The 143,633-nt window shown below is 43.6% G+C and overlaps 8 protein-coding genes across 17 annotated transcripts in view; 6 read left to right on the top strand and 2 right to left on the bottom strand.

Moving 5' to 3' along the window:
- LOC124026745 (ubiquitin-conjugating enzyme E2 variant 1-like) overlaps positions 1-1,274 on the top strand; it is an 8,263-nt gene extending 6,989 nt beyond the window's left edge. For all 3 annotated transcript variants that reach the window (XM_046339507.1, XM_046339501.1, XM_046339502.1), the window contains exon 4: positions 1-1,274. This exon is cut by the window's left edge and continues 205 nt beyond it. The gene's annotated coding sequence lies outside the window, so the exon portion shown is untranslated.
- Positions 1,275-25,799: 24,525 nt separating this feature from the next.
- Positions 25,800-27,480, top strand: LOC124016433 (transcriptional repressor scratch 1-like). The gene has a single exon (XM_046331996.1). It carries the CDS (start codon positions 25,800-25,802, stop codon positions 26,601-26,603), a length of 804 nt encoding a protein of 267 aa, XP_046187952.1. The 3' UTR covers positions 26,604-27,480.
- Positions 27,481-37,501: 10,021 nt separating this feature from the next.
- LOC124018709 (transcription factor 15-like) lies at positions 37,502-39,135 on the top strand. Its single transcript, XM_046334063.1, has 2 exons — positions 37,502-38,152; positions 38,795-39,135. Exons 1-2 carry the CDS (start codon positions 37,655-37,657, stop codon positions 38,858-38,860), a joined length of 564 nt encoding a protein of 187 aa, XP_046190019.1. The 5' UTR covers positions 37,502-37,654; the 3' UTR covers positions 38,861-39,135.
- Positions 39,136-63,862: 24,727 nt separating this feature from the next.
- LOC124026699 (casein kinase II subunit alpha-like) lies at positions 63,863-77,450 on the top strand. 4 transcript variants are annotated; one of them, XM_046339496.1, is made up of 13 exons: positions 63,863-64,025; positions 66,417-66,553; positions 66,730-66,841; positions 66,982-67,083; positions 67,181-67,231; positions 69,264-69,323; positions 69,618-69,701; positions 70,017-70,127; positions 70,448-70,549; positions 71,884-71,984; positions 72,105-72,253; positions 74,094-74,183; positions 75,990-77,450. In XM_046339496.1, exons 2-13 carry the CDS (start codon positions 66,453-66,455, stop codon positions 76,106-76,108), a joined length of 1,182 nt encoding a protein of 393 aa, XP_046195452.1. In that variant the 5' UTR covers positions 63,863-64,025; positions 66,417-66,452; the 3' UTR covers positions 76,109-77,450. The 4 variants fall into 4 exon arrangements, with proteins under 4 accessions (XP_046195452.1, XP_046195451.1, XP_046195450.1 ...); XM_046339495.1 differs by having other exon boundaries at positions 63,900-64,025; positions 66,278-66,553; XM_046339494.1 differs by having other exon boundaries at positions 63,906-64,050.
- Positions 77,451-83,138: 5,688 nt separating this feature from the next.
- LOC124018691 (EKC/KEOPS complex subunit TP53RK-like) lies at positions 83,139-87,469 on the top strand. 2 transcript variants are annotated; one of them, XM_046334054.1, is made up of 2 exons: positions 83,139-83,332; positions 86,656-87,469. In XM_046334054.1, exons 1-2 carry the CDS (start codon positions 83,314-83,316, stop codon positions 87,147-87,149), a joined length of 513 nt encoding a protein of 170 aa, XP_046190010.1. In that variant the 5' UTR covers positions 83,139-83,313; the 3' UTR covers positions 87,150-87,469. The 2 variants fall into 2 exon arrangements, with proteins under 2 accessions (XP_046190010.1, XP_046190002.1); XM_046334046.1 differs by lacking the exon at positions 83,139-83,332 and adding an exon at positions 83,865-84,113.
- Positions 87,470-87,543: 74 nt separating this feature from the next.
- Positions 87,544-94,029, top strand: LOC124026663 (natural cytotoxicity triggering receptor 3 ligand 1-like). 3 transcript variants are annotated; one of them, XM_046339491.1, is made up of 7 exons: positions 87,545-88,221; positions 89,016-89,357; positions 89,798-90,142; positions 90,476-90,580; positions 92,068-92,409; positions 92,750-93,067; positions 93,599-94,029. In XM_046339491.1, exons 1-7 carry the CDS (start codon positions 88,158-88,160, stop codon positions 93,916-93,918), a joined length of 1,836 nt encoding a protein of 611 aa, XP_046195447.1. In that variant the 5' UTR covers positions 87,545-88,157; the 3' UTR covers positions 93,919-94,029. The 3 variants fall into 3 exon arrangements, with proteins under 3 accessions (XP_046195448.1, XP_046195447.1, XP_046195446.1); XM_046339490.1 differs by having other exon boundaries at positions 90,470-90,580; XM_046339492.1 differs by lacking the exon at positions 90,476-90,580 and having other exon boundaries at positions 87,544-88,221.
- Positions 94,030-97,359: 3,330 nt separating this feature from the next.
- Positions 97,360-126,794, bottom strand: LOC124026647 (serine incorporator 3-like). Its single transcript, XM_046339489.1, has 10 exons — positions 126,523-126,794; positions 120,215-120,376; positions 110,086-110,279; positions 106,961-107,040; positions 106,555-106,692; positions 104,723-104,892; positions 100,342-100,432; positions 99,767-99,968; positions 98,641-98,868; positions 97,360-98,067 (listed from the first exon to the last, which is right to left on the bottom strand). Exons 1-10 carry the CDS (start codon positions 126,559-126,561, stop codon positions 97,929-97,931), a joined length of 1,443 nt encoding a protein of 480 aa, XP_046195445.1. The 5' UTR covers positions 126,562-126,794; the 3' UTR covers positions 97,360-97,928.
- Positions 126,795-126,941: 147 nt separating this feature from the next.
- LOC124018683 lies at positions 126,942-132,316 on the bottom strand. Of its 2 annotated transcripts, none has more exons than XM_046334026.1 (3): positions 132,002-132,316; positions 128,330-128,683; positions 126,942-128,176 (listed from the first exon to the last, which is right to left on the bottom strand). In XM_046334026.1, the coding sequence occupies exons 1-3, from the start codon at positions 132,137-132,139 to the stop codon at positions 128,057-128,059; spliced, it is 612 nt and encodes a 203-aa protein (XP_046189982.1). In that variant the 5' UTR covers positions 132,140-132,316; the 3' UTR covers positions 126,942-128,056. The 2 variants fall into 2 exon arrangements, with proteins under 2 accessions (XP_046189982.1, XP_046189989.1); XM_046334033.1 differs by having other exon boundaries at positions 128,339-128,683.
- Between the last annotated feature and the right edge of the window lie 11,317 nt (positions 132,317-143,633).

Here is a 143,633-nt window from a genome sequence, read left to right as displayed (position 1 = left end):
CACACACACACACACACACACAGTACATGCACTCGCACTGATTCAATGCTTCCTCACATCTGCACACTCGCACGAACCCCCCCCCCCCCCACACACACACAGCGTTACGTACCCCTTATTATTTTTCTGAGACTCTTGAATACTCTGTTCTCACGTAAGCTCTCTTTTGCCAGGCCCCTCTCACCTTCTGTCCTAAATGCCATGCCCACTTTCTCTCGCTCGCTCTCTCTCTCTCTCATTAGACAGAGATGGTTGCACAGGTGAACTTCACCCCCCTCCCCCATCATCTCCCCAACTGTGCAGACCAGACATTACGATACAAATTACTGTACATCTTACTAATCTTATTTTTTCCTTATTATTATTTGTGTTCTACATCCAGATTGTAAAATAACATAAATTATCTTATTGAGTGTACCTATCTTGTGTGTGCTGGATTCTTCAACCCAAGGGTGGTGGCATTTACTCTGTACTGTAGTGTGTAGCAGGGGTGGAAATCAAGATGACTTGCTGCACCGCAAAAGAAAAGTAGATCCCGTGGCCCCACTGAAATGTGGACAGTTAAAGTTGTAACTGTTCTGCTCTTAATGTCGCTGCAAGACTCTAGTTTTTATCTGATTCTGCTTGCCCTGTTAAACTATGCAGTGGCTTAGGATACACTGCATAGTCTTGCCAGGGTCTGTTTCTGAAATCAAACAAGTGAACCCCCCCCCCCACCCTTATGTTTTATTTTTTGAACCACTCTTGGTGAAACGGCAAGGGAGGAAATTAAAAAATGTATTGGTGTTTTTCAGGCCAGCATTGGTCTAACCAGCTTCTCAATCCCGATTATGTGAATTTCTAGGCCTTGGCACATGTACGGTACATGGGATTAGGCATTCAACACTGTGTGTATCAACTGGGCACTCTCGGTTCATCGCCCACTCCTATTTTAAACCTCTGGCCTCTCTGCCATGTGGATTGTTACGCTTTGTGATTGAATGGGGAGGAAGTACATTTTGAGGGGAGGGGTTAAATTACATTGGGTTTCAAATACTTATCTTATGTGCTTGGCACCTTTTTCAGGTTCACATTACTAGGTGAAGAATGAGTTAGTTTTTTGTTTCATCTTTAGGGCTGACTTGTGTATGTTCGTTGAGGTTATCTCATACAGTGGGCCCACTGAATGCAATGTATGGCTTTAGATGTTTATTTTTTAACCGGTGTGATTCTGTAGTCTGGGTGATGGTGACCTGTGCATGGTTTTATTTGAATTAAACATAATTACTTTTGCATGTGTTTGTCTCCTTGTGATTCTCAATCCATTTCTGCATGGGTGGCATTCTGTCGCACAGTGGAATGATAACATTGTATTTGAAATATCTAAAATGTGTATTTTTATTGTACAGGAATAATGTTAAGACTCTAAAGAGGTATCATTCTGATTTTTTTTTTTTTACTATAGTTAATTTAATATATTTACCCTAATCTTAAATTTGCATTAGCATATTCTAAATATTTTTCATTAGCAGTTAAATTTTATAGAGAGAATTGAGGTGTAAACTACCAAACTTGAGGGTTCTGTTTTTCACTCAAATTATATACAATGCATTCGGGAAAGTATTCAGACCCCTTCTATTTTTCCACATTTTATGTTATAGCCGTATTCCACAATGGATTAAATAAAAATATAAAATCCTCATCAATCTACACACTACCCCATAATGACAACGCAAAAACAGGTTTTAGGACATTATCACAAATTTACAAAACTTATTTACGTAAGGTATTTTTCTTTTCCATGTGAGGTGCATCCTGTTTCAATTGTTGATCCTTGATGTTTCTAAACTCAGCAAAAACAGAAATGTCCCTTTTTCAGGACCCTGTCTTTCAAAGATAGCTCGTAAAAATCCAAATAACTTCAGATCTTCAATGTAAAGTGTTTAAATACTGTTTCCTGTGCTTGTTCAATAAACCATAAACTAATGAACATGCACCTGTGGAATGGTTACGACACTAACAGCTTACAGACGATAGACAATTAAGGTCAGGGTTATGAAAGCAGGACACTAAAGAGGCCTCTACTGACTGAAAAACACCAAAAGAAAGATGCCCAGGGTCCCTGCTCATCTGTGTGAACGTGCCTTAGGCATGCTGCAAGGAGGCATGAGGGCTGCAAATGCATATAAAGATGTGGCCAAGGTGATAAATTGCTATGTCCGTACTGTGAGACGCCTAAGACAGCGCTACAGGGAGACAGGACAGACAGCTTATCGTCCTCGCAGTGGCAGACCACGTGAACAACACCTGCACAGGATCTGTACATCTGAACATCACACCTGCGGGACAGGTACAGGATGTCAACAACTGCGCGAGTTAAACCAGGAACGCCTATGGGCACAAACCCACCGTCGCTGGACCAGACAGGACTGTCAAAAAGTGCCAGTCGCGGTTTTGTCTTACCAGGGGTGATGGTCGTATTCGCGTTTATGGTCGAAGGAATGAGCGTTACACCGAGGCCTGTACTCTGGAGTAGAGGTCGACCGATTATGATTTTTCAATACCGATACAGATTATTGGAGGACCAAAAAAGCCGATACCGATTAATCGGCCGATTTAAAAAATTTATATATTTTTTGATTTGTAATAATGACAATTACAACAATACTGAATGAACACTTATTTTAACTTAAAATCAATTTAGCCACAAATAAATAATGAAACATGGTTCAATTTGGTTTAAATAATGCAAAAACAAAGTGTTGGAGAAGAAAGTAAAAGTACAATATGTGCCAAGAAAGAAAGATAACTTTTAAGTTCCTTGCTCAGAACATGAGAACATATGAAAGCTGGTGGTTCCTTTTAACATGTCTTCAATATTCCCAGGTAAGAAGCTTTAGGTTGTAGTTATAGGAATTATAGGACTATTTCTCTCTATACCATTTGTATTTAATTAACCTTTGACTATTGGATGTTCTTATAGGCCCTTTAGTATTGCCAGTGTAACAGTATGGCTTCCGTACCTCTCCTTGCTCCTACCTGGACTCGAACCAGGAACACAACGACAACAGCCACCCTCGAAGCAGTGTTACCCATGCAGAGCAAGGGGAACAACCACTTCAAGTCTCAGAGCGAGTGACGTTTGAAACGCTATTAGCGTGCACCCCGCTAACTAGCTAGCCATTTCACATCGGTTACACCAGCCTAATCTCTGGAGTTGATAGGCTTGAAGTCATAAACAGCGCAATGCTTGAAGCACAGCAAAAGAGCTGCTGGCAAAACGCACGAAAGTGCTGTTTGAATGAATGCTTACGAGCCTGCTGATGCCTACCATCGCTCAGTCAGACTGCTCTATCAAATTATAGACTTAGTTATAACACACAGAAATGCAAGCCGTAGGTCATTAATATGGTCGAATCCGGAAACTATCATCTCAAAAACAAGACGTTTATTCTTTCAGTGAAATACGGAACCGTTCCGTATTTTATCTAAGAGGTGGCATCCATAAGTCTAAATATTCCTGTTACATTGCACAACCTTCAATATTATGTAATAATTACGTAAAATTCTGGCAAATTAGGCGGCCCAAACTGTTGCATATACACTGGCTCTGCGTGCAATGAACGCAAGAGAAGTGACACAATTTCACCTGGTTAATATTGCCTGCTAACCTGGATTTCTTTTAGCTGAATATGCAGGTTTAAAAATATATACTTCTGTGTATTGATTTTAAGAAAGGCATTGATGTTTATGGTTAGGTACACATTGGAGCAACGACAGTCCTTTTTCACGAATACGCATCGATTATATGCAACGCAGAACACTCTAGATAAACTAGTAATATCATCAACCATGTGTAGTTAACTAGTGATTATGATTGATTGATTGTTTTTTATAAGATACGTTAAATGCTAGCTAGCAACTTACCTTGGCTTACTGCAATCGCATAACAGGCAATCTCCTCGTGGAGTGCAATGTAATCAGGTGGTTAGAGTGTTGGAATAGTTAACTGTAAAGTTGCAAGATTGAATCCCCGAGTTGACAGAGTAAAATCTGTCGTTCTGCCCCTGAACGAGGCAGTTAACCCACCGTTCCTAGGCCGTCATTGAAAATAAGAATGTGTTCTCAACTGAATTGCCTAGTTAAATAAAGATTCAATAAAGGTGTAAAAATATATATTTTTAAATAAATAACATTTAAAAATTCATCCAAATCGGTGTCCAAAAATACAGATTTCCGATTGTTATGAAAACTTGAAATCGGCCCTAATTAATCGGCCATTTGATTAATCGGTCGACCTCTACTCTGGAGGAGGATCGATTTCGAGGTGGAGGGTCCGTCATGGCTGAGGTGGTCTGTCACAGCAACATCGGACCGAGCTTGTTGTCATTGCAGGCAATCTCAACGCATGTGGTACCCTTCCTGCAGGCTCATCCTGACATGACTCTCCAGCATGACAACGCCACCAGCCATACTGCTCGATCTGTGCATGATTTCCTGCAAGACAGGAATGTCAGTGTTCTGCCATGGCCAGCAAAGAGCCCGGATCGCAATCCCATTGAGCACGTCTAGGACCTGTTGGATCGGAGGGTGAGGGCTAGGGCCATTCCCCCCCCCAGAAATGTCTGGGAACTTGCAGGTGCCTTGGTGGAAGAGTGGGGTAACATCTCACAGCAAGAATTGGCAAATCTGGTGTAGTCCATGAGGAGGAGATGCACTGCAGTACTTAATGCAGCTGGTGGCCACACCAGATACTGACTGTTACTTTTGATTTAGACCCCCCCCCCTTTTCTTCAGGGACACATTATTCAATTTCTGTTAGTCACATGTCTGTGGAACTTTTTCAGTTTATGTCTCAGTTGTTGAATCTTATGTTCATACAAATATTTACACATGTTAAGTTTGCTGAAAATAAACGCAGTTGACAGTGCGATTTTCTTTTTTTTGCTGAGTTTACAACTTGGAGTCCACCTGTGGTAAATTCAATTGATTGGACATGATTTGGAAAGGCACACACCTGTCTATATAAGGTCCCACAGTTGACAGTGCATGTCAGAGCAAAAAACCAAGCCATGAGGTCAAAGGAATTGTTCTTCGACCTCATGAGACAGGGGACAGGATTGTGTCGAGGCAGTAGGGTACCAAAACAATTTCTGCAGCATGGAAGGTCCTCAAGAACACGGTGTCCTCCATCATTCTTAAATGGAAGAAGTTTGTAACCACCAATATTCTTCCTAGAGCTGGCCGCCCTCACAAACTGAGCAATTGGGATAGAAGTGCCTTGGTCAGGGAGGTGACCAAGAACCCGATGGTCACTTTGACAGAGCTACATAGTTCCTCTGTGTAGATGGGAGAAACCTCCCGAAGGACATTCATCTCTGCTGCACTCCACCAATCAGGCCTTTATGGTAGAGAGGCCAGACGGAAGCCAGTCCTCAGTAAAAGGCACATGACAGCCTGCTTGGAGTTCGCCAAAAGGTACCTAAAGACTCTCAGACCATGAGAAACAAGATTCTCTGGTCTGATGAAACCAAGATTGAACTCTTTGGCCTGAATGCCAAGCATCATGTCTGGAGGAAACCTGGCACCATTCCCACGGTGGATCATGTTGGTGGAAGCATCATGCTGTGGGGCTGTTTTTCAGAGGCAGGGACCGGGAGACTTGTCAGGATCGAGGGAAAGATGAATGGAGCAAAGTACAGAAAGATCCTAGATTGAAACCTGCTCCAGAGCACTCAGGACCTCAGACTGTTGTGAAGGTTCACCTTCCAACAGGACAACGACCTGAAGCACACAGCCAAGACAACGCAGGAGTGGCTTCGGAACAAGTCTCTGAATGTTCTTGAGTGGCCCAGCCACAGCCCGGACTTGAAACCGATGGAAAATCTCTGAAGAGACCTGAAAATAGCTGTGCAGCGATGCTCCCCATCCAACCTGACAGAGCTTGAGAGGATCTGCAGAGAAGAATGGTAGAAACTTCCCAAACACAGGTGTGCCAAGCTTTAGCATCATACCCAAGAAGAGTCGAGGCTGTAATTGCTGCCAAAGTTGCTTCAACAAAGTACTGAGCAAAGGGTCTGCATACTTATGTAAATGTTTAATTTCAGTTTTTTTTTATAAACTTGTTTTTGGTTTGCCATCATGTGGTATTGTTTGTAGATTAATTAGGAGAAACCCAATTTAATACATTTTCGAATAAGGCGATAATGTAATAAAATGTGGAAAAAGTCAAGTGGTGTGAATACTTTCTGAATGCACTGTAAAATACATTTAACAACAATATAAAAATGCTATAGGGACACATATTAGCTTACATCATTGGGTTTTTGTAACCATTTCTAATGGTTACAAAATGGTTATATGGCCAATACACCACTACAAAGGATTGTTACTTTTTTTCTCTCTCTCCTTTATTAAACAGGTTTTTCTCATTGAGATAACATCTCTTTTCCAAGAGAGACCTGGTCCAATAGCAGCAGGGGGAACAACGTTTCAGACAAAACAACTTACATACACTAACACAACATTAAACAAAACTATTAACACACATACAGTGCAACAAAAACATTTTACATTAAAAACACGAAAGTCTTGACTAAAAACAGCTGTCCTAAAGCACTCTTCTATGATACATACATCGATCAAGTGTTTAAACTCCACCAAAGAAACTAGATCATGTCAGGACCCGGTTACGAACCCTGGTCTCCGGAGTGAGAAACAGTCACTTAACCAACTGAGCCACAAATAGTCGGCAGAACCCAGAAGATGAGGCAGACACAGCAGTACTTCAGACAGTGTATTTAATGAAGTAAAAAAGTGAAGTCCTTCAGGAAAACATGTAACTCCACAACCTCAAAAGGAATTCCACAAAAACAAAGGTAATCCTCCAAGACAAAAAGGAAAATCCACAAGGTGGTAGGTATAGCATAAAAAGCCTCAAAAGATACTCAAAAATAAATAAACAAGAACAAAAAACAGAATTCCACAAGAGAGTCCACCAGGATCAACAAGAGTACACAGAATACTAGGGCTGGGTGCTAACATACAAACACAGAGCAAAGAACTGAGGAAAACAAAGGGTTTAAATACAATCAGGGGAAACGAGGCACAGGGACAAATAATAATGGGGATCAAGGGAAAACAAAAGGTCAAAAAGCACAATGGGGGCATCTAGTGACCAAAAACAACCCTGGCCAAATCCTGACAGATCATCAAATTTTCAAATGTTCAGGAGAGAATTCCAGGACCACGGAGCTAAGTAACAAAAACTATTTCTACAATGATCTGTTCAAATTTTTGGTGCTGTTAGAAGCAAATGAGAATGGGACCTTAATTGATATTTATTTATTGACCTCGCTGAAAAAGAACAGAGATAAAATAGCATTTTTACCCAATATGGCCTTATAAATCAGTGTATACCAGTGTTTAAGCCTACGCAAGGTCAATGACTACCAGCCAACAGCGCTGTAGAGATTACAATAATGTGCTCGACGTTTTTGATTTGTAATGAACCTGAGGGCTGCATGATACACTGAATCAATTGCTCTCAGGGTAGTGGTTGAGACCTGCATATATATAACATCACTAAAATCTAATACCGACAGTAATGTACATCGTACCAGCTCCTTCCTGGCCTCAAAAGAAAAACAAGCCTTATGCCGGTAATAAAAATCTATTCTCAGATTGAGCTTCCTTATCAAGATCTCTACATGCACAGTGAAGCTCAGCTTGTCATCAACCCACACACCCAAATATTTGTACACTTTAACTTGCTCTATAGTATGTCCAGCCAATTCAGCAATGACATTATTAGTAACATGCCTGGCATTTGAAAATACCATGCATTTTGTTTTACCCGAATTAGGAACCAGCTTTAAATCACACAGATTGTGTTGTATGATGTTAAATTCTCTTTGGGCATTTTCAAAAGCTAAAGATAAACTACTACGACTTGAATAAAGAACAGTATCATCTGCATAAAAATGAACATCCGCTGTTTCAATAAGATTCCAATGAATGAACAACAGTAGGCCCAAATTAGAACCTTGCGGAACACCTGAGCACACCTCTACGGACTCAGATTTACAACCATCCGCCATTACACATTATGTGCGATTTGATAGGTAATTTATAAACCAATCTAGAGCATGACCAGTAATTGCACAACATTTGAACCTTTGCACTAACACAGCATGGTCCACAGTGTGAAAAGCCTTCGACAAATCAATAAAGACAGACACACAATGTAACTTCTTATCAACAGCACAGTGGATGTCATTTAAAACCTTCAATGTTGCTGAAACAGTGCTGGGCCAGACCTAAAACCTTATGCACAACATGGAGTTCCTGGACAGCCCTTAGCCATGGTATATTGGCCATATATCACAAACCCCAGAGGTGCCTTATTGGTATTATAAACTGGTTACCCAATGTAATTAGAGCAGTAAAAATAAATGTTTTGTTATACCCATGGTATACAGTCTGATATACCACAGCTGTCAGCCAATTAGTATTCAGGGCTTGAATCACCCAGTTTATAATTAAACACAGCAAATGTGGCCCAATATGTAATCCCTATGCTAATTTTACAAAAAAGATTGCAGACATCTGCAAACTGAAATCTCAGGATGTCCAACAAGTTCCCCTGGGTCTTTCTGTGGCAAATGTCAAATGTGACACCAGGCTTTGACGGAAAGACTTCTGTAGTGTCATGCAGATTTTCATGATACTGGAAGGATGGACCTCCTGATTTGACACTGGTCTTTCTCATTTGTCAAAGCCAGAGAGGGTGAAGTAGCCACCCACCCAGAGAGAAGATTTGGGGAAGACCAATTGGGGGAGAAAAGTCCTTTATGAAGTAAGTGGTCATCCGCTGAGTAGGAAACATGTCTGCTCAGAAAATGGGGATTGTTCTCGTCCATCTTGGTACAGTGACTTGCAAGGTGCAGCATCTCTATGGGAAGCAGACCACTGGTCCTCATTCAACAGCTGTTCCCCTTTGGCCGCCGGGCTCAGCCACCGCTCCTCTCCTGCGAGGCCAACGTAGAGATGGAACAAAGAGTTACGTGACCTGGGCGGTTTTTAGGGGAAAGCAGCACAAATTCATCACAATGAGAGACACAGCTGGGGGTGCCCCTGTCTCCTATGGGCTATGTCACACAATATGGAGAACTCTGTGAACTCAAAGGAGTGCCAAAATTAGAGTACACCTCATTATATCAGGGCCTGTATTTATAAAGTTCTTCATAGTAGAAGTGCTGAATAGGATCAGGTCCCTCTTGTCCATGAAGTCTCATTCTTTATGATCTAAAAGGCTAAACTGATTCTAGATCAGCAGTCCTATTCTGCAATGGTTTATGAATATGGCCCCAGCAATATATAGGTTTTCAATCAGGATTTTGGGGGGGTATTGTGGTTTAGGCAATAATTCACATCAACAGCAAATACTTAGAATCACACGATTTAAGATCAGCTAGGCTTATGTGATTTTCCATCAGAACATCTCATAGTAAAAATTCTAAGGAAAGTAGACTGTTCTTTTTCATTGAACCATTGGGTAACCCTTTACTTAAAGCCTGAATGAATAATGCATTATGATGCAGGTATTATGCATTGTAAGACCTGTTATGAGCATGTATGACCCCTGTATAATGTCTTATAATGTCTTATCTTATAATGATCCTCTTGGTTAACCCAGAACTAAAATGTCACGTCAGCTGCATGATTAAGTTCGGGAGCCACTTGGGTGGGGCTCCCGAGTGGCGCAGCAGTCTAAGGCACTGCATGTCAGTGGTTGAGGGCTAATTGCTCAATCACCATATTAGGATAGGAATTCTCAATAATCGGAACCCATCTCTTGCTGCTGGATCAAATGGGTCCAACTGGCAAGCAGGACATAGGTGTTTGTAGGATGCCGTTAGGAACTACTGGTAACCTCATGGGTACACTCACAAATACAAAGGAAAGCACAGCCGAGAGCTGCCCAGTGACACGAGTCTACCAGATGAGTTAAACTACATATATGCTCGCTTCGAGGCAAATAACACTGAAACATGCATGAAAGCACCAGCTGTCTGTAAGGCTGTGTGATCACGCTCTCCACAGATGATGTGAGTAAGGCCACTGGGCCAGAAGGATTACCAGGACGTGTACTGTGAGCATGCACTGACGAACTGGTAAGTGTCTTCACTGACATTTCAACCTCTCCCTGTCCGAGTCTGTAATTCCAACATGTTTTAAGCAGACCACCATAGTGCCTGTGCGCAAGACCATTAAGGTAACCTGCCTAAAGACTACCGATTCGTAGCACTCACGTCTGTTGCTATGAAGTGCTTCGAAAGGCTGGTCATGGCTCACATCAACACCATTATCCCAGAAACCGTAGACCCACTCCAATTTGCATACCGCACTTACAGATCCACAGATGATGCATACTCTATTGCACTCCACACTGCCCTTTTCCACCTGGACAAAAGGAACACCTATGTGAGAACTACAGCTCAGCGTTCAACACCATAGTGCCCTCAAAGCTCATCAATAAGCTAAGGACCCTGGAACAAAACACCTTCCTCTGCAACTGGATCCCGGACTTCCTGACGGACCACCCCCATCTGGTGGGGCGGGTGGGGCGGCAGCATAGCCCAGTGGTTAGAGCGTTGGACTAGTAACCGGAAGGTTGCAAGTTCAAATCCCGAGCTAACAAGGTACAAATCTGTCATTCTGCCCCTGAACAAGGTAGTTAACCCACTGTTCCTAGGCTGTCATTGAAAATAAGAATTTGTTCTTAACTGACTTGCCTGGTTAAATAAAGGTAAAAAATTAAATAATAAAAAGGGTAGATAGCAACACATCCGTCACGCAGATCCTCAACACAGGGGCCCCTCAGGGGTGTGTGCTCAGTCACCTCCTATACTCCCTGTTCACTCATGACTGCATGGCCAGGCACGACTCCAACACCATCATTAAGTTTGCCAATGACACAACAGTGGTAGGCCTGATCACTGACAACGATGAGACAGCCTATAGGGAGGAGGTCAGAGACCTGGCCATGTGATGCCAGGACAACAACCTCTCCCTCAACGTGATCAAGATGAAGGAGATGATTGTGGACTACAGGAAAAAGAGGACCGAGCACGCCCCAATTCTCATCGACGGGGCTGCAGTGGAGCAGGTTGAGAGCTTCAAGTTCCTTGGTGTCCACATCACCAACAAACTAACATGGTCCAAGCACACCAAGATAGTCGTGAAGAGGGCACTCAGGAGACTGAAAAGATTTGGCATGGATCCTCAGATCCTCAAAGGGTTCAACAGCTGCACCATCAAGAGCATCCCGACTGGTTGCATCACCACCTGGTATGGCAACTGCTCGGCCTCCGACCGCAAGGCACAACAGAGGGCAGTGGGAACGGCCAAGCTTCCTGCCATCCAGGAACTCTATACCAGGCGGTGTCAGAGGAAGGCCCTAAAAATGGTCAAAGACTCCGGCCACCCTAGTCATAGACTGTTCTCTCTGCTACCGCACGGCAAGCGGAGCGCCAAGTCTAGGTCCAAGAAGCTTCTAAACAGCTTCTACCCCCAAGCCATAAGTCTCCTGAACACCTAATCAAATGGCTACCCAGACTGTTGTTATCATCTATGCATAGTCACTTTAATAACTCTACCTACATTTACATTTACATTTAAGTCATTTAGCAGACGCTCTTATCCAGAGCGACTTACAAATTGGTGCATTCACCTTATGACATCCAGTGGAACAGCCACTTTACAATAGTGCATCTAAATATTTTAAGGGGGGGGGGGGGGTGAGAAGGATTACTTTATCCTATCCTAAGTATTCCTTAAAGAGGTGGGGTTTCAGGTGTCTCCGGAAGGTGGTGATTGACTCCGCTGTCCTGGCGTCGTGAGGGAGTTTGTTCCACCATTGGGGAGCCAGAGCAGCGAACAGTTTTGACTGGGCTGAGCGGGAACTGTACTTCCTCAGTGGTAGGTAGACGAGCAGGCCAGAGGTGGATGAACGCAGTGCCCTTATTTGGGTGTAGGGCCTGATCAGAGCCTGGAGGTACTGAGGTGCCGTTCCCCTCACAGCTCCGTAGGCAAGCACCATGGTCTTGTAGCGGATGCGAGCTTCAACTGCCAGTGGAGAGAGCGGAGGAGCGGGGTGACATGTACCTACATGTACATATTGTCTCGTCTCAACTAACCGGTGCCCCCGCACATTGACTGTACTGGTACCCCCCTGTATATAGTCTCGATATTGTTCTTTTTCTTATTCATATTTTTTTTTAACTGCATGGTTGGTTAGGGGCTCGTAAGTAAGCCTTTCACTGTAACACCTGTTGTATTCAGCGCATGTGACTAATACAATTTGATTTGATTATTGTGATGCAATAATTCCCATGGCGATGTAGAATGTTCATTCAAATGATGTTAACTGATGTGGCTTATGCTAGGCAGGGCTAACCCGTTTTGGAATATGAATAAGAATATCAAATAGAATATGACTCCAATATACTGTACATACAGTGAGCTCCAACACATTTTTGTTGTGTTTAGGCTCTGTACTCCAGCTCTTTGAATTTGGAAATGCTACAATGCGACTATGATGTTAAAGTGCAGACTGTCAGATCTAATTTGAGGGTATTTTCATCCATATCGGGTGAACCGTTTAGAAATTACAGCATGGTTTGCACATAGTCCCACCATTTGTAGGGGACCAAAAGTATTTGGACAAATGCACTTATATGTGTGTTAAAGTAGTAAAAAAGTATTTGGTTCCATATACATTGCACTCAATGACTACGTCAAGCTTGTGACTCCACACATTTGTTGCGTGCATTTGCTGACTGCTTCTTCCCTAAATAGTTCTTGCAGAGTTTGGAGCTGTGCATTGGGTCATTATCCTGTTGTAGGAGGAAATTAAGCGTTGTCCACAGGGTATGGCACGGCATTGCAAAATGGAGTGATAGCCTCCTTCTTCAAGATCCCCTTTACCCTGTACAAATCTCCAATTTTACCACCACCAAAGCACCCCCAGACCATCACATTGCCTCCACCATGCTTAACAGATGGCGTCAAGGACTCCTCCAGGATCTTTTCATTTTTTCTGCATCTCACGAATGTTCCTCTTTGTGATCCGAACACCTCAAACTTAGATTTGTCTGTCCATAACACTTTTTTCCCAATTTTCCTCTGTCCAGTGTCTATGTTCTTTTGACCGTCCTAATCTTTTCTTTTTATTGGCAAGTCTGAGATATGGCTTTTTCTTTGCAACTCTGCCTAGAAGGTCAAAATCCTGGAGTCGCCTCTTCACAGTTGACGTTGGTGTTTTGCAGGTACTAATGAAGCTGCCAGTTGAGGACTTGTGAGGAATCTGTTTCTCAAACTGACACTCTAATGCACTTGTCCTCTTGCTCAGTTGTGCACCGGGGCCTCCCACTCCTCGTTCAATTCTGGTTAGGGCCAGTTTGCGCTGTTCTGTGAAGGGAGAAGTACACAGCGTTGTACGAGATCTTCAGTTTCTTGGCAATTTCTCACATGGAGAAGATTTCATTTCCCAGAACAAGAATAGACTGATGAGTTTCAGAAGATAGTTCTTTGTTTCTGGCCATTTTGAGCCTGTAATCGAACCCACAAATGCTGATGCTCCAGATACTCAACTAATCTAAAGAAGACTAGTTGTATTGCTTCTTTAATCAGAACAACAGATTTCAGCTGTGCTAACATAATTGCAAAACGGTTTTCTAATGATCCTTTTAAAATGATAAAATTGGACTAGCTAACACGACGTCATTGGAACACAGGGGTGATCGTTTGCTGATATTGGGCCTCTGTACGCCTATGTAGATATTCCATTTAAAAAGTCAGCTGTTTCCAGCTACAATAGTCATTTACAACATTAACAATGTCTACACTGATATCTAATCAATTTGATGTTATTTTAATGGACAATTCTTTTTGCTTTTCTTTCAAAAACAAGGACATTTTTAAGTGACCTCAAACTTTTGAACGGTAGTGTATATCTGATATTTATTAATTTAATGTCGTAAACTTGTGTTCATTAGACCAACTGCCTGATCATCAAATGACATATCTGTAGTCACACACATCTTCATGATTGACTCCAGTCTCTGATTGCACTCCATTTGTTGCGTTCAGATGTCAAACACAGACAGAGAGAAGACCAGTTGTGGGAGGAGTCACATGATCCACTGACACACATAGTCCCACACCATTCTCCAGCATGACCCGATGTGTATGGGGCTGCACCGAGCAGTTTTGAGAGGCCCATCTGCTCATGTAGTCAATACCACACACAACTAGACCCACAACTAGAGTGCCAATTAGCTAAATGAGACAGGTTGTTTGCTTTGTGTTTCATTTCGAAGGACGGCGCACATACAGTACATGTATCATTTTGGGTTTGCTTTGAGATTTGTCCCGTTGATTGAAACGGCTATTGATTAAGTTGATCATACTCTGTCATATGTCCTTTTGGACTTTCTCAATAAATAAAAAAACGTGTTGATTTCGTTTAGATTCTTGGACATTGGAGAATAGTGGAAAGTGAGTTTTCCCTCCCTTGATAATAATGACAAATAAACAGAGGGAAACTGAGGGCTAGTTCAGCTTACTTGGGGGCTGCAGAGGAGCTGTTGACAAGGTTGTCAGTCTTCTATCTAGCATAGCTCATTTATAATAGAAAAATACTTACCAAAGGCACCCATTCTAAGAAAATAACGTTATATGTTATATGTTAGTAATCCTGACTTCCCGTCAGGTTTGACTGGAGCCAACTGCTTTGTCAGTGCCGTCGTGCCACACGTGTCGAACCCAGATATTTTCCCCCTTTATTCTGAAAAAAAACTACAACGGCTGATAAACCAATGCAACTGATAAGGTAAATGGAGAGTCATTTCGGCAAGGTCACTTGGGCCACTGTACATCTCCATCTCACGGCGCCAGGCTTCGGCCCCAATAGCCTGGTCCTAAGGGGAGCAGCTGAGTTGCTGGCTGTCGCATGGCTTTAAGGTGACGGAATGTAGCCCTCTACCAATATCCCACCCCTTACACCCCCTCACACTACTGCACGCCCCATTACGAAACCCTGAGCAGATGGCCCCGGGACAAAGAGTGTGAGAGGGTGAGAATTCCCTCCCCCCTGAACACACCCACACCACTTCCCCCCTTAGACCCCCTCCCCTCTAACACACAGCTAGTGGTCTCAGCACTACAGCTGGCCACTATCACACCCATTGTAACCTCTCCACGAACCACCCCCCCCAACACACAGACACACACACACTTTCCTGCATGTGCCACGTGCCCCTCAATTAGGCCGAATTGATGATGCGTTCTCCCAACATTCCTTTTTCAGCTCATATACAGATACAGTGATTATTCTAGTGGTACTTCATTTTATGAAAAATTGCTTTTTTAATGCGGACCATAGCCAAATGGTATGTTGTTTCCTTTCAGATAAGGGTCCCCATTGGGGTCCTCTGCAGGTAATTCTCCCTTAATACTACTACTACTAATTAATAATACTCCCTTTGACAGTGCAATTGAACCGCGAGCGCTGAAGGGCTATCTGACAAAGAGTCATTTAGTGTAAGTGCTCTCAAGGCCACCGGATGACACTTGTATAGACAATGTCACCCCAAGTGGCACCATCAGTTGATTGCATATTGAATAGGGACAAGGGAAGTGATATGTGCTATATATGATATATGGTTAGAAATATGCAGTATTATTGGCAAGCATGAAGTCCCAAGGCCAAGTGTCCTCCTACGAAAGTTAATTCACTCTGGATGTGTCCCAAATGCGACCCTACTCTCCACATAGTGCACTTCTTTTGATCAGAGCCCTATGGGTCCAGGTAAAAAAGTAGTGCACTATATAGGGAATAGTGTGACATTTGAGGCGCAAGCCCCTTTATCAATATCAGGACCCAAGGACAACGGGAATGTATTGGGACATTTAGCCAATAAAATCGGGTTATTTCAGTAATGCGATAGACATAAATGGTGCGACATAATCTTTTTTTTATGGCTTATCAGTGTAGTGGACACATGTTCTTTTTCTGAGACACAATAGAATGCACCAAACAGGCACTCGTCAGCATTTTAAACATTGTGTAATGTCATTGATCTACTGTCTGGAGCTGACCGTTGCATGTTGTTTCTATATTTATTTTGTATTTTTATGCGGGGGGTTGTTTGAGCGAAAATGGCCACAGTCCACGTTTTAGCGCTATAAAAAAAAACAATCACGTTCTGTGTCCTGTGTTCCTGGTTTGTAATGTATCATTATTGGTCAATAAGAACACAATCACAAGTACTATTGAAATGAATGTCTCATGCAGTACAGTACATTTCTCCTATTGTCTGCACTCGCATCCATCCAGATCAGGCATCATGTCACAGCTTTCTCCTCCTAATGCACCTTATTCTCTCTTCTTCTGCCTTCTGTAGGTCTCAGTTCCCAGGAGACCTGGTCCTCCTCACACCACCACAACGGATGGACGTCGTGGACGAAGACCGTTGGGAGGGAGGGAGTGACACGTTTGATTGATGACCACCGAAATGGAGAGGAGAGAGACGGACAGAATCCTTTTATCCGGATTGAGGCCCGACTAGATTAAAATGTAGTTGTACAACCCCCAACAGCTTCCACCCTACTCCATCTCTCCCCCCTTATCACAACACCTAATGGGTTGATGTTTTTCTCCTATCTCTTTCCGTGACCTCTCATCAGACCTTCTTGTTAAGGTCTTTCTGTGGGATAGGGATGGTGAGGATCGAGTTGATTGTACATGCCTTTTCAAGTCACCTCAAAATTCAAGTGGAGTTTTTGTCATGTGTTTGTCCTATGCAGAATCCCTGTGGTCCATGTAGCATTGTTTTCCCCGAGCAGAAATACAGCTGATGTCAAGAAAATGTTTATGTGCATTATGGGTACTTTATGTATAAGACTACACAAAAAGTTTTTTTTTTTAAAGAATAATTCTTCATTTTGAACTCGGTACATACTCAGAAATAAGTGAGTGAAGGTGAAAACAAGTTAATTCCTTTCTTTTCTCAGATTCACTCACTGGTTACTGCCGATTAATGGACAAGACAATCAGGCTCATTCATTGGCTTGCAGCTGTCTCATTGTCAGGTGCTGAAGAAAGCAACTTTAGCGAAGCGCTGAAAAGACGTTCTTTGTGGAAAGGACCTGCATTTGTTTTGCAAAGGGCCCTCCACCGATGACTGGATGCGATTAGCACAAATTATCTCAATTATCTCTACTAAAACAGACAACAATAGCCCCGTCCTACTAACACACTGTATGGCCTATTTGCTATGCGGTTAGCTAGTCACATAGTGCATAGTCGCACACAAAATTAATCAATGTTGTGTATGGAGTAAAAACACACGTTGTACTATATCTGTAACTAGCTTTACAGATTTGCCGTATTGCACATTTTCTACCATTACCTTGTTCCTTGTATGAGTAAAACACTTGTTTCCCCCAAAAGAAATGAAACACAAAAGGAATGAAATTAGGCGTATCACTTATCTTGTTTTTGGAGAGGGTTTTCCTTCTGTTCGTGCCTTAGCAAAAATACATCCAAAGACTTTTCAAGGCCCACAATTTAGTCCAACTGTACCTTTAGAATCTATAAACTCACCTGTGTGTGTGTGAGTGTGTGTATCCTCACTGTCCAGGCCTTGGTAAAGCCGAGTACCAGCCGCCAGACCAAAAGTCACGTCCGGTTGACGTTTGGGGTCAAGATATTCTTAAGTGGACATAAAACTGCCAGAAACCTACAATCAGGGATGACAGTGAACAATAGCAGCTGTGGTCTCAGCACTGATTGCAGTATCTCTGAAATGTCAACAATGTAAATGTAAACTGTGGAAGTGGTTTATGCTGGAGAGATACACATCGCAATGTAATGTTCATTACATCCAATTCAATATGTACAGCTGATGGCTACATTCACATTTTACAGCCTCTGCCACATATATGTACATGTAATTACCAAAATAAAGGAAGCTCCAACATAAAGTGCATTAATAAGGCGTTGGGCCACCCGAGCCGCCAGAACAGCTTCAATGCACATTGGCATAGATTCTACAACTGTCTTGAATTTGGTGTTTTGTTGATGGTGGTGGAAAACGCTGTCTCAGGCGCCGCTACAGAATATCCCATAACTGTTCAATTGGGTTGAGATCTGGTGACTGAGACACACAAACCCTTTACACCCTCTATGCTCCCTCTTTCAAAGTCACTGAGATCTCTTCTTCTCATCATGGTAGCCAAAATAATGGGCTGCCCAGCATTTTTTATACATGACCCTAAGCATGATGGGATGTTTTAATTTCTTAATTAACTCAGGAACCACACCTGTGTGGAAGCACCTGTTTTCAATTTACTTCAATATACTACCTCATTTAAATGTTTCCTTTATTTTTGTCAGTTGCCTATATATTACCTTTGGTTAAAATCCATATCCCCATTTACAGGAGGTTGGTGGCACCTTAATTGGGGAGGATGGGCTTGTGGTATTCAAATCAAAATCAAATCAAATGTATTTATATAGCCCTTCGTACATCAGTTGATATCTCAACTGATGTACAATTAAGCTGCCACCAACCTCCTATAACAGAACATTTACATTACATTTACATTTAAGTCATTTAGCAGACGCTCTTATCCAGAGCGACTTACAAATTGGTGCATTCACCTTATGACATCCAGTGGAACAGCCACTTTACAATAGTGCATCTAAATCTTTTAAGGGAGGGGGGGGTGAGAAGGATTACTTTATCCTATCCTAGGTATTCCTTAAAGAGGTGGGGTTTCAGGTGTCTCCGGAAGGTGGTGATTGACTCCGCTGTCCTGGCATCGTGAGGGAGTTTGTTCCACCATTGGGGGGCCAGAGCAGCGAACAGTTTTGACTGGGCTGCGCGGGAACTGTACTTCCTCAGTGGTAGGGAGGCGAGCAGGCCAGAGGTGGATGAACGCAGTGCCCTTGTTTGGGTGTAGGGCCTCATCAGAGCCTGGAGGTACTGAGGTGCCGTTCCCCTCACAGCTCCGTAGGCAAGCACCATGGTCTTGTAGCGGATGCGAGCTTCAACTGGAAGCCAGTGGAGAGAGCGGAGGAGCGGGGTGACGTGAGAGAACTTGGGAAGGTTGAACACCAGACGGGCTGCGGTGTTCTGGATGAGTTGTAGGGGTTTAATGGCACAGGCAGGGAGCCCAGCCAACAGCGAGTTGCAGTAATCCAGACGGGAGATGACAAGTGCCTGGATTAGGACTTCCTGTGTGAGGCAGGGTCGTACTCTGCGGATGTTGTAGAGCATGAACCTACAGGAACGGGCCACCGCCTTGATGTTAGTTGAGAACGACAGGGTGTTGTCCAGGATCACGCCAAGGTTCTTAGCGCTCTGGGAGGAGGACACAATGGAGTTGTCAACCGTGATGGCGAGATCATGGAACGGGCAGTCCTTCCCCGGGAGGAAGAGCAGCTCCGTCTTGCCGAGGTTCAGCTTGAGGTGGTGATCCGTCATCCACACTGATATGTCTGCCAGACATGCAGAGATGCGATTCGCCACCTGGTCATCAGAAGGGGGAAAGGAGAAGATTAATTGTGTGTCGTCTGCATAGCAATGATAGGAGAGACCATGTGAGGTTATGACAGAGCCAAGTGACTTGGTGTATAGCGAGAATAGGAGAGGGCCTAGAACAGAGCCCTGGGGGACACCAGTGGTGAGAGCACGTGGTGAGGAGACAGATTCTCGCCACGCCACCTGGTAGGAGCGACCTGTCAGGTAGGACGCAATCCAAGCGTGGGCCGCGCCGGAGATGCCCAACTCGGAGAGGGTGGAGAGGAGGATCTGATGGTTCACAGTATCCAAGGCAGCCGATAGGTCTAGAAGGATGAGAGCAGAGGAGAGAGAGTTAGCTTTAGCAGTGTGGAGCGCCTCCGTGATACAGAGAAGAGCAGTCTCAGTTGAATGACTAGTCTTGAAACCAGACTGATTTGGATCAAGAAGGTCATTCTGAGAGAGATAACGGGAGAGCTGGCCAAGGACGGCACGTTCAAGAGTTTTGGAGAGAAAAGAAAGAAGGGATACTGGTCTGTAGTTGTTGACATCGGAGGGATCGAGTGTAGGTTTTTTCAGAAGGGGTGCAACTCTCGCTATCTTGAAGACGGAAGGGACGTAGCCAGCGGTCAGGGATGAGTTGATGAGCGAGGTGAGGTAAGGTAGAAGGTCTCCGGAAATGGTCTGGAGAAGAGAGGAGGGGATAGGGTCAAGCGGGCAAGTTGTTGGGCGGCCGGCCGTCACAAGACGCGAGATTTCATCTGGAGAGAGAGGGGAGAAAGAGGTCAGAGCACAGGGTAGGGCAGTGTGAGCAGAACCAGCGGTGTCGTTTGACTTAGCAAACGAGGATCGGATGTCGTCGACCTTCTTTTCAAAATGGTTGACGAAGTCATCTGCAGAGAGGGAGGAGGGGGGGAGGGGGAGGAGGATTCAGGAGGGAGGAGAAGGTGGCAAAGAGCTTCCTAGGGTTAGAGGCAGATGCTTGGAATTTAGAGTGGTAGAAAGTGGCTTTAGCAGCAGAGACAGAGGAGGAAAATGTAGAGAGGAGGGAGTGAAAGGATGCCAGGTCCGCAGGGAGGCCTCCAGCTTTTCCTCCATTTCCGCTCGGCTGCCCGGAGCCCTGTTCTGTGAGCTCGCAATGAGTCGTCGAGCCACGGAGCGGGAGGGGGAGGACCGAGCCAGCCTGGAGGATAGGGGACATAGAGAGTCAAAGGATGCAGAAAGGGAGGAGAGGAGGGTTGAGGAGGCAGAATCAGGAGATAGGTTGGAGAAGGTTTGAACAGAGGGAAGAGATGATAGGATGGAAGAGGAGAGAGTAGCGGGGGAGAGAGAGCGAAGGTTGGGACGGCGCGATACCATCCGAGTAGGGGCAGTGTGGGAAGTGTTGGATGAGAGCGAGAGGGAAAAGGATACAAGGTAGTGGTCGGAGACTTGGAGGGGAGTTGTAATGAGGTTAGTGGAAGAACAGCATCTAGTAAAGATGAGGTTGAGCGTATTGCCTGCCTTGTGAGTAGGGGGGAGGTCAAAAGAGGAGAGGGTGGTCAAAAGAAGGAGGCAGCAGAGAGGAATGAGTCAAAGGTAGACGTGTAATGCTTTGTAGGGGGAGGTTAAAGTCGCCCAGAACTGTGAGAGGTGAGCCGTCCTCAGGAAAGGAGCTTATCAAGGCATCAAGCTCATTGATGAACTCTCCGAGGGAACCTGGAGGGCGATAAATGATAAGGATGTTAAGCTTGAAGGGGCTGGTAACTGTGACAGCATGGAATTCAAAGGAGGCGATAGACAGATGGGTAAGGGGAGAAAGAGAGAATGACCACTTGGGAGAGATGAGGATCCTAAAATCGGTGCCACCACCCCGCTGACCAGAAGCTCTCGGGGTGTGCGAGAACACGTGGGCGGACGAAGAGAGAGCAGTAGGAGTAGCAGTGTTATCTGTGGTGATCCATGTTTCCGTCAGTGCCAAGAAGTCGAGGGCCTGGAGGGAGGCATAGGCTGAGATGAACTCTGCCTTGTTGGCCGCAGATCGGCAGTTCCAGAGGCTACCGGAGACCTGGAACTCCACGTGGGTCGTGCGCGCTGGGACCACCAGATTAGGGTGAGATGAACTCTGCCTTGTTGGCCACGCAGAGGTGTGGAGCGTTTGTATGGTCTGTGCAGAGAGGAGAGAACAGGGATAGACAGACACATAGTTGACAGGCTACAGAAGAGGCTACGCTAATGCAAAGGAGATTGGAATGACAAGTGGACTGCACGTCTCGAATGTTCAGAAAGTTAAGCTTACGTAGCAAGAATCTTATTGACTAAAATGATTAAAATGATACAGTACTGCTGAAGTAGGCTAGCTGGCAGTGGCTGCGTTGTTGACTTTGTAGGCTAGCTGGCAGTGGCTGCGTTGTTGACACTACACTAATCAAGTCGTTCCGTTGAGTGTAATAGTTTCTACAGTGCTGCTATTCGGGGGCTAGCTGGCTAGCTAGCAGTGTTGATTACGTTACGTTGTGTTAAAAGAACGACAATAGCTAGCTAGCTAACCTAGAAAATCGCTCTAGACTACACAATTATCATGGCCAAGATGTTCAAATGTTCATAAATGACCAGCATGGTCAAATAATAGGTCTGGAACAGGTAGCAAGTCCGGTGAACAGGTCAGGATTCCATAGCTGCAGGCAGAACAGTTGAAACTGGAGCAGCAGCACGGCCAGGTGGACTGGGGACAGCAAGGAGTCATCATGCCAGGTAGTCCAGTATTGGCTGGAGCAGAATAAGTGGAATGGTATCAAACACATGGTTTATATGTGTTTGATGCCATTCCATTTGCTCAGTTACAGCCATTACCATGAGCTGTCCTCCCCTCAGCAGCCTCCACTGCTACTTACAAATACTTAAAAATAAGATTAGCTTTATGAAATCAAATTCCATTAATCAGCATTTAGCTGTTAAATATTATAATATCTGCAGAAGGGGGTAAGACAATAGGAGACAAGATGTTGTGTGTAGTGTCACCCACGTGTTTCAGCCATGCTATTGTCTGCTCTCTCTCTCTGCGTGAGCGGAGTGATGAAGGGGTAAAAGAGTGGGGGTGGGAGGGGAGGAGGGGGAGATGGCTGCAATGTGCATGTGCACTCGTGTGTGTGTGTGTGTGTGTGTGTGTGTGTGTGTGTGTGTGTGTGTGTGTGTGTGTGTGTGTGTGTGTGTGTGTGTGTGTGTGTGTGTGTGTGTGTGTGTGTGTGTGTGTGTGTGTGTGTGCGTGTGCGTGTGTGTGTGTGTGTGTGTGTGTGTGTGTGTGTGTGTATGCGTGCGCTGGCATGCACAGACGGCTTGTGGTAATTTGATGTGTGTCCCCGGGGATGTTTGATGGATTAATGCTAAGCAGGCTCCCTTTTCCAAAGGCACCACCTGATCTTAGGGGACTCGTGTTCCATATAAAAGGCTGTGCGAGTGCTGAGCTCAGCTAGTCTAGCCATCTCCTCTTCTCTCACCCTCTATCTCTCTAAACTTTATTTATTTCTCTGTGGACTTTCTCCTATCCTTTGTCTTTCAATTTTCCCTTTCTCTTCTGTCCTTTCTGTTTCTCTTCCTTCTGGCATTCAGGCGGAGGCTTTTCAGGCTATTCAGGCCTGGGAGTTTTAGCAGTGAGGGAAATCTCAGAGCATCTTTAAGCATCGTCCACCACCATTTTGGTTTTCTTTGACTTGAGGCCTTTTCTAAAGGGTGCAGGTCTTTGACTTGAGGCCTTTTCTAAAGGGTGCAGGTCTTTGACTTGAGGCCTTTTCTAAAGGGTGCAGGTCTTTGACTTGAGGCCTTTTCTAAAGGGTGCAGGTCTTTGACTTTTTTCCTGTGCAGTTTTGTTCTTCATATGTGGCATTAGGAACAGCCCGTCAAGAAAATGCCACGTTCCTTTTTGGTGAAGCAACTGAAGGTCCACGATTTATCATCCTCCAATCATCCTCATCAGCATCACAACGATGGATCGTACACACTCACACGTGCCATCACTGAGTCCACCACCAACTTGGCGGTCCATTTGAGTGAAAATGGTGGGTCAAGATTACTTAAAAATTCTGTCTACACATTGAAAACAAAAAGTGCATTTTCATCATTAATTTGCTTGCTGTATATTTTTTATTATTTTATTTTTATTTAACCTTTATTTAACTAAGCAAGTCAGTTAAGAACAAACTCTTATTTCCAATGACGGCCTACCCCAACCAAACCCTAACGACACTGGACAAATTCTGCGCCGCCCTATGGGACTCCCAATCACGACCGGTTGTGATACAGCCTGGAATGAAACCAGGGTCTGTAGTGACACCTCTAGCACTGAGATGCAGTGCCTTAGACCACAGCGCCACTCAGGAGTATATAGATTAGAGTTGTAGGTTTTAGATATTTTTTTTGTTGCAATACTGTATTTGTTCAGGAATGAAAAAATCACAAAAGCATTTGTTTTAAAAATTACTTTTATTTAAAAAAATATTCAGTAAACGGATCAACCTCTTGATCCATGTCTTCTGCCATGAAGCCTGTGATGTTGTGTTTTCAATTCAATCCTTTTGTTTTCTAACTCCAGTGATGCTAAATAGTATTCAGGTCACACTGGACCAATCAATTTAATACTGAGCAGATCACACAACAGGCTTTAATACTATTGTGTACATGCATAATGGTATACATGGATGCGTACATTAGGCTTGAAATCCCATCCAAGCCTTTGTGAGGTCCAAACCTCTCCATCACCACCAGAAAGCAGAGATCCACATGGGACGTTTGTCCTTAGCTGTTATTCTTGAGCTTTTCCCCTTATCATCACCAACCCCCCTCCATATCTCCATCTCCTCATCCTCCTCCATCCCATCTGATCTTACAGGATGCTAGATACCCACAGGGGGTCGAATTGCAGAAATTAAATCCCTCTCTCTCCCCCTCTAAAATCCATTGACACAATATAATGTTTCTCTGATGAATTGACAAAACTCAATGTTAAATGGTGAAAAAGAGCATACATTAGAACATATTACCTTAAATGGAAAAGGGCAACATGCTTTATGTAACATCATTTGTTTATGATGTCACAAAATGGATTCAAAAAAATGAGAGGGGAGTAGAAACAAATTTAGATGTACAGGTTTTGTCAACTCATACTGTGATTTCAGGGCAAAACACTTCATCGAAAATTTGTGGTGTGTTTTGTTCTTGTTGTTGGTGGAATGTCCTTCATAACCACAGAGCTTTGGCTCGCCAGATAATCTGTTCCCAGATTTAGGATGCCAGCTGTCTGAATCCCTTTGTGTTGCAGGGGGAGCACAATATACTGCTGTCAAGATCAGACTATAACTCCTCCTTTCCATCCCCATCCTCAAATGACACTGCACCTGTCATTCAATCTCTCTATTACCATACTCACAGGCACCTTCAACACGCCACTAATGGAGAATGATCTGCTTGAAATGAATTAGAGCTTTGGGGAATTTCTCTTCTTAGACATTCTGTTTTGGCCCAGATTTATATATGGTGGCATTGGATGGGAAGGTGACAGGTGGATCGGTTGTGGAGAACTAACAAGTGTGTTTAATTTTATGACTGTTGTGTCAGTGCATAGAACTTGTGTTTCGTATGTGATGGTGTTTTTGATGTAGCTAGCAATGATTTCCTTATATGCGTCCCAAATGGCACCCTATTCCCTATGGGCCCTGGTCAAAAGTAGTGCATTATATAGGGAATATGGTGCCATTTGGGATACAACCCTTGTTCTGAGCCGGATGAGTTATTGATCGCTGAAAAACGGTGCACTGAAGAGTCATTCATATTTAATTCGCAAATCTTGCTGAACCAAGTACTTGCTTTTGGTTTCTTGTATAGTTTCATATTTATTCGCAACGCATGGAAGATCCAGCTCACTGGACACACACTGGTTGAATCAACGTCGTTTCCATGTCATTTCAATGAAATTATGTTGAACTAACGTTGAACAGACGTTGAATCGACGTCTGTGCCCAGTGAGAGGTTTTTATTCAATGGCTCAACAAAAAAACAAAAAAACAACAAGATGCTTTCAACTGGCATCAGAAAGAATCATAAAACCATAACATCCTCGACCCCAAAACCTATTTTGTAACAAATTATTTAGTAAATATGTGAATACATTTTTATAAATGTATGCCCTTATTTATTCAAATTCTTTCTCTTCCAACCCGCTACAGGCTACATCCAGGATTATGTCATCCCCTCAATATGCCAGAGCACAAAGGAGCTGGGTTCGAAGCTGCAGACCGGGCTCTCTGTGGGGCCCCTGTACTCTCCGGGGAGCACGGGGAGCAGTGGGGGGGGGACTACTCTGACCATGACATGGAGCAGCGCGACAGCCCCCACTCGAGCGTCACCACCGAGTCGGAGAGCAGCATCTACTACCCAGTGGACGCTTTCCTCATCTCCGACGGCCGCTCTCGAACAAGGGCCAACCACAGGCACCAACACAAGGAAGGTGAGGAGAGAGATAGCAGTACAGAAGAAAGCTCCACAGGAGCCACAGCGGCTAAGGCTGCCAAAGGGAAGTCCGGGAAATCCAAGGGACCGGGCCGCCACACGTGTGGCGAATGTGGCAAGACCTACGCCACCTCATCCAACCTGAGCCGCCACAAGCAGACGCACCGCAGCCTGGACGGCCAGCAGGCCAGGACGTGCCCCACGTGCCACAAGGCCTATGTGTCCATGCCGGCGCTGGCCATGCACATGCTCACCCACGACCTGCGGCACGAGTGCAGCGTGTGCAGCAAGGCGTTCAGCCGGCCGTGGCTGCTGCAGGGTCACATGCGCTCGCACACGGGCGAAAAACCATTTGCCTGTGCCCACTGCGGCAAAGCGTTTGCGGACCGCTCCAACCTGCGTGCCCACATGCAGACACACTCAGCCTTCAAGCACTATGAGTGCAAGCACTGCGGCAAGAGCTTTGTACTCAAGTCCTACCTGAACAAGCACTACGAGTCGGCCTGCTTCAAGGGCTCTGGAGACGAAGAGGACTGCTGCTCTGAGGACTGATCAGGGATCAGTTTATTTTCTACTTCAGCTTATTTATCCAGGTCGGTTTCACTGAGATAACATCTTCTTACAAGAGAGACCCGGGTTGTGTTCATTAGGGCATATAACAGAAAATATTTTTAAATGCTTCGTAACTGAAAGCGAAAATGAGGGTTTTTTATTGGACAAATCCAGGTAGTCCCTCTCCTTGTTTCAGTCCGATTTCTTCCATTCGGTACCTAATAAACACATCCCTTGTCAAAGAGAGCACTCCTCAACACTCGTCTTCCTCTTCCTGCCTTTTGGTAGAGAGCAATAATAATGGCATTGAGGGTTGTTCAAGAACATAGAAGATAACTGAGGATGAGGACTGAATAACTTCTTAAAATGTCAATATTTTTTTATTTTTTTTATTTTATGAATTCTTATTTATTTACTTGCAATAATTTACATTCCAGTATTATTTTTATATGCCAATTAGCTCTTAATTCCCCTTAAACATGTCTTCCACAAGAGACATGTGTTTATTTATTATTTTTTTCATGTATGTATTTATTTATTTATCAAATGATCAATTGATTGGTTATGTTGTGAATTGATTTGATTTATGAATTGAACATCTTATAAAATGCTGTAATATATTTCTGAGACTAAGTAGTGCTATATCTGATCTCATTCACAATAGTTGTTGATCTATTTGTGTTCTACGTAGGACATTATTAATATGCCCCTTTGTTTTTGAATCTATGCAAAGGATGTAATTGTAAGCTACAATGTGATAGTCAGACATGTAAAGACATGTAAAGTAAATTTTTATACCATTATTAAGGATTGGTACCATTAATTATTTGCCCTATGTAGGTCTACAATACAGATGTTGAATTTGAATTGTACTCAACTTTGTCATGAAAAGCCTTGAAAAAATGCCTTGAACTTTTACAAAGTAATATTAATTATTAAAATATCATATTTTCACTAAGTTGTTCTCTGTGCCGTGTTCCATTTTCAAGGGGTCAACCATCATCAACTTAACAAACATGTTCACTCGAGGTAACATTATCTGACACATAAACCATTAAGAAAACAAAAGTATCAACGAATTCAGAATACATTTTGTTCGAATCCTTCTTGCTTCACACAACAACTTTGAGTTAATTCAACTAACAAATAACAGACAACCCACCATCAGTTATTTACTTTAACTGTAGCTCTTCTCTTGACCAGCAGAGGGAGCTACCACTTATGAAAAAGGATCCATCAAACAAAGAAGGTTTGTACGACCAACCAGTCAGTCCTTAGTATACAGTACATAGGGAAAACCACCATGTAGGGTGTGACAGCAGTGTGTTTCCCCCATGCTTGTGCCTCCAGAGAGACAGTCAGAGAGCCAGTCAGAGTGCCATCCGGATCTAGTTTGGGTCAGAGGCTCTCCACTGGCCCGGCTCGGCCCCCTAACCACACCACGCTGTGGGGCTGAGGACAGGATGTGGACTGGGTCAGGTGTCATGAGAACCAGGCCCCTTTCCCCCCTCTGGCCCAGACAGGGGCCCAGAAACTTCCCTTTTCGGCCCCCGGCCACTGGGTCCCCCATGGGAAAGTACAGCTATGTGTCTCAGTACACTCCAGACTACTATTTTTAGACACAATGCGGTCCGTACACACAAACACCCATCCCACATACACACGCTATTCTAAACCACAGTCTATGAAAAGGATGTACCTAGCTATTAAAAACAGCCAAACCCCACACACTATACATAAAAAAACATCAAAACAATTAACAAAAGAATCCGTATCCCCACTCCAGGTCCACTCTCAGCCAATCGCGACTGAGGATACAAGCGGCCCAAATCAAGAGCACGTTACGTCAGAGGGATATAGCGGAAGAGGCCTTTTATAGCCTACCTTTATTAAATCTGATCAAATCTTCAACCTTGGAAGTAGGATCATAAAAGAGGAGCTTTCATGGCCCGCCTTGTAGGTTCTTGTAGATTCTCCAGCCTGATAAACTAGCCGGCCTTTGAACACCATGGAGTTGAGACAAGGGTCCCGAGGTCCCATGCGGTCCAAGAGGAAGCTGTCTAATGTGGGTCAGAGGAACCGCAGGCCCGGCCAGGCGACCATTAAGGCCTGTTAGCAGGCTTCTCCAAAGAATCGTCGCGTGTGAGAAAAGTTCCTGTTGTGATCGAGGGGTGGACCTCCAAACTGTCTGGGAGAGATGAGGGTCTCAGAGGAGATGATGATGACATGATAGTTAGTTCATCAAACCTCGGCACCTACTCCGTTTGGATGTCCGTCCCACCAAAAATACCACCCAAATGTCCCCAGGTCAATACTTGACCCAGCAAGTGTAACCTTGAGAGACTGTCACCTATAATAGGACATGTTTGCTGTTTTTTAATCTATCTAGCAATGTAACAAAATACACTGTTATTATATTGGAAACATGTCTAAGTACTATCTCAAACCAGAAAATCTGCTGATCTGGGAAAATCTGCTGTTCTGCCCCTGAGCAAGGCAGTTAACCCCCACAACAACTGCTCCCCAGGCCCCGATGACCTCGATAAAGGCACCTCTCTGATTCAGAGGGGTTGATATTAGCCACTTTCAATGCAACATACCGAAATAAAACTAACTATGCAAGACTTAGTATGCAAAACCTATGCAAGAGATTTTGCAAAGAACATCACATTAGGATTCTATTGCATTAACAGGCACCAGCAGACGTGAGTAGATGTGCTTGTTTTGAGATCAACGCGAGAGCTGCATGTAGCCACGTGTACACTTACTGTATGTTCATATTCATTGCTAGTTGTATGGAGTTATTGGCCCTGTTCTCTCTCATTTTTGGTCAACATTGGGAGAGTGATTGCTTCCTACAAGAACACAAAACATTTACATTTCTAGCCATCTTTTAAAAACAGGTCAGGTAAAGAGCGTTTATGTCTTAAAGGGGCAGTGTTGTATTTTGAGATAGTAAAGTAGCTAATAGGCAGAGGGTAACATTGTCATCTGACTCTCTGGTCTGGGAATAATGATTTATTTTATTTTGTAAAGTGTTTTCTTGCATCAAACACAATACAACATTTTCACTCACCTCCATTTCCAGTCACCTCTGAAGGACAAGTGAATAAACAGGTTAATGTCAAGCCCTGCATGTTTTTTCAAAAGTCGCATGGAATGTAGGCCTACATTGAACACCACACATTGTCTGCTACTGTAGGCTGAATGATAGAACAACTGTTTCCATGTTAAAATGTTATGGGATGCATTTTCTCCATTGTTTTGGATGGTAGGCCACTCTGGTAGACCTACATTATGATTTTTTAAATAATGTTTTAAGGGAACATTGGACCTATCTCATTGGACCAGTCTCAAACATGTACATTTTTCATAATTTGTTCATGAAATCCTCAAATCAAGTGAAACCAGAGTAAATAGATTTTGGTGTAGTCAGACTACTGAAGTATAGGGCCATTTAGTGCTGATTTTAACTGACACTCCCACTCCCACCTGTCCAGATAACTCAGCATGTCGAAAGCTGTGTAAGATGATCAGTATCTTTGGAAGGGCGGGAGAGAGGGAGGCAGAGAGAAAAAAAGAGGGGGGAGGGTTAGATTGAAAGCCTCATCTTTAGGTCACATTTAAGGGGTCAAAAAAGTATAGTATTGCTACTTTATAGTCCTACCAAGTTGCATGAACTGAAGGACAAACTGGAAATAATGGTATTGATAGACATTAAAGTAGAATAAAAAGTGTCATGTTCTTATATTTAATACGTTATATAATAACGATTACAACTGATGTGTTTCAGCATTAAATAGTCCCAGTTAGTATTCCTGTCATGTTTTGTCATAGATTGTCATGTCTTGTCCCTGTGCTTTCGCTTCTATTCGTTTCCCCCTGCTGGTCTTATTAGGTTCTTTCCCTCTCTCTCTCTATCTCTCTCTCTCTCTCTCTCTCTCTCTCGTTCCGTTCCTGCTCCCAGCTGTTCCTCATTCTCCTAACTACCTCGTTTTCTCTTTCACACCTGTCCCCTATTTTGCCCTCTGATTAGAGTCCCTATTTCTCCCTCTGTTTCCGCTTCTGTCCTTGTCGGATCCTTGTTTGATGTTTGCTGTGCTGTGTTCTTGTTCCGTCGTGTTTTTGCCTTCATCAGATGCTGCGAGGGAGCAGGTGTCTCTATCAGCTACGGCCTGCGCCAACCCGAAGCGACCTGCAGTCTGTGGCCGCTTCTCCTGTTGTTCCCCTCTACAGACTAGAGGATTTCAGTTATTCCTGTTTGGACATTACCTGTGAAAGAATTCAGGATTAGTCGTTTTCTGTTAAGACTGGAATAAACTCTGTTTCTGTTAAGTCGCTTTTGGGTCCTCCTTCACCTGCATAACAGAAGGATCTGACCAAGAATGGACCCAGCGACTACGGATTCTCTCTACTCTGCTGTCGAGTTCCAGGGAGCGATGCTAGGCAGACACGAACAGGAATTGTCTGCTACTCGACATGCCGTTGAGACCCTGGCCGCCCAAGTCTCCGGCCTCTCGGAGGAGATTCACAATCTCCGCCTCGATCCACCGGTTACCTCCTGGGCTTCCGGGTCTCCGGAGCCCCGAATTAATAACCCACCGTGCTACTCTGGGGAGCCCACTGAATGTCGCTCGTTCCTTACCCAGTGTGATATAGTGTTCTCTCTCCAGCCCCACACGTACTCCAGGGGTATTGCTCGTATCGCCTACGTCATATCTCTCCTTACTGGACGGGCTCGGGAGTGGGGCACGGCTATCTAGGAGGCAAGGGCTGAGTGTACTAACCAGTATCAGAACTTTAAGGAGGAGATGATACGGGTTTTTGATCGTTCTGTTTTTGGGAAAGAAGTTTCCTGGTCCCTGTCTTCCCTATGTCAAGGTAATCGATCCATAACGGATTACTCTATAGAGTTTCGCACTCTTGCTGCCTCCAGTAACTGGAACGAGCAGGCGTTGCTCGCTCGTTTTCTGGAGGGACTCCACGCTAAGGTTAAGGATGAGATTCTCTCCCGGGAGGTTCCATCCAGCGTGGATTCTTTGATTGAACTCGCTATTCGCATAGAACGACGGGTAGATCTTCGTCACCGAGCTCATGGAAGAGAGCTCGCGTTAACTGTGTCCCCCCTCTCCCCGACACTACCATCTTTCCCCACTGACTCAGGTGTTGAGCCCATGCAGCTGGGGGGTATTCGCATCTCGACTAAGGAGAGGGAACGGAGAATCACCAACCGCCTCTGTCTCTATTGCGGTTCCGCTGGTCCTTTTGTCATTTCATGTCCAGTTAAAGGCCAGAGCTCATCAGTAAGCAGAGGGCTACTGATAAGCGCTACTACTCTGTCCTCTCCGTCAAGTTCCTGTACTACCTTGCCGGTCCATCTACGCTGGACCGGTTCGGCAGCTTCCTGCAGTGCATTAATAGACTCTGGGGCGGAGGGCTGTTTTATGGACGAAGCCTGGGCTCGGGAACATGACATTCCTCTCAGACAGTTAGGGGAGCCCACGGCCATGTTCGCCTTGGATGGTAGTCCTCTCCCCAGTATATTATGTGAAACACTACCTTTAACCCTCACAGTATCTGGTAACCATAGTGAGACCATTTCTTTTTTGATTTTTCGTTCACCTTTTACACCTGTTGTTTTGGGTCATCCCTGGCTAGTGTGTCATAATCCTTCTTTCGATTGGTCTAGTAATTCTATCCTTTCCTGGAACGTTTCTTGTCATGTGAAATGTTTAATGTCTGCTTTTCCTCCTGTTTCTTCTGCCCCCTCTTCACAGGAGGAGCCTGGTGATTTGACAGGATTGCCGGAGGAATATCATGATCTGCGCACGGTCTTCAGTCGGTCCAGAGCCACCTCCCTTCCTCCTCACCGGTTGTATGATTGTTGTACTGATCTCCTCAAGAAGCGTTTAACATCCGCTCCTATCCTTGTTACACCTGACGTCACTAAACAGTTCATTGTCGAGGTAGACGCGTCAGAGGTGGGCGTGGGAGCCATTCTGTCCCAGCGCTCCCATACTGACGATAAGGTCCATCCTTGCGCGTATTTTTCTCATCGCCTGTCGCCGTCGGAACGTAACTATGATGTGGCTAACCGCGAACTGCTCGCCATCCGTTTAGCCCTAGGCGAATGGCGACAGTGGTTGGGGGGCGACCGTTCCTTTTGTCGTTTGGACTGACCATAAGAACCTTGAGTACATCCGTTCTGCCAAACGACTTAATGCGCGTCAGGCTCGTTGGGCGCTGTATTTCGCTCATTTCGAGTTCGTTATTTCTTATCGTCCGGGCACTAAGAACACCAAGCCTGATGCTTTATCCCGTCTCTTCAGTTCTTCTGTAGCCTCTACCGACCCCGAGGGAATTCTCCCTGAGGGGCGTGTTGTCGGGTTGAATGTCTGGGGAATTGAGAGACAGGTAAAGCAAGCACTCACTCACACTCCGTCACCGCGCGCTTGTCCTAGGAACCTTCTTTTCGTTCCCGTTTCTACTCGTCTGGCCGTTCTTCAGTGGGCTCACTCTGCCCAGTTAGCTGGCCACCCCAGCGTTCGGGGTACGCTTGCTTCTATTCGCCAGCGTTTTTGGTGGCCTACTCAGGAGCGTCACACGCGCCGTTTCGTGGCTGCTTGTTTGGGCTGCGCGCAGACTAAGTCCGGTAACTTTCTTCCTGCTTCTGCTCCTGGCCTTGCTGGGTCTCAGTCTGTCCCCAGCCACCGCATCTCTCCTGCCCTTGCTGTGTCTCAGTCTGTCCCCAGCCACCGCATCTCTCCTGGTCCTGTTCCTGCACTTGCTGTGTCTCAGTCTGTCCACAGCCACCGCCTCTCTCCTGTTCCTGGTCTTAGCCTTGCTGTGTCTCAGTCTGTCCCTAGTTGTTACTCTCCTGGCCTGTTTGGTCCTGATTGCTCTAACGCTTACAGTTCTCTACCCGTGTCTCATTTTTATAAGAGTTATTGCACTAGATTCCCTCTTCATCGTTTCCCATTACGGTCCTGAGGAGAGGAGTTGGGTTCTTTCTCGGGACGTGCTGGACCGTTCGTTGATCAATGATTTCCTCCGTTGCCGCCAGGGTTCCTCCTCGAGTGCGCCAGGAGGCGTTCGCTGAGTGGGGGGGTACTGTCATGTTTTGTCATAGATTGTCATGTCTTGTCCCTGTGCTTTCTCTTCTATTTGTTTCCCCTGCTGGTCTTATTAGGTTCTTTCCCTCTCTCTATCTCTCTCTCTCTCTCTCTCGTTCCGTTCCTGCTCCCAGCTGTTCCTCATTCTCCTAACTACCACGTTTTCTCTTTCACACCTGTCCCCTATTTTGCCCTCTGATTAGAGTCCCTATTTCTCCCTCTGTTTCCGCTTCTGTCCTTGTCGGATCCTTGTTTGATGTTTGCTGTGCTGTGTTCTTGTTCCGTCATGTTTTTGCCTTCATCAGATGCTGCGAGTGAGCAGGTGTCTCTATCAGCTACGGCCTGCGCCAACCCGAAGCGACCTGCAGTCTGTGGCCGCTTCTCCTGTTGTTCCCCTCTACAGACTAGAGGATTTAAGTTATTCCTGTTTGGACATTACCTGTGAAAGAATTCAGGATTAGTCGTTTTCTGTTAAGACTGGAATAAACTCTGTTACTGTTAAGTCGCTTTTGGGTCCTCCTTCACCTGCATAACAATTCCCATAATAATAAGGAATTTCCCTCGACCACGCCCACAAATTGGGGCAAAATAATATTTCCCATGTAGGGAACAGAGCCTGTGAGAAAAGCCTTGTGGTTTCAGGCTTTTCGGGGTGGGAGAGTGGGAAAGGTGGGACCCGGTGCCCAAGTACACCCAAGTACACATAGCTATGTGTATGAGAAACATTTCATCACAGGTAAGGCTTGTTTAGTATAGTCCGTTTGTAACTCCACTCACTATTTCTAGCTGACTGTATAGTCTGTTAGTTTGTGTTATTGGTCTTGTCTAGCTTAAGCACTACTTCAAGGTCTCAGAGTGAGTGAAGTAACCGATTATAACGCTTTTAGCGCGCACCACCGCTAACTAGCTAGCCATTTCACATCGGTTACACTAGCACCGCAATGACAAGGGTAATGAGAGAAACTACAATATTAGGTTTTTCTAAGTAGTGAAAATGCTCTGCCGAAGGCAATGTTGAAAAGTCATCTTTAGACATGTTGTACTTTTCTTAAATGTAGTTTTGTCATTGACTAAAACAAGCAGACAACATGAAAATTGTGTTTGAAAAAATGTCATGTTTTTGCTGTGAGCCAATGGAGTAACCTAGTTAACCTTGTTTTCCCCACAGGTGGGAGGGGCAGCGACGTTCTGTTTAATACAGACATCATGATGCACCTCCTCCACAAAAACGGTGTGATGTTTTTAGCAATAACCACTTCTATTGGAGCAGTCTCTCTAAATGAGTGATATAGGCATCTGAAATGTTATTCAGACCTCATATCCTACCACTGCATTTACCTTTATGTACAAAAACTGTGGTCCTTCTGTAGCTCAGTTGGTAGAGCATGGCGCTTGTAACGCCAGGGTAGTGGGTTCGATCCCTGGGACCACCCATACGTGGTCCCAGGGTGACTGTAAGTCGCTTTGGATATAAGCGTCTGCTAAATGGCATATATTATTATATTATTAAAACCTCATGCTGGAAGTATTGTCAATCTTAAAATCTATTGTATGCCCACAATATTATAGGAGAGCTGCAGCTGGCCGTGTGATATTTGGTGTAGCTACTCTAGCCTGGTTCTATATCTGTTGGTGTTGTCTTGCCAACCCCTACACTCTTAGAAAAAAAGGGTTCCAAAAGGGTTCTTCAGCTGTCCACATTGCAGAATCCTACATAGAACCCAAAATGGTTCTAATAAGTTTTCTTCAAATGGTTCTCCTACGAGGACAGTCGAAAAACTCTTTAAGGTTCTAGATATAACCTTTTTATCTAAGAGTGTGTGATGACTTCATGACCACATGTGTTGGCAAGACAGCACAAACAGATTTGGGACCAGGCTAGAGCTGCTCTGGGTTAGGGTTTTATCAGTTTTCTCCGAGGCATCCATGAGTCGACACGCCTGACTACAGAGAGTATCTAACCCTAGCGGGTCATGATGGCAGCGCTCTGCTGGCTCTATTACAATATTGGCTCTGACTCACGATGTGGTCACCATAACATCACTCAAAACAGTGCAGCAGTTGTCCAAGAGAGAAAACAGTCAGGAGGAGTTGGTGTATTGTCCTAAAGGGGGCTATTTGTCAGGCCTGTTGTGACACACTGTTCAGCTGCCTGCCTATACAGACATCACTTAAAAACGTTATCTTGTTTTTCCACTTTCTTTTGTCATGTAATGGTCACAACTCGTGGTTTCTTGCTAATTTCGTTTTTTATTTCTTATTTTTCTATCCTAAAAAATTACCAATTACTTTTTACATTTACATTTACATTTTTTTTGCACCATAGTCTATAAATTGCACTTAAATACCACCTTCTCATTGTACACCTACAAACACTACTTTGGAGCACACTGACTGCAAACTAAATATCCCTTAGTTAATCACCTCAACAAGTTTTAAGTGGTATTCCTTGGTGGTGGGGGGGGCAAAGTATTTACGGTTCCAAACTGTGAGCTGGAGGAAAGTGAGTAAGGGGTCGTGTTGCTGGCCGGCTAAGGAGCAGTAAAAATAACCTTGGCTTGTGGTGTCCCAGTTTATGAGTGGGCACCGGGTCTTCTGCAGGTCACCATTGTTGGTGCAGCTGAGCTAGGGCCAGAGCCAGCAGGGTCTGCCGGTGGTTCGATGTGTCAGAGGTTGTTTGTAAAGCAAGCCAAACAGGCCTTTTGATGGCACACACCAGAGAATCTGGAAGCCATTTGCTTTTCCGCACTCTGTGTGAGCATCCCAAACAGCACCCTATTCCCTTTATAGTGCACTACTTTTTTATCAGGGTCCATCAAAAGTAGTGCACTATATAGGGAATATGGTGCCGCTTGGGGCCGCAACCAGAGAAAGTGGAGGTCTTGATCACCTCCAGCATCTGCTGCCTGTTTATTTACCCAGCTCACTTAACCCTTTAAACAAACTAACCAGGGCTCACCGTTGTGCCACTCTTAGATTGGCCTCTGAGGACAGAATCTGTCACAGGGGCTTTAGACTAATACCTATAGAGAGACATAACATATACCTTGTTATAAGACATTGTAATGTTGTGAAGTTATACATAACTTATAAAGCATCATACTTGGATGCTTTAAGTAAAGTGTTATTTTTAAGAGGAGATGGAGTTTAGAACCCCCTTGTCAATGATCCTAGGCCTACTTTAGTTTGATTACATGATATTAAACTGTAATGTGTATACTTGGGCCTACATAATAAACAATCTGTTGTGGTTTAAGATTGCTTGCTTTCTAGAAGTTTTGTAAGTGCACTTACCTTTCTATATCTTATGTAGGTCCTTGTTGACCAAAACCTAACATTTTTATATAAAGGATTTGATTTGAGTGCCACACCTCACATTCGTTCTGCATAATCACACTCATTACATATTTTGAATATCCAACAATGCTAGTAGGCCTATTTAAATTAGTGCAATGTTGGACAAAAGGTTTTTCTCATAATAATAGCTTCTTCTTTTTTTTATTGTGGTGCATAATTAAATGGCAAAAGCAGCCTCCAGTGTCAAACCGTGTTTAAGGGGAATTCAATAAATAATTGAAACTCCACCATATCATGTAAATTATGCTTAATTTTCTGATAATTATACTGACCTATTAAAATTATAAAAGTTGTTTATAGTCTATAATATAATTTCGGAGGGAAATAGTTTATTTTGGACAGATTGGTTTGCCTGAACAACCCCTCCCCTTCTACAGTAGGCTATAAGAGCTCACTCAAGCACGTTTACACACACTCACTGTTGACCATCCGGGCCACACCATCCTACGGGGATATGTCAACAACAAAAAGTCTTATTCGAGGGGGAATTCTTATGCACGTTCTGGTCTCCACGGCTGTCCATGCCCACAAATTAAACTGTTGGCTTCTCTAGGGAATAGTTTCATTATACTTTAGTTTATCATGGCCTTTACCATGCTTCGGCCGGTGGCAACTTACCCCTTCTCCTCATATCCTCCTGACTTCAACATGATGTCGGACGACGAGGGGAATCGCAGCGGGAGCGACGCCAGCTCGGACCAGAGCTATGGATGCTGTGCCTCTTCAGAGAAGACTTGTCGGAAGATTTCCCGCGTGGTGGGAGTCGGTGGGGTTGTTGTGGTCAAACAGCGCAACACAGCCAACGCCAGGGAGCGAGACCGGACCCAAAGCGTCAACACCGCCTTCACCGCGCTCCGGACACTCATACCCACAGAGCCGGTGGACAGAAAGCTCTCCAAAATTGAAACGCTCCGGTTGGCGTCCAGCTACATCTCGCACTTGGCCAACATTCTTGTAATTGGGGACGGGTGCGAGGATGGGCAGCCGTGCTTGAGTGCAGTGTATCGCGTGCAAGGAGATGGCGAGGGGAAGCAACCCAGAACAATCTGCACCTTTTGCTTGAGCAACCAGCGGAAAGGGGTAAGCGTGCATGACAGTGCTATGTCAAGTATGAATTTCAAATATATTTAACTTATTTTACGTAGTAGACAGGCAGTAGCCTATGGTTCTGAAATGGGCGAGTGGCACATTTGACAGCTATTATTGCATCATGTTATTATAATCTACTGTTTCTGTGCATTCAATGTCATTTACAAAAATAGTAATTTCACAATGATAGTATGGCATCAAAACAATACTAGGCCTATTTTGTTAAATACTTTCTTACCATGTCACTTGAAGATTCATCATAATGGGCATCCGTCAGTTAAGGGACATTAGTCAAACATGCTAAAATCTGTCAAACAGCTTCTTGAGAGAGAACACACACATGGAAAATGATCCCTGTTGGGACATCGCGCATTTATTAATATCATTTTCAGTCTGCTTAGATATCCTTTAAAGGAAACGCCGAGGAAGGGTTTGTTGATATCAATGACATTAGATTTCACTAAACTACTTTTTATTATCCACAAGGGAGAATGAGCATGGATTTAAGCCAAAGACAAAGATGCATGTAGTATTCATATGTTGGTCGCAGATGGTTCCCGCTTCAGATTTTTCCAGAAATCAATTCTGATGTTAATGAATAACATTGACCGAACATGACATTTATTTTTGCAGGGGAAAGATGGTCGGGGTTGTCTGAAAATGCATGCAACCCGTGCACTACGAATGAGCCGAAGATAGACAACTCTCAAATTCCAAGGATGGTTTAGTTCAAGTCCGCACCTCAGGGAAAAACTCCAGCTATCACACCTACTCCTACACAGACCGACATAGGCCAGAATGCCTTCGAACTGCGGAAAAAGACTGTAAAGAATATGACTGTCAAAAAAATAATGTTCCTCTCATAATGCTGGTTTGGTGAAATGTGATTTTGGAGGAACAAATTAGACTATTTGGTTGCCTTTTCAACACCATTTTGTATTTTGCGTTGAAATTAAATATATTTTTACATAGTTGTTGTTGTCCCTAGTCTAATGTCTGCCCCTCATACCAACACATTTGTGGTGATGTTTTCATATGGTTAACCCCTTACACTTGTGGAAATTGGGCCATATTGAAATGTTTCTAACATAAAAACAATAAAAAGTGTATGCATGACCATGGTAGCAATTGAAAGAAAACACTTGAGATTATGGGGAAATGAACACACCAAAGGCTAAGACAACAGTTTACCTGACACAAGACTGAATCCAAACATTACACGGTTCATTTGACATTTACTGTACTTTTCACAGCATTTGGCAAAAATGAAATCTCAAAATACTCTGTATACATTCAGTAACATAAAAATAATATTCATTGACATTTTGGAGTAGGTGCAAGATGAGAAAAAAACGATTACAAGAGTTTGACTGAGATGTCGAACTTGTGTCTCCAATTGGCCACACACCTCACCAAACTGCACAGTTCTTAACTAGTTTCAATGTATTTACAGTGGGGCAAAAAAGTATTTAGTCAGCCACCAATTGTGCAAGTTATCCCACTTAAAAAGATGAGAGAGGCCTGTAATTTTCATCATAGGTACACTTCAACTATGACAGACAAAATGAGAAGAAAAAAAATCCAGAAAATCACATTGTAGGATTTTTAATGAATTTATTTGCAAATGATGGTGGAAAACAAGAACTTGGTTAATAACAAAAGTTTATCTCAATACTTTGTTATATACCCTTTGTTGGCAATGACAGAGGCCAAATATTTTCTGTAAGTCTTCACAAGGTTTTCACACACTGTTTCTGGTATTTTGGTCCATTGCTCCATGCAGATCTCCTCTAGAGCACTGATGTTTTGGGGATGTTGCTGGGCAACACAGACTTTCAACTCCCTCCAAAGATTTTCTATGGGGATGAGATCTGCAGACTGGCTAGGCCACTCCAGGACCTTGAAATGCTTCTTACGAAGCCACTCCTTCATTGCCCGGGCGGTGTGTTTGGGATCATTGTCATGCTGAAAGACCCAGCCACGTTTCATCTTCAATGCCTCTTGCTGATTAAAGGAGGTTTTCACTCAAAATCTCACGATACATGGCCCCATTCATTTTTTCCTTTACACGGATCAGTCGTCCTGGTCCCTTTGCAGAAAAACAGCCCCAAAGCATGATGTTTCCACCCCCATGCTTCACAGTAGGTATGGTGTTCTTTGGATGCAACTCAGCATTCTTTGTCCTCCAAACACGACGAGTTGAGTTTTTACCAAAACGTTATATTTTGGTTTCATCTGACCATATGACATTCTCCCAATCTTCTTCTGGATCATCCAAATCCTCTCTAGCAAACTTCAGACTGGCCTGGACATGTGCTGGCTTAAGCAGGGGGACACGTCTGGCACTGCAGGATTTGAGTCCCTGGCGGCGTACTGTGTTACTGATGGTAGGCTTTGTTACTTTGGTCTCAGCTCTCTGCAGGTCATTCACTAGGTCCCCCCATGTGGTTCTGGGATTTTTGCTCACCGTTCTTGTGATCATTTTGACCCCACAGGGTGAGATCTTGCGTGAAGCCCCAAATCGAGGGAGATTATCAGTGGTCTTGTATGTCTTCCATTTCCTAATAATTGCTCCCACAGTTGATTTCTTCAAACCAAGCTGCTTACCTATTGCAGATTCAGTCTTCCCAGCATGGTGCAGGTCTACAATTTTGTTTCTGGTGTCCTTTGACAGCTCTTTGGTCTTGGCCATAGTGGAGTTTGGAGTGTGACTTTGAGGTTGTGGACAGGTGTCTTTTATACTGATAACAAGTTCAAACAGGTGCCATTAATACAGGTAATGAGTGGAGGACAGAGGAGCCTCTTAAAAAAGAAGTTACAGGTCTGTGAGAGCCAGAAATCTTGCTTGTTTGTAGGTGACCAAATACTTATTTTCCACCATAATTTGCAAATAAATCCATTAAAAATCCTACAATGTGATTTTCTGGATTTCTTTCTCTCATTTTGTCTGTCATAGTTGAAGTGTACCTATGATGAAAATTACAGGCCTCTCATATTTTTAAGTGGGAGAACTTGCACAATTGGTGGCTGACTAAATACTTTTTTGCCCCACTGTATATGACCCAGGGAAAGAGTCTTCAACTATAAGGTGATTTAAAAAAAAACTCTTCTAGCTTTGATAGGAACACAGCCCGGATCCACACAATTACTGTTTTTCTTTACGCAATCCAAAAACGTTCCATTATAAATTGCAAACTGGGTGAGGTGGGAATCATTTGAAAGCGTCTTCTCTTGCCGATATGGTTATAAAGTTGCTTAACAAGTTATAAAATATGATCTTACAGTGTTAGGCTTTCAAGCGGCACTTCAGACAAACATATTGTAATTTTGGGGCTTATAGAATGGAGTCATGACATGAGTGCATTCAAGTGTGTGTTCTGCTGCATGCAACACGACAAACATAGGCTCATTCTGTCCAGGACAACCCAGGCAGGATATAACACATGGCAGTCATCCTTTTAACTGTGGATCAAACATAGCGATCATAAACCTTGATACTGTAAATGACATTATTTTTCAAATATGGAAATGTGATGTGCACATTTGGACTCACGGGTGTGTGGTTTGCTTGTATGACATCAACGCTGTATTTATTATAATCCTCAATGTCTCATCTTTCAGAACACATCGACTCCTCAATTTACAGCATTTCCCTCACTCAGAGAACAACAAATGTGCAAAAGTAGCACAATTAGTGGGAGGGATGGGGGGGGGGGTCTTCTTGTCGCTCGCTGTGCTCAAATTTATAACGTTTGTTAGTCAAAAACCATACAGAACAGTGAAGCTGAAAACCGTAACTCTGACGTCATGTATAGCATGTTACTGTACAGCGACTGCGTTCCAATTTAGGCATTTAACAATGACAAGATCTGCCATTTTCAACCCGTTTACGTGATGGAAAGGGCTACCGAAATCTCCACCAACAAGGTGATGTAGTGAATTCTTTGAAGATAAAGTATATATGGGAATTTTAAGTACATACTTGAGCAATGCTAAGGAATCTCCGAAAGGAAGTGTGAGATGGGGCCTTTCCAAAATAGCTGAGCTTGCCGATTCTAAAGTGGCCAACCAAGGGCCCTTTGAGCCTAGTAAGGATAGGACATAGCAAAGTGTGTGAGGAAAACATTATTCACTCCCAATCATCATTCTCTGAATTTGCTGTACAAAGTTAAAGGGGAAAACAGGAAAGGTAACATGAGTAGATCTATTGTCAAGACTAATGATTACTCATGGAAACCATCAAAACGTGTGGCACATTGCTGAACCGATGCCCAATATCAGGAAATAATGGTTAAAGGTAGTGAGCTGAACAATTGGTAGCACTTTAGTTAAAGCCTCAACCAACTCAGGGGCTTCTGGTTATAGTGTCCACCCTGAGATTGGAAGGTTGGGACTTCAATCACCGGCCAAGTCATACAAACACTGTACAAATGGGACATGATGCATTTTGCCGGGCGCTCAGCATTAAGGAGATTGGGGGTAAGGCCCTGCGATAGACTAGCGTCCTATCAAATCAAACTTTATTTGTCACATGCACCAAATACAACAAGTGTAGACCTTACTGTGAAATGCTTACTTACAAGCCCTTAACCAACAGTGCTGTTCAAGAAAAGTTAAGAAAATATTTACCAAATAAACTAAAGTAAAAAATAATAAAAAATTAACACAATAACATAACAATAACGAGGCTATATACAGGGGTACCGGTACCGAGTCAGTATGCAGGGGAACAGGTTAGAATGAATTTGTAAATGTAGGTAGGGGTGAAGAGACTACGCATAAACAGCGAGTAGCAGCATGTACTAAACAAATGGAGGGGGGGTCAAATTAATACTCCGGTGGCCATTTAATTAATTGTTCAGCAGTTTTATGGCTTGGGGGTAGAAGTTATTAAGGAGCGTTTTGGTCCTAGACTTGGCGCTCCGGTACGGTAGCAGAGAAAACAGTCTATGGCTTGGGTGACTGGAGTCTCTGACAATATTTGGCAGTTGCCATACCAGGCGGTGATGCAACCAGTCAGGATGCCCTCGACGGTGCAGCTGTAGAACTTTTTGAGGATCTGGGGACCCATGCCAAATGTTTTCAGTCTCCTGAGGGAGAAAATGTTTTGTACACACTTCACGACTGTCTTGGTGTGCTTGGACCATGATAGATCATTGGTGATGTGGACACCAATGATTGTCAAAGACTCCAGCCACCATAGTCATAGATTGTTCTCTCTGCTACCGCATGGCAAGCGGTACTGGAGTGCCATGTCTAGGTCCAAGAAGCTTCTAAACAGCTTCTACCCCCAAGCCATAAGACACCTGCACAGCTAATCAAATTGCTTCCCAGACTATTTGCACCCCTACCCCCATGCACTGTTGCTACTCTCTGTTATTATCTATGCAGAGCCACTTAAATAAGCCTATCTGCATGTACATAATTATCTCAATTACCTCAACACCGTTGCAACTGCACATTGACACATTAACTTTGAACTGGCACCCCCTGTATATAGCCCCGCTTTGTTATTTACTGCTGCTTCTTAATTATTTGTTTTTCTTATCTCTTTTTTTTAGGTATTTTCTTAAAACTGCATTGTTGGTTAAGGGCTTGTAAGTAAGCATTTCACTATAAGATCTACACCTGTTGTATTCGGCGCATGTGACAAATAACATTTGATTTAACATTGGCTACTGAGAGCGATATCACACAGTCATCCAGAACAGCTGGTGCTCTCGTGATTGCTTCAGTGTTGCTTGCTTCGAAGCGAGCATTAAAGACATTTAGCTCGTCTGGTATGTTCGCGTTACTGGGCAGCTCGCTTCTGCGTTTCCCTTTGTAGTCCGTAATAGTTTTCAAGCACTGCCACATCTGATGAGCGTCAGGTCCTGTGTAGTAGGATTCAATCTTAATCCTGTATTGACTCTTTGCTTGTTTGATGGGTCATCTGAGAGCATCGAAGGATTTCTTATAGGCGTCTGGATTAGTGTCCTGCTCCTTGAAAGCGGCAGCTCTAGCTTTTAGCTCGATGCGGATGTTGCCTGTAATCCATGGCTTCTGGTTGGGATATGTACGTATGGTCACTGTGGGGACGACGTCGTTGATGCACTTATTGATGAAGCAGATGATTGAGGCGGTGTGCTCCTCAATGCCATTGGGTGAATTCCGGAGCATATTTCAGTCTGTGCGAGCAAACAGTCCTGTAGCGTAGCATCCGCGCCATCTGACCACTTCTGTATTGAGCAAGTATTTGCTTGTAAGCAGGAATCAGGAGTATAAAATTATGGTCAGATCTGTCAAATGCAGGGTGGGGGAGAGCTTTGTATGCATCTCTGTGTGTGGAGTAAAGGTGGTCTATAGAGTTTTTTGAGTCTTGTTGCATACTGTATGTGACATGCTGGTAAAACTGATTTAAGTTTGCCTGCATTTTCTTGTTTGCTTATGGCCTTATAGAGTTGGTTGAGTGCGCTCTTAGTGCCAGCATCGGTCTGTGGTGGTAAATAGACGACTATAAATAATATAGATGAGAACTCTCTTGGTAGAGAGTGTGGTCTACAGCTTATCATAAGGCACTCTACCTCAGACGAGCAATACCTCAAGACTTTAATATTAGACATTGCGCACCAGTTGTTATTGACAAAAAGACAAACACCACCACCCCTCGTCTTACCAGACATAGCTTCTCTGTTCTGCCGGTGCATTTAATATCCCTCCAGCTCCATATTCATCATGTCGTCGTTCAGCCACGACTCTGTGAAACATAGGATATTACACTTCTTAATGTCCTGTTGATAATAGTAGGTCATCCATTTTATTTTCCAATGATTGCATGTTAGCAAGTAGGGGTTTCATTTACCCCCACCCCCCTTTCTTTTTACACTGTTACTACTCGCTGTTTATTATCTATCCATAGTCACTTTACCCCTACCTACATGTACAAATTACCTCGACTTACCTGTACCCCCACACATTGACTCTGTACCGGTACCCCCTGTATATAGCCTCATTATTGTTATTTTATTGGGTTACTTTTCATTTATTTTTTACTTTAGTTTATTTAGTAAATATTTTCTTAACTCTATTTTCTTAAAACTGCATTGTTGATTAAGGGCGTGTAAGTAAGCATTTCACGGTAAGGTCTACACCTGTTCTGCACATGTGACAAATAAAAGGTGATTTGATTTGATTACTTGTACATCAAGCTGCCACATGCTACAGAAATAGGAGAGGCTTGTGCTCCTATCAGCCATTCCAGCTCACTCGTGCAAGGCTACTTACTTAGTTAAAGCTTGGAGGTACAATTAAACAATAAGGCCCAAGGAGGTGTTGTATATGGCCAATATATCACGGCTAAGGGCTGTTCTTATGCATGACGCAACGCAGGGTATATGTTGGCCATATACCACAAATCCCTGAGGTGCCTTATTGCTTTTATAAACAGGGTATGACCAAAACTACTTGTTTATACTGTTCTATTTATGGTTAGAGTTTGGCCACTAACCAAAAGCTTGCCGGTTTGAAAACCCAAGCCGACAATGTGACATTTTTAAAATCTTAATGCAAGAAGGCACCTCAAGGGTATGTGGTATAGTACTCAGTTTCGCATTGTGCATAAGAACAACCCTTAGGGCTGATATAGTCCCAGTCGGTAGATAGAACACCCGCCTGTGGGGAAAACAACCTGTGGTTACCCAGGTTACCCCATTGCCTCAGCAAAAACCTGACCTTTTTCAAGGTTATATGAATACGGGCCTTGACCTCCATTTTTTTGTTGTATGCTTGTTTTAGCCAATTACAAAACTACATTTTAAAAAAAGTACAATATGTCTAAAGATGACTTTTCAACTTTGCCTTCTGCAGAGCATTCTCACTACTTAGAAAAAACATGATATTGTTGTAGCTTCTCTCATGCCCATTTTCATGATGTTGCTAGCAGCCATGTGAGTCCTTGCTAGCTAGCCCCAGAACATTAAGCTAGACAAGACCGACAACACAAACAAACGGACTATACAACTACAAGTTGTGAGGGGAGTTACAAACGGACTATACTAAACAAGTTAAACCTCTTACCTGTGATGAAATGTTTCCCATAAACATAGCTACGTGTAGACTACTTGGGCACTGGGTCCCTACATTTCCCACTCTCCCATCCCGAATAGCCTGAAGCCACAGGGCTCTTCTTGCAGGCTCTGTTTCCCTACATGGGAGCATTGCGAACCAAAGGTCGGAATATTTTACCTGGTTACATGTATACCACGGTTTTCAGCCAATCGGCATCCAGGGCTCGAATGGCCCGGTTTATGATGGCCATTATAAAACGGGTTGGTTGAATCCTGGATGCTGATTGGTTGATAGCATCCATTCCTGAATAATGTCATAATGCCATAATTCCATTTCAAGTATCAATGCACATCCACTGTTACTTCCCCATGCTTCTTCCGTAGCATTGTGCCTTTCTGTATTTTGAAAGTCCTATATCTTGGAACCTTGATTGGTGACATGCAACATTTGTTGGGACTATATCAACAGTGGACTAATGAAACAAATACCAAAATATAGTTTTTGAGTGGAACTTTCCTTTAAGTAAAGTGTTATTAACTGAAAAAATTACATGTTTGAGTTACAGATCCACAAGTCTATCAATTCTCAGGTCTGCAGGACAGTGTACTTAGAGTAGAAAACCATTCAATGATTTTAGCTTAGAATATATTGAAGCTGCATTTCAAGAGCTGCAAAGGATCCAAGTAAGCAGTAAGTTGCATGGTGTTCTTTGGCACTGGTGTGTTTCAGTGAATCTCATGGGCTTTTCATGCACATGTGCTATTGATCAGTCACACCTAATATCACCTAGCAGCCTGTGTCGAGCAAAACACAGCTGCTGATATATTAATGGTGTAAATCACAACTCTAGTCCCGGGAGCTGGAGCGGTATGGGGGGGGGGGGGTTAAGAGGGGAGTTGTTGCTTTGTAAGCACTTCTAAACTGGTGCAAGTTGTGATTTAGCCCTTTTTTTATATATTCATCTGTCATAAAGACAACTTATTGCTGTCATATTGACTTATATGTCCTTTCTCCATAACACACATGAGGTCATCTTGTTTGAATAGTTGGTTACCTCAACTCTGATAATATAAGGACAACAAAAAAATCGATATTTGCAGTTAGTTAGTTACCGTTATCAGATTTGGAATGTTGTCATGTCACCAAAATGACTACATTACTGTAAATGACAGATGTCACAAAGTGTCATTGCAGTGGTGCGTTACGTTACAGCCAGTCCCACTCCCCTCTCTATCTGCTGTCCAACAGACGTGAGTTCAAACAAATGTCTAATACTGTAGCTGGGCTCAAGTGAGCTTGCCTGGTTGCAATGGAACCAATGGAAGCGTCCTAAACCACGCCCACCTGGCACACTAAAGCAAACGCTCAAATATATGAACAATTTCAAATAGTATTTGAACCTGATATGCTGTCAAAACAAATCTAAATAGAAGCTGCTGCTGCCTGAGCTTATCCTGAAAGTCTGGGTCTTGGGCCCACAAGGGCCCCTTCAAATGGCTCCCAGAGGGCCCCAAGGCAGGAAGATGTCACGGAGGAACAGGAAGGAAAAGCCGGAGCAGCCAACACGGCAGAGGCCCTCCCTGTGGGGCCAGCAAGTGCTGGGTCAGTGCCAGTACTGACATCAGCCTGCCGAGCTGGGGTCCAGATGTCCAGCTTCTAATTTTAATTCCTGGGTGGGAAAACCTGGCATTCCATCATGTATTATACAATTCTAGAGGGATAAACTGTAACACCAACAGCTGATAAGGTTACAGGAGAAAAGATGTTACACTGTAACAGTATGGCAACCTGTACTGTAATACCGCCAGACATGGAGGCTGTTGTTTTTATTGTTACATACTTTTATTTTACCGAGTAAGTTGACTAAGAGCAGATATTTACAGCAGCAACCTGTACGTCGTTGAGAACAGAACATTTAACTGCCATGGGGTTAAGACGGAATAAAAGGAACTGTAACGGAATTCCTCTTCTTCAGAGGAGGAGTAGCAAGGATCAGACCAATATGCAGCGTGGTAAGTGTCCATAATGATATATTTAATAAATCAACAGAACAAAATAACAAAAGTACAAACAAACAACCGAAACAGTCCCGTATGGTGAAAACACCATACGGGATACAACCACCCACAAAACACAATAGAAAACAAGCTACCTAAATATGGCCCCCAATCAGAGACAACAACTGACACCTGCCTCTGATTGAGAACCAAACTAGGCCAAACACATTTAATTTTTATTTTTTTATTTTACCTTTATTTAACCAGGCAAGTCAGTTAAGAACACATTCTTATTTTCAATGTTGGCCTGGGAACAGTAGGTTAACTGCCTGTTCAGGGGCAGAACGACAGATTTGTACCTTGTCAGCTCAGGGGTTTGAACTCGCAACCTTCTGGTTACTAGTCCAACGCTCTAACCACTAGGCTACGCTGCCGCCCCACATAGAATTATAACAGAACAAAACATAGGAAAACAACATAGAATGCCCACCCCAACTCACGCCCTGACCAACTAAAATAAATACATAAAAAAGGAACTACGGTCAGAACATGACAGTACCCCCCCCCCCCTCCTAAGGTGCGGACTCTGGCCGCAAAACCTGAACATATAGGGGAGGGTCTGGGTGGGCATTTACCACGGTGGCGGCTCTGGAGCAGGACGTGGACCCCACTCCACCGAAGTCTCGGCCCACTTATGTGGCACCTTAGGAGTGGCAACGCTCGTCACGACCCCGGATTGGGGACCCGGGTCCCGAATGGACGGGAGATTCCGGCAGCACCGAACAGGCGGGAGACTCCGGCAGCTCCGGAGTGGAAGGCGATTCCGGCAGCTCCTGACCGGCGGCTCCGGCAGCTCAGGACAGGAGGGAGACTCCGGCAGCGCTGGACAGGAGGGAGACTCCGGCAGTGCTGGACAGGAGGGAGACTCTGGCAGCGCTGGACAGGAGGGAGGACCTGTAGGGAGGAGACGGAGAGACAGCCTGGTGCGGGGGCTGCCACCGGAGGCCTGGTGCATGGAGGAGGCACCGGATAGACCGGACCGTGGAGGCGCACTGGAGACCAGATGCGCTGAGCCGGCATCATGGCACCTGGCTCGATGCCCACTCCAGCCCGGCCGATACGAGGCACTGCGATGTAACGCACTGGGCTATGCCTGCACACCTTGGACACAGTGCGCCTCACGGCATAACACGGTGCCTGCCCGGTCCACTTCTCTCCATGGTAAGCACGGGGAGTTGGCTCAGGTCTCCTACCTGATTTAGCCACACTCCCTGTGTGACCCTCCCAATAAATTTTTGGGGCTGCCTCTCGTTCCAGCCGCGCTGCCGTGCTGCCTCCTCATACGACCGCCGCTCAGCTTTCGCTGCCTCCAGCTCTGCCTTGGGGCGGCGATATTCCCCAGAATGTGCCCAGGGTCCCTTTCAGTTCGGAATTTTATCCCATGTCCATGTGTCCCGAGATTTCTGCTGCTGCCCAATACCACGCTGCTTGGTCCTTTGGCGGCGGGTGGTTCTGTAATGGAATTGCTCTTCTTTAGAGGAGGAGTGGCAAGGATCAGACCAATGTGCAGCGTAGTAAGTGTCCATTATGATATATTTAATAAATCAACAGAACACTGAACAAAATTACAAAAGTACAAACAAACAACAGAAACAGTCCCGTATAGTGAAAACACTAACACAGGATACAACAACCCACAAAACACAATAGAAAACAGGCTACCTAAATATAACGACTGATACCTGCCTCTGATTGAGAACCATGCTAGGCCAAACATATATATAATATAATATAACCACAGAACAAAATATAGAAAAACAACATAGAAAAACAACATAGAATGCCCATCCCAACTCACGCACAGACCAACTAAAATAAAGACATAGAAAAGAAACTAAGGTCAGAACGTGACAGGAACATATACATTTAGAAGTAAATTGTCTTGTCAACAAGTCCCAAGGAAACCATGGGACAAATACATGGGGCTAATATTGTGATTCAGTGCCCTCCACCATACTTCGACCAAAACAAACACTTATGCTGCTGTATCTCAGACAATCGAGCAGGGAGCTTGCCCCCCCCCCATTCAACTTAAAGCTTCCTGGCCAACTTGCATGTCAGGAGAGCTAATCGCCATCAGACACGGCACTGCGGCGCTTTCATGAGACATGGCTTTGGATACTCTGCTTCCGAGTTTTTATGATCCTTTTTCCATGGTAGGAGGGTGGGGAGCCACCCAATCCAGCCAAGCAGTCCCAACTAGAGCCAGACAGAGGGAGGGATACAATGTGTGCGTGCATGTGTGTGTGTGCGTGGCTGTGTGTGTGCGCGTACCGTAGAAGCGATACTGTTGACACACTCTCCACCCGACGGACACCCTGTGGGCTATTGTTTCTCTACAGTGTGAGGAAGGGAATGAATGCTCTGAGACATTAGCCCAGAGACAATGTCATTCTACCGGGGCCGGGCCCTGATTGCCATGTGTCCCTGGCTCCCGCTTCTGCCGCTGGGCCTCAGACCCAGGGTGGGGTCCTTAATGCAGAGGTGAAAAGGCAGCTAATTTCTAGCCTGATTTCTTCCCTGTCAAATTGTTTAAAAAATATGACAAGCAGCCCTTCAGGAGGAAGTTTTTTTATTGTATTTTTTAATTTCACCTTTATTTAACCAGGTAGGCTAGTTGAGAACACGTTTATTTAACCAGGTAGGCTAGTTGAGAACACCTTTATTTAACCAGGTAGGCTAGTTGAGAACACCTTTATTTAACCAGGTAGGCTAGTTGAGAACACCTTTATTTAACCAGGTAGGCTAGTTGAGAACACCTTTATTTAACCAGGTAGGCTAGTTGAGAACAAGTTCTCATTTACAAATGCGACCTGGCCAAGATAAAGCATAGCAGTGTGAACAGACAACAACAAATCAAATCAAATCAAAATCAAATTTATTTGTCACATACACATGGTTAGCAGATGTTAAATGCGAGTGTAGCGAAATGCTTGTGCTTCTAGTTCCGACAATGCAGTGATAACCAACAAGTAATCTAACTAACAATTCCAAAACTACTGTCTTATACACAGTGTAAGGGGATAAGGAACATGTACATAAGGATATATGAATGAGTGATGGTACAGAGCAGCATACAGTAGATGGTATCGAGTACAGTATACACATATGAGATGAGTGTGTAGACAAAGTAAACAAAGTGGCATAGTTAAAGTGGCTAGTGATACATGTGTTACATAAGGATGCAGTCGATGATGTAGAGTACAGTATATACATATGCATATGAGATGAATAATGTAGGGTAAGTAACATTATATAAGGTAGCATTGTTTAAAGTGGCTAGTGATATATTTACATCATTTCCCATCAATTCCCATTATTAAAATGGCTGGAGTTGGGTCAGTGTCAATGACAGTGTGTTGGCAGCAGCCACTCAATGTTAGTGGTGGCTGTTTAACAGTCTGATGGCCTTGAGATAGAAGCTGTTTTTCAGTCTCTCGGTCCCAGCTTTGATGCACCTGTACTGACCTCGCCTTCTGGATGATAGCGGGGTGAACAGGCAGTGGTTCGGGTGGTTGATGTCCTTGATGATCTTTATGGCCTTCCTGTAACAACGGGTGGTGTAGGTGTCCTGGAGGGCAGGTAGTTTGCCCCCGGTGATGCGTTGTGCAGTCCTCACTACCCTCTGGAGAGCCTTACGGTTGAGGGCGGAGCAGTTGCCGTACCAGGCGGTGATACAGCCCGCCAGGATGCTCTCGATTGTGCATCTGTAGAAGTTTGTGAGTGCTTTTGGTGACAAGCCGAATTTCTTCAGCCTCCTGAGGTTGAATAGGTGCTGCTGCGCCTTCTTCACGACGCTGTCAGTGTGAGTGGACCAATTCAGTTTGTCTGTGATGTGTATGCCGAGGAACTTAAAACTAGCTACCCTCTCCACTACTGTTCCATCGATGTGGATAGGGGGTGTTCCCTCTGCTGTTTCCTGAAGTCCACAATCATCTCCTTAGTTTTGTTGACGTTGAGTGTGAGGTTATTTTCCTGACACCACACTCCGAGGGCCCTCACCTCCTCCCTGTAGGCCGTCTCGTCGTTGTTGGTAATCAAGCCTACCACTGTTGTGTCGTCCGCAAACTTGATGATTGAGTTGGAGGCGTGCGTGGCCACGCAGTCGTGGGTGAACAGGGAGTACAGGAGAGGGCTCAGAACGCACCCTTGTGGGGCCCCCGTGTTGAGGATCAGCGGGAGGAGATGTTGTTGCCTACCCTCACCACCTGGGGCGGCCCGTCAGGAAGTCCAGTACCCAGTTGCACAGGGCGGGGTCGAGACCCAGGGTCTCGAGCTTGATGACGAGCTTGGAGGGTACTATGGTGTTGAATGCCGAGCTGTAGTCGATGAACAGCATTCTCACATAGGTATTCCTCTTGTCCAGGTGGGTTAGGGCAGTGTGCAGTGTGGTTGAGATTGCATCGTCTGTGGACCTATTTGGGCGGTAAGCAAATTGGAGTGGGTCTAGGGTGTCAGGTAGGGTGGAGGTGATATGGTCCTTGACTAGTCTCTCAAAGCACTTCATGATGACGGAAGTGAGTGCTACGGGGCGGTAGTCGTTTAGCTCAGTTACCTTAGCTTTCTTGGGAACAGGAACAATGGTGGCCCTCTTGAAGCATGTGGGAACAGCAGACTGGTATTGGGATTGATTGAATATGTCCGTAAACACACCGGCCAGCTGGTCTGCGCATGCTCTGAGGGCGCGGCTGGGGATGCCGTCTGGGCCTGCAGCCTTGCGAGGGTTAACACGTTTAAATGTCTTACTCACCTCGGCTGCAGTGAAGGAGAGACCGCATGTTTCCGTTGCAGGCCATGTCAGTGGCACTGTATTGTCCTCAAAGCGGGCAAAAAAGTTATTTAGTCTGCCTGGGAGCAAGACATCCTGGTCCGTGACTGGGCTGGATTTAATCTTGTAGTCCGTGATTGACTGTAGACCCTGCCACATGCCTCTTGTGTCTGAGCCATTGAATTGAGATTCCACTTTGTCTCTGTACTGACGCTTAGCTTGTTTAATAGCCATGCGGAGGGAATAGCTGCACTGTTGGTATTCAGTCATGTTGCCAGACACCTTGCCCTGATTAAAAGCAGTGGTTCGCGCTTTCAGTTTCACGCGAATGCTGCCATCAATCCACGGTTTCTGGTTAGGGAATGTTTTTATCGTTGCTATGGGAACGACATCTTCGACGCACGTTCTAATGAACTCACACACCGAATCAGCGTATTCGTCAATATTTCCATCTGACGCAATACGAAACATGTCCCAGTCCACGTGATGGAAGCAGTCTTGGAGTGTAGAGTAAGCTTGGTCTGACCAGCGTTGGACAGACCTCAGCGTGGGAGCCTCTTGTTTTAATTTCTGCCTGTAGGCAGGGATCAGCAAAATGGAGTCGTGGTCAGCTTTTCCGAAAGGGGGGCGGGGCAGGGCCTTATATGCGTCGCGGAAGTTAGAGTAACAATGATCCAAGGTTTTACCACCCCTGGTTGCGCAATCGATATGCTGATAAAATTTAGGGAGTCTTGTTTTCAGATTGGCTTTGTTAAAATCCCCAGCTACAATGAATGCAGCCTCCGGATAAATGGTTTCCAGTTTGCAAAGAGTTAAATAAAGTTCGTTCAGAGCCATCGATGTGTCTGCTTGGGGGGGATATATACGGCTGTGATTATAATCGAAGAGAATTCTCTTGGAAGATAATGCGGTCTACATTTGATTGTGAGGAATTCTAAATCAGGTGAACAGAAGGATTTGAGTTCCTGTATGTTTCCTTCATCACACCATGTCCCGTTAGTCATGAGGCATACGCCCCCGCCACTCTTCTTACCAGAGAGATGTTTGTTTCTGTCCGCGCGATGCGTGGAGAAACCCGTTGGCTGCACCGCCCTGGATAGCGTCTTCCCAGTAAGCCATGTTTCCGTAAAGCAGAGAACGTTGCAGTCTCTGATGTCCCTCTGGAATGCCACCCTTGCTCGGATTTCATCAACCTTGTTGTCGAGAGACTGGACATTGGCAAGAAGAATGCTGGGAAGTGGTGCGCGATGTGCCCTTTTTCGGAGTCTGACCAGAACACCGCCGCGTTTCCCTCTTTTTCGGAGTCGTTTCCTTGGGTCGCTGCATGCGATCCATTCCGTTGTCCTGTTTGTAAGGCAGAACACAGGATCCGCGTCGCGGAAAACATATTCTTGGTCGTACTGATGGTGAGTTGACGCTGATCTTATATTCAGTAGTTCTTCTCGACTGTATGTAATGAAACCTAAGATGACCTGGGGTACTAATGTAAGAAATAACACGTAAAAAACAAAAACTGCATAGTTTCCTAGGAACGCGAAGCGAGGCGGCCATCTCAGTCGGCGCCGGAAGTACTTCAGTGGTCCACATGGAGTAAACAATAAACAAGTCAATAACACAGTAGAAAAAAATAGTCTATATATATTGTGTGCAAAAGGCATGAGGAGGTAGGCAATAAATAGGCCATAGGAGCGAATAATTACAATTTAGCAGATTAACACTGGAGTGATAAATGATCAGATGATCATGTGCAAGTAGAGATACTGGTGTGCAAAAGAGCAGAAAAGTAAATCAATAAAAACAGTATGGGGATGAGGTAGGTAAATTGTGTGGGCTATTTGCAGATGGACTATGTACAGCTGCAGCGATCGGTTAGCTGCTCAGATAGCAGACGTTTAAAGTTGGTGAGGGAAATAAAGTCTCCAACTTCAGCAATTTTTGCAATTCATTCCAGTCACAGGCAGCAGAGAACTGGAAGGAAAGGCGGCCAAATGGGGTGTTGGCTTTAGGGATAATCAGTGAGATACATCTGCTGGAGCGCGTGCTACGGGTTGGTGTTGCCATCGTGACCAGTGAACTGAGATAAGGCAGAGCTTTGCCTAGCATGGACTTCTAGACGACCTGGAGCCAGTGGGTCTGGCGACGAATATGTAGCGAGGGCCAGCCGACTAGAGCATACAGGTCGCAGTGGTGGATGGTATAAGGTGCTTTAGTAACATAACGGAAGGCACTGTGATAAACTGCATCTAGTTTGCTGATTAGCGTATTGGAAGCAATTTTGTAGATGACATCGCCGAAGTCGAGGATCGGTAGGATAGTCAGTTTTACTAGGGTAAGTTTGGCGGCGTGAGTGAAGAAGGCTTTGTTGCGAAATAGAAAGCTGACTCTAGATTTGATTTTGGATTGGAGATGTTTGATATGAGTCTTGGAGGAGAGTTTACAGTCTAGTCAGACACCTAGGTGCTTATAGATGTCCACATATTCTAAAAAAAGAGTCGGAACCATCCAGGGTGGTGATGCTAGTCGGGCGTGCGGGTGCAGGCAGCGAACGGTTGAAAAGCATGCATTTGGTTTTACTAGCGTTTAAGAGCAGTTGGAGGCCACGGAAGGAGTGTTGTATGGCATTGAAGCTCGTTTGGAGGTTAGATAGCACAGTGTCCAAGGAAGGGCCAGAAGTATACAGAATGGTGTCGTCTGCGTAGAGGTGGATCAGGGAATCGCCCGCAGCAAGAACAACATCATTGATATATACAGAGAAAAGAGTCGGCCCGGGAATTGAACCCTGTGGCACCCCCATAGAGATTGCCAGAGGACCGGACAACATGCCCTTCGATTTGACACACTGAACTCTATCTGCAAAGTAGTTGGTGTACCAGGCAAGCAGTCATCAGAGTAACCATACATCATGGCGTAGTCATTCATCGTTGTCTTGCGCATGAGCATGGGCTCACTGGGGGGTCAAGTGGAGCTGCCCAACCATCAGGCCTGCTTGTATAATACCAGACACTAGGCACAAAACCTTTCAGAGTAGGAGTGCTGGGACAGGAGGGTCAGGTTCCTCCTTTCCATGCCATCTTATTCATTATGATCTAAAATATTTGTTTTAATCCTAGATCAGCACTCTGAGGCGCTTTATGAATACGGGCCTTGACCTCCATCTACCATGAACTTAATGTTATGAGTCTTCTATACATCTCAATGTCAGAATGAATAAATCAGGAAATGGAATGCAGATCATGTTATTCAGCGTACTTTTCCTCTCTTGTAAACTTTAAGTGTATCTAATGGTTTCATCACCACAAAAGTGTAACTGTGCCGTACACTCATTGACCAACTATTTTCTGTATATTCTAACTTCGACATTAGGTGTGTGAATGGTGTGTGAATGACTTAAATGTGTAAAATGAGGTCAAAGAGCCTATAAATCTGATATTTTTGTTGTCACTCAGGACAGCGATGGCTGACTCTTTCCCACCAGTTCCAATGTGTGTGTGAGAATGTGTGTGTTTTATTTTTGTTTTTACAGTAGCTTGGAAACTCTTCTGGCTAGGTAGATGACTAGACATCTAAAACGTAAAGTAAGGTGGGACACAATTCATTTTAACACCAAGAGCAATTGTTAGGAGGATATCCTCAATCAAAGACCCCAAGGACCCAAAGACCGCAATGAATAGCCTCACTTACAGAAACAAAATAAAACCTACATAATGTGGGATAATTGCTGTGAGGGTGTTTATTGTTCTTCTTAAGAATTGTCCGGCCAAACGTCTAGACGTATATCTGAAACATCTGCAAGCAGCATGATGACATTTCACATGGATCCAGTCTAACCTAAACATTTTGAAGTGGGAAGTGGCCATCATAACCAAAAAGGGACAGCAACACAACACACATTTACAACTGTGTGTGGGCACAGCAAGGTTCAGTAGGCCGACTGTAGCCTACTTATAACTCACTGGCAGAGCATTCACAGATGCAAGTTACATATTGCCCCCTTGTGGTGTAGCCTAAATAAAGTTTCTGTAGTGTTATATATAACATCTGTCTATACTCTGGAGTGTGGTGTAAAGAAAATTGCACGTCTGTTTAATGCAACTATATTAGAATGATGTTTTTATTCATTGCTCTTTGAATGAATTACCATTTGACTGTTGTCTGTTAGCTGATGATTCATGTCCAGCTGCCTCTTTTTATTTACATGTTTTATTTCACCTTTATTTACCAGGGAGGCCAGTTGAGAACAAGTTCTCATTTACAACTGCGACCTGGAAAAGATGAAGCAAAGCAGTGCGACAAAAACAACAACACAGAGTTACACATAAACAAACGTACAGTCAATAACACAAAAGAAAATAAAAATAGAAAAATCGATGTACAGTGTGTGCAAATGTAGAAGAGTAGGGAGGTAGGCAATAAATAGGCCATAGAGGTGAAAATAATTTACAATTTAACATTAAAACTGGAGTGACAGATGTGCAGATGATGATGTGCAAGTAGAGATACTGGGGTGCAGAAGAGCAAGAGGGTAAGTAATAATATGTGGATGAGGTAGTCGGGTGTGCTACTTACAGATTGGCTGTGTACAGGTACAGAGATCAGTAAGCTGCTCTGACAGCTGATGCTTAAAGTTAGAGAGGGAGATATAAGACTCCTGCTTCAGAGATTTTTGCAATTCGTTCCAGTCATTGGCAGCAGAGAGCTGGAAGGAAAGGCGGCCAAAGGAAGTGTTGGCTTTGGGGATGACCAGTGCAATATACCTGCTGGAGCACGTGCTACGGGTGGGTGTTGCTATGGTGAGCTGAGATAAGGCGGGGCTTTACCTAGCAAAGACTTATAGATGCCCTGGAGCCAGTGGGATTGGTGACGGGTATGTAGTGAGGGCCAGCCAACGAGGGCATACAGGTCGCAGTGGTGGGTGGTATATGGGGCTTTGGTGACATAATGGATGGCACTGTGATAGACTACATCCAGTTTGCTGAGTAGGATGTTGGAGGCTATTTTGTAAATGACATCGCCAAAGTCAAGGATCGGTAGGATAGTCAGTTTTACGAGGGTATGTTTGGCAGCATGAGGGAAGGAGGCTTTGTTTGCGAAATAGGAAGCCGATTCTAGATTTAATTTTGGATTGGAGATGCTTAATGTGAGTCTGGAAGGAGAGTTTACGGTCTAACCAGACACCTAGGTATTTGTAGTTGTCCACATATTCTAGGTCAGAACTGTCCAGAGTGGTGATGCTAGTCGGGTGGGCGGGTGCGGGCATCGATCGGTTGAAGAGCATGCACTTAGTTTTACAAGCAATTAAAAGCAGTTGGAGGCCACGGAAGGAGTGTTGTATAGCGTTGAAGCTCGTTGGGGGGTTTGTTAACACAGTGTCCAAATAAGGGCCAGATGTGTACAGAATGGTGTCGTCTGCGTAGAGATGGATCAGAGAATCACCAGCTGCAAGAGCGACATCATTGATATAAACACATTACATTTACATTTAAGTCATTTAGCAGACGCTCTTATCCAGAGCGACTTACAAATTGGTGCATTCACCTTATGACATCCAGTGGAACAGCCACTTTACAATAGTGCATCTAAATCTTTTAAGGGGGGGGTAGAAGGATTACTTTATCCTATCCTAGGTATTCCTTAAAGAGGTGGGGTTTCAGGTGTCTCCGGAAGGTGGTGATTGACGCCGCTGTCCTGGCGTCGTGAGGGAGTTTGTTCCACCATTGGGGGGCCAGAGCAGCGAACAGTTTTGACTGGGCTGAGCGGGAACTGTACTTCCTCAGTGGTAGGGAGGCGAGCAGGCCAGAGGTGGATGAACGCAGTGCCCTTGTTTGGGTGTAGGGCCTGATCAGAGCCTGGAGGTACTGAGGTGCCGTTCCCCTCACAGCTCCGTAGGCAAGCACCATGGTCTTGTAGCGGAAGCGAGCTTCAACTGGAAGCCAGTGGAGAGAGCGGAGGAGCGGGGTGACGTGAGAGAACTTGGGAAGGTTGAACACCAGACGGGCTGCGGCGTTCTGGATGAGTTGTAGGGGTTTAATGGCACGGGCAGGGAGCCCAGCCAACAGCGAGTTGCAGTAATCCAGACGGGAGATGACAAGTGCCTGGATTAGGACCTGCGCCGCTTCCTGTGTGAGGCAGGGTCGTACTCTGCGGATGTTGTAGAGCATGAACCTACAGGAACGTGGGCCACCGCCTTGATGTTAGTTGAGAACGACAGGGTGTTGTCCAGGATCACGCCAAGGTTCTTAGCGCTCTGGGAGGAGGACACAATGGAGTTGTCAACCGTGATGGCGAGATCATGGAACGGGCAGTCCTTCCCCGGGAGGAAGAGCAGCTCCGTCTTGCCGAGGTTCAGCTTGAGGTGGTGATCCGTCATCCACACTGATATGTCTGCCAGACATGCAGAGATGCGATTCGCCACCTGGTCATCAGAAGGGGGAAAGGAGAAGATTAATTGTGTGTCGTCTGCATAGCAATGATAGGAGAGACCATGTGAGGTTATGACAGAGCCAAGTGACTTGGTGTATAGCGAGAATAGGAGAGGGCCTAGAACAGAGCCCTGGGGGACACCAGTGGTGAGAGCGCGTGGTGAGGAGACAGATTCTCGCCACGCCACCTGGTAGGAGCGACCTGTCAGGTAGGACGCAATCCAAGCGTGGGCCGCGCCGGAGATGCCCAACTCGGAGAGGGTGGAGAGGAGGATCTGATGGTTCACAGTATCGAAGGCAGCCGATAGGTCTAGAAGGATGAGAGCAGAGGAGAGAGAGTTAGCTTTAGCAGTGCGGAGCGCCTCCATGATACAGAGAAGAGCAGTCTCAGTTGAATGACTAGTCTTGAAACCTGACTGATTTGGATCAAGAAGGTCATTCTGAGAGAGATAGCGGGAGAGCTGGCCAAGGACGGCACGTTCAAGAGTTTTGGAGAGAAAAGAAAGAAGGGATACTGGTCTGTAGTTGTTGACATCGGAGGGATCGAGTGTAGGTTTTTTCTGAAGGGGTGCAACTCTCGCTCTCTTGTAGACGGAAGGGACGTAGCCAGCGGTCAGGGATGAGTTGATGAGCGAGGTGAGGTAAGGGAGAAGGTCTCCGGAAATGGTCTGGAGAAGAGAGGAGGGGATGGGGTCAAGCGGGCAGGTTGTTGGGCGGCCGGCCGTCACAAGACGCGAGATTTCATCTGGAGAGAGAGGGGAGAAAGAGGTCAGAGCACAGGGTAGGGCAGTGTGAGCAGAACCAGCGGTGTCGTTTGACTTAGCAAACGAGGATCGGATGTCGTCGACCTTCTTTTCAAAATGGTTGACGAAGTCATCTGCAGAGAGGGAGGAGGGGGGGGGAGGATTCAGGAGGGAGGAGAAGGTGGAAAAGAGCTTCCTAGGGTTAGAGGCAGATGCTTGGAATTTAGAGTGGTAGAAAGTGGCTTTAGCAGCAGAGACAGAAGAGGAAAATGTAGAGAGGAGGGAGTGAAAGGATGCCAGGTCCGCAGGGAGGCGAGTTTTCCTCCATTTCCGCTCGGCTGCCCGGAGCCCAGAAAAGTGTTTGCCCCCGTTCAATGATACCGAATTCCTAGCTGCAGACTAGTAATTAATATCAAATACTTGTTTTTATTCTGTCGGTATCGATAGTCTAAGAGTTTAACCACGTGGTATGGTTAAACGATTCAGCAATGGTCTGCAACCTTTCTACTCCCGTGATTGAGAGAAACATGGTCTACTGAGAATTTCTCAAAGTTGGGTTTTATTCGGAATTACAGAAAAGGGGCTGTCCCAGGATGCCTGACCCTAACTGGGCTCATGGGCGGTCCTCTGATTTAGTTAAACTCAAAAGGGAATTGGAGTTTCCTTCATTAAACAGTCCAAAATCACATTACACAATTTTACAAACAGTATCATACTCACTCATTCATCTTATACAACAATTAGATGTAAACCTCATATCTGAGGCTATTATATAAACAGTATTATGGTAATGTGGCCACACCGTCTCCCATGAGCTTCCCCAAGTTGTAACAAACAGACCAGTCCGTAGCTGGATTCTTCACTGATCTTTTATACCTTCTCCGGAACATAAATGTTGTTCGGACCTCAAGTTCTGTGAGGTGGAAGAAATTCCTTTGTTCTCTATGAAACTTCACTCTATCTCTATACTGTGTGGCCATGAGGATATCCTCTCCTCAGGAATTTACGACCTCTCTCTGACCACAGCAGCCTAGTTGAAGGAGGCAAGGGGGAGGCAGGGAGAGGGGGATGGGGCTTGCTGTACCCAAAGAGGGCAACGTCATGACAACCCTGGTGGTTTGGATCTTGTTTGTCCTGAAAGTTACAAATCAACATAAAATCATGAACATGTGATGTCCTGTTTGTAGATCATCGTTGCAGTCCCCTCTGGTGGTTGAACTTGGTAGGCTTCTCTGAAAGTGGAGCAGTGCACCACAAGGATGGCAGTTGATGTCCGGTTAGTGATCGCTGTTGCGGTCCCCTCTAGTGATGTACCTTGGTAGGTTCCCTGGAAGCTGCAAAGTATCCTAGGGAGGGCCAGGGGATGTCCTGGTTGGTTGATCGCAGTTTTGGTCCTCCCCTTCTGGTGGTTTACCTTGGTAGGCTCCCTGACAGTGGGGCATGCCGCCACAAGGATGGGCCGTGGGTGTCCGGATTTGGGGTCGCCGTTCCGGACCCGTCGTCTGGTCGTCGTCCAGACTGGAAGATCTGGGCTGTAACTTAGGCAGATGTTAACAACGCACACACACACACACACACACTCATGAAATATATATAATTACCTCCATTCCCCAATGAGTGGCGTTGTGACACTAAGTGATGGTTGTATGGGGACTTTGTTTATGGCTCTATCACTTCCTAAGTGTCAAAGGAACTGAACCGAAAAGGAATGAAAGCATAAACAAAAGATATACAAAATATAGTTCTCACACAAAAATCATCTAATTGGACTGTATTTTATATACGTCCAATGTTCTGGCAAAATGACTATCATTGCATTGTCTCTAATGCCATATCTAGGGTTTTTCTACTTGGTGTGTTGCTTAGGCACTATCCTAAGTTGATAACTATATGATAAGTTTACAGCTGTAAGGCACTAGTTTTGGGCAGTCTACAGGGATGACCTATGGACTTCTGGGAAGAAAACTGGTGAGTGCTGAAGAGTCAAAGTCCTAGAGGTAAATGTTCAACTTTACTAAGGCTGGTATTTTGCTTGGATCCTTAAGTGATCCTAGCATAAATCCTAATTGGATGTTCCATTGTGCATGTGCGTTTATGCTTTCACAAGCGCGCATGTCAAGGGAAGAAAACCAAGTATCCTGGCAGATTACAACTTGTTCAGAATGAGTCTGACGTAGTCGGGTAATTTTCAGGTCAATGCCTGGAAGTCAGTCAGAATTGGTGTCGAGGGAGTCTGTAGTAGTTTTTACTACAAGTCACTGTGTCTTCCACTATTGGAAGCAGGCGGTAGTGGTGTCAATACGGAGACCAAGGAAAGACCCTACTAGTCCTTTAAGCTATAGGCCGATAGCGTTGACCTCTCACATATGTAAACTATGAAAAGGATGATAACGGAAAGACTGACGTACTTTCTGGAGAGTAGAGGACTAATGTCACCTGATCAAAGTGGGTTCAGGAAAGGCAGAGGAACAATGGATCCTGTACTGTGCCTTGAGTCAGTCATACGGAAGGCACAGGCAAATAAGGATGTGGTGGTAGCCATTTTCTTTGATGTAGAGAAGGTTTATGATATGATGTGGAAGGAAGGCCTATTTATCAAGATGGATAACATGGGGGTAGGAGGAAGGGTTTTTAACTAGATAAAGGATTTATTTTTGGGTGCAATCAATACAAGTGAGGGTGGAGAACTCTATGTCAGAAAGCTATGAGGTACCCCCCAGAGAAGTGTCATTAGTCCTTTTTTGTTCTCTATTATGATTGACGATGTGTTCTTAGGTGAGACCTGACATTGTGAGGTCATTGTTTGCGGATGATGGAGCGATGTGGAAGAGAGGTAGAAATATTACCCATAGAAGAGTTCAAGAATCGATTAGTGCAGTAGAGCAGTGGTCCCTCAGGTGGGGCTTCAAGCTTTAATAAGAACAGTGGTTCAAAATAATTGGCAAGAGTTGTGGAACAGGGAGAGAGAGGGAAGACACCTATATAAAGATCCAGGAAAAGGTGGGGGCAGGGAGGAAAGTGTAGTCACAAGGCTGAGACTGGGACACACAAGTACATTGAAATGGCTGGGGAAACATCCAATTGGGAGGTGTGATCATTGTCAAGAGGAGATGGAGACAGTGGAATATGTTCTATTTCAGTGCCAGAAATATGTGAGAGAAAGGGAGCAATTATTATTTGATGTGAGTGTAACAGTATAATTTTAAACCGTCCCCTCGCCCATACCCGGGCGCGAACCAGGGACCTTCTGCACACATCAACAACAGTCACCCACGAAGCATCGTTACCCACCACTCCACAAAAGCCGCGGCCCTTGGAGAGCAAGGGGAACTACTACTTCAAGGTCTCAGAGCAAGTGACGTAACCGATTGAAACGCTAGCAAGCGCGCACCGCTAACTAAGCTAGCCGTTTCACATCCGTTACATGAGGAGTAATGTGGTTGAAGAGCCAGGATTAAGTGAACTGCTGGGGATGTAGTATTTAATTATGTATTTTGTTTCCTTAGGGAGATGAGATTATTGGGTTGGATTTAGACCATTGCTGTCTCTGGTCCTCATTCCAGTCCAGTTGGTGGCGGTTATGCACCTTAAAGTTGGTTGCCAACTGCCATATAAAATCCACAGAATAAGGAGGAGACCAGCCTCACACTCCAGTACAGTAGATGGCGGCATATGCACCTTTAAGTTGGTTGCGATCCGCCAAAAGAAGAAGAACAGCCGTGAGTGGCGGTAGTCGGCCATATTGTCCCTGAGACAGCAAAAATCATACGCAAGTACACCGGCGAGAGGAAAGGAAGGGATCCTGCCTTCATTCCGCTCCTAAAAGAGGAGGTGGGTCACATATTTTATCAAAGAGGTAACTAACTATACAATGGAAGTTTGGACTCTGGTTCAAATTATTTTATGAAACAAGCAGTCAGTTAGCTATCTAGCTAGTTTTCAAGCTTGCCATTGGGACTGGTGACTAACGCGTTAGCTCGCTGGGCTAGATGAGACTACCGGTAGCTAGCTACTGTAGTTGGATAACACAACTGTCCAATGTAGTTATTGCTGCCAAACTGCGCAAACCAGCCATGCGTTAGCACTTTCACATATCTAGCTAGCTAACGTTAGCTAGTATAGCTAATCTTGGAAGCAACCCCTCAGCGTTTCCTAATCTTGGTCTTGGCGACCCCAAGGGGTGCACCTATTGGTTTTTGCCCTAGTAGCACCACACAGCTGATCCAAATAATACACTGATCGTTGAGCTTCGAACATTTGAATCTGCTGTGTAGTGTTAGGGCAAAAATCAAAACCTGCATCCCTTAGGATGGCCAGGAACGAGTTTGGGGATAAGCTGCAACCTACAGTTGTTACATTGATTTCGTTAACGTTTTTATTTCAGTGTTTTTATTTAACTAGGCAAGTCAGTTAATTAAGAACAAATTATTATTTACAATGAAAGCCTACTTGTAAAGCCCCTCCGGCCAAACCCTCCCCTATCCCGTACGACGCTGGGTCAATTGTGCACCGCCCTATGGGACTCCCGATCACGGCCGGTTATTGATACGGCCCGGGATGTAACCCGGGTCTGTAGTGCCGCCTCTAGCAGTGCCTTAGACCGCCACTCGGGAGACGTTAGTCTAGCTAACTATCGTAACTACTCATGAGGCACTGAGCAAACAAACATGTATTATTCCACAAAAGCTAGATACACATGTTTGTTGTCAAACCTGGCATTAGCTACTGTTATCTACCGTTAGCTAGCTATATCTTAGCCAGAGGGTAGCAACACCACTTTTCCCCAAAGGTGTCTTGCATCCATTGCAGAGAAGATTATTTATTGCTACATCTTTTTGGAATTAAACTATGCTAACTTTAGAATGATGTGGAACTCGCCTGCAGCATGTTGGTTGAGGTTAATATTAAATTGAAATCTGAAGGCAACTGTCACTCAGTGGTTGCTTGTTGCTCGAAGCAGAACAAATGCACTCCATTACAGTGGTGTCGTGACCCGGATCCACAGTTGGGCTCTGCCTGGCTGCTGAGGTAACTTCAAGGAGTAGGAGGTTGGTCTTTATGATGGGTGGGAGTTTGAGACAAAATATCTAAAGGATCATATTATTAAACATACTTTCCAAATACTTTCTGTTGTAGACCCAATGCCTCTGCATAACTCGTGTCACTTCATAATGACCAACCATCCTGCCCACCAGCACAATAAGTTGAAATGGAATTGTACATGACTTCTGGCTTCCCACGGATAGTTGCTAAAAGCACTTACTTTAAGCCTAGGTCAGCTACATACTACATCACACCCGGCCGCATTTGGCATTCCCATAGGGCGGTACACAATTTGCCCAGCGTCATCCTGGGTAGGCCATCGTTGTAATTAAGAATTTGTTCGTAACTGACTTGCCTAGTTAAATAAATGAAAAGGCATACCTATGCCAACCTCTATAAAGAGCTAGAGGATATCTTTGACAGGCACCAGAGTTATGACTGTTTGTTGTTGGCAAAGATAAGTGAAGGCTTGACTATTGCAGAGGAAATGGTCTATTGGCATGATGTATGGATAGATCTCATCATTTATCAATAGAAGCCTATATATGAGTATGTATGAACATTTTTCTGAACAAATGGGACCTTCTGTTAGAGTATAAAAAGTCAAATGTGATAGTATTTTCTCCCCTTTTTTGTGTGTGTGTGGTGGTAATGATGAATTCCATCAAACTGATGATCAGGGCAGTAAGAGAATGGATTTTGTATTTTAAACTAAATCAATAGTTGCATAGCTTATCCCCACCAGCTTTAGTAATTAAACATTGTCAATACTTTATGGGCGATGCAGTGACACATTTTAAAACAGCCTGCTGGTAATCAGGCCTTTAATTTAGTTTGCAACAACAAATGCAGTGTTGTAACAGTGCATCAAATTGCATTGCATTACACACACACCTGTAGAGACTTTGATTGTCTGCACTGGTCATCAGTTCTGCAGGGAGTTTTTACACCCATGTCAATGATACATATTTGATCTGGCCTAGGTGATGGTCTAAAATATAACTGACATTGTCCCCCCCCCTATCCCCCTGTTGTCTCAGCTGTCCTCCCCTGGTGCCCCCCACCCTACAGCCAAAGCCCCCCCTTACCCCCTGCCCTGCCAGGAAGAGGCCCCTGACCTGTTACACCACCTTCCCTCTTCTCCTGCCTACTCTCTTCCCTCCCCATCCTTCTCTGCAGTAAGTGCACCCCCTCTCCTCTGCCAAGCTGTCGGACATGTCAGGACCCGTGCCGAGTCGGGCCCGCGTGTACACTGATGTCAACACACAACGGCCCAGGGAGTACTGGGACTATGAGTCCCATGTGGTGGAATGGGGGTATGCAGCGACCACACACATACACACAAGCTCCCAGTCTCTAAATTAAGTCTGAAAATGTTGGTTGGTGCTTGCTAAACAAACGGATGACTTTTTCTTCTTTGCACATTGAAACTCTGCGGTTTAATTCCAATTTCCTTGAATTGTGTAATTGACAAAAACAATTCTGACCTCAGAAATCAAGATGACTTCCAGTTGGTGCGGAAGCTGGGTCGTGGAAAGTACAGTGAAGTGTTTGAAGCAATCAACATCACCAACAATGAGAAGGTTGTGGTGAAAATACTCAAGGTAAGGCCACAATGAGAAATCAATATCATTCAGATCATAGATTTGCCATTTGATACAGTCTCACAATTGGCTTGTTGGAATCATATTGAAGTAAAACCAACCCAACAATCAATACAATTGGTCTTTAATTGTGTCCATAGCCTGTCAAGAAGAAGAAAATCAAGCGTGAAATTAAGATCCTGGAGAACCTCCGTGGCGGCCCCAACGTCATCTCCCTTGTAGACATCGTCAAAGACCCAGTGGTGAGTAGGAATGGTGGGGAAAGAGGTGTGAAAACTGTATTACACTTTTAGAGGGGATCCCATGACTTTAATGCAACAACCCCTTCTTTTCTTTCAGTCTCGGACTCCGGCCTTGGTCTTTGAACATGTCAACAACACAGACTTCAAGGTAAGATGGAGCATCCGTTTTAACCCCGGGGTCGTATTCATTAGACCACACCACATCAAAACATTTTGCGTTTCTTACAACTTCAGGTAGTCCGTCCTCGTTGCAGTCTGTTTTCTTCTGTTTCTTGACAGTGTACATCTCTATTCATGTGCATGTTGTTTCCCTGTACTCCGGTGTGTACATTTGAAGTCGGAGGTTTACATACACCTTAGCCAAATACATTTAAACTCAGTTTTTCACAATTCCTGACATTTAATCCTAGTAAAAATGCCCTGTCTCAGGTCAGTTAGGATCACCACTTCATTTTAAGAATGTGACATATCATAATAATAGTTGAGAATGATTTATTTCAGCTTTAATTTCTTTCATCACATTCCCAGTGGGTCAGAAGTTTACATACACTCAATTAATATTTGGTATCATTGCCTTTAAATAGTTTTAACTATGGTCAAACGTTTCAGGTAGCTTTCCACAAGCTTCTCACAATAAGTTGGGTGAATTTTGGCCCATTCCTCCTGACAGAGCTGGTGTAACTGAGTCAGGTTTGTAGGCCTCCTTGCTCACACACACTTTTTCAGCTCTGCACACACTTTTTTATAGGATTGAGGTCAGGGCTTTGTGATGGCCACTCCCAATACCTTGACTTTGTTGTCCTTAAGCCATTTTGCCACAATTTTGGAAGTATGCTTGAGGTCATTGTCCATTTGGAAGACCTGACTTCCTGACGGCTGTTGCTTCAATATATCCACATATTTTCCAGCCTTATGATGCCATCTATTTTGTGAAGCGCACCAGTCCCTCCTGCAGGAAAGCACCCCCACAACATGATGCTGCCACCCCTGTTCTACACGGTTGGGATGGTGTTCTTCGGCTTGCAGGCATCCTCCTATTTCCTCCAAACATAATTGTGGTCATTATGGCCGAACAGTTCTTTTTTTGCTTCATCATTTCTCCAAAAAGTACGATCTTTGGCCCCATGTGCAGTTGCAACCGTAGTCTGCCGTTTTATGGCGATTTTGGAGCAGTGGCTTCTTCCTTGCTGAGCGGCCTTTCAGGTTATGTCGATATAGGACTCGTTTTACTGTGGATATAGATACTTTTGTACCGGTTTCCTCCAGCATCTTCACACTTTGCAGCTGTTCTGGGATTGATTTCCACTTTTTGCACCGAAGTACATTCATCTCTAAGAGAGCACGTCGCCTTCCTGAGCGATATGACTGCTGCATGGTCCCATGGTGTTTATACTTGCGTACTATTGTTTTTACAGATGAACGTGGTACCTTCAGGTGTTAGGAAATTGCTCCCAAGGATGAACCAGACTTGTGGAGGTCTACAAAAAAAAACTTTTTTGGGGGGGGGGGGGGGGGTCTTGGTGGATTTCTTTTGATTTTCCCATGATGTCAAGGTAGGCCTTGAAATACATCCACAGGTACACATCCAATTTACCTCCACCTCCAATGACACCATTTGAGTCAAATCAGCCTATCGGAAGCTTCTAAAGCCATGACATAATTTACTGGAATTTTCCAAGCTGTTTAACGAGTAAGTTGACTGTGCCTATGTAAACTTCTGACCCACTGGAATTATGATACAGTGAAGTAATCTGTCTGTAGACAATTGTTTTAAAAATTACTTGTCATGCACAAAGTAGATGTCCTAACCTACTTGCCAAAACTATAGTTTGTTAACAAGGCATTTGTGGAGTAGTTGAAAAACAAGTTTTAATGACTCCAACATCAGTGTATGTAAACAGGTTCAGTGCTGTCTTCGGGGGCCAGGATGTTTCATGTCTTGTGGTTCTATCCTCAATCACTGGTACACAATGATCCATTGGAATGGTTGCGTCAAGTTTGGTGTTCCGTAATAGGCCTAAGTGTTACCAGTCAGATGCCCAAGTTGATAGCTTGTGATTTGAATAATATGTGAACTCTTTGTATTAGCTGATGGGTTCAGGATGGTTAGACAGATATATGCATGGACTCTTCAGGGTTTGGTTAAATCGCGGTATTGATTCATTCGTTTTTACTTGCAGCAATTGTACCAGACCCTAACGGACTATGACATCCGGTTCTACATGTTCGAGATCCTCAAGGTGGGTCTCGTAATGTTGTAATTTGTGTCTACTACCCCATTTCATTTGTGCTCTTAAAATGTATTTGAAGGCCCAGAGACTGCTAGACATGAGTCAGCATTTTCCTCTCCCAAAACAAGACCATTCGGGTGCTTAGAGTATAAGCCCCTTGTTTGTCTGACGTCTATTTGCCCATCAACATGTTTGTGCGCCCACACAGGAAGAAAACATCTGTTTTGTCATCTGCATTTCTTTGTTGATTAAATCCCCAGCCTCCTTTTTGTTAACATGCAGCCATTTTGGCTCTGTCCGCAGGCCCTGGACTACTCCCACAGCATGGGAATCATGCACAGGGACGTGAAACCCCACAACGTGATGATTGATCACGAACACCGCAAGGTGAGTGTTTATGACCAATGCGGCAGAGGCACTGTTATTTTCCCTCCATCCGATTTGCCCGTAGACGAGACCTTTATCATTTTAACATTTAATGTGACGACAAAAAAATACGCTAGTTTAAATGGAAATATTTTAACTCTTGATGAATCATGTTATGATGTATTATTGGAGCTGTAATACAAGCAGATATTGCACGACAACATTACAATGCCCAAGTAGTCCCATCCCGTTTGTCTCTTTATGTTTGTTGTCCTAATGAACACAACCCTGTTCTGCTCCTCTCAGTATTGACTGTCTGTGTTTGTGTTCTTCCAGCTGCGCCTTATTGACTGGGGTCTGGCTGAGTTCTACCACCCGGGACAGGAGTATAATGTCCGAGTGGCTTCTCGCTACTTCAAAGGACCTGAGCTTCTGGTCGATTATCAGGTATGTTGTCCAGCTACTGTTCTTAATTGTCAAGCTCAGTCTATATTATTTTCTGTTGTGTAGATCACAGCTACATGCACACATACCCTTTTCACACCATTGAACCAAACTGCTGAGCTGGTTAAGCATCCACCGTAGTTACAGGAACCATACTCAACACTGCAATGTGAAAACTAAACAGGCAAATCTCCCATTGGTCATTCAAATCCATTTCATTAGATGGTCCCAATATTTCCCTAAGGGGCTGTTGCAAGCACCTCTTAAATTCTGACATCTTGGCTTTTCTCTAACTCACTGATTTGACTGTCTTCTTCTTCCAGATGTATGACTACAGTCTGGACATGTGGAGCTTGGGCTGCATGTTGGCCAGCATGGTTTTCAGGAAGGAGCCTTTCTTCCACGGCCACGACAACTACGACCAGGTAAACACTATCCAATACGTTGTACACCATGTTTCAATGGTCTACTACGACCAGGTAAACACTATCCAATACGTTGTACACCATGTTTCAATGGTCTACTACGACCAGGTAAACACTATCCAATACGTTGTACACCATGTTTCAATGGTCTACTACGACCAGGTAAACACTATCCAATACGTTGTACACCAGACTCATATCAAACATCTTCAATCTAAAATCAAATCTAGAGTCTGCTTTCTATTCCGCAACAAAGCCTCCTTCACTCACGCCGCCAAACTTACCCTAGTAAAACTGACTATCCTACCGATCCTCGACTTCGGCGATGTCATCTTCAAAATGGCTTCCAACACTCTACTCAGCAAACTGGATGCAGTTTATCACAGTGACATCCATTTTGTTACTAAAGTACCTTATACCACCCACCACTGCAACCTGTATGCTCTAGTCGGCTGGCCCTCGCTACATATTCGTCGCCAGACCCACTGCCTCCAGGTCATCTACAAGTCCATGCTCGGTAAAGCTCCGCCTTATCTCAGTTCACTGGTCACGATGCTCCAGCAGGTGTACCTTCCCTAAAGCCAACACCTCATTTGGCTGCCTTTCGTTCCAGTTCTCTGCTGCCTGTGACTGGAACGAATTGCAAAAATCGCTGAAGTTGGAGACTTATCTCCCTCACCAACTTCAAATATCAGCTATCTGAGCAGCTTACCGATCGCTGCAGCTGTACATAGTCTATCGGTAAATAGCCCACCCAATTTTACCTACCTCATCCCCATACTGTTTATATTTATTTACTTTTCTGCTCTTTTGCACACCAATATCTCTACCTGTACATGACCATCTGATAATTTATCACTCTAGTGTTAATCTGCAAAATTGTAATTATTCGCCTACCTCCTCATGCCTTTTGCACACAATGTATATAGACTCTTTTTTTCTACTGTGTTATTGACTTGTTAATTGTTTACTTCACATGTAACTCTGTTGTCTGTTCACACTGCTATGCTTTATCTTGGCCAGGTCGCAGTTGCAAATGAGAACTTGTTCTCAACTAGCCTACCTGGTTAAATAAAGGTGAAATAAATAAAAAATTTCAATGATCTACTACGACCAGGTAAACACTCCAAAATGTTGTGCGCCATGTCGCAAGGGCCCCATTCATTACAAGTGACGAGAATAACCTTGTGCCTGTTCAGGAGGGTGAAAGGTTCCAGAACATTCCGATGGAAATGGATTGTATACAACAGATTTGATTATGTCAGGTACTATAGGGAATGCTGTCAGTTCTATTCATGAATTATATTTCTCCATTTTTTTTCTCCCTTTGTCAGTTGGTGAGAATAGCCAAGGTGTTGGGAACGGAAGACCTGTACGACTACATTGACAAGTACAACATAGAGTTGGAGCCTCGGTTCAATGACATTCTGGGAAGGTAGGTGGTTGTCTGTCTTTTACTAATGTGTAGTTTTCTGCACTTGTTTTGGGCACTTAGTAAAACCACCTCCTGAATCTAAACACACACAGCTGCTCTTAACCAGCTCTCCCCTTCCAGACACTCTCGTAAGCGGTGGGAGCGCTTCGTCCACAGTGAGAACCAGCAACTGATCAGTCCTGAGGGTCTGGACTTTCTGGACAAGCTGCTGCGCTATGACCATCAGGCCCGGTTGACTGCCCGCGAGGCCATGGATCACCCCTACTTCTGTGAGTGTGGATGTTGAAGGTTTTTAAAGGTAGACTCAGCGATGCATGAAGTAAACAGCAATATCGGGTTGATTTCTGCAACAACTAAGAGTGTTGAAGTGCAAGGCTAAATTCCTTCGCTGTTCTGGTCCCGTAGATACCACGTTGTAATGACGTGAAGTGTACATGGCCAGATAATGTCTGGCTGTATGAGATCACAGTTTCGCATCACGCTCATTTGAATGTCTGCGGTGCTGTTCATGACAATGTCGGAAAGTTGAGAAACTTAAGTTATTTAAAGAAATAATGTTTTCTCACATTCTGTGAGACAAATTTCTAGGTTGGTGATGATCTTAGAATATTCTCTGAAAGTTGCCCACATAATAATGATTGGAATGGAACTGCTTTGGGTTTGTTGATAAGATGAGAAAATGATTTTGGCTGCACAGGAAAGATGGTCCCAACTGTAACCCTGTGTGCTTTGTTCTGTGGTGTTTTTATTATGTCTTTGAACCTGTGGTCCTCTATATGGCTCTATAGGCCAAGCTGCAGTTACAACAGCAAATAAAAGGCTTGTTATAACTGGGGTTACTTCGCATTGCAACAAGGTTTCTCTTTAAAAGCAACTCACAGCTTAAACAGTTCAAGGGAGACTGATGTTCTGGTCTCTTCACATTTAGTTGGCTTTGATATTTGAACATGGCCCAGTTCAAGGTGGTCATTAGTAGTTGCTTATGACTATCTACTTGCAGTAGCTGGAGACTAGGGACTCGACTGTTGTCGTGACTTGACTAATATTAATCTGATTACTTATCTAATCAACTGTTTAATTGTTACCCGATTTTAAAATAACAATTAACTCATTAGGATTTGAGGCACCAGAGAGAAGTTCTTTTAGAGTTACCATCTCCTGAATTAAACTCTAAAAGGTCTTTACCTATCACATCTATAAACAGTCAACTTATTAATCATAACCTTGTATCATGTCATCATTCTGAACAGTCCTCCTTGCATCTGCAAAAACCAGAGCCTTGTGATTCAGTACTACACAAATTGGTGTATTTATTTACAAGCTAATTAAATGGTAACACAGAATAAACATGCACACTTAATATGTTAAACAGGTCCCTTGTGGAATGACAACAATATGGCTGCTTGTTACAAAAGATGGGATGGGGGGGCAGAGAGGGACAGACACACTTTACTTTGGTACATATAGGCTGTATCACAACAGGCTGTGGTCGGGAGTCCCATAGGGCAGCACACAATTGCCCCAGCGGCACCCGGTTGGGGAAGGGTTTGGCCAGGGTAGGCCGTCATTGTAAAATAACTGACTTGTCTAGTTAACTAAAGGTTACATCTTTGTTTAATTACAGTAATCATATACCTTGCACACAATTGCCTCCCTCTGAGTAAGAAGTCATGAATGTGTTTACGTGACATGCCTTGGTTCGTCAAGTATCTCTCTCGGAACCGGGCTGCCTTGGAAAGGGTGTTGGGCCTATTCACGGCACGCTTGTAAGGCACTGATTGTCCAAAAATGGTTCCAACAAGTCTTCTACTGTTCTTCTCTGTAGTTGTCCAGTATCTGGTGACTTGTCGTGTAGCACTGAACAGAACCACGCTCCTGAAGATGATACGTAGAAGATGGGCTAGCCAGCCGGGTCGATGGTTCCCAGCGGGGGGGGGGGGCCGAGTAGCGTAATTTATTTTGCAGCGCACGCCACAGGAGCAGTGTAGCGGGGGGGGGGGGGGTCTGGTTGAAATCATTCATTGCAAACCTGATCTGACCTATTTGGATCCTCACAGGACAGTCACGACACTAGAGGTTTGTTCAATATGTGTTTTCTTGTCCTCACAGATCCCATTGTGAAAGAGCAGGGTCGCATGCCAGGGTCGGCTAACCTACCCTGTGGAAATACAGCCGTGAGCACAGCCAACATGATCACTGGTGAGCGCACACACACACACACACACACCAATCAGCCTGAATGCCCTCCCGGCTTCTCGTCTGATCTCCCATTACTCAGTGTTGAGGAGGATGTTTTGTCAGTGGGAGGCTGAGCTCGGAAATGTAATGGATTCAAGAAGCAAACTTGGTCTGTGTAAAGAAGCTGGTCACCTGCTATATTTTCCCAGGAAAATGTCCTCAGTATGCTGTCATTGATGTTAGTCATTCTTCTAAAGGCCTTTGTAGACTGTACGTCAGATTCTATTTTTTACGATTATAACGTCACACTGTGCAACGTTACCAAATTAATATCTTTATCAACCTGGCCAGATTGTACGATTGGATCTAGTTCTGTCGTCACATTATGCAATTGGCTTGAGAGGCTAGGTCAACTGCTGCTGTGTGTTTGATCTGTGTATCTGCCAGCAGAGCAAGCCTCTCTTTGCTTATGCATGTGTCAAGTGAGTTCGGGAAAAACTGAAGTATGCATCTTAGAAATAGTTTTCACATACAAACTTCATATGTCCAAGTTCAGAAGCAGCTGCCCCAAAATAACATGGTCACTGTGGTAGAATGTTTATTTTGATTGGTGAGTTTTTCAAAATCCAATCAGGTAACCTGATTTCAGATGTTATGCAAGCAAGATTATTAGGGAAATCGTTCTTCTTGCACAGCATGGAAACGTTTCAATTAATCGGACTATTCACAATGATCGTATTATTGTGTGCCGGGTGTGTTCCTATTGATCAGTTACTGGGATCGGCTCAACACCGGCCACACATGACTACGACTGCACGTAGTGTTACTTACAGGCTGACTACACTGCTCCTGTGGCGTGCGCTGCAAAATAAATTTAGAGATCGATATTATTCAATTATTGCACCCACTCTGCTCGTGTGCGCCAATTAGCGTCTTGTTGCCAATGGCTAAAATAGTAAGTTCCATTTCCGACGCAGATCGCACTGCAAGTCCTGCCTCTCCCATCTCCTCATTGGTTTATAGGAGCAGGTACCCACGTGCCATCTCATTGGTTATACCCACGTGGGTGACCGAAAGACGAACGAGGTCAGTGGCGGTAATGCACCTAATTTATGAAAGTTGCCAATCGCAATATAAAGTCAAGAGCCGAGGAGGAGAGATGATTAGAAATGATGCGGTTGACTGTTTTATGCGTGGATTAATTGTCGGAGTAGAGGACCTTGTGCATTTCAGGTAAAATAACTTCATGTTTATATCCCAGGAGAAATTAGCTAGCAACAGCAAGCTAGCAAAATAGGACAAATTAGCCAGCAAGCTAGCTAGCTAAATTGCCATAAAGGTTTAATGCTTTTTGACCTGTCCCCAAATGAATGTAATTGGTTCAGAATTTGTTTTGATATTTTAACCTGCGTGTCGTGATCGCGTTTGGTGTGGGTGGACAAAATAAATGTATGCACGATCGGCTGACATAGACCCTGTCACACTGATCAAGCCAAGACACACTACTGTTGTTTATGACCTAAGAATTTGCCCGCAGCGTGCACATTTTTTCCGGGGTGGCATAAGATGGCTAAAATCGTATTTTCAGCAAAGGCCTTTAAAGATAGTAGTAAAATAATGACTATCACATTGTCATAATTGACATACTGTAATTTAATGCAATACATTTCAGAAGAGCTCAACTCTCACCATATGAGTGCATCCATTGTTATCTTTCCTATGTAACCCATTGGTTAATGTAGTCACTGCGTCATCAGAACTCCCTTGGAGTGTTTTCTAAGTAACCCGCATGCTTAGTTAAGCTAAATTCCCTGTCTTTCTCTCTAGGCATCTCTGCCTTGCCAGTCGCTACTGCCCTGGTCACCCTCACCGGCTCGCCCGTTCTCTCTGCTGCCACCAACGCCCTGAGCGTCCCCGTGCCCGCCGCTGCTGGTCCCCCCCAGTGATTGCAACCAACAGGAGCCACTCTGCCGGCCCGCGCCACCACCTCTACTCACTCACACAGTCCAACTGCCCTGAGATCCAATAATGCCAACCTCTGAAGGCAGTCTCATCTGAACAATGTTAGTTTGTATCTCCTTTAATGAACTTGAGGTAAACAGACATATGAAATGAATGTTCTGTGTAATTGACACATACAGGTATTCCTTTCATATTGAAGTGACGGTGTGGCTGTGTCTTATGTTCACAAGCCAAGAATAAGTTACAAATCCACTGGTGATGGGGGTCCCTCCCCTTGCAACACGTTTTGTTTGTACATCACTGACAATGGTCACGCGGAGTAGTTAGCGGGAGGCAACAGGAAAGGACGGTAACATTCATACCAAAAGGAGCAGAATCTGTAGTTTACTAATGCAATGTTGTCAAACAAGACCTGGCTAGGACACCTTAAGCAATCCCCCGTGTTTAGGTCAATCCAGAACTCCATACCACTATTATAAAGACTCTTCCCCACGGCATTTGAAAGTGTTTGGTGCTCCAGTCGTGTGTTGAAACACTGAAGCCGCCTCACTCCACCTATACTAATGACACTTTAGTCTGAATAGTATGTGTTGCCTTTCTACCCAACTGGATACCTAGTCTATTTGATGTAAAGGTTCCCTGACCGTTTTCTTTTTTTGTACTGAAATGCTATGGTGCTGGATGGGTTTAATTTGCTGTGGAAACGGTTTGATGTCAGTATTGTCATCCAAACCACTCGAAATCCAGACAACGCCATCCGTTTGGTTAATTTGAAAAGTTTCTCTCAAACTTGCTGCTTTATAGTTCCTTGAATTAATTCAAGTTGTAAAAAAACCAAAGTTTACTCAATCGTTTGGAAAAAGAGGAGACTGACCAAACCTTCGTTTTCTTGGAGTTACACTGAGTTATGTGGAGATAATATGGGGGAGAAAATATTTTTATATCACAACAGAATACAAAAGCACCGGAGTCCTGGTTAAGTTGGCTTGAAATTTTTTCTCTGCTGTTCGAACCTGGGGAATTTTTTTTTGTTGTATTTAGTTTGTTTCGAGGCTAAGTTTCTTGATCATCTGTTTGGCTAAACACCGAAGGATGTATTGAACTTGAACGGTTTAATTTTTCCTGTGTTAGTGCCAGAAATGGGAATCTTGTTTGAGTATAGCTGTACATATGCATCCTTTTTTCATTTGAAATCTCACGTATGAAATACATGCATACATCGACATAATGAAGTTGTATGAGTCCTTACATCACTGTATATATTTTTGTCCGTATGTAGACTAGTATTTGAAAATATTTGTGTAAATAAACACATTTTATCAAGTATATCTGAGTTGGTATGTTCACACAGATTGTCTCCTGATTGTAAATCAATTTTCTTAATTATTGTATTATTTTGACGTCACTTCTACAGTATGCGTTTTTGCTATGTTTTTAAATTAATTGTAACGGTGATAATAAAACTGGTTGTTTGGATGCTGATTGTGGTCTAAGGCACTGCATCTCAGTGCTAGATGTGTCACTACAGCCCCTGGTTCGATGCTGGGCTGTATCACAACCGGCCATGATTGGGAGTCCCATAGGGCGGCGCACAATTGGTTCAGCATCGTCCGTGTTAGGGTATGACTGGGGTAGGTCGTCTTTGTTCTTAACTGACTTGCCGAGTTCAAATAAATTGGACGAACAGCGTGTTGGCCGTCACACACCTTTGCCTGCTAACAGTTCCATCTGAATGACCACTGCCCCTCCATAAGAATATCATGTTTATGTTGCGGTCTGAACCATCTCCTGTATTTCGCTAAACTAGAATATCATGTTGCTGTCTGAATCCTCTCCTGTGCGAGTTGAGCTAAATACATTTCCCCCTGCTTCTAGCATTTATACTGAACAAAAAAACGCAACATGAAGCCATTTCAAAGATTTTACTGAGTTACAGGTCAAATAAGGAATCATTCAATTGTAATAAATTAATATAGGCCATAATCTATGGATTTCACATGACTGGGGAAATGGGTATGAATCTGATCACAGAAACCTTTAAAATAAAATGGGGCTGTGGATCAGAACCAGTCAGTATCTGGTGTGACCATTTGCCTCATGCAGCATGACATCTCCTTCTCATATAATTGATCAGGCTGTTGATTATGGCCTATGGAATGTTGTCTTACTCTTCAAAAGCTGCGTGAAGTTGCTGGATATTGGCGGGAACTGGAACACGCTGTCGTACACCGATCCAGAGCATTCCACACGTGCTCAATGAGTGACATGTCTGGTGAGTATGTAGGCCGTGGAAGAAATCTGATATGTTCAGCTTCCAGGAATTGTGTACAGATCCTTGTGACAACGGGGCTGTGCATTATCGTGGTGAAACATGAGGTGATGGTGGCGGATAAATGGCATGACAATGGGCCTCATGATCTCATGGTAGCTCTGCATTCAAATTGCCATCGACAAAATGCAATTGTGTTTGTACCATAAACCAACCGCCACCATGGAGCCCTCTGTTCACAACGTTGACATCCGCAAACAGCTTGCCCGCATGCCACCATACATGCAGTCTGCCATCTGCCCGGTACAGTTGAAACCGGGATCTATCTGTGAAGAGCACACTTCTCCAACGTGCAAAGTGGCAATCGAAGGTAAGCATTTGTTACTGAAGTCTGTTACGACGCCAAACTGCAGTAGTCCATTAGCTGCTGCAGATGAGCATCCCTGAGACGATTTCTGACATTCAAATCAAATCAAATCAAATCAAATTTATTTATATAGCCCTTCGTACATCAGCTGATATCTCAAAGTGCTGTACAGAAACCCAGCCTAAAACCCCAAACAGCAAACAATGCAGGTGTAAAAGCACGGTGGCTAGGAAAAACTCCCTAGAAAGGCCAAAACCTAGGAAGAAACCTAGAGAGGAACCGGGCTATGTGGGGTGGCCAGTCCTCTTCTGGCTGTGCGCCGGGTAGAGATTATAACAGAACATGACCAAGATGTTCAAATGTTCATAAATGACCAGCATGGTCAAATAATAATAAGGCAGAACAGTTGAAACTGGAGCAGCAGCACAGTCAGATGGACTGGGGACAGCAAGGAGCCATCATGTCAGGTAGTCCTGGGGCACGGTCCTAGGGCTCAGGTCCTCCGAGAGAGAGAAAGAAAGAGAGAATTAGAGAGAGCATATGTGGGGTGGCCAGTCCTCTTCTGGCTGTGCCAGGTGGAGATTATAACAGAATGTGGCCAAGATGTTCAAATGTTCATAAATGACCAGCATGGTTGAATAATAGTAAGGCAGAACAGTTGAAACTGGAGCAGGAGCATGGCCAGGTGGACTGGGGACAGCAAGGAGTCCTCATGTCAGGTAGTCCTGGGACATGGTCCTAGGGCCCAGGCCAGTTGAAACTGGAGCAGCAGCATGGCCAGGTGGACTGGGGACAGCAAGGAGTCATCATGTCAGGTAGTCCTGGGGCATGGTTCTAGGGCTCAGGTCCTCCGAGAGAGAGAAAGAAAGAGAGAAGGAGAGAATTAGAGAACGCACACTTAGATTTACACAGGACACCGAATAGGACAGGAGAAGTACTCCAGATAAACAAACTGATCCTAGCCCCCCGACACATAAACTACTGCAGCATAAATACTGGAGGCTGAGACAGGAGGGGTCAGGAGACACATTTTTTGCATTTTTTTAATTCTTTGGTTGCGGAAACCCACAGTTTCATCGGCTGTCTGGTTGTTTGGTCTCAGACGATCCCGCAGGTGAAGCAGCCAGATGTAGAGGTCCTGGGCTGCAGTTGAGAGGCCGGTTGGACGTACTGCCAAATTCTCTAAAATGACATGTTAGAGAAATGAACAATTACTTATCTGGCAACAGCTGTGAAAACGTTATCCCCAGCACTACAGGGTGTCTTGGTGTTGACCACCAAACGCCTGCTCAGAAGTCCTATGGTGATCAAACACACAGATATTACTGTACATCCACTGATGAGCAGAGGCCTCCTGCCAACCCTATTGGCAAACACCATGGAGACCAAGGTGGCGATCACTTTGACTACCTCCATGCCCACGGATGCCAGCACTGCTGAGGCATTACTCTCAAAGCCCACTGAATGAAAGACGGTTGAGCTGTAGAAGAGCACGTTGGGCTGACCGTTGAAAGATCACCAAGCCCAGCCCTATCATAGTCCTGATCCTCATGTTATCCAGCCGTTGTAAGAGGTGCACAATGCTGTACTGTGCGTTATCAAGTCTGTTGGAAACGGTTGCTGAATTCTCTACTTCGTGATCCTCAATGAAGCAAATAAGGCCTCTTTGGCTTTGAGCGCCTGCCCTTTGGCATTCTGCAGGTGCTCCAGCATTGGACGGGAGGAACCAAATGGAGACTAACTGAGCCAAAGTCAGCACAATGGCTGACCCAAACAGATATTTCCATCCATGTCTGGTATCAGACAGGATATAGATCATGGCATAAGCTCCCAGAATGCCCACGGTGATAGACTTCTTTGGGTCCAAAAAAAACCTATGCTTGTCGGAGAACAACTCCAACACAAAGACACAGTAGGACATGGAGGAGATGCATATGGCGAAGCCCACCGTGATTCTTCCCACCACCAGCGCTAAGTAAGAGGTGCTAACCAGGACCAGACTCCCTGCCAGGATAAGGACGTTGCTGAGGATGATGGAATTCCTTCGGCCATAGCGGTCAATCAGCCACCCGCCGACCAGGGAAGCCTACAAGGTCCCAATCAGAAGGGTACTGACCACCGCCTCCTGCTGGACACAGGTGAGCTGGAACTAGGCCTGGAGCAATGCATTTCACTGTACTTGTGCACATGACAATAAAACTTAACTTTGGAAAGAAGAAAAAACATTTGGAGTATATGAGTTTAACATGTTTTGTTTGAGTATAGGATTAATTTAGTCTACATTTGAATGATCCTTGGATGATGTGACACAATTGATCATGGTTTTGACCTAAGGTAAAAATGTCAAGGTGCAACAGAATGTACTAATTTGTGTCTATTTTCATATGTGTGCCTATATGAAGGAAATGTATATAGTAAAGCAGCTAAAAGAAAATGCTAATTTGTTTATCATAAATATATTCAATGTCCCATAAAACATTAGCTGTTAAAAACTACATTCATGTTTGGAGAGAGGTCATAAACAATATATTCTTCATGTACATATATACATGTTTGATATGCAATATATTGCTAATGAATCTGGCAAAAATCCAGGATAATGTGTAAACCCTATGTGGTATCTTTAATGATTATACAGGCTTTATTACAGTTCTGCAGATGGCAGACTAAAACATTGAATAAGTATTGCATATTCTTTTAGGCCTACTGTACATCAGTGGAGGCTCCTCAGAGGAGGAAGGAGGAAATTCATCAACTTAAAAGGGAAAAAGTTATCCTTTTTAGATAAAACTATACTAAATATATTCACATGTCAATTCTGTCCGTCTCTGGGTACTTTGACTTCAATACAAAACCTAGGAGGCTCATTGTTCTCACCTTCTTCCATAGACTTACACAGTTATAATGACAACTTCCGGAGGATGTCCTCCAATCTAGCAGAGCTCTAAATTGTGTTAGTTGTTAGTGGTCATCTATTTAGGCAAACTTATTTGTATGTACAGTGCATTTGGAAAGTAATTCAGACCCCTTGACTTTTCCCACATTTTGTTAAGTTACAGCCTTATTTTAAATGTGATTATATTGCCCCCCCCCAATCCACACACAATACTATTAACAAAGTAAAAATATACTTTCAGAAATGTTTGCAAATGTATGTATATATAAAAAAAATCACATTTACATAAGTATTCAGATTATAGCCTTGAGTCTTCTTGGGTATGACGCTACAAGCTTGGTACACCTTTATTTGGGCCACTCAAGGACATTCAGAGATTTGTCCCAAAGTCACTCCTGCGTTGTCTCGGCTGTGTGCTTAGGTTCGTTCTCTCTGCACTTTGCTCCGTTCATCTTTCCATTGATCCTGATTAGTCTCCCAGTCCCTGCCTCTGAAAAACATCCCCACAGCATGTTGCTGCCACCACGTTTCACCGTAGGGATGGTGTCAGGTTTCCTCCAGACGTGACGCTTGTTATTCAGGCCAAAAAATGTCATCTTGGGTTCATCAGACAAGGGAATCTTGTTTCTCATGGTCTGAGTCTTTCGGTGCCTTTTGGCAAACTCCAAGTGGGCTGTCATGTGCCTTTTTAATGAGTGGCTTCCATCTGGCCACTTTACCATAAAGGCCTGATTGGTGGAGTGCAGCAGAGATGGATGTCCTTCTGGAAGGTTCTCCCATCTCCACAGAGGAACTCTAGAGCTTTGTCAGAGTGCCCATCGTGTTCTTGGTCACCTCCCTGACCAAAGCCCTTCTACCCCGATTGCTCCTTTCTCTGAGCTCTACAGACAATTCCTTTGACCTGATGGCTTGGTTTTTGCTCTGACATGTACTGGCAACTGTGGGACCTTATATGGACAGGTGTGTGCCTTTCCGAACAATGTTCAATCAATTGAATTTACCACAGGTGGACTCTAATCAAGTTGTAGAAACATCTCAATCATCAATGGAAACAGGATGCACCTGAGCTCAATTTAGAGTCTCATAAATAATATATTTTAAGATAAGATATCTTTGATATTTTTGTTTTTTATTCATAATACATTTTCAGAAATGTCTAGAAACTTTTCGCATTTTCATTAGGGGGTAGTGTGTGTAGATTGCTGAGGATTTTTTTTAACAATAAGTACATTTTAGAATAAGGCTGTAACGTAACAAACTGTGGAAAAAGTTAAGGGGTCTGAATACTTTCCCGAAGGCACTGTATCCATTTTACAGTGCTTGTTTACTGAAGGCAGATGGAAGCAACCACCTGTGCTAATTAGCGATCTATGGTGCTCAAACACCTGTGAGTAAGTGTAACTAGGGAGGAAGTGTATGTAACGGATGTGAAACGGCTAGCTTAGTTAGCGGTGTGCGCTAAATAGCGTTTCAATCGGTTATGTCACTTGCTCTGAGACCTTGAAGTAGTAGTTCCCTTTGCTCTGCAAGGGCCACGGCCTTTGTGGAGCGGTGGGTGGCTGTTGTTGATGTGTGCAGAAGGTCCCTGGTTCCCACCCGGGGACGGTTTAAAATTATACTGTTACATGTAGTTCGTCGGCTGGAGGCACACAGCCGTATGGATCTGGCCTTTTACAGTAAGTGTATATTTTTTATTTGAAATACTATTTTTGATAATATGAAAGATAAGTTCCATATGTTTCAAAAACCGTTTTGCAAGCGATCTGTTTTAACATTTAGAAACGTCAGGATTGTAGTTCACATGGACCCACTGTAAGCAGTGCTTGGCTGAGAAACCCTTGGGATAAGAATTCTTTCTTAATGCCTTGGGATCATGAGAGCAACAAGCAGGCTAAATAAAAACCCTCACAGTAGTATGTGTAAATAAATTATTGGCTGCAAAGCCCATATAAATGACAGAAGTAAAGAAAAACACGTATTGTGTGACATAATTTTTTTTTCAATCTAATAACTAACCTCACAGTAGGCAGTATGGGCTATCATTTCCAGTTGTGAATTACATGTTTGATGTGACCTGGCTTGCGTTATCTCCAATCTTTACAGATTTCGACTGATGGCATGAACATGATCAATTATGATCCTCGTCAGTTTTACGCCGAAACAGAAGGTGGCAGCAGTTTTAAATATATGTAATTGTGCCAACTGTCAGGAAGATACAGCGATTTGTAAACATGGCTGTTGAGGGGAACAGCGTGGCCCTACCGCAGTTTCTTAACAAAATAGAACTGATAAAACAGGGTGCAGAAGCTCGTGTATATCGAGGGTCATTTTTGGGCAAGCCAACCATTGTAAAAGAAAGGTTTCCGAAATTGTATAGACACCCGTTGTTGGATGAAAAACTCACACATCGCAGAACCGTGCAAGAGGTGCGCTCAATACTACGCTGTCGAAAAGCTGGTGAGTAGCGTTAGCCCAAGATGTAACTGAGGAAAGCTCAACTCAGTTCTCTTATATCAAGGCGGAGTTGAGTTTTGATAACTGGTCGCGCGAAATTCATACTTTTATGTAAAAAAACGTACCAAATACGTTTTTGGAGACGTAGCGGCCTTGACCAACGCAGTGCGTTCTGTATTTTCAACTCGTGCGTTGCTTTACCTTGCTGTGGTACAAACGGAAGTACACAGACTCCACCTTGCTAGCTTTCAGCCAACGATTTCAAAAAAATAACTTACCCAAGAAAGACCTAGACGATAGGATGTCGTGTCAAATTGTAGCATATGAATCATAGTGGGCAGAACAAGCAAGGAGTTGGGCAGAGCCATGCACGAGTTTGTGAGATCCTATTGGCGCATTCTAGCATTCAGTTGCATATTTCCGTTATGGAATGTCTGAAGTTCATGTGTGCATTAACGTAATTCGATCTTGCACTCCTAAACGTAATTTTTGGAAAACTTTCGCAAAGGGTAAAGTCTTGGAGATTGTAGTTTTGGAAACATAAAACTGTATCGACATCAAATGTTTAATCATTTAGAAAATGTGTCTGCCAAAATCCATCTCGTTCCATCTTCTCCCACTGCCTGCCACTAAGCTTTCTCTCATCACCATATTTTGTAGTGAGTGGAAACGCCAAGTGGATGCTTCACATGTAGTCGATACAGTGCATTTGGAAAGTATTCAGACACCTTACCTTTTTCCACATTTTGTTACATTACAGCCTTATTCTAAAACTGTTTATTTTAATTTTATTCTCCCTAAAATCTAAACACAATACCCCATAATGACAAAGCGAAAACAGGTTTTCAGAAATATTTGCACATTTATTAAAAGTATTCAGACCCTTTGTTATGAGACTTGAAATTGAGCTCAGAGTGGCCTGGAGGAACTCTCAGATCTGCCATTTCATAATCTGTCAACTTTATTTTCATGCACTTTCACAGATAAACATTTAGCCTATGCACTAATATTTAGCTAATGAAAGAACTAACTTAACTTCTTACTTCAGTTACACATCACTATTCTCTCCCAACTGTTTCCATGCGCAATAGTCTATAGGCCTATGCACGCCTCTCCGCAGTAGGCAATTCCTCACCTCATGACATCCCAGCAAAAGCTATAGGACATTTATTTTTCTACTAGACCTAATAGTTTATTCGGGGAGAGAAGCAGGCTTGCACTTGCTAATTGCTGAATGTAAAACAGGCCTACAGCATAGGCCAAATGAACTGTTGTATGCAGTCCACACTGCCATGAACGATTCAACTGAAAATCAGAGGGACAATCTTTGGACAAGAGGTGACTACAGGGGTTCTATGCAATCATTTTTAATCTTGAAATATATGTTAGTTACAGAGCTGCTTCTCACTGCACAGGTGTCCAGAACTGGACAGCTGTCAAATCTTTCCAATACAGGATGTTAATGATTGCTAGGCCTATACTGTTCTAGCGCAGATCATACACTATATATACAAAAAACGTAGACACTCCTTTTTAAATGAGTGGATTCGGTACATCTGCATTATCTGCTAACCATGTGTATGTGACAAATACAATTTGATTTGATTTCACTACCAAGTTCCAACCTGCCTCTGAAAAGGTCAGCGCAAGAACTGTTCATCGGGAGCTTCATGAAATGGGTTTCCATGGCCGAACAGCCACACACAAGCCTAAGATCACCATGTGCAATGCCAAGCGTTGGATGGAGTGGTGTAAAGCTCACCGCCATTTGACTCTGGAGCAGTGGAAACACATTCTCTGGAGTTGTGAATCGTGTTTGACCATCTGACAGTCCGACGGACGAATCCGGGTTTGGTGGATGCCAGGAGAACGCTACCTGCTTGAATGCATAACATAACTGTGAAGTTTGATGGAGAAGGAATAATGGTCTGGGGCTGTTTTTCATGGGTCGAGCTAGGCCCCTAAGTTCCAGTGAAAGGGAATCTTAACTCTACAGCATAAAATGACATTCTGGAAGATTCTGTGCTTGCAATAGTTTGGGAAGGTCCTTTCCTGTTTTAGCATGACAATGGCCCAATGCACAATGCGAGGTCCATACAGAATGGTTTGTTGGTATTCGGTGTGGAAGAACTTGACTGGCCTGCATAGAGCCCTGACCTCTACCCCATTTAACATCTTTGGGATGACTTGGAACACCGACTCTGAGCCAGGCCTAATCGCCCAACACCAATGCCTGACCTCACTAATGCTCTTGTGGCTGAATGGAATTCCCCGCAGCAATGTTCCAACATCTAGTAGAAAGCCTTCCCAGAAGAGTGGAGGCTGTTATGGCAGCAAAGCGGGGACCAACTCCATATTAATGCCCATGATTTAGGAAGGAGATGTTGGAGCACGTGCCCATATACTTTGGCCATGTAGTGTACATATCAGATAAGATACAAGCCTGTATATCCCTGATCTGTATTAGTGTCTAATTATACCCCCCCCCCCCCTTCTCTCTCATCCCCACCAATATATCTCTCTATCACTCTCTCTCTCTGTTCAGGCATATCTGCACCAGTCGTCTACTTTGTAGACTACACCTCCCACTGCATCTTCCTTGAAGACATCGTCGGCTCCATCACCGTACGAGACCACATCGCCTCCACCCCGCTCTCCTCTGCCCAGAAACCCCCAGAGGAACGCCTGGACCAGCTTGCTAAGAAGATGGGTCAGATTCTGGCCAAAATGCACGATGAGGACGTTGTCCATGGAGACTTGACCACTTCCAACATGCTGTTGAAGGCGGGCACTGAGAGCGAAGAGACGGAGCTGGTCCTCATTGACTTTGGCCTGAGCTACATATCAGCGCTGCCCGAGGACAAGGGAGTGGATATGTATGTGCTGGAGAAAGCTTTCCTCAGCACCCACCCCAACACTGAGGCTCTGTTCGAGAAGCTGCTGAAGGCCTACGCAGCCTCATCCAAGAAGTCCCACGCTGTCATCAAAAAGCTTGACGAAGTTCGGTTGAGAGGGCGAAAGAGGTCGATGGTCGGTTGAGGGGGAGAAAGAGGTCGATGGTCGGTTGAGGGGGAGAAAGAGGTCGATGGTCGGTTGAGGGGAGAAAGAGGTCGATGGTCGGTTGAGGGGGAGAAAGAGGCCGATGGTCGGTTGAGGGGGAGAAAGAGGCCGATGGTCGGTTGAGGGGGAGAAAGAGGCCGATGGTCGGTTGAGGGGAGAAAGAGGCCGATGGTCGGTTGAGGGGGAGAAAGAGGCCGATGGTCGGTTGAGGGGGAGAAAGAGGCCGATGGTCGGTTGAGGGGGAGAAAGAGGCCGATGGTCGGTTGAGGGGGAGAAAGAGGCCGATGGTCGGTTGAGGGGGAGAAAAGAGGCCGAAAGAGGTCGGTTGAGGGGGAGAAAGAGGCCGAGGGTCGGTTGAGGGGGAGAAAGAGGCCGAGGGTCGGTTGAGGGGGAGAAAGAGGCCGTGGGTCGGTTGAGGGGGAGAAAGAGGCCGTGGGTCGGTTGAGGGGGAGAAAGAGGCCGTGGGTCGGTTGAGGGGAGAAAGAGGCCGTGGGTCGGTTGAGAATAGAAAGGTCGACGGTAGGTTAAGGGAACCTACAAGATAATCTGTGCATATGCATTTATAATGACATGCCCTGTTTGGCACTGATTTGTTAAGTTCTATTTGATATTTGTATGGAAGCATAGAGACTGTCAGTGCCACAATTTTATGTTACTAGAAATATTTGTTTTTGAAATAAAAGACTGCTCGCTTTTATTGGTTTGTGTTCTTTCAGTTTAGTTTAGTATGCTGAGAATCTAGAATGTGGTTCCTCAGTCAGCACCATACAGTATGCAGGCAATGATTTCTCAATACTATTTCTATTGCGCCAATCACAATATTCACTGTTACGTAACAATGTCCATATTTGGTAACTTATGAGCTTTCCTGTGACTCAATTGGAGCATTGGAACGCACTTGACTGAGATCTGTGTCAAAGTTTACTTTCAGAATTGCTCTTCAGTCTCAATGCACTTGTCACAGTAAAAAACCCAAAGTGATTACCAATGAATAGTAGCTGGGATATTAAAAATGTCACTACGATTCTGCTCATTATTTTGCATTGTAAAGGTAAGAGGAAAAACTGGCCAGTGTTTTGATTGTCTTTGTATTCTAACTACAGGTTTCTTCGGAGTAGTGGGACAAAGGTCAATGTCAGTCCTAGTAGAGAGCAATAGTATTTGTCTTGGCTACGAAACAAGTTCTTAAAACATTTTTTCACATCTAATCTTTAACGTTGCATTACTACATTTATGGGAAGATATCTTACAGTAGCTGTTTCTGCTATGCATGTTTGTTATGTAACAGAATAGGCTTTTTCATATCCGGCCGTGATTGGGAGTCCCATAGGGCGGCGCACAATTGGCCCAGCGTCGTCCGGGGTAGGCCGTCATTGTAAATAAGAATTTGTTCTTAACTGACTTGCCTAGTTAAATAAATACATAAAATAAAAAATGTCAGTTTTAATTATGGGGCAGTCGTCGAACCCCCAAGCTGCCTGTGGGGAAATCTGCAAGAAGTGATCTGGTTGTTGGCTCTCATATCCCTGTATACTACCTACCCCTTGAGCAAGGCACTTTACCCCTAAGTGCTCCCAGGGGCACTGCTCCCAATGTGTCTGGTTGGGTACGGTGACAGCAAAAAAAAAAAAAAGAAGCTTATCAGTGAAAATTGAGCAAAAACATATTGTATCCTACGTATTGATCGTGAGTCAGGGTGATATCATAAAATACCTCCCAGCTACATGCTGCAGTCTCATGTGAACATTTTTCATATTCAAATACTGCAGCAAGGCACTCAACCCCAAACTCTCATGACTGGCATAAAAAGATATTACCCAAACTGGTTTGTGTTTTGGACTGTAGGTGCAAAGGCCCAGTCTACAACGAAGATCGCCATCTTAGCTGGCACAGATGTTACCTTAAACTGCTCTTTCAAGAAGCCTGAACATGTACCGCTGAAGAAAATCACGGTTGAGTGGGGGATGATGGTGGATAAAGAGACCATAAAGCACCTAGTGTATACGTTCCAGAACGAGAGTGCCAAGGTGCATCGTGAAGGGTCTCGAGTCGACCAAACGGGGTTGCTTCAGGGCAATGCATCCCTTCGTTTGTTCAACATGACCGTGGCTGATGAGGGACTCTACCGCTGCAGAGTGATCATCACTCCCAACACATACAAAGTTTCCTCACAGCTGGAAGTATCAGGTGCTGTCTGACGTTCTGTTAGCCCCTTTTGTACATTTTATCACCAGAACATTTTAGCCCAGCAGAAAATGAAGCAATGATAGGCAGTGGAGGCTGTTGAAAAGAGACCGGCTCATAGTAATGAGTGGAATGGAATGTGTTTGTTACTGTTCCAGTCATTACAATGAGCCGGTCCTCCAATTTTACTGACACCATCCTCCACTGATGCTATAGTCATATTTGTTATTGCTGTGAAAGTCAGTGAAATTGTTGAGAATAGGCCTCCAGTAGTATCCTAATGGATGCATCTTATTATTTACATAATGACATGGCTTTACCTTACACACACATGCCTAGTTCACAACTTCACACTCTGTGTGTACAATGTATTTAATTGTGTGTGAATTAGGCCACAGTGAGGGAACTTAATTCACACTCTTTACTCCATCTTTTCCCTACAGCCAGACCCTCAGTGTCCCTCCCAGAAACCGCCATGGTGATGGAGGGGGAGGAACGGACATTGATGTGTGACATCACAGGATTCTACCCAGAGAATCTGGCTGTGACCTGGCTGATCCAAAATGGCTCCCGGGTGGCCCTTGGGAGCATGGCTCGCGGGGCCATCTCGCGTGATGTGTGCACTGGAATGGCTGTGCCCAATCCAGACGGCACCTACAGTGTCAGCAGTCACATCACTGTCCAGGCTTCAGCCGTAGGGAGCGGAGGAGCCATGTACATCTGTCACATTGAACATAGGTCCTACCCTGATGGAAAATACAGCAAAAGCATCTTGTTGACTGTGCAAGGTGGGAAGCCAACACACCACTCTATCAGCTTTATATTGGGATTCAGAACAAATTATACTGGATTTTCCCCATGGGGAAATGTAGTTTGCGGCTCTGAGCATAAATGAAAATATTTCATTAAGCATACATAAACATAAAAACATAAAGACATAAAAACAAATACAGATAAATACAATGAGAATTTAAAAAAAAATGCAATTGGGTGTTTTAATAAGGATTCAACTGAACACTACTATACACATATTGTATTTAAATGGACTGAAAGTCAATTTCAGTGTATTTCTAGTGTATTTTATCAACATGTACTTCTAACTCCTCTCTCATCAAATCCAGGGTTTAATGCTGTAACGCTGATGGTAGTTACTAGTCTTGTTAGTGGTCTTCTGGTCTTCTCTGTCATCGGTGGTGCAATGGTCTTCTACAGGTATTTTTACACAGGTACGTTTACAATCCAAGAAGTGATTATTAGATTCAGGTGTGTTCTGTTGTGCTGGAACAAAAGCCTGCACACCTTGTAGAATGGTGACTACTGATGTAGCATGGTGACTACCGACGTAGCTTGGTGACTACCGACGTAGCATGTTGAATACCGAAGTCGCATGGTGACTACTGATGTTGCATGGTGAATACTGATGTTGCATGGTGAATAATGATGCAGCATGGTGAATACTGATGTAGGATGGTGAATACTGATGTAGGATGGTGAATAATAATGTAGCATGGTGAATACTGATGTAGCATGGTGAATAATGATGCAGCATGGTGAATAATAATGTAGGATGGTGAATACTGATGTAGCATGGTGAATAATGATGCAGCATGGTGAATACTGATGTAGGATGGTGAATACTGATGTTGCATGGTGAATAATATTGTAGCATGGTGAATACTGATGTTGCATGGTGAATAATGATGCAGCATGGTGGATACTGATGTAGGATGTTGAATACTGATGTAGCATGGTGACTAGCATGGTGAATACTGATGTAGCATGTTGAATGATGCAGCATGGTGAATAATAATGTAGGATGGTGACTACTGATGTTGCATGGTGAATAATGATGCAGCATGGTGAATACTGATGTAGGATGGTGAATACTGATGTAGGATGGTGAATAATAATGTAGCATGGTGAATACTGATGTAGCATGGTGAATACTGATGTAGCATGGTGAATACTGATGTTGCATGGTGAATAATGATGACTACTGATGTTGCATGGTGAATACTGATGTAGGATGGTGAATACTGATGTAGGATGGTGAATAATAATGTAGCATGGTGAATACTGATGTAGCATGGTGAATACTGATGTAGCATGGTGAATACTGATGTTGCATGGTGAATAATGATGCAGCATGGTGAATACTGATGTAGGATGGTGAATACTGATGTAGGATGGTGAATAATGATGCAGCATGGTGAATACTGATGTAGGATGTTGAATACTGATGTTGCATGGTGAATAATAATGTAGCATGGTGAATACTGATGTAGCATGGTGAATAATGATGCAGCATGGTGAATAATAATGTAGCATGGTGAATACTGATGTAGCATGGTGAATACTGATGTAGGATGGTGACTACTGATGTAGCATGGTGACTACTGACAGCATGGTGACTACGGATGTAGCATGGTGACTACCGAAGTCGCATGGTGAATACTGATGTAGCATGGTGAATACTGATGTAGCATGGTAACTACTGACAGCATGGTGAATAATGATGTAGCATGGTGAATACTGATGTAGCATGGTAACTACTGACAGCATGGTGAATAATGATGTAGCATGGTGACGACTGACAGCATGGTGAATACTGATGCAGCATGGTGACTCCTGACAGCATGGTGACTACCGACGCATCACAGTGACTACCGATGTAGCATGATCATTGTCATAATATTTGTGTATTTTTCCTCAGTTCCTCCCAGCATCTCTGACATCATCAAACCCACCATCGTTTATGCCATGAAGCCGACCAACTTAAAATGCACCATTAAAAGAGTACGACTGAGAGAGTTCAAAGTGAAATGGTACAAGATAACAGCCAACAGGGACTGTAACGCAGCTTCCAATAGCCAATCAAAGGCACTGTTGAGCCACAAGAACCTGAGTGACCAGGCTAACATCCACTCTGAGAGCACGCATCACGTGTCCACCCTGTCAGTCTGTCTGTCAGTTAGGGAGGACCAGGCTAAGTACCTGTGTGTTGTGCTGTACAGAGGTAGGAAGATCACCAGAGAGACCACTGTAAGTGTAAAAGGTAATGTAATAATGTCATGGAATAACTATAATAATGTACATTTACATTTAAGTCATTTAGCAGACGCTCTTATCCAGAGCGACTTACAAATGTAATAACGTAATGTAACCAGTACGTCATGCTGAACTGTTCTGTGTTCAAAGTCGGGTAGTAGTACAAGCTTGAAGTGGGTCTTGAGAGCAATACAAATGAGTGGACATGTTAACATTATATATAATATTTTATATACACTGTCATTCATAAAACACAACCAAAAAAGTCCATCCAACTGAATCTGTACCAATATCTAGAAATGTACCACTTTTGACATAACACATGGTTCCCTTTTCATTTTCCCCAGTGACTCCATCGTTCTTTCACATCTCCAGCATGCCTCAGATCCCAGAGGTGAAGAGGTTGCTGGTGCTCTGCTGTCGGGTTGAGAAGTTCTACCCGGACGACCTCCATCTCGAGTGGTCGAGAAATGACGGGGAGCAGGTGAGGACAGTCACTAACTATGGACCGTTCTCTGACCACGAGCGGATGTACAGCATGTGGAGTAAGATCGAACTGACAATAGCTCAGGAAGACGAGAAGGTGGTCTACACATGCCGCTTGTATCACTCCAGTTTCGCCGGGCCAGGATACAAAGACGTTCTCTATCATATTAACACACAAGGTAATCAAAGACATGCTGTTCTTTTTAGCACAGGGGTCACAAACTCTTTTTTTTTTCAAACTGGTTGGGGTGTCTAACTCTATTTTAGTTACGTTTCTACATTTATCTCACAAATGTATTCAGACAATCAAAGCTAGGCTATATGGTGGTAGTTGTCATAATGTGTAGATGAAATATGAGTTAGAGGGCAAGTTTACATCCTGGAAATTGAATTCTATTTGTTGGTTGTCCTAATTTTGTTCAGAAGGCATCAAGAGACAGAATATAACTGATGGAGCTGTTATTCAAGATAGTCTTCCTCTGATAAGTTGATAGTGTCTTCCTCTGATTAGTTAAGTGTCTTCTGATAACTTTTTTGCGCAAACGTGATGTGTGTAATCAGTTATGTTCATTTGGGCTTATCATAGCAAAACTATTTTTGCACCTGAAAATGATCATTTCTTTTCAGACAAGTCCAAGTACTCCCTCCCTGTTTCAGGGCAATTTATTCCATTTGATGCCTACTGTAATGAATAGGACCTTCTTCACCAGGTACTCCTCCAAGCGTGATGTTCATCAAGTGTGAGCCACTACTCCCTCTGCTGGATGAGGAGTGCACGCTCAACCTCTGTGTCAAAGACTTCTGTCCTGAACAAGTGTCTGTCACATGGTTTAAGGACGGACAGACGGTCCCCAACAGCCAGTTCTTCAACTCCCCACCCAGCCTCAACATCAATGGCCTCTACTCTATGTGGAGCTTCCTCAAACTGAGCCACACCTCGGAGGACTACGGCTCAGAGTTCAGGTGCCGGGTGGTCCACAGTGCCCAGAAGGAACCGGAGGAGAGGGTGTTCACACATCAGATCTCATAATCACCTAGTCAAGGGAAGTCAGACCTTTGATCAAATACTGTGTTTGCACTTTTGGGACTTTTCTATTGGTTCCATTACAACAGGAAAGCTCAATAAAGGACGGCTCAAGTATTTGAAATTATTTCAAGTAGTATTTGAACCCAGGTCTGGGATGTATATAAGGATATTACCGCTAAAGTATATAGTATACCTAAGGTTATTTTTGTAAATTAATTTGATGCATTTGTCGTAGCATACTAGATATGCTCATGAAATGTGGGGCCTAAACTAGGAAAAAAGTGTCAGTACTACACCTTTTATATTGAGGTAAATTAATCTAACAAACATAGGTTCGTAACCCTATATACTTACATCCTGCATACGGTATGAAAATGGCAGATTGATCACTATAAACACTTCAATTGGGGCGGCAGGTAGCTTAGTGGTTAGAGCATTGGGTCAGTAACCGAAAGGGTGTTAATCGAATCACCGAGCTGACAAGGTAAAACAAAATCTGTCGTTCTGCCCCTGAACAAGGCAGTTAAACCCACTGTTCTTAGGTCGTCATTGTAAATAAGAATTTGTTCTTAACTGACTTGCCTAGTTAAATAAAGGTTAAATATTATTATTATTTTAATAATAATAACTATTTTTAATAATAGATTTTTTAATAGTAACATACATTAAGTCAGAGCTCTGGGTCTTCAGTTTATGTATTAGGGACAGACAAATTAAATCATCAATCAGTACCTAGATGGGTTTTAAAATTGTAAAAACAAGACAAGAAAACAAGAACTAATCAAAACAAACTGCCAAAGCAGCAGCTACTCTTCCTGGGGTCCATCAAAATTAATGCAGTTTATACCATTTTAAAAACTTTACAATACATTCATAATTTTCACAACACACTGTGTGCCCTCAGGCCCCTTCACCACATATCTACAATACTAAATCCATGTGCATGTATAGTGCGTATGTTATCGTATGTGTTTGTGCCAATGTTTGTGTTGCTTCACAGACCCTGCTGTTCCATAAGGTGTTTTTTAATCTGTTTTTAAAATCTAATTGTACTGCTTTACAGTTACTTGATGTGGAATAGAGTTCCATGTAGTCATGGCTCTAAAAGTCTGTCCTGGACTTGGGGACTGTGAAGAGACCTCTTGTGGCATGTCTTGTGGGGTATGCATGGGTGTCCCAGATGTGTGCCAGTAGTTTAGACAGACAGCTCAGTGAAGTGGTTATTTCCTTAATTTACTTAAACAGTTTTTTCACTTTCTGAGTGTAACATTAATACCCACAGACATGACTGCTCAAGGCTAGGGTTGCAAAACAACCAGTAATTTATGTAATTAAAACAGGTCATTTATACTTGAATGACTTTTTAAAAAAAAATAATAATTTAAAATTTGTCTTAATCGGGCCTCCCGGGTGGTGCAGTGGTCTAGGGCGGTGCTAGCTGTGCCACCAGTGACTCTGGGTTTGAGCCCAGGCTCTGTCGCAGCCGGCCGTGACCGGGAGGTCCATGGGGCGACGCACAATTGGCCTAGCGTCGTCCGGGTTAGGGAGAGTCTGGCTGGTAGGGATATCCTTGTCTCATCGTGCACTAGCGACTCCTGTGGCGGGCCGGGCGCAGTGTGCGCTAGCCAAGGTGGCCAGGTGCACGGTGTTTCCTCCGGCGCATTGGTGCGGCTGGCTTCCGAGTTGGATGCGCACTGTGTTAAGAAGCAGTGCGGCTTGGTTGGGTTGTGTATCGGAGGACGCATGACCTTCAACCTTCGTCTCTCCCGAGCCGTACGGGAGTTGTAGCGATGAGACAAGATAGTAGCTACTACAACAATTGGATGCCACGAAATTGGGGAGAAAAAAGGGGTAAAATAGTTTTTTTAAAGAACACAAAAAAAAGAATTGGCTATAACTAAATAAGCGTCTGTAATACGGAACTGAGGACATACTGTAAGTGGAAGCAAAACAATTACTGAACATCATGTCACCTAGTCTCATACTAAGCGACTTAAATATAACGGTAAAGGGAATTGTCCTGACTTGACTTTAACATTAATCGGAAGACTTATTTATCTAATCTAATTTATCTAACTATGTTTAATTGTTACCCGATTAAATGAATCATGTAACAATTAACTCATTAGGATCTGAGGCACCACAAGAGCGGTTGTTTAAAGAGTTACCATCTCCTGAATTAAACTCTAAAAAGTCTTAAACAGTCTATAATCTATAAACAGTCAACTTATTAATCATAACCTTGTATCATATCATCATTCTGAACAGTCATAACCTCCTGCATCTGCAAAAACCTGAGCCTTACCTATGACTGCATGACTTGTCACTGCAAAGTTTATGTAAAACAATGATCTCTAATGGCTCCTAAAAATCAAATCCCTCTCTTAACAGAAATACTTTCATCATTTTTCATATTACATGCACAACACATAGGATGGACACGTCATATATGCAGTGGGTATACTTTCTAAGTTACATGATTTCCTTTATAACAATTTTAATGACATCACAAAATAACAAAGTGAACATTCCCAAGTTATATGTTAGAAATATTGTTCCAGTATTTGATATTTGAACGTGTTAGAGTTTCATCTGGAAAAGTCTCTGGAAAAAAAGGCACATTCCTTTGGTGAATTTGGAGAGGGACCTGAATCTTCTCTCCTTGATTAACAACAGGTCATGAGTTGTTAACCCCCCTAGTTCTTTACTTCCCACTCACTGCGGGTGAGAGGGGGTCTGATTTAAGTTATTCATTGCAAACCTGATCTGACCTATTTGGATTCTTGTGGACAGTCATGACAGAATCAATGCTTTAAAACAAATAATTCAACTCATATGAAGCAATTAATCTGACGTAGTCAAAATATATGTAATTACAAGTGCTAAATATACAGTACCAGTCGGTTGGAACCGAAAATCTCAAATTTGGACTCATCAGACCAAAGGACAGATTTCCACCCGTCGAATGTCGATTGCTCATATTTCTTGGCCCAAGGAAGTCTCTCCTTATTATTGGTGTCCTTTAGTAGCGGTTTCTTTGCAGCAATTCGACCATAAAGGCCTGATTCACAGTCTCCTCTGAACACTTGATGTTGATTTGTGTCTGTTACTTGAACTCTGTGAATAATTTATTTGGGCTGCAATCTGAGGTGCAGTTAATTGCCAATTTCTGAGGCTGGTAACTCTAATGAACTTATCCTCTGCAGCAGAGGTAACTCTGGGTCATCCTTTCCTGTGGCAGTCCTCATGAGAGACAGTTTCATCATAGCGCTTGATAGTTTTTGACTGACCTTCATGTCTTAAAGTAATGATGGACTGTCATTTCTCTTTGCTAAATTCAGCTGTTCTTGCCAAAATATGGTATACTTGGTATTTGACCAAATATGGCTATCTTCTGTATACCACCCCTACCATGTCACAACACAACGCTTTCAATACCTTGTAGAGTCCATGCCCCAACAAATTGAGGCTGTTCTGAGTCCAAAAGGGGGGGGGGGGTCCAACTCAGTATTAGGAAGGTGTTCCTAATGTTTGGTATACTCAGTGTATATTTACTCAAGAGATAAAGGATCTTACATTCTTATAGTTGGTTTGGAATGTTAGTCAGTCAAAGATGAATTTACATTGAGAGAATGTACAAAAAAAAAAGGAAAATGTAAAAATGTTCTTTTGACATAAAGGTCAACCATCAATACACGATTTGGTCCCTAATTGTACAAAATTGACCAAAAAACACATCTGTCAACCTTCAAATGAACCAACAAGGTTAGCGATTTAACACCAGGTTCATATGTGAATCTATTTCTTCTAATGCATCTAAAAGCCAACTAAAGAGATTTTTTAATGAGAAACCATCAACATCTAATACATAAAACAAAACAGGTCATTTTGACAGGAAATCATTTGAAATCTAGGCCACGTGGTCAATGTAAAACACACTTTTTTTTTCTTTGCTAAATCAGGAATCACAATAAGGAACGTGAAAAGAAAATACTGCGTTGGTGGAACCGTTCTCAGCTAAAGTCCCGGTTGGTGAGTATCATCGGGGCGACCACGGTCCAGGTATAGAGGGTAAGGCACACCCAACTGGAGGAGATCTTCACCCAAACCGCCGGCCACTTGCTGGTCATGGCATTGTAGTCTGCATCAGGACTGTATGGGAAAAAAATAAGATTTGTATATATAGTCATATCTGAACAATTGTTACAATGTGAATCTGTAAGAGAAATATCCATGGAAGAAGTATTGCGTTGCAGCGTTGCTTTGTGGGCACTTTCATTTTAGAGAGATGGAGCGGTCTCCATTGAAATATAACATGTTGAACTATAAAAGAACACAATGTGTAATTAATGTTATTTCCTCTTTAGTGTCAAAACATTGTGGTTCCTCCCTATTTTTGACGAACACAATGGGATCACAAAAGAGGAGTTCAACTACACCTCAAAATGTGCACGACCAAGTTTGACAACATGGCCGTGTCTGAAAATGTCACTAGCTGTCAAATCCTTGCTCCCTCTGTCCTTATTTTCTCAATTACCTTCAAAGCTCATTGGAGGAGGTTCTCAGAGTGAGGAACCTTGGATCCTCTCCAAGGTGTACCAAGAACAAATCCTCAAAGGGAATTAAGGAAACAAGGACGGAGGAAGCAAAGACTTGACAGCTAGTAACGTTTTCAGACACAGCATTTCACAACGTTGGTCATCTGTGTCGTTTGGCCATACTGACCTGTACCAGTTGGTGAGAGTCATCATGATGTAGAGTGAAGCCAGGAAGAGCATGAAGTGGAAGAAGAAATAGCTGTACTGGACCGTGTCCCTCTCGTTATCCTCCACACGCCTGGGTCCCGTCCCTCCCTCCTCGTCCGGGGTGCCCGCTTTACTCTCCTCCAGGATCACTGTGTCGTTAGAGGCCATGGTTAACTTGTTCACCTGGCTGGTGTTGGACGAGCGGATGCTGCAAGGAAGTACACATTTATAGGCATTATAATAAGCACTATAATTTCATTAGCAATTATAACATAGCAAGTAAAGCATTTATAATGATGGGTTCTGACTAACTTTAAATATGAATGATCCTTATTCATGTTACTGAGGGAGAGAGGGGAATGCAGAGAGTTAACATTCTGTCAGAACATGTTATTGTTAGATATTAGGTATCATATAGAGAGGAGAAGGGCAACAGTCTGGTTTCAGTTGTTGGGTTGTAATTTGAAATCATTGCTACACCAGAAGTTAATGGTTATCTGTAGGAGGAATGTATATGGTGGGGTCAATGGAGGTTGGATATGAGCCAGGAGCTTGGAATGTTACTGAGTAAATGAAAAGGTTGGATAGCTCAGGATTAGTGAGGAATGGGGGTTGAGGTCAGTTTATTACCCATATCACTTAACTTTCTGCCAAGCAACAGAGACGTATTGGCTGTCTCACCATACGAGGAAGGTTTAAATGTGTAAATGTGTTTTTGTCTGTTCAGCTGTCCGACCCATTGGGGGAATAAACTTGGTTTGAGCTTTTCCTAGTTGTCTGTTTTACTATGTTTATTTAGAATCTAACAATAAGCATGGGTAAGCATTTATAGGTATTTCTAGTTATTGTAATGCTTTAATCAAATATAACCAAAGTGGATTGATATCAGCTGATGTACGAAGGGCTATATAAATACATTTGATTTGATTTGATTGCATTAGCGCTTTCAGAGTGCTCAAACTGAAAACTGAAATTCTAATTATGTGAATGAGGGAGTCACCACATCCACTAATACTGTGAGGCACTGACAAATGTACATGACTTATATTCCCCAAACCACGATGTGCTGTAGCTGTACCCAAGTCTGCCTTGCTGACCAATCACACCTGGAATAGAGGATGCAAAGGATGAAGATGGCCAATCCCACAATGCTCTGGGTGTCCCACCACTGCAGATAGGGGGAGGAGAGGATGGGCTCTTCAGTGCCGATGATCACCACAGTCGTCTGGTTCTCGATCTCCAGTGGGGCCAGCGTGGGCACCAGTGTCTGCTGGAAGATGCTCAGCAGGCTGGGGTTGCATGTACGGTCTAAAGGGGGCCCGGGGGGTGGTTGCCCAACAGGGAAAAAAATGTAAGACTTTGAGATTACATTTTTCTCCCTTTCATTTTTATAGATATATTTTAATTAGTTGTAAAGCATAATCATATCATTAATCCATGAGAGGGGGTGGTGATTTTTCCGTTTGACTCGAGCTGAACAGGAGAATTTACCATTTTCGTGGGCAATGTAGAGTTTAAGCAAGTACGTGTTTGTAATTGAGAATTTATTTGATAGTACCCAGTAATTAGTCATATAGAGAAGCATTTAAACAATTGGTTAATTAAGTTTGAATTAATAATGAACAATAGATGAACAGGTAAAGGATGCTGTTGGGGTAGCAGCTATAACAGTGTCTCTTACCAGGCTCGTTGGTCATGGCCGACCAGGTCAGATACATGGTGTACATAGTCATGAAGGAGGACTGGAGTAGACCGGATCGGGGCTGGAATTTCTAAAAATAATTAAACAAAACTGTGATTTACAAACGGATTCCAAAAATGTGTTTATTTTCTTCCATGATTTTATTACGATCGATATCAGGGTTTCCCAAACGCGGTCCTGGGGCACGTTTTGGTTTTTGCCCTTGTCCAATTCTTGATGATTATTTGAACCAGCTGTATAGTACCAGGGACCCTTGGGAGGCCCCAGGACCGTGTTTGGGAAACGCTTCTCTATATTAATATCATGATGACATTGTCAAATGATGGAAAAATCACATTGATTAACTGCCTACTCCAGACTAAACATTTTTAAATCATATGAGCAAAAAAAACAAAAAAAAACATTTTATTTGGAATGCTAAGCCAGACAAAATTAAACATGCCTACTTATATAATGAATATCAGTTTGGGGGGCTAAAATTATGAAATATTAAATCTTTAAACCCCTCACTAAAAGCTTCACTCATACATAAGTTATCCTAAAACCCCAAATAGTTCTCCAGTAGATTATTAAGAAAGGCTCACCCTTTGTACAAAAATGGCCTTTTTGTCTTCATACAGATTATAATTATACAGATTACAATACAAAAAGGAGTGGGAGGCCCCGGTGCACAACTGAGCAAGAGGACAACTACATTAGAGTGTTTAGTTTGAGAAACAGACGCCTCACAAGTCCTCAACTGGCAGCTTCATTAAATAGTACCCACCAAACACCAGTCTCAACGTCAACAGTGAAGAGGCGACGGGATGCTGGCCTTCTAGGTAGAGTTCCTCTGTCCAGTGTCCGTGTTATTTTGTCCATCTTAATCTTTTCTTTTTTTGGCCAGTCTATGTTTTTTTCTTTGCAACTCTGCCTAGAAGGCCAGCATCCCGGAGTAATGTACTTGTCCTCTTGCTCAGTAGTGCACCAGGGCCTCCCACTCCTCTTTCTATTCTGGTTTGAGACAGTTTGCACTGTTCTGTGAAGGGAGTAGGACACAGCATTGTACGAGATCTTCAGTTTCTTGGCAATTTCTCACATGGAATTTCTCAGAACAAGAATAGACTGACGAGATTCAGTAGAAAGTTATTTGTTTCTTGCCATTTTGAGCCTGTAATCGAACCCACAAATGCTGATGCTCCAGATACTCAACTAGTCTAAAGAAGGCCAGTTTTGTTGCTACTTTAATCAGGACAACAGTTTTCAGCTGTGCTAACATAATTGAAAAAGGGTTTTCTAATGATCAATTAGCCTTTTAAAATGATAAACACAACGTGCCATCGGAACACAGGAGTGATGGTTGCTGATCATGGGCCCCTGTACAACTATGTAGATATTCCATTAAAAAATCAGCCGTTTCCAGCTAAAATAGTCATTTACAACATTAACAATGTCTACACTGTATTTCCGATCAATTTGATGTTATTTTAATGGACAAAAAATGGCTTTTCTTTCAAAACCAAGGACATTTCTAATTGACCACAAACTTTTGAACAGTAGTATATATGTAAAATGTGTCTGTAAAATGTATGTAAATATAGCAGAAAAGCTGTAAAAAAACAAAAATATATTTGTCCTCCGAAGAGGGGGGGGGATTGGTGGAGGCGTTAAAAATCAAATATATATATATACAGTGGGGCAAAAAAGTATTTAGTCAGCCACCAATTGTGCAAGTTCTCCCACTTAAAAAGATGAGAGAGGCCTGTAATTTTCATCATAGGTACTCTTCAACTATGACAGACAAAAGGAGAAGAAAAAAATCCAGAAATTCACATTGTAGGATTTTTATGAATTTATTTGCAGATTCTGGTGGAAAATAAGTATTTGGTCAATAACAAAAGTTTATCTCAATACTTTGTTACATACCCTTTGTTGGCATTGACAGAGGTCAAATATTTTCTGTAAGTCTTCACAAGGTTTTCACACACTGTTGCTGGTATTTTGGCCCATTCCTCCATGCAGATCTCCTCTAGAGCAGTGATGTTTTGGGGCTGTTGCTGGGCAACACAGACTTTCAACTCCCTCCAAAGATTTTCTATGGGGTTGAGAACTGGAGACTGGCTAGGCCACTCCAGGACCTTGAAATGCTTCTTACGAAGCCACTCCTTCGTTGCCCGGGCGGTGTGTTTGGGATCATTGTCATGCTGAAAGACCCAGCCACGTTTCATCTTCAATGTCCTTGCTGATGGAAGGAGGTTTTCACTCAAAATCTCACGATACATGGCCCAATTCATTCTTTCCTTTACACGGATCAGTCGTCCTGGGCCCTTTGCAGAAAAACAGCCCCAAAGCATGATGTTTCCACCCCCATGCTTCACAGTAGGTATGGTGTTCTTTGGATGCAACTCAGCATTCTTTGTCCTCCAAACACGACGAGTTGAGTTTTATTTTGGTTTCATCTGACCATATGACATTCTCCCAATCTTCTTCTGGATCATCCAAATGCTCTCTAGCAAACTTACATTTACATTTACATTTAAGTCATTTAGCAGACGCTCTTATCCAGAGCGACTTACAAATTGGTGCATTCACCTTATGACATCCAGTGGAACAACCACTTTACAATAGTGCATCTAAATATTTTAAGGGGGGAGGGGGTGAGAAGGATTACTTTATCCTATCCTAGGTATTCCTTAAAGAGGTGGGGTTTCAGGTGTCTCCGGAAGGTGGTGATTGACTCCGCTGTCCTGGCGTCGTGAGGGAGTTTGTTCCACCATTGGGGAGCCAGAGCAGCGAACAGTTTTGACTGGGCTGAGCGGGAACTGTACTTCCTCAGTGGTAGGGAGGCGAGCAGGCCAGAGGTGGATGAACGCAGTGCCCTTATTTGGGTGTAGGGCCTGATCAGAGCCTGGAGGTACTGAGGTGCCGTTCCCCTCACAGCTCCGTAGGCAAGCACCATGGTCTTGTAGCGGATGCGAGCTTCAACTGGAAGCCAGTGGAGAGAGCGGAGGAGCGGGGTGACGTGAGAGAACTTGGGAAGGTTGAACACTAGACGGGCTGCGGCGTTCTGGATGAGTTGTAGGGGTTTAATGGCACAGGCAGGGAGCCCAGCCAACAGCGAGTTGCAATAATCCAGATGGGAGATGACAAGTGCCTGGATTAGGACCTGCGCTTCAGACGGGCCTGGACATGTACTGGCTTAAGCAGGGGGACACGTCTGGCACTGCAGGATTTGAGTCCCTGGCGGCGTAGTGTGTTACTGATGATAGGCTTAGTTACTTTGGACCCAGCTCCCTGCAGTTCATTCACTAGGTCCCCTCGTGTGGTTCTGGGATTTTTGCTTGTGATCATTTTGACCCCACGGGGTGCGATCTTGTGTGGAGCCCCAGATCGAGGGAGATTATCAGTGGTCTTGTATGTCTTCCATTTCCTAATAATTGCTCCCACAGTTGATTTCTTCAAACCAGGCTGCTTACCTATTGCAGATTCAGTCTTCCCAGCCTGGTGCAGGTCTACAATTTTGTTTCTGGTGTCCTTTGACAGCTCTTTGGTCTTGGCCATAGTGGAGTTTGGAGTGTGACTGTTTGAGGTTGTGGACAGGTGTCTTTTATACTGATAACAAGTTCAAACAGGTACCATTAATACAGGTAACGAGTGGAGGAAAGAGGAGCCTCTTAAAGAAGAAGTTACAGGTCTGTGAGAGCCAAAACTCTTGCTTGTTTGTAGGTGACCAAATACTTATTTTCCACCATAAATTGCAAATAAATTCATTAAAAATCCTACAATATGATTTTCTGGATTTTTTTCTCCTAATTTTGTCTGTCATAGTTGAAGTGTACCTATGATGAAAATTACAGGCCTCTCCCATATTTTTAAGTGGGAGAACTTGCACAATTGGTGGCTGACTAAATAATTGTTTTGCCCCACTGTATATATATATAATAAATAAATTAAAAACATGATGAAAGTGACATCTGAGTAGGCATCAGTGGAGGTTTCTCCAGGTAGGAAAGGGAGGATGGATTCAAAATCCATCCTCAAATGTCACCAGCCGCCACCTACTGGTAGACATGTGTTATAATTAGGGCCTGAATCTGTTCTTAAACACAAGTGTTTTAAGACCTACTTCAAGCCTTATCCCCGAGGCGTCACTATTAACCTCAGCAGTCACCAGGAAATCAATACACAGGTGGGTCACACTCATGATTAAAGTTAAATGTCAAAAGCATACCATAAACATTTAGCAGATAAACGTTCAACCTACGCTCCCCAAACGCTAACCTTAAACACTACAAGGGCAAATGCTAAAAACTGACCTACCAATGAAATGATGAATATGAACGTTAAATGAGCGTTTAATGAACACCGAACGAGGGCTTACCTGTACTCTGGGCAGGATGGACACGACAGAGGCTACAGCACAGAGAATCATGTTGAAGCTGATGAAGAACTTGTTGAGCAGACAGCCCTTTGGCTGAGTGTAGAACAGGTACATCAGGACAACGGCGATAAATGACACGATGTAGTTGAGTCCAGTTACAGCAAGCAAGGCTGGACAGAGGAGGACAGAGAGAATCAGATTCTAGTTGCATTGTTTTTATAAAGCAGGACAGATTCTGTCATAGAGCATTATATAGTGTCAGCACTATTGACCCCTGACCTTATGATACAGTTCACCATGTATTTTCACCTGCTTGAGTTGATATTACATACTTTACTAAAAAGTACCAAGTGAATACTTGCTAAAACAGGACTTGAGTTTGAGTTTATTAATCAACGTGCACATGAATAAACGTAAAAGTGCGGGTTTTAGCAGCGGCTAATTTTCAACCGCAGTCCCTGGGCAAGTTATTAAAAACTATTACAATAACAATACAGACAAACAATGAGCAGTGAGCACATGCAGAGCAACATAGGACAAGCAACACGTAGCACGCAGACAGGGAAAAATAGGACAAGCAACACTTAGCACGCACAGAGAAACATAGGACAAGCAACATGTAGCATGCAGACGGAGGAACATAGGACATGCAACACGTAGCACGCAGACAGAGGAACATAGGACAAGCAACACGTAGCACGCAGACAGAGGAACATAGGACAAGCAACACGTAGCACGCAGACAGAGAAACATAGGACAAGCAACATGTAGCACGCAGACAGAGGAACATAGGACAAGCAACATGTAGCACGCAGACAGAGGAACATAGGACAAGCAACACGTAGCACGCAGACAGAGGAACATAGGACAAGCAACACGTAGCACGCAGACAGAGAAACATACACCAAGCAACACGTAGCACGCAGACAGAGAAATAGCACAAAAAAGCAACAAAACAAAATACATAAAAGCAACAAGGAGAATGATGGAGTGCTGCATCAGATGACCTGGCCTCCACAAAAACCCAATTGAGATGGTTTGAGATGAGTTGGATCCGGGGTGAAGGAAAAGCAGCCAACAAGTGCTCAGCATATGTGGGAAATTCTTCAAGACAGTTAGAAAAGCAACGCTGTCATCAAGGCAAGTGGCTACTTTGAAGAATCTAAAATATATTTGGATTTGTTTCACACTTTGTTGGTTACTAAATGATTCCATACGTGTTATTTCATAGTTTTGACAAATTCACTATTATTCCACAATGTAGAAAATAGTCAAAAATGAAGAACAACCCTTGAATGAGTAGGTGTGTCCAAACTTTTGACTGGTACTGTATATCACTGTATCATCTGCATACATTTGAACTTCAGACCCAGTACAGACAGAAGGCAGATCATTAATGTATAGAATTAATAGGAGGGGCGCCAGTATTGACCCTTGGGGCACGCCCACATCATAGCTGAGAGTGGGCGACAGCTTATTGCTCACTCTGACACACTGAGTTCTTCCTTCAGGGTATGATTTCATCCATCTCAAGGCATTGGGGTAAAAGTTAAACTTGGACAGTTTTGTGATGAGAACCTCATGGTTAACAGTATCAAAAGCTTTCCTTAGGTCTAGAATACAGCCCCAACAACTGCAAATAAAACATCACATCAGCATCTCTAATTAGCAAAATTATTTAGCCAATCATAAACACTTGTGTTTTATTCTGCCCTTTTTTTCTCCTTCATTGTATTGTTTGACTGCTAACTACGTGTGTTGCGATTGTACGTGGATTTAATATAAGGTTGGATTTGATTTGACTTCCTTAGCAGAGGGTCAGGCAGACTCACCTGCATACCAGCCCCTGGAGTTCCCACTCTCCATGTTATCCACCCAGGACTCATTCCAGGAGTGGGCAAAATCCACCAGCAGAACCAGCTGGATCAGGATGAAGAAAAACGCCCCACAGGTACCCACCACGAACCACACTGCACACACACAAAGAGACCATCATCGTATCACAAATATCCACAAGCACTGCTAAGTATAGAGTTACTAGTATAACTCATTCAATGATTAATTGTGTGTATCAACAATGAATTGTCTTAATAATCCAATAAATTGTAATATCAACAATTAAAAGTATATCACTAATGTTTATGCGGATTGTGCATATGGTCAAGTGCTACATCGATAAATCATAATACATAGACAAATGTTATGACAAATTCTTTATTTAAATTGGGTCAATCTTACGGTGAGTGAAAGGCCCCTCAGGGATATAAAAGGCACCGACTGTCACGGCAACCATGGTGGCAATCTTAAAGAACCAAAACCTGCATGGGGGAAGGAAGTCATTCGTCAACCGAATCCCTTTTGATAATGTTTTGATAGACTTCATGAATCATTATAAAAAAGTATGTAAAATAACTATGAAATATTTTTTTAATAGTATGATCTTTCAATAATGCCACTTTTGATGTGGTGTACAGATAAAATACAAAATAATATAGATTGACAGTATCAGCATTTTTCAAAACGCACATATTACATGGTTATTTGTTGCATGGGTATACCTAGTAAATATACATGAATAGGCTAATGATGTGCATGTCTGAAAACCTGTTATTGCTTTGCCATTATGCGGTATTGTGTGTAGATTGATGAGGGGGAAAAAAATCATTTTTAGAACAAGGCTGTAACTAGGGATGCACCAATGTTATTTTTGGCCGATACCGATATCCAATATTTTCCTTGTGGAAAAAACAGTACCGTTACCGATATTTACAATTTTAGCGGCCTTTTAAGCATTCTTAAGGCATTGCATCTCAGTGCAAGAGGCGTCACAACAGTCCCTGGTTCGAATCCAGGCTGTATCACACCCGGTCGTGATTGGGAGTCCCATAGGCCAGTGCACAATTGGCCCAGCATCGGCCGGGTTTGGCCGGGGTAGGCCGTCATTGTAAATAAGAAATTGTTCTTAACTGACTTGCCGAGTTAAATAAAGGTTACACACACACCACACTGACCCAAAATGTATTTTGTTGGCATTTACGTATGTCCCCATTACTAGTAAAACATAATCAAAACCTATTTCTTTCACTTACTTGCTGTGCTGTTTTGTTGTTTATTCGTTCAGTCGTTTCTTTCTCAAACAGAAGTTCATCATACATGTCAAGCAGTGAAGTTTCAGCTGTCAGTGCGCACCGAGGAAGAGAGGCCACGGACAATCACTGTGTCCGTTTCCATCTTGTCCAGCCATGTCTGTAACATTTCACGTAAACCCTGTTTCTTGTCTGCATCGAAGTAGCGGTCCTTGTACCTGGCATCGAGCATAGTGGTGACACAGTAAAGAGGCTCAGAGGTAATGCCACCGAATTGCTTGTTCAAAGCCTTGAGTACTTATGTAAGTTTCAACCAGACGGTCTGTGTCGGCAGTTTGTTGAGCAGGCGTTTCAATGCCATGACAGAGGGTGTCACATCTGCTGCAGACGCAGTTGATTAGCTTATTTCTCGAGACAGTTGTTCGAATGGAGCTAGGATTGTTCATGTTTCCAAGTTTCAAACATGTTCTCAAATGCCACTGAAATGGCAGCAGCGGTATGAGAAAGAACACATTCTTGAGCATGCAATACGGCTTTCCTCAGTACAAAATCCTCGTCGACCCGCTGTGCCGTCAGACTCAGCATACTCATGTGGCTGACATTGCTGGTCCAAATCTTAGTCGGGAAGCTAATAGCAGTGACGCCCATAGCAAGTAGCTCATGGATGTGAGTGTCAACAATGCTGTGAACTCCGGTAGGGCAACATCTGAAAAATAGTGTGTACCGGGGCTCGATCAGTCGGTGAAAGCCAACATCATCCAAGACAGAGGACGGTTGATTGTCAACGGGCAATGAATTCTATTATCTTGTCATTAATGGGTTTGGCCATTGAGTTGTCTCGCTGAAATGTTCTTACTTTTTCAAGTGACTGCTCGACTTGAACTTGTTTAGTTGTTGGAAGTGTGCACTTAGTATTTTTCTGCTTTTGTTCTGTGTAGCGCTGTATTTTTCGTGGCGTCATTACATCATCTACCTATGGTATATAGGTATACACATCATCTACCTATGGTATATAGGTATACACATCATCTACCTATGGTATATAGGTATACACATCATCTACCTATGGTATATAGGTTTACACATCATCTACCTATGGTATATAGGTTTACACATCATCTACCTATGGTATATAGGTATACACATCATCTACCTATGGTATATAGGTATAAACATCATCTACCTATGGTATATAGGTATACACATCATCTACCTATGGTATATAGGTTTACACTATGGTATATAGGTATACACATCATCTACCTATGGTATATAGGTTTACACGTCATCTACCTATGGTATATAGGTTTACACGTCATCTACCTATGTTATATAGGTATACACATCATCTACCTATGGTATATAGGTTTACACGTCATCTACCTATGTTATATAGGTATACACATCATCTACCTATGGTATATAGGTATACACATCATCTACCTATGGTATATAGGTTTACACATCATCTACCTATGGTATATAGGTATACACATCATCTACCTATGGTATATAGGTATACACATCATCTACCTATGGTATATAGGTTTACACATCATCTACCTATGTTATATAGGTTTACACATCATCTACCTATGGTATATAGGTATACACATCATCTACCTATGGTATATAGGTATATACGTCAGCTTTGACATCGGTTTTGCATATCGGCGTTAAACTAGACTTCGGGCTGATGCAGATGTTGGCGTATTTTGCCAATATCGTCCAATTCCGATATGCTCACCAATATATTGTGCATCCCTAGCTGTACCCTAGCTGTACCCTAGCTGTACCCTAGCTGTACCTAACGTAACCAAATGTGAAAAAAGGGAAGGGGTCAGAACACTTTCCAAATGCACTGTATATGAATAGGCTTATGATGTATTGCTGTTACTAAAAATTATAGTGCAGTTATTATCCTCTGTTTCAGAGAGGCACGGTGGCCTAAAGCACGTTAGCTCAGTGACCTGTTGTGTAAGAGATGATTTTATTAATATTGCCAATGGTTGTTGTGACAGTGCCTGTAGCAGTGTGATAGTCATACTGTATGACAGAAAATAGTCAACAAACAAGGGTGTCTTACCAGTACCTCATTATGACATTAGTTACAAGCAGTGTACATTTTCAGTTTATAATAACAATAAAGGCTATTCACCTTAATACTGACTTTTTAGTCAAAGTTGGCGTAGTAATAAATATGATTACATCTAGGCCTTTACTTTTTTATTTTTTCATGTATTTTTTTAAGGGGTGCATCATGTGATGGGTGGTTACCCGTTGTGGATGGCAGAGCGTGGGTCCCGGCTGTTCTTGACGTTGATCATAATCAGAGCGAACACCAGGAAACACATGCTCATGCCGAAGCACACCCGGTACACGGCTTTATAGCCCACAAAAATCTCACAGTTCATGTTGGCATGGATTCCTGGGATAGAAGAGCCTGCTCCGTCTTCACAGAACCCAGGAATCTACAGGCACAGATAGACATTCTCACAAACCATTCAGGCCAGTCTAATCTACTGTACAGTGTAGGCAGCATTATTATAGTCTAGCTGTGCGATTCTGTATTCAATAACCTAACATTTTCACTTTGGTCAACAACAAGTTGGCTATTATCATGAGAGACTGTACCACAAAAGTGAACTTTTCACATACAGTATTATAGCCATTCATACAACAGTGCTCATTTAGTTAATCTTAATTATATTATAGTCAAAATGACTAAGACTTAGACACATTTGTCATTTGAATAATGATTTAGTGTAGTTATTGTCAAAATGATGAAAACAGTGGGACATTTTTTATCAACTAAATGCCCTTTCATTTTAGTTCCATCATATTTGTATTGCCTCAACCTATAGTGAACATAAATAACTGACTTCCATGAGCAGAAACATACACAGCCTTGTCTTACCAATATATTTTACTGCATAACATCTTATTCTCTTCCCAACGCAGAAATATGACAAACATATGCAATAATAATAATAAATGACAGAAGAATTATCTGGCCATGTAAATTCCTAATTCAGTCTACATAGATATTACACATTACATACAAAACAGACGAGAGAGAGAAGCACAATCACCAGATGGTGCTGCAAAGTATTGGCAAAGTACAGTAGTATTTTGCATTTCCTTCACTCGGTCGCATCATTGCCATTGTTATCAACTTTCCAGATGCTGCAGCCACATTGTTGTCCAAAAGAACGGGGCTTATGGATGTAAAATGCAGGCCGATGTGGCTCAACATAAATTATTTATTTATTTGATTAGCTATAGTTTTTTTCTGGATTTATTTAGTCAGTTATTGTCACAGCAACTGCCACGGAAAAATATGTGTTTGATGAATATTTTTGTCATTATTTTTGTTGACGAAATGAACATGGTCATAAAGTCATTCAACGTTCCCAGGTAACTGCAAAAAATAAAGGAAACATGAGTGAATGAGGGAGACAAAGTAAATTGAAAGCAGGTGCTTCCACACAGGTGTGGCTCCTGAGTTAATTAAGAAATTAAAACATCCCATCATGCTTAGGGTCATGTATAAAAAAATGCTGGACAGCCCATTATTTTGGCTACCATGACGAGAAGAAGAGATCTCAGTGACTTTGAAAGAGGGAGCATAGAGGGTGTAAAGGGTTTGTGTGTCTCAGTCACCAGATCTCAACCCAATTGAACAGTTATGGGATATTCTGTAGCGGCGCCTGAGACAGCATTTTCCACCACCATCAACAAAACAGCAAATTATGTAATTTATTGTGGAAGAATAGTGTCGCATCCCTCCAACAGAGTTCCCGGACACTTGTAGAATCTATGCCAAGGCGCACTGAAGCTGTTCTGGCAGCTCTGGTGGCTCAACGCCCTTAAAACACTATGTTGGTGTTTCTGTTATTTTGTCAGTTACCTGTATATGTACATTTTTACATTTAGAATGACAGTATACACAGAGTTGCAATGTTAATGCAGCCTCAATATGCAGTAAGTTGTATCTCTGTAGGCCCCTACTGTTCTATACTTTGTGTGACTTAACCCTTCCCACCAATAGCCTCCCCAGGTATTCAAGCATTACTAAAACAACCATTTACCATGTACGCAAACATCTACTATGACACATCATGGCTCATCATCTCATGCACACACACACACTGGGTGTTTCTCAATATGCATACGAGTGTCGGAGCATGAGTCCAAATCAAAGTACGCAAAATGGAGCACGGAGGGAACTTCTCAGATGCGTACTCCGCTGAACACATTTCGAAGCATTGTTGTATTCGGTGCATGTGACAAATCAAATGTGATTTGAACGAGCAGTAATGTGATGCAACCAATAACAAACAACAACAACACAACACTTGTTGACATTAATGGCGGCCATTACATGAGATGAAGTGAGAGAAGATCAACTTTTCGGAATGAAATGTTGCCCAATCAAATCCAATGTTACCCAATCAAATCCAATGTTGCCCAATCAAATCCAATGTTACCCAATCAAATCCAATGTTACCCAATCAAATCCAATGTTACCCAATCAAATCCAATGTTGCCCAATCAAATCCAATGTTACCCAATCAAATCCAATGTTACCCAATCAAATCCAATGTTACCCAATCAAATCCAATGTTACCCAATCAAATCCAATGTTACCCAATCAAATCCAATGTTACCCAATCAAATCCAATGTTACCCAATCAAATCCAATGTTACCCAATCAAATCCAATGTTACCCAATCAAATCCAATGTTACCCAATCAAATCCAATGTTACCCAATCAAATCCAATGTTACCCAATCAAATCCAATGTTACCCAATCAAATCCAATGTTACCCAATCAAATCCAATGTTGCCCAATCAAATCCAATGTTGCCCAATCAAATCCAATGTTGCCCAATCAAATCCAATGTTACCCAATCAAATCCAATGTTGCCCAATCAAATCCAATGTTACCCAATCAAATCCAATGTTACCCAATCAAATCCAATGTTGCCCAATCAAATCCAATGTTACCCAATCAAATCCAATGTTGCCCAATCAAATCCAATGTTACCCAATCAAATCCAATGTTACCCAATCAAATCCAATGTTACCCAATCAAATCCAATGTTGCCCAATCAAATCCAATGATACCCAATCAAATCCAATGTTACCCAATCAAATCCAATGTTACCCAATCAAATCCAATGTTACCCAATCAAATCCAATGTTACCCAATCAGATTCAATGTTACCTGACTACAATATTGTATCTTGAAAACATTAATAAATACATGCTGTGTTCATTTTGGTATGTTTACCTGCTTACAATACCCACTGTAGTGTGCGTAGATTGCAAGCCCATAGTAAGTCAATAGGCTACTACGACTAAATATTGTTATCTTGTTTTGTATCTATTGTCATTGTCCTGCCTAGAAGATGGTTCAGTGAATGGGGAGGTGCAGCGTGTGTGAGGTAATACCTTAGGGGGAGTGTTAGTGCTTCTCAAATGTAAGGTATTATGCGTTCTCCACACTCGCCCTCACAAGAACGGACTCAAGAGAATGTCCTCGGAGCATGAGAGTGTGGAGAGTTTTTGATTTATTTTGTGTCATGTTTTGTCTTAGATTGTCTTGTCATTTTGCTTTTCCCCCTGCTGGTCTTTTTAGGTTCGTTCCCCTTTTTCTCTCTCCCTTCCTCTCTCTCTTCTCTCTATCGTTCCGTTCCTGCTCCCAGCTGTTCCTATTCCCCTAATCAATCATTTAGTCTTCCCACACCTGTTCCTTATCTTTTCCCCTGATTAGAGTCCCTATTTCTTCCCTTGTTTTCCGTTCCTGTCCTGTCGGATCCTTGTCTATTGTTCACTGTGCTGTGTCTGTGTATCGCCCTGTCGTGTCGTGTTTCCCTCAGATGCTGCGTGGAGAGCAGGTGTCTGAGTCTGCTAGGTTCAAGTGCCTTCCCGAGGCAACCTGCAGTTCTTGATCGAGTCTCCAGTCTGTTCTCGTCATTACGAGTGGAATTATGTCTTATGTTTGTAGAATTACTTTACTGGATTAAAGACTCTGTTTTCGCCAAGTCGCTTTTGGGTCCTCATTCACCTGCATGACAGAAGGATCCGACCAAAGAATGGACCCAGCGACTACAGACGTTCGTAACACTGCCGTCGAGATCCAAGGAGCCATGCTCGGCAGACACGAGCAGGAATTGTCTGCTGCTCGCCATGCCGTGGAGAACCTGTCCGCTCAGATTTCCGACCTCTCTGGACAGTTCCAGAGTCTTCGTCTCGTGCCACCTGTTACTTCCTGGCCTGCCGAGCCTCCGGAACCTAGGGTTAATAACCCACCTTGCTACTCCGGGCAGCCCACGGAGTGCCGCTCCTTTCTCACCCAGTGTGATATTGTGTTCTCTCTCCAACCCAACACATACTCTAGCGAGAGAGCTCGGGTTGCTTACGTCATTTCACTCCTTACTGGCCGGGCTCGAGAGTGGGGCACAGCTATCTGGGAGGCAAGGGCTGATTGTTCAAACAATTACCAGAACTTTAAAGAGGAGATGATTCGGGTTTTTGACCGTTCAGTTTTTGGTAGGGAGGCTTCTAGGGCCCTGGCTTCCCTATGCCAAGGTGATCGATCCATAACGGATTACTCTATAGAGTTTCGCACTCTTGCTGCCTCTAGTGACTGGAACGAGCCGGCGCTGCTCGCTCGTTTTCTGGAGGGACTCCACGCAGTGGTCAAAGATGAGATTCTCTCTCGGGAGGTTCCCTCCAGTGTGGACTCTTTGATTGCTCTCGCCATCCGCATAGAACGACGGGTAGATCTTCGTCACCAAGCTCGTGGAAGAGAGCTCGCGTCAACGGTGTTTCCCTGCTCCGCATCGCAACCATCTCCCTCCTCTGGCTCAGAGACTGAGCCCATGCAGCTGGGAGGTATTCGCATCTCGACTAAGGAGAGGGAACGGAGGATCACCAACCGCCTGTGCCTCTATTGCGGATTTGATGGACATTTTGTCAATTCATGTCCAGTAAAGGCCAGAGCTCATCAGTAAGCGGAGGGCTACTGGTGAGCGCTACTACTCAGGTCTCTTCATCTAGATCCTGTACTACTATGTCGGTCCATCTACGCTGGACCGGTTCGGGTGCTACATGCAGTGCCTTGATTGACTCGGGGCTGAGGGTTGTTTCATGGACGAAGCATGGGCTCGGAAACATGACATTCCTTTCAGACAGTTAGACAAGCCTACGCCCATGTTTGCCTTAGATGGTAGTCATCTTCCCAGTATCAGATTTGAGACACTACCTTTAACTCTCACAGTATCTGGTAACCACAGTGAGACTATTTCTTTTTTGATTTTTCGTTCACCTTTTACACCTGTTGTTTTGGGTCATCCCTGGCTAGTATGTCATAATCCTTCTATTAATTGGTCTAGTAATTCTATCCTATCCTGGAACGTTTCTTGTCATGTGAAGTGTTTAATGTCTGCCATCCCTCCCATTTCTTCTGTCCCCACTTCTCAGGAGGAACCTGGCGATTTGACAGGAGTGCCGGAGGAATATCATGATCTGCGCACGGTCTTCAGTCGGTCCCGAGCCAACTCCCTTCCTCCTCACCGGTCGTATGATTGTAGTATTGATCTCCTTCCGGGGACCACTCCCCCTCGGGGTAGACTATACTCTCTGTCGGCTCCCGAACGTAAGGCTCTCGAGGATTATTTATCTGTGTCTCTTGACGCCAGTACCATAGTGCCTTCTTCCTCTCCGGCCGGGGCGGGGTTCTTTTTGTTAAGAAAAGGACGGTACTCTGCGCCCCTGCGTGGATTATCGAGGGCTGAATGACATAACGGTTAAGAATCGTTATCCGCTTCCCCTTATGTCATCAGCCTTCGAGATTCTGCAGGGAGCCAGGTGCTTTACTAAGTTGGACCTTCGTAACGCTTACCATCTCGTGCGCATCAGAGAGGGGGACGAGTGGAAAACGGCGTTTAACACTCCGTTAGGGCATTTTGAGTACCGGGTTCTGCCGTTTGGTCTCGCCAATGCGCCAGCTGTTTTTCAGGCATTAGTTAATGATGTTCTGAGAGACATGCTGAACATCTTTGTTTTTGTCTATCTTGACGATATCCTGATTTTTTCACCGTCACTCGAGATTCATGTTGAACAGTCTATCACGTATCCTGATTTTTTCACCGTGTTCATGTTCACAGCGCCTTTTAGAGAATTGTCTCTACGTGAAGGCTGAGAAGTGCTCTTTTCATGTCTCCTCCGTTACTTTTCTCGGTTCCGTTATTTCCGCTGAAGGCATTCAGATGGATTCCGCTAAGGTCCAAGCTGTCAGTGATTGGCCCGTTCCAAGGTCACGTGTCGAGTTGCAGCGCTTTTTAGGTTTCGCTAATTTCTATCGGCGTTTCATTCGTAATTTCGGTCAAGTTGCTGCCCCTCTCACAGCTCTTACTTCTGTCAAGACGTGTTTTAAGTGGTCCGGTTCCGCCCAGGAGCTTTTGATCTTCTAAAAGAACGTTTTACGTCCGCTCCTATCCTCGTTACTCCTGACGTCACTAGACAATTCATTGTCGAGGTTGACGCTTCAGAGGTAGGCGTGGGAGCCATTCTATCCCAGCGCTTCCAGTCTGACGATAAGGTTCATCCTTGCGCTTATTTTTCTCATCGCCTGTCGCCATCTGAACGCAACTATGATGTGGGTAACCGCGAACTGCTCGCCATCCGCTTAGCCCTAGGCGAATGGCGACAGTGGTTGGAGGGGGCGACCGTTCCTTTGTCGTTTGGACAGACCATAAGAACCTTGAGTACATCCGTTCTGCCAAACGACTTAATGCCCGTCAAGCTCGTTGGGCGTTGTTTTTCGCTCGTTTCGAGTTTGTGATTTCTTACCGTCCGGGTAGCAAAAACACCAAGCCTGATGCCTTATCCCGTCTGTTTAGTTCTTCTGTGGCTTCTACTGATCCCGAGGGGATTCTTCCTTATGGGCGTGTTGTCGGGTTGACAGTATGGGGAATTGAAAGACAGGTTAAGCAAGCACTCACGCACACTGCGTCGCCGCGCGCTTGTCCTAGTAACCTCCTTTTCGTTCCTGTTTCCACTCGTCTGGCTGTTCTTCAGTGGGCTCACTCTGCCAAGTTAGCTGGTCATCCCGGTGTTCGAGGCACTCTTGCGTCTATTCGCCAGCGCTTTTGGTGGCCGACTCAGGAGCGTGACACGCGCCGTTTCGTGGCTGCTTGTTCGGACTGCGCGCAGACTAAGTCGGGTAACTCTCCTCCTGCCGGTCGTCTCAGACCGCTCCCCATTCCTTCTCGACCATGGTCTCACATCGCCCTAGACTTCATTACCGGTCTGCCTTTGTCTGCGGGGAAGACTGTGATTCTTACGGTTGTCGATAGGTTCTCTAAGGCGGCACATTTCATTCCCCTCGCTAAACTTCCTTCCGCTAAGGAGACGGCACAAATCATCATCGAGAATGTGTTCAGAATTCATGGCCTCCCGTTAGACGCCGTTTCAGACAGAGGCCCGCAATTCACGTCACAGTTTTGGAGGGAGTTCTGTCGTTTGATTGGTGCGTCCGTCAGTCTCTCTTCCGGGTTTCATCCCCAGTCTAACGGTCCGGGTCAAGCAGAGAGGGCCAATCAGACGATTGGTCGCATACTACGCAGCCTTTCTTTCAGAAACCCTGCGTCTTGGGCAGAACAGCCCCCTGGGCAGAATACGCTCACAACTCGCTTCCTTCGTCTGCTACCGGGTTATCTCCATTTCAGAGTAGTCTGGGTTACCAGCCTCCTCTGTTCTCTTCCCAGCTTGCCGAGTCCAGCGTTCCCTCTGCTCAAGCGTTTGTCCAACGTTGTGAGCGCACCTGGAGGAGGGTGAGGTCTGCACTTTGCCGTTACAGGGCACAGACTGTGAGAGCCGCCAATAAACGCAGGATTAAGAGTCCTAGGTATTGTTGCGGCCAGAGAGTGTGGCTTTCCACTCGCAACCTTCCTCTTACGACAGCTTCTCGTAAGTTGACTCCGCGGTTCATTGGTCCGTTCCGTGTCTCCCAGGTCGTCAATCCTGTCGCTGTGCGACTGCTTCTTCCGCGACATCTTCGTCGCGTCCATCCTGTCTTCCATGTCTCCTGTGTCAAGCCCTTTCTTCGCACCCCCATTCGTCTTCCCTCCCCCCCTCCCGTCCTTGTCGAGAGCGCACCTATTTACAAGGTACGTAGGATCATGGACATGCGTTCTCGGGGACGGGGTCACCAATACTTAGTGGATTGGGAGGGTTACGGTCCTGAGGAGAGGAGTTGGGTTCCGTCTCGGGACGTGCTGGACCGTTCACTCATTGATGATTTCCTCCGTTGCCGCCAGGATTCCTCCTCGAGTGCGCCAGGAGGCGCTCGGTGAGTGGGGGGGTACTGTCATGTTTTGTCTTAGATTGTCTTGTCATTTTGCTTTTCCCCCTGCTGGTCTTTTTAGGTTCGTTCCCCTTTTTCTCTCTCCCTTCTCTCTCTCTTCTCTCTATCGTTCCGTTCCTGCTCCCAGCTGTTCCTATTCCCCTAATCAATCATTTAGTCTTCCCACACCTGTTCCTTATCTTTTCCCCTGATTAGAGTCCCTATTTCTTCCCTTGTTTTCCGTTCCTGTCCTGTCGGATCCTTGTCTATTGTTCACTGTGCTGTGTCTGTGTATCGCCCTGTCGTGTCGTGTTTCCCTCAGATGCTGCGTGGAGAGCAGGTGTCTGAGTCTGCTAGGTTCAAGTGCCTTCCCGAGGCAACCTGCAGTTCTTGATCGAGTCTCCAGTCTGTTCTCGTCATTACGAGTGGAATTATGTCTTATGTTTGTAGAATTACTTTACTGGATTAAAGACTCTGTTTTCGCCAAGTCGCTTTTGGGTCCTCATTCACCTGCATGACATTTTGATTTATTTCACCTTTATTTAACCAGGTAAGCTAGTTGAGAACAAGTTCTCATTTATGCGACCTTTATACAACCTCATTCATGCGACCTGGCCAAGATAAAGCAAAGCAGTGAGACAGAAACAACACAGAGTTACACATGGAGTAAATAAGCGTACAGTCAATAACACAATAGAAAAAAAGAAAGTATATATAGTGTGTGCAAATGGCGTGAGGAGGTAAGGCAATAAATAGGCCATAGTAGCGAAGTAATTATAATTTAGCAGATTAACACTGGAATGATTGATGAGCAGATGATGATGTGCAAGTAGTGATACTGGTGTGCAAAAGAGCAGAAAGGTCAATAAAAACAATATGGGGATGAGGTAGGGTAGATTGGGTGGGCTATTTACAGATGGACTATGTACAGCTGCAGCGACCGGTTAGCTGCTCAGATAGCTGATGTTTAAAGTTAGTGAGGGACATGTAAGTCTCCAACTTCAGCGATTTTTGCAATTTGTTCCAGTCACTTGCAGCAGAGAAGTGGAAGGAAAGGCGGCCAAAGTAGGTGCTAGCTTTGGGGATGATCAGTGAGATATACCTGCTGGAACGTGTGCTACGGGTGGGTGTTGTTATCGTGACCACTGAGCTGAGGTAAGGCGGAGCTTTACCTAGCATAGACTTATAGATGACCTGGAGACAGTGGGTCTGGCGACGAATATGTAGCGAGGGCCAACCGACTAGAGCATACAGGTCGAAGTGGTGGGTGGTACAAATGGCATTGGTGACAAAACGGATGGCACTGTGATAGACTGCATCCAGTTTGCTGAGTAGAGAATTGAAACTATTTTGTAGATGACATCGCCGAAGTTGAGGATCGGTGGGATAGTCAGTTTTACTAGGGAAAGTTTGGCGGCGTGAGTGAAGGAGGATTTGTTGCGAAATAGAAAGCCAATTATAGATTTGATTTTGGATTGGAGATGTTTGATATGAGTCTGGAAGGAGAGTTTACAGTCTAGCCAAAAACCTAGGTTTTTGTAGTTATCCACATATTCTAGGTCAGAAACGTCCAGAGTTATGATGCTGGTCGGGCGGGCGGGTGCGGGCAGCGAACGGTTGAAAAGCATGCATTTGGTTTTACTAGCGTTTATGAGCAGTTGGAGGCCATGAAAGGAGTATTGTATGGCATTGAAGCTCGTTTGGAGGTTAGTTAACACAGTGTCCAAAGAAGGGCCAAATGTATACAGAATGGTGTTGTCTGCGTTGAGGTGGATCAGGGCATCAAGCTAACTCTTCCCCCTTTGGCATTTCTATCTTGACGGAAAATGTTGTTGGGTATAGAAATCTCATAATTTTTGGTGGCCTTCCTAAGCCAGGATTCAAACACGGCTAGGACATCCGGGTTGGCAGAGTGTGCTAAAGCAGTGAGTAAAACAAACTTAGGGAGGAGGCTTCTGATGTTAACATGCATGAAACCAAGTTTTTTTCGATGACAGAAGTACGGTAGTATGTATATTGAAAAAACGCATTGATTGGCACGCCTCGTACCTTTTTTAGCTGCTCGTCCACTCCCGGTGACAGCATGATGCAGGCTATAATGGTCCCTAGCAACAGGATGAAGGCGTAGATGACACGTGTCACCGTGGAGTTCTTGCTCTGGGGACAGCACCTGCACAGCAAGCATGTCGCACTGCTACACAGACACGGCACCTAGAGGGAAAGAGATAGGGATAAACCATTGCCAAACGTTCCTGAAACATATTAGGTCAGCTAGGGACAAGCCAGTCGATGCAGACTGATTAACCTTAGTATTGGCACTTGCAGCAATGTGGTAGTAGACAGGAACCGAATTCAAACGCAATCAAAACAACCCAATCAAAAAAATTCCCTTTTGAGATTTATTTCAAATTGCCCTGGGTGCTAGTCTGAGAAATGTGCTTCATCTTCTCTGAGAGGTCTAAAATCTGAGGACAAACTTGTCAACTCCCTCAAATGCTAATATATATTATTTTTTAATTGGCGGTGTTGGTTGTGTAGTTGTTGTAGTTGTTGTGGTGTGGGTTTTATGGGTAGTATAGCATATTGGCCTTGGCCAACACTTATTACCTGGGCCTGAGACAAAGAACGACTGTATAACTTATCACTGAGCTGTGCCCAAAAGAGGACCAACGCTCTTTTGACCTCTTGTTGTTACAATATGATATTTTGCTCGAGGCCCTGGGCTACATGACAAAAAAACACTGTTTTGCAAGAGAAGTGACACAATTTCCCTAGTTAAAAGAAATTAATGTTAGCAGGTGTAACGGATGTGAAACGGCTAGCTTAGTTAGCGGTGCGCGCTAAATAGCGTTTCAATCGGTTACGTCACTTGCTCTGAGACCTTGAAGTAGTAGTTCCCCTTGCTCTGCAAGGGCCGCGGCTTTTGTGGAGCGATGGGTAACGATGCTTCGAGGGTGACTGTTGTTGAAGTGTGCAGAAGGTCCCTGGTTTGCGCCCGGGGACGGACGTAAAAGTTATTCTGTTACACAGGCAATATTAACTAAATATGCAGGTTTAAAAATGTATACTTGTGTATTGATTTTAAGAAAGGCATTGATGTTTATGGTTAGGTACACGTTGGAGCAACGACAGTCCTTTTTCGCACCGCATCGATTATATGCAACGCAGGACACGCTGGATAAACTAGTAATATCATCAACCATGTGTAGTTAACTAGTGATTATGATTGATTGATTGTTTTTTATAAGATAAGTTTAATGCTAGTTAGCAACTTACCTTGGCTTCTTACTGCAATAAGAATGTGTTCTTAACTGACTTGCCTAGTTAAATAAAGGTGTAAAAATAATAATACAATTTTAAAAATTTGGCCAAATCGGTGTCCAAAAATACAGATTTCCGATTGTTATGAAAAGCTGAAATCTGCCCTAATTAATCGTCCATTCCGATTAATCGGTCGACCTCCATTTGTAACAATAAAAATATAATTGCATGTATTTATATTATCAAGGTGAGACTGAACATGGGAGAGAAACAGAAGGAGAGCCACCAGAGGAGGATCAAGGGGACCAAATGCTTTGACATCCGGGTGAATGACTAGGCTTGGAAGAAGGACAAAAGGAAGGCGAGACCTGGGAAACCTTGCTGCTCTTTCACTGCCATCCGTTAAGGTGAATATAAACATCTCTGAAGATAACTATTTGCATTTGCCTCACCGTGGTGGGCTGCAGCGCCATGCTGTCAGCAGTACCAATACGGGCCCAGGGGTTTCTCCAAATAGTCCATCTCAAGGCTAACGACTGGGACTTGTTCAGTAACCACTGCTTCCAGGTAGGTACTGTTAAGGTGTATGACTCCAGTGGTCATGACACCACTCTGGAGTTTCTCTCACAACTCATCTCTCTATCTTTTCCATGGCCCATCCCCCCTTACCTCCCTCATCAACCCCGCTGACATAAAAAATGACAGACAGGTATCCTTTATTTTCTGTCTGCCATTAACATTATTAATTAATAATGTCTAATCAAACATTCCAATTAAATCATTTAATAACTGTATTTTTACATAGATGTAAACAAGCAAACACAAAGGTTTATCAGCTGTCTCCTACCATGTTCCCTTTAATCTGCTCCTGTTCTCCAGGACCTATGGGTTCTGCCCAACACCAAGACATGGATCCACCTGATGTCCTCCATTATCAACCACCCTACAACTTTCCATTACATCAGCTACTGTTATTGTCATGTTGTCATTATCTGCTAAGAAAGAGCAAGAAAACTATCATACTGGGCATATCATGTGAGATACACAGATGAACTAAAAACACTAGCAAACACTCAGAACAAAGAGAGCAGCAGCGCCTGGACTTTGCAGTCTCCCTTTCTGAGACTAGCTGCCTGTTGAGAACAGGTGACAGGCAGAACCTCCCATCCACACAGCAACCACCTCCTCTATATTCCACACACCAGAATTCAGTAGTTCAGCTTGATTGCCATGTGAGTGTACAAAAAATCAGTGAAAGTAAATTTCACACATGTACCAAAAAAATACATGAATGTTTATATATTTAAATCTAAAATATTGACAGATTGGTTTTCACAGCTGTTTCACAAGGTGTTCATTATTGTAAATTGTAAAGTATCCCTTGGTGGTATTTGTTAGTTCAAAATGATTCATTGTTGTATCCTAGAACATACAATAGATATATAGCACAAAGATATATATTATACCACTTATGAGCTATGATTTTTTAAAATCATAATATAGGACTACTGAAATAATATTATTTCAGTGTAGATAAGGGAAGGCCTGTTAAAAGTAAAAAGATGCCAGCCAGATAAGCCAGTGTATGAATCAAATAAATTAGCATATGCATGTAGTGGAAATTAACTGTTCTCTTGACTTCTGATCGAGACATACTGAAACAAATACCCTCCACACTCCACTCCTAACCGAAGTGGATGAATTTTTTATATATTTTATTTTACCAGGCAAGTCAGTTAAGAACAAATTCTTATTGTCAATGATGGCCTAGGAACAGTGGGTTAACTGCCTGTTCAGGGGGAGAACGACAGATTGTCAGCTCGGGGGTTTGAACTTGGTTGCTAGTCCACCGCTCTAACCACTAGGCTACCCTGCCGCCACAAATAGCAACAGTGGTGTTATAAGTTTTTTTTTTTGTCTCTAACCGTTCTCTTCACTAGTAGGTGAAGTAACTAGTAACTTCTAGTAGGAGAAACAGATTCTAAGTGATGTGATAAGCCTCTGAAGAAATTGCGTGGAAGAACATACTCTTTGGGGACCAACCAGGTCAACCTGCGCTAAGGTAATTAACCACCTGTTGTAATACATATAGAAGGTAATTAACCACCTGTTGTAATACATATAGAAGGTAATTAACCACCTGTTGTAATACATATAGAAGGTAATTAACCACCTGTTGTAATACATATAGAAGGTAATTAACCACCTGTTGTAATACATATAGAAGGTAATTAACCACCTGTTGTAATACATATAGAAGGTAATTAACCACCTGTTGTAATACATATAGAAGGTAATTAACCACCTGTTGTAATACATATAGAAGGTAATTAACCACCTGTTGTAATACATATAGAAGGTAATTAACCACCTGTTGTAATACATATAGAAGGTAATTAACCACCTGTTGTAATACATATAGAAGGTAATTAACCACCTGTTGTAATACATATAGAAGGTAATTAACCACCTGTTGTAATACATATAGAAGGTAATTAACCACCTGTTGTAATACATATAGAAGGTAATTAACCACCTGTTGTAATACATATAGAAGGTAATTAACCACCTGTTGTAATACATATAGAAGGTAATTAACCACCTGTTGTAATACATATAGAAGGTAATTAACCACCTGTTGTAATACATATAGAAGGTAATTAACCACCTGTTGTAATACATATAGAAGGTAATTAACCACCTGTTGTAATACATATAGAAGGTAATTAACCACCTGTTGTAATACATGTAGAAGGTAATTAACCACCTGTTGTAATACATATAGAAGGTAATTAACCACCTGTTGTACATATAGAAGGTAATTAACCACCTGTTGTAATACATATAGAAGGTAATTAACCACCTGTTGTAATACATATAGAAGGTAATTAACCACCTGTTGTAATACATATAGAAGGTAATTAACCACCTGTTGTAATACATATAGAAGGTAATTAACCACCTGTTGTAATACATATAGAAGGTAATTAACCACCTGTTGTAATACATATAGAAGGTAATTAACCACCTGTTGTAATACATATAGAAGGTAATTAACCACCTGTTGTAATACATATAGAAGGTAATTAACCACCTGTTGTAATACATATAGAAGGTAATTAACCACCTGTTGTAATACATATAGAAGGTAATTAACCACCTGTTGTAATACATATAGAAGGTAATTAACCACCTGTTGTGTTGTAATTAAACCTGTTGTAATACATATAGAAGGTAATTAACCACCTGTTGTAATACATATAGAAGGTAATTAACCACCTGTTGTAATACATATAGAAGGTAATTAACCACCTGTTGTAATACATATAGAAGGTAATTAACCACCTGTTGTAATACATATAGAAGGTAATTAACCACCTGTTGTAATACATATAGAAGGTAATTAACCACCTGTTGTAATACATATAGAAGGTAATTAACCACCTGTTGTAATACATATAGAAGGTAATTAACCACCTGTTGTAATACATATAGAAGGTAATTAACCACCTGTTGTAATACATATAGAAGGTAATTAACCACCTGTTGTAATACATATAGAAGGTAATTAACCACCTGTTGTAATACATATAGAAGGTAATTAACCACCTGTTGTAATTACATATAGAAGGTAATTAACCACCTGTTGTAATACATATAGAAGGTAATTAACCACCTGTTGTAATACATGTAGAAGGTAATTAACCACCTGTTGTAATACATATAGAAGGTAATTAACCACCTGTTGTAATACATATAGAAGGTAATTAACCACCTGTTGTAATACATATAGAAGGTAATTAACCACCTGTTGTAATTACATATAGAAGGTAATTAACCACCTGTTGTAATTACATATAGAAGGTAATTAACCACCTGTTGTAATACATATAGAAGGTAATTAACCACCTGTTGTAATACATATAGAAGGTAATTAACCACCTGTTGTAATACATATAGAAGGTAATTAACCACCTGTTGTAATACATATAGAAGGTAATTAACCACCTGTTGTAATACATATAGAAGGTAATTAACCACCTGTTGTAATTACATATAGAAGGTAATTAACCACCTGTTGTAATACATATAGAAGGTAATTAACCACCTGTTGTAATACATATAGAAGGTAATTAACCACCTGTTGTAATACATATAGAAGGTAATTAACCACCTGTTGTAATACATATAGAAGGTAATTAACCACCTGTTGTAATACATATAGAAGGTAATTAACCACCTGTTGTAATACATATAGAAGGTAATTAACCACCTGTTGTAATACATATAGAAGGTAATTAACCATCTGTTGTAATACATATAGAAGGTAATTAACCACCTGTTGTAATACATATAGAAGGTAATTAACCACCTGTTGTAATACATATAGAAGGTAATTAACCACCTGTTGTAATACATATAGAAGGTAATTAACCTTAGTGCAGGTTGACCTGGTTGGTCCCCAAAAAGTATGTTCTTCCACACAATTTCTTCAGACGCTCTCGAGCAGTGTGGGTGCAATAATTGAATAACATAGATTCCTAAATTTATTTTGCAAAGCCCTCGGTGTAGTCAGGGTATTAGAAAAATACTTGTCTCCATTGACAGTCCATGTTAATTCATGGCAGTATTTTACAGCACAAGGAAGACGTTAGGTAACTTGGTGAGAGGCATCACGAGGCTCAATTCTGGCACCCCATACCGGTCATCCTACTGCCTCTGATCTAGCGGACTCACTAAACAAAAATAATTTGTTTGTGAATTATGTCTGAGTGTGCCGTCTGGTTTGCTTAATAAAGAATTTGAAATTATTTATACTTTTACTTTTCATACTAAAATATATTTAAAACCAAATGTTTTACTTTTTCTCAAGTAACGTTACTGTTTTACTGGGGGACGTTCAATGTTTTCTGTTAGGGTATTTAAACTTTTATTCAAGTATGATAATTGGGTACTTTTTCCACCACTGATCCTGACAACCTTGTATGAGCTCACCTCAGCTGCACTTGCCTGGGATACTCAGCCATTCTTTCATACATGTCAACCTGGTTCTTGTTCACAAATATGGTCGTGATGATATACGAGAAGCACCTTACCCAGCTTGCGACAGAAAAGGCCCCAAAGACAGCTCCCATAATGTTCTGATTTCGGCACAAGATTGCACTCAACCTCTTTAGTGGTTTTCTTCCTGGAACGGTACACGTTACTTTTCTGTCCTGGACTCTCAGTGTAGATATAATTTGAGTACCAACTTTTGAAAATACTAAATATTTTAACTAAATGATTTTGTTGTAGTGCTGTACAAGCGATTGCTAGACTTAAGTCCTCAACTGTGCGCTATGTTCTGTGATTTCCTTCCGTTGAACGTTGTTTCCCACTGCGTCACACAGGATGATGTCACTACTTTCAGATAAGTACAGTCTATCTATACAATGTTGCTGCTACGGTCCAATCGGTTTCATCTCTTAATGCTGTCATTGGTCTAAAATCAAATGTTTGAATTCCAACCTCAACATACAGTATAAGCTATAGTTTATTTAGTAAACTACACACACAAAAATCTGTCATCAATTTAAAAAAAAAACATTATGAACATATTCCTTTGAGTAACAGTCGGATCTAATTTACATTTTTGATAAAAAATAAAACTTGGCATTCAACTTCCCATGATAAAAATAAAAACAATATATACATATCATGTTGTCATCTTCAGGAAACAAGTTATATAGGTGAACACAGAATGTACCTTGGTAACACTTTATTTGAACTGTACATCACAACAGTGTCATATTATGGTCATAAACATGACATAACAAATGTCAAAAGATGTAAAGGCATCTTATGTCACTGACTGTCAAGTGACAAGGCAGTGTCATTTTTCATGTACTGTAAACAGTTAAAGGTGTAATGACATGTTGACATAGTTCATGTAACTTATTATGAAGCTGTCATGACGTACAGTGTTTCTCAGTTATCGGTCATGATGTACAGTGTTACTCAGTTATCGGTCATGACGTACAGTGTTACTCAGTTATCGGTCATGACGTACAGTGTTACTCAGTAATCGGTCATGACGTACAGTGTTTCTCAGTTATCGGTCATGACGTACAGTGTTACTCAGTTATCGGTCATGACGTACAGTGTTACTCAGTTATCGGTCATGACGTACAGTGTTACTCAGTTATCGGTCATGACGTACAGTGTTACTCAGTTATCGGTCATGACGTACAGTGTTACTCAGTTATCGGTCATGACGTACAGTGTTACTCAGTTATCGGTCATGACGTACAGTGTTACTCAGTTATCGGTAATGACGTACAGTGTTACTCAGTTATCGGTCATGACGTACAGTGTTACTCAGTTATCGGTCATGACGTACAGTGTTACTCAGTTATCGGTCATGACGTACAGTGTTACTCAGTTATCGGTCATGACGTACAGTGTTACTCAGTTATCGGTCATGACGTAAAATGCTGTCCAGATATCCATTGGCATGGCATAACCTCCAAGAAATAATGTAGCTATATCGATCCAGTACGAGTAGGTAGATGATGTTCAAGAGAAACTCTCGCACCCCCCTGTAGCAATATCCCGTATCATACGTCCATAACACCCCATACCGTAGCAGAATCAAGAGTGATGCCTCTGTAATATGGCTGGACAACTCAGTCTCCTGTCCAACAGCTCCCTGGTGTGACCACATTCACAACAACACCTTTGACCAGCCGAGGCCCCATACTCCTTCAAAACCTAATAAAAGAGAGAAAAAAGTCATTAACAAAACAGATATTTCTCATCCAAGCAAAAAGGCCATCTTTACAGAAAGAAAGGTAATTTTTGGTAACCATTACAGTGGTCACTCAGAGTAATGCAGCTCATGGTCAGGAACAGAGGACCACTCACAGTGCTCACCTCCCTTGCCTCTCTGTCCTGCATCTCCATACTCTTCTTCTGTAATTTCACTGCCCACGGCGAGAGGCTGGAAGAAGACTGCTCAAACTTGACTCTGCCGTTGGCGCTCTTGGCACTGCCAACTCTGTTGGCCCCATTGCGGGTGGCGAGAGCAGCCGGGGCAGACCGGGACCCCCTAATGGACAGAGGGACGATGGAAGAGGAGACTGAACTGGAGGGGAGCGTTTGAGGCCTCGTAGCGCCCCTCTGGCTTAGCCTCTTGTTCATGACGAAGGCAAAGGTCCTCTGCTCCTCGTTCAGCTGACGCATGCAGGTCAGCTGCTGCTGCTCCAGCCTCTTCAGAGTCTGAGAAAGAGAGACAGCAAGGGAGGAAGTCACTAAATGGCCATGTTGGAATGGACACAAGTAGCAGTGTCATTTCATCTGTTGAGCAAGTGCATGAGATATTTGTTCTTTATCTTGTCAGTTCAGATTCAAACCTATAACAGTCTGTTCTCTATCCATGGAATTAGTCCACTGCACCACCAGGATGGAGCTAGAGTGCCATGTTTTTTTACAAAGCTGGTCATTTTAGTATTTTCAAACAGACCACATATCAAAGGAAATAAGAACTCATTAAGATCGGGTGTGGCCAATTAGTGGGCGCGACCAACACACAGAATTAACTTAACAAAATATAGGATAGAGGGAGTTTTGTTGATGCTGAGAACAGAATGTATGTTCTTAAATAACATTCTTAGAATGCTCTCTGAACGTTAAAGTTCTCGTGTTTTTTGTATGAAAAGTTTTCTTAACGTTCTCTGAACTATTTGGGAACATTCCCAATATCGAACCAGTTGGAGAACGTTCCTAGAATATGACCAAAATTGAAATGAAATGTAACCATGTTTGAACTTTTACGAAACATTCTGATAGCCCTTTACACTCGTAACCGTGTACGGGTTGAACATGGCCAATTTGGGCACTGATAAACGCCTGAATTGGAGAGCAATTGCTGTACAGTAACATGCTATACATGACATTAGAATTCTGGCTCTGTGCTTCACAGCGCTGTATGGGTTTTGACTGGCAGCAGTTATGAACTTGAGCACCTCTCGCAACAAGAAGTTGCCCCCAGCTCATTGGCCCACTTTTGTGTTGTCTGAGTGAAGGAAATGCTTATTGAAGAGGACTATGTACAGTATTTTGAAAGATGAAACGCACTTCACATTTCCACATCATAAAACTCTTGCCATACGCAGTGTCAACGTTTATGATCACTATGTTTGATGTACAGTTACAAGATGACATGGCGTCATACCCTGGTTTGTTCTGAACAGTCATGTTGGCAATAGAACAACCTATCAACTGATGCACACTTGACCCATATTGAGGAATTTTAAATTCCCTTATGTTTTATTGCCAAAACCAATTAAATTCGCACTCATTTCTAATTCATGATAAGTTGTAAGTTTATCATTTGCATGAATTAGCAAGAGACCAGTCTTAAAAAACAAGTTCAGCATTTATTCTTGATGAGTACTCACCCAAAATACAAAGAACATTACATTTTAAATCTGAAGAAGACATAAAATGACGTCATCAGTTACACCCCCCTCCCAGTCTTACAATGGCGTAGTATTCGGTCCTGGAGCATTGTCGGAACTAGAAGCACAAGCATTTCGCTACACTCGCATTAACATCTGCTAACCATGTGTATGTGACAAATACAATTTGATTTGATTTGATTTTCACTCCCCTCATAAACTACATTCCAACCTGCCTAAAGGATATACTTCTCTCTGCTAATGGAATCCAACCAAAACATTCTTATCTGTTTGAAGTACTATCTTATCTCTGCTTTAAAACTTTCCCAGGAGACACAGACACAATTAATTTCTGCTTACATTTTCAGTAACAGTACAATTAAGAACCCATACTTTTCAAATCATAACATAATAGTATTAGCATGAATGGTTCTAATCATTAAAGTATAAATAATTGATCATCTAAACTATATTTTCCTCTATCAGATTTATAATGGACGTTTTTGGATTGTGTAAACAACAACAGTAATTGTGTGATTGCTGGGATGCAGGGTTGTGTTCGAGACAAAATAATGAAGAGTGTGCTTGCTCTAGTTCCTCAACAGCACAGCTGGGAGAGCTAAATGAGTGAATGAAGGAAACTAAGATTGAACTCTTTGGCCTGAATGCCAAGCGTCACGTCTGGAGGAAACCTGGCACCATCCCTACGGTGAAGCGTGGTGGTGGCAGAATCATGCTTTGGGGATGTTTTTCAGCGGCAGGGACTGGGAGACAAGTCAGGATCGAGGGAAAGATGAACGGAGCAAAGTACAGTGAGATCCTTGATGAAAACCTGCTCCAGTGCGTTCAGGACCTCAGACTGGACAACAACCCTAAGCACACAGCCAAGACAACAAAGGAGTGGCTTCAGGACAAGTCTGTGAATGTTCTTGTGTGGCCCAGGCAGAGCCTGGACTTGAACCCGATCGAACAGCCATGGAGAGACCTGACAATAGATGTGCAGCAACGGTCCCATCCAACCTGACAGAGCCCGAGAGGATCTGCAGAGAAGAATGGGAGAAAGTCCCCAAATACAGGTGTGCCAAGCTTGTAGCGTCAAACCCAAGAAGACTCGAGGGAGTAATCGCTGTCAACAGTGCTTCAACAAAGTACTGAATAAAGGCTCTGAAAACTTTTGTAAATGTGATATTTCAATTTTTAATTTTAATACATTTCTTGCTTTATAAATCTACACATACCCCATAATGACAAAGCAAAAACATTTATATTTTGCAAATGTATAAAAAAAACGGGAAATATCACATTTACATAAGGACTGTAATGTAACAAAATGTGGAAAAAGTCAAGGGGTCTGAATATTTTCCGAATGCACTGCAGTTGAAGACTCTTATTTGAGTCATAAAAATGCATTGAAATTACTTAGGAACTGTGCACACTTTGCTGAGGTTTGTGGCCACAGAGACATGAGTTAGTCCTCTCACTCAAACTCTTGCCTGGCCCACATTTTCCAGGAATATATTTATCATGCTACTAAGTGTATCCAGAGTATTTTCAGATTTCACTATCAACAAATGCAGCAAAAAGTAAAGTAAATGTAAACTACATATAAAATCAACAGTGTAATGTTTGGATTCTGTTTTGAACTGTTGTGTCCTCACCTTTGGTCTAATAATTTCCCCATAATCTCCTAACTGTTCCCTTTCAATTGATAACATTGTTATCCAAAAGCTTTTCATATTTCCTCTGTAAGAAACATTTCAATTTAGCCCTATCCATATTGGCTAATTCCCACGAGTGCAAAGGGTTAAGCTGAAAATGAATAAATCACCATCTCGTCTCACTGTCTAGACAATTATTTACAAAGTTAACAGAGCAGTAAGTGGAATTATTAAAAGTCACGTGATGCTTCTAACTTTCAATGTCAATGTGAAAGTGGATATATGCTTACAGGAACATGAAAAGGCTATTTATTTTTTTACTTGTAAAATATACAAGCCCAGTAAAAGATAGCCTACAATTGTAAGCTATACGTTTATAAGATTAAACATAAGTCTAAATATGTGGGTTATATTCAAACAAGTGAATCGGAAGGAAAATTTGAAAATACAAAATAACACAATAAAAAGCAGAACGTTACCTTCATAAGTTGCTTCTGTTCCTTTATGAAATTATTGTTCACAGTTTGAGAGGCGGTCATTAAATCTGAGGCACAGAGGGAATAAATTGGATCGCTTCTGTAAAGACATGCCAGCGAGAAGGATGGATTGGCATCCATTTCGTATCTAAGAACTATCAACGACAGGAATCAACTGTACTTTTCAACTTCAAATAACCTATTCCCAGTTGATATGCTGGCTACAAGTGCATGCGACTGTAAGCGCAACAATACTTGAAGCATGCAGTCTGTTGGTTCCCGCATTCGATCGTAGGCTATTGCCCCCAACAGCATATCATCAGCAACACTAAAGAGGTACTTCCGGGTCAAGGAATTTCGGAACTGTTCAAAATAAAAGTCTCCCACGTAATAGTAGAAAAGTGCCTTCAACCTGTATTTATTCAGGATGTATAAAAATCATTAACAGTTATTTATATTTGTTAATGTTTTCGTGACGTTTACATTAAATGTGGGGTTTAGGTCAAATAAATGGCCCCAATGCAAATAATGTGCATTATTGTTTTATAGAGAAACATGTGTATTTGTGCTGATGTTAAAGTGGGGTGGGGAGTACTCAGTACGGTCTGTAGAATGGTGTAATTTCATGGGGCTCTGAATGATATAAGTTACTGGGGTTTTACTCTGGGTGACTGGTCTCAGATTGTCCCGTAGGCGAAGAAGCCAGATGTGGAGGTACTGGTCTGGTCTGCGGTTATGAGGCCGGCTGGAAGTACTGCCAAATTCTCTAAAACAACGTTGGAGGCAGCTTATGGTAGAGAAATTATCTGGCAACAACTCTGGTGGACATTCCTGCAATCAGCATGCCAATTGCAAACCCTCAAAACTTCTGTGGCATTGTGTTGTGTGACAAAATTGAACATTTTGGAGTGGCCTTCTATTGTCTCCAGCACAAGGTGCACCTGTGTAATTACCATGCTGTTTAATCGGCTTCTTGATATGTCACACCTGTCAGGTGGATGGATTATCTTGGCAAATGAGAAATGCTCACTAACATGGATGTAGCAGGGATGTAAACAAGCACATCAAACATGGGACAAACACTTTATATGTTGTGTTTATATTTGTTCTTCCGTATACTGTACATCACTATTTTCTGAATGCAATAAGTGATTACTTAGAGCTGATCAAGTGAAACAGTCTCCTCACTTTAATAAGGCCATTTCACAGTTTGAAGCATTGATTTCAGGGACATTTTCACAATCCATGGTTCATAAACAACTTAATTACAGTGGTGTAAAGGACATAGTTTAACGTTTTGTTCAGGAAATTCTACCTACACATTTCTTAGCAAATTATCGACAATACATTCAGAGTCTATGTTAAAATATTTCCAGTAAGTGTGATGCCCAGGCAGACTACAAAACAACTGATAGTAGAACTGAGGGACATTTCTACAGACAGCATGGACCAATACCTTGTTGGTTTCAATCAAAACCAACAGAACAGAGCATGTGATATATCTAAGAATTCAAAGGGCTCTCAACATTCAAGTTGTTATGTAACCTATGCCCCACAGCCTGCTTGTAAAAATGGACATGGCTAGGATCAAATTACCTAGAAGCTTTATTCTACCTTGCATATTTAGCAAACATACATATACTATTTCCAGTATTGTCACATTTTCAGACAAATACCCATTTGAGAAATTGCATTCAAGTCATGGCCAGCTTTGGCACATAAACTGCACTGAGACATCAACATTGTCAGTGGGCTATAGTTTAGAATTACTCAACAAATTGCTGTACAAAGACACATTTTGTCTATTTGCATATGACAGGATAAGTAGTGTAGAGGTCCTCCACTTCAAGTCAAATCACATTTCATTGGTCACATACACTTTGGTCTGAAAGAAGTAATTTACTTATGCACTGTCGAATTGAAGGACTGTGATTTCTCTCAACATAAAGACATTTCTAAGCCAACTCAGAGGAAACTGTTTTCAGTAACCACTGAGGATCTTGATAAAATAAGCATTGGCAATTGGTTCAGTGATAAGATAATTGATTTCGTGTAATACGATTAGCATTTTACCACAGACTTTTAAGACTTCCGAAAACCGGAAGTCTGAATGTGCTAGTGTTGCTGCGTGATGCTACTCCTATACACCCACGTAGGATGCCCAACCCCCGACCACTATAAACTTTATTTTCTAAAAATAAAAATAAAATAAAGTTCTATGAACGCACCTTTGCAGCATAGCCTACTTTTTGGTTGTATATGTTTTTTCAGTGTCGCACCAGAAAAATAAATAGGCCCATAAAAAGTATAACTATTTTCCCCCAATGAAAATTCAGTAGAAAATTGATTTCAAAGTGTTACAATTGCACCATCTTGAGGGGATATATTAGAGTGTTATTCAAGATTATAAAATATATATATTGGGTTTATAATTCAGGTTTTTCTGCTAACAAACAGTTGGTGATACATTTGATTACAATTACTGTCCAGGAGCAGTTGTTGTTGGGGGTTACTTGCGCCATGTTTGTCTTTCTAAATGTTTATGGAATTTCAATTTTAAAACATTTAAAAAGTATAATTCTAAAGCAATTACTTTTCATACAAAGTCAAATCTGAAAAAGCTTTAATTTAACAAAATCCATAACTTAAGTCAATTATAACACATTTCTGATTTTCCACAAAAACGTTGAGAAGGGCCGAAGGACGTGTGTGGATTTTACATCCCTGCAGATGTTGTAATTGTCAAAGTATCTAGAACGATGGACAGTGTCCACAGTGGCAAGGTTGGTCTTTGCTCTGTAGGTTTTTGCCTTCTCTGTGAAAAACACATGCGCCGAATACAACCTTACTGTGAAATGCTTACTTACAAGCCCTTAACCAACAGTGCAGTTCAATAAATATTTACTAAATAAAATAAAGTAAAATTAAAAAGTAACACAGTAGAATTACAATAACGAGGCTATATACAGGGGGCCTAGTACCTAGTAAATGTGCGGGGGTACAGATTAGTCAAGGTAATTTGTATATATAGGTAAGGGTAAAGTGACTATGCATAGAGGATAAACAGTGAGTAGCAGCAGTGTAGGGGGGGGGGGGGGTCAATGTAAATAGTCCAGGTGGCCATTTGATTAATTGTTCAGCAGTCTTATAGCTTGAGGGTAGAAGCTGTTAAGGAGCCTTTTGGACCTAGACTTGGCGCTCCAGTAACGCTTGCCGTGTAGTAGCAGATGAAACCGTCTATGACTTAGGTGACTGGAGTGTTTGACAATTCTTTGGGCCTTCCTCTGACACTGCCTGGTATATAGGTCCTGGATGGCAGGAAGCTTGGCACCAGTGATGTACTAGGCCGTACCCACTACACTCTGTAGCGCCTTACGGTCAGATACCGAGCAGTTGCCATATCAGGCAGTGATGCTCTCAATGGTGCAGCTGTAGAACTGGTAACTGCTGAAATAAAGGAAACACCAATGTAAATGATCTTAATAGGGCATCGAGCCACCACGAGCCACCTTGGCAAAGATTTTACAGAGAGAGAGAGCGAGAGAGAGAGAGAGAGAGAGGAAATTGGGTCCCCTCTTGTCTCAGCATCCAGTATTCATGCTGCAATAGTTTGTGTCGGGGGCTAGGGTCAGTCTGTTATATCTGGAGTATTTCTCTTGTCTTATGCAGTGTCCTGTGTGAATTTAAGTATGCTCTCTCTAATTCTCTCTCTCTCTTTTTTTCTCTCTCTCTCAGAGGACCTGAGCCCTAGGACCATGCCTCAGGACTACCTGGCCTGATGACTCCTTGCTGTCCCCAGTCCACCTGGCCATGCTGCTGCTCCAGTTTCAACTGTTCTGCCTGCGGCTATGGAACCCTGACCTGTTTACCGGACGTGCTACCATGTGTGACAATACAGAGGCGGATGCAAGATGCAAGCAACGATGGTTTAATGAATACAATTTACAGCAGCAACAGGACAGACAGACTGTACTCAGACGGAATCCGACCCAGGGACTAGGGCGCATCTTCCGGTGATAGCGTGCTGAGAAATCCAGGGGAGTGTGTCCGGATGGGTAGGAAGGAGCACAGCAGATAATCCACACAAGGGCAGCGAGAGATAAGCACGGACACACGACACAACCTCAGGGAAGTAACAACGATCTGACAACAAGAAACACTGGTTACAGAACATATAAAGGGAAGATAAGTGGTTCCAGCTGGCGCAGACAATCAGGCCGAGATTGGGAACCACGCCCACACAAACACGGGAGAGAGAGAGAGAGAGAGAGAGAGAGAGAGAGAGAGAGAGAGAGAGAGAGAGAGAGAGAGAGAAAGAGAGAGGAAGGCAGTGGATTCATGAACCGTGACAAACCCCCCCCTAGGAACGCCTCCTGGCGTTCCCAGGCGAATTTACCTGTCGATTGAAATCATCGATAAGGGAGTGATCCAGAATGTCCCTAGCAGGTACCCAACTTCTCTCCTCCGGGCCGTAACCCTCCCAGTCCACCAGGTACTGGAATCCGCGTCCCCTCCTTCTAGAGTCCAATATACGATTGACAGAAAAGGTGGGTTCCCCATCAACAAGTCGTGGCGGCGGGGGAACCGGGACCAGCGGGTTAATGCGTGCCTGAAACACAGGTTTTATTTTAGACACATGAAAGGTAGGATGAATTCTCCTATATGCCGGAGGAAGCTTGAGCCGGACCGCCACCGGACTAATGATCCTGGTGACTCTGAACAGGCCGATAAATTTGGGGGCAAGCTTGTTCGAAACGGATCGGAGTGGAATGTTCTCAGTAGAAAGCCACACTCTTTGGCCAACGACGTATACCGGAGGCTTCGACCGGTGGCGATCGGCCTTAGCCTTGGTGCGCGCCCCCACCCGGAGAAGAGTCTCACAGGCTCTGCTCCATGCGTGACGGCACCTCTGGATGAAAGCGTGAGCGGAGGGAACAGTGACCTCGGACTCCGTACTGGGAAAGATAGGTGGCTGGTAACCTAAACTACACTCAAACGGAGAGAGACCCGTGGCTGCCACTGGCAACGAATTGTGAGCGTACTCAACCATAGAGAGTTGTTGACTCCAGGAAGAGGGATTCTTAGAAACCAAACATCGCAACACTCTCTCCAAATCTTGGTTGGCCCTCTCCATTTGACCGTTGCTCTGGGGATGAAACCCTGAAGACAGGCTGACACTCGCTCCCAGTAACCTACAAAACTCTTGCCAAAACTTGGACACAAATTGGGGCCCCCTGTCAGAAACTACGTCCATCGGCAGGCCATGTAAGCGAAAGACGTGATCCACGACAGTTACCGCTGTCTCCTTGGCAGATGGTAATTTAGGCAAGGGAATAAAATGAGCCGCCTTCAAGAACCGGTCCACCACGGTCAAAACAACCGTCTTGCCCTGGGAGGGTGGAAGGCCGGTAACAAAATCTAGCGCGATGTGGGACCAGGGTCTCGAAGGGACCGACAGCGGTTGGAGTAACCCATCTGGGGGTCGATTAGAAGTCTTCCCAGTGGCACAAACCGAGCAAGCCAAGACGAAACTGTGAATGTCACGAGCCATCAGTGGCCACCAAAAGCGTTGCTTAACCAAAAAGCTAGTGCGGCTAACTCCTGGATGACACGCTAGGTTGGAGCAATGCCCACACCGAATAACATCGGACCGACACCTCTCCGGCACAAACAACCGATTAGGCGGGCAACCGGGCGGAGGCGTTACCCCTTCTAAGGCCGTTTTGACCCTCGATTCAACCTCCCATCTGAGTGTGGAGACCACTAGGGTCCCGGGTAGGATGCACTCGGGAGTGCATGGGCGTTCGGAATGGTCAAAAATGCGAGAAAGGGAATCGGGTTTGACATTCTTGGAACCCGGGCGATACGAGAGAGAGAAGTCAAAACGTCCGAAAAAGAGTGCCCACCGCGCCTGCCTGGAGTTGAGTCGCTTGGCGGTTCTGATATATTCCAAATTCTTGTGATCGGTCCAAACTATAAAAGGTACCCCCGACCCCTCTAACCAATGGCGCCACTCCTCCAGTGCTAACTTCACTGCCAACAACTCTCTGTTGCCAATGTCGTAGTTGCATTCCGCAGGTGATAACCGATGGGAAAGGAACGCACAAGGGTGCATCTTGTCGTCAGAAGAGGAACGTTGGGAAAGTACCGCACCTACCCCCACCTCTGAAGCGTCGACCTCCACCACGAACTGACGCGAGGGATCGGGAGCTATGAGGATGGGAGCCGAAACAAAGCGGCTCTTGAGTTTGGCGAATGCAGCCTCGGCTGTATCGGACCACCTGAACGTCACTCTGGGGGAGGTTAAGGCGGTAAGAGGAGCGACTATCTGACTAAAGTTGCGAACGAAACGCCGGTAGAAATTGGCGAATCCCAGAAACCTCTGTAGGGCCTTACGGGAATCTGGGCTTGGCCAATCCACCACAGCCTTAACCTTGTCAGGATCCATGCGAATACCTTCAGTCGAGACGATGTAACCTAGGAATGGAACGGATTGTGCATGAAAAATGCATTTCTCCGCCTTGACAAAAAGTCCATTCTCCAACAACCTCTGAAGCACTCGTCTGACGTGCTGAACGTGTTCCTGGAGAGAAGAAGAAAAATCAGTATGTCATCCAGGTAAACATATATGAACTGATCAATCATATCTCTCAGCACGTCATTGACGAGTGCCTGGAAAACCGCTGGGGAGTTGGATAGCCCAAAAGGCATGACCAAATATTCGAAGTGCCCTCTGGGGGTGTTAAACGCGGTCTTTCATTCGTCTCCCCCCCTTATGCGAACCAAATGATATGCATTACGTAAATCCAACTTAGTGAACACGGATGCTCCCTGTAACCTTTCAAAGGCTGAGGACATCAACGGTAAGGGATAGGTATTCTTCACTGTGATGTTATTCAACCCACGGTACAACGATCAAGGACGCAGAGATCCGTCCTTCTTCCCCACAAAGAAGAACCCCGCCCCGCTGAAGAAGAGGAAGGACGAATGAATCCAGATGCCAGAGAATCAGAGATGTATCTCTCCATAGCCTCCCTCTCCGGAACAGAGAGTGAATATAACTTGCCTTTAGGCGGAGACTCACCTGGCAATAATTCTATTGCACAGTCATAGGGACGATGCGGAGGAAGAGAAGCAGCACGGGACTTACTGAACACCTCCTTCAGGTCAAGGTATTCAACGGGCACGTTAATGAATACAATTTACAGCAGCAACAGGACAGACAGACTGTACTCAGACGGAATCCGACCCAGGGACTAGGGCGCATCTTCCGGTGATAGCGTGCTGAGAAATCCAGGGGAGTGTGTCCGGATGGGTAGGAAGGAGCACAGCAGATAATCCACACAAGGGCGGCGAGAGATAAGCACGGACACACGACACAACCTCAGGGAAGTAACGACACAACCTCAGGGAAGTAACAACGATCTGACAACAAGAAACACTGGTTACAGAACATATAAAGGGAAGATAAGTGGTTCCAGCTGGTGCAGACAATCAGGCCGAGATTGGGAACCACGCCCACACAAACACGAGAGAGAGAGAGAGAGAGAGAGAGAGAGAGAGAGAGAGAGAGAGAGAGAGAGAGAGAGAGAGAGAGAGAGAGAGAGAGAGAGAGAGAGAGAGAAAGAGAGAGAGAGGGAGGCAGTGGATTCATGAACCGTGACACCATGTCCCAGACCTGCTGTTTTCAACTCTAGAGACCTGGTCCTTCTGTAGCTCAGTTGGTAGAGCATGGCGCTTGTAACGCCAGGGTAGTGGGTTTGATCCCCGGGACCACCCATACGTAGAATGTATACACACGACTGTAAGTCGCTTTGGATAAAAGCGTCTGCTAAATGGCATATATTATTATTATTATTATTATATTTAGAGACAGCAGGAGCGGTAGAGATACTCTGAATGATCGGCTATGAAAAGCCAACTGACATTTACTACTGAGTTGAAGACCTGTTGCACCCTCGACAACCACTGTGATTATTATTATTTGACCCTGCTTGTCAAATAATAATAGTCACAGTGGTAGAGGGTGCAACAGGTCAGCACCTCAGGAGTAAATGTCAGTTCTGTTATAATCTGGCCACCCCTCATAGCCTGGTTCCTCTCTAGGTTTCTTCCTAGGTTCCAGCCTTTCTAGGGAGATTTCTACACCGTGCTTCTACACCTGCATTGCTTGCTGTTTGGGGTTTTAGACTGGGTTTCTATACAGCACTTTGTGACATCAGCTGATGTAAGAAGGGCTTTCTAAATACATTTGATTGATGATTGATTGGGTAGCAGGAACGTGGAATTTGAACTATTTTTTATTCCTGTCCAGTAACTATTTATATATTTAGTCCACCATCTGTGACATCAGAAGGCAGACTTTATAAATGAATGGACAGAGGCAGGCAGTTTGCTAACACACCACCATAAATGGCATCGCAGCTTTCCTGAGATAGAGAGAGAGAAGAAACTGGCTAACCCCTGATGATGGACCGACGAGACGCTATGCTCGTTAGTTCCTTGTTGTTATGTATCGTCACTCAGTTGAAGCCTGACAAACTCAGGAATTTCCTCACAAATTCAAGTTATCAATCATCTTAAAATTGTTTATCTTGTTCTTGGAAGAAAATGGACAGTTGATTGAAAGTTCAGCCTGATCGCCAGCTTTAGGCTGGGCGAGAATAGTATAAGGTGGTTCACAAACTGATACTAAACGTTCTAAAACTAGAGCAGTGTGGTAGAGCTGAAAGCACACGACTGGATGTTCGCGGTCACAGGGATGCTGGGGGTTGAGGTGCTCTATGGTGAGACGTTGGGGAGTTGTGTATTGCATAACATATCTTTGACTGCAGGAGGCAAGATATTGAAGACCTCTAGGCTATATTGCACAGAATTAGCAGAACTCCTTGGGGTTATGTATTTGGTCTACACAGCAACAGTCTAAAGGAAATTACAACAGCACAAAGGTGGAAGTGATGCTGTAAATGACCAGCTTATGTTTCATGTGGGTAATATGTGTGCAATACATCCTGTGTGACGATCATGGTGTAATTTACTGACGGGGCTCGGTGGAACCTACCACAAATCTTTTTGTGTTGTTTCCCATGAGAATTAGCACATCTAGTTCAGAATCCTGGATTAAATGATTTGTAATCGAAATACACCACCCCAAAAGTTTGACCATCATTGTTTTACTGTGTCACGAACCGGCTCAAAGCCCGTAACAAAAGGGAGACAACGTGGAGATAAGGAGTAACAAAAGATATATTTATTAACTAAAGCAACTAAGGAAAATATCCAAGTGTGTGCGTAATCAGTAATCCGTAGTGTAAGTGAGTGTTTTGCATGAATGAATGTGATAATGCTAGGTGTTGAAAGGTGCCAAAGCAAACAAACAAAAGGCCACCAAGAACCACAACACAATCTACAACAGGTGTCTGCATGGAGAGAGTCTCCCCCATGAATGTGGAAGAGGTCTATTTATCCTGGGAGACACCTGGCCCAGGTGTTTCCCATGAAGCTGACGACCCTCCCAACTCCACCCACCGGCATCCTAATAAGGAAACAAGAACAAAGACAGAATACGGCAGACAAGAGTGGGAGGGTCGTCACAACTGTATTAGTAGGGTTGCAAGCATTCCCGAAACTTTCCAGAAATTCTCAGTTTTTTAAATGAAATCCTGTGTTAAAAATTCCGGTAGGAGGATTCCTTTGTGGCTAATTCCCTGCTGACTCCAGAAAGCCTCGAACCGGAAGTTACATTACAACCCTGTAAGTGTTACGCCTGCACCCGCTCTCCCTGGCTCTCGAGGGCGCCAGGCTGCCCTTCATTACGCACACCTGTCACCATCATTAGCGCTCACTGGACTCACCTGGACTCCTTCACATTGTTGATTGCCTTCCTTATTTCTATCTGCTCCGTTATGTGTTCATGTCCAGATGGTGTCCTGTCCTGTTCCTTGTCCGTTGCTAATTAAATGTTCACTCCTGTACCTGCTTCTCGTCTACCAGCGTCGATCCTTACAGAATGCTGACACCACCAAAAGAAGCATCAGGGAGTTTTTGTTTTTGTTTTGGTTGGTGAAGTCGGATCCGAGTGCCATTGCCGAGGGAACCGGGGGTGCCTCAGCTGGCTCGCCAGGCTTCCATTCCTTAGCTGGCTCGAGAGGCGCTCACCCCACGTCATACTTCAGCCGGCCCATCAGGCTCCCATGCCTCAGCTGGCTCACCAGGCTTCCATTCCTTAGCTGGCTCTCCAGGCTCCCATGCCTCAGCTGGCTCGCCAGGCTTCCATTCCTTAGCTGGCTCGCCAGGCTTCCATTCCTCAGCTGGCTCTCCAGGCTCCCATGCCTCAGCTGGCCCATCAGGCTCCCATGCCTCAGCTGGCTCGCCAGGCTTCCACTCCTTAGCTGGCTCGAGAAGCGCTCACCCCACGTCATACTTCAGCCGGCCCATCAGGCTCCCACGCCTCAACCATTAATGTCATTATATGTTCATGTCCAGACGCTGTCCTGTCCTGTTCCATGTCCGTTGCTAATTCAATGTTCACTCCCTGTACTGGCTTCTCATCTACCAGCATCCAGCCTTGCAACAAGTTAATCAAACAAATATACACAAAAGTACAATAAGATATACAGTACAGTCGCACACAAAAAAGCCTTACAGCGTACAGTCAACAAAAGGCAGCTGGATAAAACCTTTCTTCCACACACGTCACTGCAGTTCATCCTCCTACTGTAAACCCCTCTGTGTTAGGTGTGGTGCCAGCTGTGCAGGGGTCCCATGCCACAACTGCCCCTGGCCCGTGCCACACTGTCCTCCAGAGGTGCCCACGGTGCTTGACAAGCGGAGCTACTGCTAGGTGTGTGCCAGGCAGGAGGTTGAAGGCTGAACAGAGAGGTTTGTGTGTGACAGTCAAATGTCTTCCATTATGTGAACATGATAATGATAATAAGAGCTAGATTGGAGAGAGATGTAAGACTGTATCCCATTTTTTTCATGCACAGGAAGTCTTTGACTGAGACCAATGTTGATTACCCAATTCCATAAATAATAGGAACATAGCCTAACTACTTCCAAATTCTCTTGTATTGTGAACAGCAGCCAAAGGTAATAATCCCACAACCTCCTGATGGACACAACAAGCATTATCAGCATTGATGTTAATAGAGGGCATCCATACAGTATCTTCTCCCTTGACCACATACACTATCCATTTGCCTCAAGTACTAAACTGATCAAAGTTCACTCTTCCCCTCCCCGTCTCACGACCTGTCTACTCCTCTCTCTGTGCCCAGGCTGGAACTCGCTGGGCTGTGAAGTGTACGGAATGCGCTTCGAGGAGGGCCAGACATTCCAGCAGTTGTGTGCACAGCTGTGCAACTGCCTGGTTGGTGGGGTGACCTGCGTGTCACTGTGCAGTAATGACCTCCAGGTGCCTGCCGCAGCCAACTGCCCCAACCCCCAGCTAGTGCACCAGCCAGGGAGGTGTTGCAGGGAATGGGTCTGTGACAGCCAAAGCAACAACATTTACCCAGACACCATAGCAGTAGGACAGTACTCAATAGGCGAAAGGCAAATAAGACTTAAACCTTTTCCTATTTGAATGAGTAATTGGGTGACACACATTTAATTAGCATATTTCCAAATGCAC

Source organism: Oncorhynchus gorbuscha, linkage group LG03 (genome assembly GCF_021184085.1).
Source record: "Oncorhynchus gorbuscha isolate QuinsamMale2020 ecotype Even-year linkage group LG03, OgorEven_v1.0, whole genome shotgun sequence".
Classification (NCBI taxonomy): Eukaryota; Metazoa; Chordata; class Actinopteri; order Salmoniformes; family Salmonidae; genus Oncorhynchus; species Oncorhynchus gorbuscha.
Note: the sequence above shows the minus strand (reverse complement) of the source record. Positions and strands in the feature narration are given on the sequence as shown.

Excerpts from the sequence above, each read along its gene's own strand:
- LOC124016433 (XM_046331996.1), top strand. The coding sequence starts at position 25,800 with ATGCCAGAGCACAAAGGAGCTGGGTTCGAAGCTGCAGACCGGGCTCTC.
- LOC124018709 (XM_046334063.1), top strand. The coding sequence starts at position 37,655 with ATGGCCTTTACCATGCTTCGGCCGGTGGCAACTTACCCCTTCTCCTCA. Across the intron at positions 38,153-38,794 it reads TGAGCAACCAGCGGAAAGGG|GGGAAAGATGGTCGGGGTTG; the intron begins GTAAGCGTGCAT and ends TTATTTTTGCAG.
- LOC124026699 (XM_046339496.1), top strand. The coding sequence starts at position 66,453 with ATGTCAGGACCCGTGCCGAGTCGGGCCCGCGTGTACACTGATGTCAAC. Across the intron at positions 66,554-66,729 it reads TCCCATGTGGTGGAATGGGG|AAATCAAGATGACTTCCAGT; the intron begins GTATGCAGCGAC and ends TTCTGACCTCAG. Across the intron at positions 70,550-71,883 it reads GCCACGACAACTACGACCAG|TTGGTGAGAATAGCCAAGGT; the intron begins GTAAACACTATC and ends TCCCTTTGTCAG.
- LOC124018691 (XM_046334046.1), top strand. The coding sequence starts at position 83,888 with ATGGCTGTTGAGGGGAACAGCGTGGCCCTACCGCAGTTTCTTAACAAA. Across the intron at positions 84,114-86,655 it reads ACTACGCTGTCGAAAAGCTG|GCATATCTGCACCAGTCGTC; the intron begins GTGAGTAGCGTT and ends CTCTCTGTTCAG.
- LOC124026663 (XM_046339490.1), top strand. The coding sequence starts at position 88,158 with ATGAATAGTAGCTGGGATATTAAAAATGTCACTACGATTCTGCTCATT. Across the intron at positions 92,410-92,749 it reads GACCACTGTAAGTGTAAAAG|TGACTCCATCGTTCTTTCAC; the intron begins GTAATGTAATAA and ends CATTTTCCCCAG. Across the intron at positions 93,068-93,598 it reads CTATCATATTAACACACAAG|GTACTCCTCCAAGCGTGATG; the intron begins GTAATCAAAGAC and ends CTTCTTCACCAG.
- LOC124026647 (XM_046339489.1), bottom strand. The coding sequence starts at position 126,561 with ATGGGAGCTGTCTTTGGGGCCTTTTCTGTCGCAAGCTGG. Across the intron at positions 99,969-100,341 it reads GGCCATGACCAACGAGCCTG|ACCGTACATGCAACCCCAGC; the intron begins GTAAGAGACACT and ends GGCCCCCTTTAG. Across the intron at positions 98,869-99,766 it reads CTTTGCATCCTCTATTCCAG|CATCCGCTCGTCCAACACCA; the intron begins GTGTGATTGGTC and ends ACTTCCTTGCAG.
- LOC124018683 (XM_046334026.1), bottom strand. The coding sequence starts at position 132,139 with ATGGATGCCAATCCATCCTTCTCGCTGGCATGTCTTTACAGAAGCGAT. Across the intron at positions 128,684-132,001 it reads AACAGAAGCAACTTATGAAG|ACTCTGAAGAGGCTGGAGCA; the intron begins GTAACGTTCTGC and ends TCTCTTTCTCAG. Across the intron at positions 128,177-128,329 it reads AGGCAAGGGAGGTGAGCACT|GTTTTGAAGGAGTATGGGGC; the intron begins GTGAGTGGTCCT and ends CTCTTTTATTAG.